The 116,530-nt window shown below is 39.8% G+C and overlaps 6 protein-coding genes and 1 long non-coding RNA gene across 22 annotated transcripts; 2 read left to right on the forward strand and 5 right to left on the reverse strand.

Annotated features, from left to right (window-relative positions):
• Positions 1–17,281: 17,281 nt before the first annotated feature.
• On the reverse strand, positions 17,282–19,169 carry LOC103714748 (cyclin-D6-1-like). The gene is made up of 6 exons (XM_008802126.6): positions 18,767–19,169; positions 18,559–18,645; positions 18,377–18,472; positions 18,070–18,271; positions 17,845–17,975; positions 17,282–17,733 (listed from the first exon to the last, which is right to left on the reverse strand). Exons 1-6 carry the CDS (start codon positions 18,932–18,934, stop codon positions 17,509–17,511), a joined length of 909 nt encoding a protein of 302 aa, XP_008800348.3. The 5' UTR covers positions 18,935–19,169; the 3' UTR covers positions 17,282–17,508.
• A 15,291-nt stretch (positions 19,170–34,460) lies between these two features.
• On the reverse strand, positions 34,461–40,941 carry LOC103714749 (equilibrative nucleotide transporter 3-like). Of its 10 annotated transcripts, none has more exons than XM_088704451.1 (12): positions 40,732–40,894; positions 40,436–40,532; positions 40,230–40,347; positions 38,660–38,723; positions 38,410–38,514; positions 37,102–37,257; positions 36,844–36,987; positions 36,638–36,743; positions 35,912–36,087; positions 35,642–35,802; positions 34,966–35,224; positions 34,461–34,820 (listed from the first exon to the last, which is right to left on the reverse strand). In XM_088704451.1, exons 4-12 carry the CDS (start codon positions 38,699–38,701, stop codon positions 34,713–34,715), a joined length of 1,257 nt encoding a protein of 418 aa, XP_088560577.1. In that variant the 5' UTR covers positions 38,702–38,723; positions 40,230–40,347; positions 40,436–40,532; positions 40,732–40,894; the 3' UTR covers positions 34,461–34,712. The 10 variants fall into 10 exon arrangements, with proteins under 10 accessions (XP_088560577.1, XP_088560574.1, XP_088560578.1 ...); XM_088704448.1 differs by having other exon boundaries at positions 40,006–40,347; XM_088704452.1 differs by lacking the exon at positions 40,436–40,532 and having other exon boundaries at positions 40,006–40,251.
• Positions 40,942–51,488: 10,547 nt separating this feature from the next.
• On the forward strand, positions 51,489–67,205 carry LOC103714750 (lysine-specific demethylase JMJ26-like). Of its 7 annotated transcripts, XM_088704456.2 has the most exons (9): positions 51,523–52,176; positions 52,271–52,404; positions 62,906–63,101; positions 63,201–63,270; positions 63,342–63,405; positions 63,806–64,203; positions 64,284–64,509; positions 66,519–66,590; positions 66,711–67,205. In XM_088704456.2, the coding sequence occupies exons 1-7, from the start codon at positions 51,637–51,639 to the stop codon at positions 64,334–64,336; spliced, it is 1,455 nt and encodes a 484-aa protein (XP_088560582.2). In that variant the 5' UTR covers positions 51,523–51,636; the 3' UTR covers positions 64,337–64,509; positions 66,519–66,590; positions 66,711–67,205. The 7 variants fall into 7 exon arrangements, with proteins under 7 accessions (XP_088560585.2, XP_088560584.2, XP_088560586.2 ...); XM_088704459.2 differs by lacking the exon at positions 66,519–66,590 and having other exon boundaries at positions 51,489–52,176; positions 62,906–63,014; positions 63,138–63,270; XM_088704458.2 differs by lacking the exon at positions 66,519–66,590 and having other exon boundaries at positions 51,497–52,176.
• Positions 52,415–57,393, forward strand: LOC149752893 (uncharacterized). Its single transcript, XR_016396474.1, has 2 exons — positions 52,415–55,298; positions 56,029–57,393. It is a non-coding gene; the product is annotated as an uncharacterized LOC149752893 (long non-coding RNA).
• Positions 67,206–68,647: 1,442 nt separating the features above from the next.
• On the reverse strand, positions 68,648–71,959 carry LOC103714776 (putative GPI-anchored protein At4g28100). Its single transcript, XM_008802182.5, has 2 exons — positions 70,816–71,959; positions 68,648–69,259 (listed from the first exon to the last, which is right to left on the reverse strand). The coding sequence occupies exons 1-2, from the start codon at positions 71,461–71,463 to the stop codon at positions 68,894–68,896; spliced, it is 1,014 nt and encodes a 337-aa protein (XP_008800404.4). The 5' UTR covers positions 71,464–71,959; the 3' UTR covers positions 68,648–68,893.
• Positions 71,960–82,035: 10,076 nt separating this feature from the next.
• LOC148702525 (uncharacterized) lies at positions 82,036–83,622 on the reverse strand. Its single transcript, XM_088703810.2, has 4 exons — positions 83,485–83,622; positions 83,294–83,395; positions 82,805–83,197; positions 82,036–82,698 (listed from the first exon to the last, which is right to left on the reverse strand). Exons 2-4 carry the CDS (start codon positions 83,348–83,350, stop codon positions 82,648–82,650), a joined length of 501 nt encoding a protein of 166 aa, XP_088559936.1. The 5' UTR covers positions 83,351–83,395; positions 83,485–83,622; the 3' UTR covers positions 82,036–82,647.
• Positions 83,623–106,398: 22,776 nt separating this feature from the next.
• Positions 106,399–108,250, reverse strand: LOC103714777 (transcription factor MYB41-like). The gene is made up of 3 exons (XM_008802183.6): positions 107,831–108,250; positions 107,572–107,701; positions 106,399–107,411 (listed from the first exon to the last, which is right to left on the reverse strand). Exons 1-3 carry the CDS (start codon positions 107,961–107,963, stop codon positions 106,676–106,678), a joined length of 999 nt encoding a protein of 332 aa, XP_008800405.3. The 5' UTR covers positions 107,964–108,250; the 3' UTR covers positions 106,399–106,675.
• Positions 108,251–116,530: the final 8,280 nt, after the last annotated feature.

Below are 116,530 nucleotides of genomic sequence, written 5' to 3' on the forward strand. Positions count from 1 at the left end.
CAAGTTCAATTTGAAGCTTTTGGGGTTCGATTTAAAACCAGATTGGGTCCACATGGGTTGATTGGGTTTTTAATTAAAGGATGGGGCCTCGTTTATAATTGGGTCCAACCTTTTCTAGCCAATTGGATCCTCTGATTTGGTCAATGTGGCTCATTTGGGCCTGAGTCAGGGTTAGCCCAAGATCAATTCGATCTTCTGTCAGTTGAATTGGGCTTGAATTGGGCCTGATTCACAATCAATTAGGTCTGCTGAGACCAACTCAGCTTAATTGGGTTCGGACCCATTTCTATTGAACTTAAATTAGCTCGGATTTTACCCAATTTATAGTTTGGGCTCGTCCAGACTTAGCCCAATCTGATTGAGCTCAAATTTAGACTTAGCCCAGTTTAATTGGGCTTGGGTTAGTCAAATTTGGCTAAACCCATTTCATTCATTTTTTTTTTCTTTTTCTTTTTTTCTTCTCTTTTCCTTCTTTTTCTTTTTCTTTTCTTCTCCTTCCCGAAGCTTCCTCTCCTCCTCTCTTTCATCCCGATCTCCCATTCCTCATCTCCTCTCCTCTTCTTCTTCTTCAATCTCCCTTCTCAACCTCCCATATCCTCTCTCACTCCCAAGCCCTCTCTCTTCTCTCCTTCATCTCTATTGTAACCCTCGCCTCCGGCCGGGACCCTCGGCTTCCTCCTCCTCCGGTCCTTCTTCCCCTTTTCCCTCTCTTTCTCCCTCTATCTTTCTTTCTTCTTTGTTTCCGCCGAAAACCCTAGTCTCCGACCCCTTTGTCCCCCTCCGAAACCCACTGTTTCCTCCCCTTCTTCTCCCGCAGGCAACCGGAGAGACGAGGCTCCCCCCGATCCTCCAACCGAGGCGGGGTTTCCCCCTCCCCCCCCGGTGCACCAGCGGAAGGGAAGGCCAGCCCTTCCTCCCTCCGAAGTGATGCCGGAGAGGGGAAGGGCTCGGAGATGGGTCGGGATCCGGCTATACCCGAGAGCCTCCACCCGCTCCGTCCACGGCAAGGCATGGCCGGAGGGGATGAAGCCTCAAGGTCCGGTGAGTTCATTTTTCTTTTTTTTTTTTCTTTCTTCTTCCCTTCTTTCTTTTCTTTTCTTTGGTCCTTCCCTCCGGCACCACCGCCTCTTGCCGGAGAGGAGGCAGTGGTCCGGCCGGGGCTGGCGGCCTTGTGGCCACGCCGGTTGCCGGCTCGACCTGACCGGCGGCTCGGGGCTGCCGCCCGAGCCCTAGAGTAGCCGCAGCCGAGGCTGCGATGCCCTGCAGGCGGCTCGGCCCGAGTGGTCATCGGGCCTGGCCTTGGGCCGCGGCCGTTCTCAGGCCGGTCCGGGGTCTATGGGTCCGGCCCGTGACCCTTCTCCCTTCTGCCGGTCTCCTCCTCTGTGTCCCATAGTTGAAACAGAGGGGAGAATACCCCACAGAGGGTTTCTCCACTCCCTAAAATTTTATTAAAAGGGGCCACTTACCTGAATTTTTGCCGGTTACCGTTGGGCAGTTCTTCCCCCTGGTAGTCCCTCCTTCCTCTTGGAGCTTCAGGGCTCCTTCGCCTTCGGCTCCAGGGCTTCGGCTCTCTGTGTTCTAGGGGGTCTGTGATTTTAGGTTACCGACAGAGGCTTATATAATTTGTTTAAGGGATGAGGCTTCCTCCCATCCTCTCCTTTCTTCCTTGCTCTGGGACTGACAGCTGCCCCCCCCCCGGTCTCAGGTGCGCCGGAATCGGCTGCCAGTAGGGGGGTTGAGGTGGCGGCTCCAGGTTCTGCATGGCTAGGGGTCCCTCAGTGAGGTCCCATCCCCCCTGCCCTCTTAGCTTCGGGAGCTTCCAGCTGCCCCCCCTTGCTCTGCCGTTGTGTCTGGCCTTGCCACGTGGGGCGTGAGGTGGCCCTCCCCTGTCGGCCAGTTGTGCCCTTATCCTTTCTCTTCTCAGCATGAGGTGGCAACCTCTTCCCGATTGCCACTCTGGTAGCATTGCCCACAGTAAAAATTTGGGTCCAAACCCCTTATTGGGCCTATTTCTTATTGGGCCTAGTAGGTTGTGGGCCCGGACATTACAACCCAAGTGTCACCTTCTCGGGAAATATGAGATTAAAATAGATATATATTTCAGCCTAGTAAACATAGACATTAGTGTTATGTTTTCCCAAATTAGCATTGGATTGTGCAATGCCCTGAGGGTGGAGAAGCATCCAAAGAGAAGCTACAAACATTAGGTAAATAACTGGACTTTGTTATGCATATATGATTGGGTTATTAGCATGATATACACATAGCAAGCAGTGCAAACTTTTATGCGAGTCATGCACGCATGGACTGTGTATAAGAAGAAAATGATATTAATGGCATGACCTTACAATTAGAATATCTGCTTACCTTGAGATGTATGTCATTTGTTATGGTAAATTATGACCCCCCAACATACTTGTATTTGTAAAACTAAAATATTAGAGTTGATCACAAGCCGGGCGGGCATCAAACCAGATTTATTTAAAATTTGATATTTTCTTTGTTCAAGCTCTGCTTTTCGTATCCTCTGAACTTTCATTTTGTTGGATTGAATCATTGCAGTGTGCGAAGTTGCCCAAAAACCTTGTAGTCCTCAACAGGCCCACACGTCTTCAATTGAGTGTAAAAACAAGAGCTAATGCCAAGTGGCCCTGTCCTTTTCTCATCAAATTTCCCAACCACCCTCCCATATCTTGCTCAAGACCCACAAGCACTGTCACGGATCTAACAGTGTCCAAGCTGCCCCACCAACAATTTGTAGACAAGGAGGTAGGCCAATGGGAACGAAGAAATTGTATATGTTCATGAGACGCATGTTTCCCTAGTACGTGGGATTAAAGCAGGCACAATCCTGACTCCTTAATAGAAGCATAGTGTCGGTACGCTATTAGTCGTGCTTGTGAGCAGCGAGACCAATGCATCCCATCCACCACTCGCGATTAGACCCAAACCTCCAATGTGGATAAATAGCTCGACTTTGGTTCAATGAACTTAATGCTCATCGCGTACGTAGCCCAGATTTTGGTACACTGACAGAATTGACCTAACAAGTATCTCAGGCACGGATTGTTGCCCAATAGTTATGGATTGGCATATATTTTCTTGGTGATAAAAACCATAGAAAGGACAAGGTTAGTTGGTAACTAGAAAGTAATTAAGGTGGTAGGGTGGCCTTTCGGTCTCCATGAGGACACAGGCCTGCCAAGCTTTTCTCCACCCTTGTAAAACAAGGGGCTACAAAACCGAAGGGTTTGGTTGGGTTCGAATTCCCAAAGCGGATGGTGGCAGTTGCAAAGTACCCACTGGCTCCCTTCTAAAATAAATATAATCAAATTATTTTCTACCGTGGTCACTTATTCTTCTTTTTTTTTTTTTTTTTTTTTTTTTTTTTTTTTTTTTTTTTTTTTTTTTTTTTTTTGCTGAAAACGGGTATTCATACAGTACGTGTGTGAATACATCCAATAAAGTCAAAAAAGACTAACTCACGGAGAGCCAGTGGCAGCTCCCCCTCCCCCACCCAAAAAGTATACCCTGAGTGATGAGCCGCGAAGGCAGCCACCCAGTCGGCTGCCCCATTGGCTTCTCTGAATACATGCTTGGCCTGGATGGCCACCCCAACCCCACACATCATCCCTATATCCCGAACCAAGGGGTGGTCTGGGCCCTCACCCCTCAGCTCCTCCTGGATCCAGCTGATAACTGTGGCTGAGTCGCCCTCCAAGACAATCGCATCGGCCTGCAGTACCTGCCGCGCATAGCGAAGACCCGCCCAGGCAGCTCGTAGCTCTGCCCCGGGGACCGACGTGCCGAAAACCTGACAGCCTCCTGCTGCCACCACTCTGGAATGCGAATCTCGTATCACGAAACCCGCACCTCCTCGCGCACCTGCATCCATGACCGATCCGTCGAAGTTGACCTTGAGGAAACTCGGGGGTGGGGGTTCCCAGGTGAAAAACACCTGCTGAGGAGCTGCCGAAGCAGAGAGGGAACCCCAGGTGTCCCGAGCTATCAGAGGTCCATCTGAAGAAGGTCTGATCTCCAATGCCTGGGCTCGCGCGAACTCCGCAACAAACCTCGGTGACACCCTGCGCTCACCGAAGGTGCGGGCGTTCCTCGCCAGCCAGATCTGATGTGCTGTGCAGGTCGCTCGGATAGCCTCCTGACCTGTCCGAGGCCGGGCTAGCCACTGCTGCATCATCTGCACAAACTGAGGCCTCCCACACCAAACCTCCTGCGGGAATCCTGCCCACAGCCATGCCGACCTCGCCCACGTACACTGGAAAAGCACGTGGTCGATCGACTCCTCAACACCACATGTCCCGCACTCCGCAGGGATCCCCCAAGCTCGCCTGCTCAGCACTGCTCTCGTCGGGAGGCGGTCCCATGCCACCTTCCATAAGAAAAGTGCCGCCCTCGGGTGAAGCCCCGACCTCCAGATCCAAGTGTAGTCCAGTCCCGGCTCGTGCTCCTGCAGAATAACATCGGCGAGATCTCTCAGACTGACCCTGGATCGGCAAGAGGTGCCCCAAACCCTGACATCAGGCCCCCCCCAACCTGGCACCGGGAGGGACCGGATCCTCTCAGCTAGGTATCCTCCGAACAGCTGACATAGCCTAGCGTCATCCCATGCTGACTCCCCTGGGGAAAGAAGATCGAAGACCCGCAACCCCTCCGCTGCCTCGGCATCAAACATGGTCGGCCAGCACCTCAATGGAACAGTATCCACCCATGGGTCCGCAGTCACATCAATGCTCCGCCCATCACCAATCAGCCACCTGGTATTTGCTGACACAGTCGGCAAATACCTCCCAATCTCACGCCACATGAAGGAGACTCGTCGCGCCCTCCGGGCCACCTCTGAGCCCCCACGGCCATATCTGGCCGCCATCACCTGACTCCACAGCCCGTGTGGCTCTAACAAAAACCGAGCTGCATGCCGAGCAATGAAAAGCTCGCGCCGCTCCAGAAGGGACTGTATCCCGAGGCCGCCCTCACTGGTAGGTCGGCACACATGCTCCCAGGCCACCAAGTGCACCCCGTGGCCTCCGCCATATGACCCCCACAGGAAACATCGCATCAGTCGCTCGATCCTCAGCAGGGTCGTCTTCGGAACCACGGTGTTGGCCATGAGGTATACTGGCATGGACCCCAACACCGATCTGATCAAGGTCAGTCTCCCCATCATAGACAGGGAGGCCGCTCTCCAACCCTCCAACCTGCTCTCCACCCGCTACACCAGAAAGGAGCACTCTGCCATCCGCAGTCTGCGACCAGTGATAGGAACTCCCAGGTAGGTCAATGTCTCCTCCTGCTGAGGTATCTGTAGAATCTCACGGATCTCCTGTCTGACCCTGCTCTCTGTACTCGGGCTGAAGTGGACTGCTGACTTGTGAAAGTTAACTCTCTGACCTGACGCCGCACAATAATCCGCGACTACTCTCCGAAGGACCCGCGCATCAGAAACCCGCGCCCTGGCCAAAAGAAGGCAATCATCAGCGAAAAGTAAGTGGGAAAGAGGACTAGCCCCCGGGGCGGGAACATAGGCCTCGAGCTCTCTGCGGACACACACCCTCTGCAAATCACGAGACAAAATGTCAGCACAAAGAATAAACAAATAAGGTGATAGAGGACATCCCTGACGCAGCCCCATGGTGGACTCGAAGAAAGGGGAAGGCGTGCCGTTGACCAAGATAGAAAACCTTGGACCCCTGACACACCCCATGATCCAACTGATCCACTGTCTGTGGAAGCCGTACGCCTCGAGTACCTGCTGAAGAAATCTCCATCTGATCCTGTCGTAAGCTCTCTCCATATCCAGCTTAATGGCCATCAAGCTACTTAAATGGTCACTTATTCTTTATTATGGGTGCCACGCTCTCGCCTTCTCGAGGCACGTGAGGCATCCAGTGCCCACGTAGGGGCCACATAATGAGGGACTGCGAGGCTCCCCTGCCAGATATTGTCCGATTCCGGGGCTTCACGCAAGTGTCCTTCATCTCTTTCTGGTTTTATTTTCTACCCAAAACGCGTCTGCAGGATTAGGAAACACCCGCCTCATATGCCCAGGCTCTGGAACGAGTCTTTCCGATGTGGAACTATTGGGCCTCACATCCTTCCCACCATCGGACAAGAGCCGTCCTCGGCTCTGATACCAAATGTCACGCCCCCGCCTCCTCAGGGCACGTGAGGCACCCAGAATTATGAGACACCCGCCTCATATGCCCAGGCTCTGGAACGAGTCTTTTCGATGTGGGACTATTGAGCCTCACAATGGGTTTTAGGGATGGACCAGAACGGTGAAAGGGATATATATGCTCAGAACTCACGAACAGCACGCAGTAATTGCAACGTCCTCCGGTCAGTACACGTATACATGCAATGCTGATGGGCAAGTGCACTCACGACCATGTTCGTGTATGGTGTATGTTTGATTTTTGTTAATAAGTTAAGTTTAAACTCATGACCTTGGAGATCATTAGTCTTTTATTCCTGCGAATTATGATGAAAGTTTATATGCATGAATCTGAATTGCGTTTCCAATTCGAGTATATAAGCACGCATGCATATGTCTACATGCGATATTGATTAGCTATGTATCTACACCACATCGTACCAGATGATGGCACCTAGAGCACACGAGCACATGATGGCACATAGGGCTTCAACACTCTAATGATAATTGGGGGCGAAAGTGATAGCTGAAGACAAAGCATAGGACATTGCAGGGGAGCTGACTTGAAACTAGTTAGAAGATATGTGAGAGAGGGGCATCGTTCCATAGACTGAGTAAAATGACAGCTACGATAAACTATTATAAGTAGGCCGAATGAAGACTAATTGTAATGGGTTTAGGAACGATCGAGTATGGTTATTAGGTTGACAAACAATACAAATTTTAGCAATTATGACAATTTAAGTAGCCGAGGACAATTGATATCAGTTGCCAAAATCATTACAAATAGCAACTTGGAGATAAGTTGCCACACCGGGATAAGGTAGTTACAATATTATTTGTCTTCTAATATAAATGACTAAATATAATCTATTGGAAAAAGGGCCATTATCTCAATCAGCCAATCAACCAGTTTTTATTTTTATCTTTATCTTCAAGTCATCATTGCTTTTACTTTTTAAATTCAATGCTTTAGTTTAATTTCCAGTAGAATTTTAATTTACCAATAACAAAAAAGTAACTTGTAGTTCATGCTGCACTCCACTTTTTCATCCTTCTATTAGGCAATCCGACAGTAACGAAAGTTTTTGAAAGTCAAGATATAGACCCATGCTACTCTTACTATTTTTTTTCCTTTATCCTCTTTCTGGCTATCTGATGCCAGTGGAATACTCGCGCAATTGCTCAGCCAAGCCATCAGTCTTAGTACCACTCTCTTATCTCTCTAGAGACATCGACAATACGATAGCTTTTTTATGATAAGATTGTTATATGCATAGCATTCTTTTTTTTTTCTTTGCTACTGAAATTCTTTTCTTTTCTCGTTTGAAGATATCACAAATTTATTTCTTGACCATTGGCTCAGAGTACATGTATATTCCTTTGGCAGAGTCTATGAGTGTTTTTGTATAATAAGTTATAGTCATTAAATTGGAGATGCACATGAATATATTTTTCTTCTAAAGTAAACGTTAGAAATTTTTAAAACAGAAATATTCTGAAAATATCTAGCACCTTGGAAAATATTTATATTAAATATCCATAAAAGGAACAACAAGAAACCACCAAAGAACTAGTTTCCAATGGTTTTGCAAATCGGCGAGTATAGTGCTAAGCAGCAGAGGCTAATTTATGTTTAAGCCTATACGCCTAAAGTTTTTACTCTTTTAGAGTTATAATTTGCAGCTTGCCAACTAGCATAGTGTAAGAACTTACCATTATCTGCTTCAACGTATGTCTTTGTCGCATTGGCTTCTACACATGATTTAGGTCCCTTTCAAGTATAGTAATGTGCCACTAACTATGGAGCACCGTATAGCCACAAACATGCACTAGCCATCTTAAGAACCATGTGGCAAAATATTAGCCCAACAATATTTTGAAGATCGAACAGGATCAGTTGGTTGAACCATCAACAATCTAGCTTCCGGTTCGGATAGAAACTTAAACCTAAACTATCTCAAAACTAGCCATTTTTACAAAAGGATTGCCCTTAAACCGACAGCTTGTTCAAACCACTTTAATTTGAGCAAAGCAACTAGGTTTTAAAACCAATAAAAACTTTAAATCTTCTTTGGGTTAGCTTGAGATTTCCTCAATTCGAAGCCCTAAACCCCAACACCTTAGCCCCTCTCCCATCTCCGACAACTCAAACCTCTCTAACACTAACACAAGCAGAAGAAAGCCAGTGGCCAGCCACCAACAACAACCATCAATAAGTTGAAGTCCCTCTCTCTCTCTCTCTTCTCCCTCTCATTTTCTTTCCTCCCGACCCTGTTGTTAGGTAACGAGAATAAAAACATTAAATATATACATTAATATGTTTATATCCTTTTTCTTCTATATGTTCTTGTATTTTTATCCCAAGAAATTGATATATTGTTGAAACTTGAAAAATCAAAGTTTGTTTTTCAATTTATATTGTAGAATGATATATTTTTTCTTTCATGTTGTTCTATATGTGTCTTCACATGGTTATCATTCTTTGATGAATTTAAATGTAATAATCTGATAATGATGCTATTATGTCGTGCTTTATTTCTAGGGTTACCAAAACTTATTAGGAAAATACTAGTAATTTTTAAATTGTTATATTTTTTATATAAATATATTTACAATTTTAATCTATTTTTGATATAAATAAACAATAATTAATATATTTATTTTTTTATTGTGATGCCATAGTTCAACCTAGGTTGGCCACCTATTCCAGTTCAATGAATGTTCTGGGTTTTAACACATTGAATTCGAATGCACATGATTAGTGCTCGCATTCTAGATAACAATATATAATTTTACCATAAGGTGACCTGATCTGGATTTTAATATATTTATTATTTCATTGTAATCTCTCTCTCTCTCTCTTTCTCTTTGTGTGTGATATTCTAACAAGGTCCCTTGGTCCATTAATTCAGGATGCCGAATTTGTTATACCGACACCAGTATGTTTAACTCCACTGCAGAATACTCTATTATTTTTTGATAATAACATAATACAAGTCATTTGAAATTGTAAATAATACAACCAACTTTCTTGTTTTTTTTCAGCATCTCCAAGAATTAATAATCGTATATAACAGATAGCACTCGAGTAATGCTTACCCTCGACGAATCAGCATTAGTTTTCAGTAGTCATGATTGTCAGACAAATGGGCTATTAAAGATGTGCTGCTAAGGTGAATATTCTAATCTTCTAAATGGGTGCATGATGAAATTGTTCTTGTTTGTAGATTTTCCTGCTCATTTTTATCACCACCAAATCATGTTTGACAAATAATTTGTATTTAGTAGACCTGAAAATTTTTTACTCATGAGTAAGAAGAAAAGGTTATTAGGTTGTCAAATATTTCATTCAAACATCAAGCAACCACCAAATTTTGATTTCGAATGGTACGATCTCTTTCTTCTGATTTCGTATTTAACTATCTCTTTTTCTCTCATCCTTGTCTTTTCCTTCAGTCTCCTCATAAAGTCTCTTACATTCCCTATCTTTGTTAAAAAAAAAAATTTATATAAGGAACAACCTAGCTACTGTAATTGGCTGAGTACGGAAGTAGGCTAGAGATAGAGATCATCCATCTCTGTTCTAAAATATTTAGGCCCTATTTGGAGGAGTTGTTGGCAGTAGAGCTATTAGAAGTAGAGCTGTTGGAAGTAGAGCTTTCTGAAATAGAGCTTTTATAAAAAGCTGTTTGCTGTTTGGTAACTAAATTTCTAAAGTATTGTGGCACTTTAATATGTGTTTGGTAAACAACCTAAGAAAGTATTTTTATATGACAAAATGACCATAAAGAACATTATATAGTATTATATAATAAAGCATAATAAAATATAATATGTATTAATACATAAATATATAATATAGTATAATATTATTGTAATGTAATATAATATTATTATAATATAGTACTATAACATTGTATACTATAGGATAATAATTTAATATAATATTAAATTATTTAACATAACATATCAAAATATTATGATATAATGTAATATAATATTATATTTATAGTATAATACAATAATAAAGATATAAAATATTATAATTATTAGCATAAATTAATTTTTCATAATATAACATAATATTAAATTATTTAACATAATATATTAATATATTATGATATAATGTAATATAATATTATATTTATAGTATAATACAATAATAAAGGTATAAATATTATAATTATTAGTGTAAATTAATTTTTCAAATATAACATAAAAGGCAAAGCCATTTGGAGGGTGAATTTCACTGGTATTGAAAACTGCAGCTATTTTTTATGTGTTCAAATACTATCGATATTTGAAAACTATAGCCAGAAATTTTTAAATTTGGTTCCTCTGGTACAAGTTATGGCATACTGATGGAACATTCATCTTTGTTGAAAATAATATTTCTTGAAATGTAGAAACAATATGCTTTCAAATTTCTCGAATCATTTCTCAAATTATTTTTTTTCTTTTCTTTCCTTTTTATTTCTTTTCTTTTCTTTTCTTTTCTTTTCTTTTCTCTTCTTCCCGAACTTTTCTTTCCTTCTCCTCTTCTTCTCTTCTCCCAACTTCTTTTCCCTTTCCCCTCTTCTCTTGCGAGGCAAGGAGGCGATCGAAGCTCGAAAGGGGGCCGGCCCGAGGCCGGCAGTGCCTGCGATGGTCGGCCCTCTCCTTTCCGCGGAGGAGACACACGCCGGGAGAAGCCGGCCAAGGCCGATGGCGTCGCAGGATGCCCGTAGCCGAGCCTGCGCCCGCTCCCGTCCTCCCATCTCAACTCCTCTGCCCGCCTCCTCCTATCCCAGCCCCTCTGCCAGGCCACCGCTAGCAACGACCCCGAGTCCAACCACGATCCCCCTCGCCCCCTCCTCCTCCGTCTATTCATCTACCCAGGTGGCGTCTTCCGCCTACAGACCGACGAGGACCCCTGCGGCTTCGTGGCGGTTGTGCAGGATTCGGTCGTTTTCTCCCTTTCTTCCCCAGAGAGGGCTATGAAAACCCCTGATAGCTCACTCGTTCCGAGAACCCGCTCCTCCCTATTTCCTCCTTGCCCTTGGACCGGGATGTCGCCAGATCTGGGCACTCCAATGGCTTGATGTTCGCTGTCGTCCTTGCTCATGCTGGGTTCTACCTCTGGTATCCTCCATCGGCGCCTCTTCTCGCCGAACTTCGGCGTTGAGAAGAAGGAGATAGAAAGGGAGAGAGAGAGGAAATGGTGAGAGAGAGGAAGAGGTGGTGGGATGGAGGATTTTGGGAGGAAAAAGAAACTTTCAAATAGGGGTATTTTAGTCAAAAATACAGCTTTCCGACAAAACTGAAAACAACATTTTCGGAAAGTTCCAAAATGAAGCTTCTTCCAAAAAACTGTTTTTAGTTTTCGGAAAAAACTAAAATAGCTTTCCGAAATTTTTACCAAATACCCTTTTTCATCCAAAAGTACTTTCTGACCCTCCAAAAGCTCTCCCAAACGGGATCTTAGTAATATATAAAAAGTGTATATTCTTGCGAGCATCTTATATATATACCGTGATGCCAATGGAGTGATGAATTGAGTTGAAGTGGTGTGAACCCGTGTGAATATGCGCACTTTTATTTCACATATTTTTGTGTCTTATTTCACTGAATGTATTTATTTGATATCTATATGAATTATTTGTTTTATAAAAAATAGAAAAAACATCAACCTTGCATGGAACCGCAGGCAACGACGGTGGACATTAAGGCCGTGCTAATGACAAAAACTTTTTTTATCTTGATTGTTTACTTAGGCAGCGTTAAATGCCTAAAGTAGAGTACGAAGGCTGCAAGAATTAACAGCCCGGGACCGGAGCCCCACACCTAGGGAGAAACAAAAGTTAAACAGATCCAACGAAACCTAAACCGACGGTTTTGGTCTAATTTTTTTTTAAAGAAAAAAAAAAAGTCAACGAAAAAATAATTAGATGTCTCTTATTTGATTGAAATTTCTTTAAAAAAAATAAAAAAATTATATTCTCATGAAAATATAATTTTCATATTTTATGAGAAAATCTCTTCCATAAGAAATATGGAAAAGTTATTTTTATATGAGGTGGGAATCACTCCATCTTTATTTTTTTCAAAAAAACCCTTCAAATTAAAGAGGCAACCTAATTTTAATTAAGAGTATAATAGAAATTACACATAACTTTTTCAGAAAAGTGGATGGTCAACCAAACATAAGCATTCTGGAAATCTGTCACTTTTTCATGTTTAATCAAGCATGCCAAAAGTACATTTACAGGCATTCTCTTCCTCGGAATTTTCTTTTCAGAAATTATATTTTTAGAAGAAAAAATACTTCTCGCGAACCAAACGAGCCCTAAGACGTAGCATGAATCGTATTTTCTGGCCATCACTGTAAGTTAGAGGGTTTGGGATCCAAACGATCTGTGCCGTGTTAGGGTGATAAAATTTTTCAAATGGTTAGTGTTCTTTAGAAATGATCATTTAAACTATTTAAAAATTAATCAGCAAGTATTATAAAAATTGAATTTGATAGATTAGGCTAGGTTTTTAGGGATTAAGTCTTATAAAATTGATTAGATTAATGTTAAATGGATGTGCATAGGTAGAAGGGTTCCAACATATGTATAAGTCAAATATAAGTCAAAATTTTGTATGTTGTTACGTTTAAGTAAACCTACCCATCTCAATCCATTACCACTATAGCCTATAACATAACTAAATTACTTGTAAGCTAAGTGCTCATCTCACGACGCATAAATACTGAACTAAGTTAAACAACTTCATGCTTGGAGAGAGGAAATCTATAGAGCCAAATAAACAAAAATAAGCTCGTCTCACAAACCATATCAAATCATATCGTGTGATGCATGAAAAATAATAGATCTGAAAAATAAGATGTGAAATTTAATTATAATTGGTCTCACTTGGAGTCATGTTTTTCAGGTTCACCTGAAACTAATCTTTATTCCTGATTTTCAATTGAATAACATAATTAGGACGATCTAATGAATTCTACATGTAGGAGGAAGGATTTTTTTTTTTAGAGCAAAGATAGGAATAAGGTTTTTTTTTTGATAAATAATTGTATTTGATTTTTGAATTTTGTAATTTTTTTGTGTTGTTTGATGATGTTATATTAATTTTTGAATATGTATTAGCATTAGACGGTACAAGGAAATGATGCCATTTTTGTTCAAAACTCTTCCCAACGTATGTACTAGAGAGAGAGCTGCCAGCTTGCGGTATCTGATTATGTTACGCCCGCACCCGTGAGCTTTGGCTCCGTCTACCACGGATCTTGGGCTCTAGCCTGCCTGGGGTTGGGTGCGGTACATGGTAAAGGGTGGAAGGTAGCCCCTTCCAGCTATATATATATATATATATATATATATATATATATATATATATATATATATATATATATATATATATATATATATGACAAGCAAAATTTTAGTCCAGCTAGTTGGGTTTTAAAATATTGAAGAGGTTACTTTTGATTTGGCTAGATGTACTCACGCTTGAGATATATGATATGCTATTTTTAACCAAAAAAAATATTAAAGGAGGCAATCAAATCATTAGCACGAACTTTCACTATTGGCATGCCCCCTTCTTGAGAAAAATAACTAAAGATAAAAAGAAATAAGTAGAAGATAAAATAAAGAACTAATCATTTAATTGGTAAAGAACATGTTCTTGAAATTATAATTTATTATTTAGAAATCTTCTTGTAAATTGTCAAATAGTGTCCATATTTTGACACTTGTCAAATCTACTTATATCGTCTCTTCCATCTTCTATTTCTAGTTGTTGAAGTTAGATTTGATCATATATCTTACATTCTATGCGCTAGTCCTTGATATCCACCTTACGTTTTGTCTCTATATCTTCATCCTGTATCTGTTGTTGATTTAGCTGCACGGGCAACATAAAATATGATCGACCTTTGGATCAACACTTCATCTCTCGATTAGGCATACTCATAACCAGTCCATGGCGCTCCCATCCTTTTTAGGACTCGATCTATGCTTTAAGAAGTCATTCAACCTAGTTTGATTATGTGAGGATATATCTATATGGGTGCATGATTAGTCCCACATCAGTTATTCGCCGGATAGATCTTTAATACTTATACAAAATCAAGGAACCCTAAATAATATCTTTCGACTAGCCAATTTGGGCGAGATCCTGAGTTGTTATAAACAGTATCAGAGCAGACCTGACTCTTAACATATGCAGACTAGGAAACACTACAACACAGATCCATTAGGGCCAACCACGAGCCGATCGTAGTGCTTATGTTTAGATTTGAATGATTTGGGCATTTGGCCTGACGAGGATGTCAAGGCTTAAATGAAGAAAGTATGTGAGGATCTGTGCAGGTGTATGTTTAATCTTATATCAGTTATTCGCTGGGTAGATTTTTAGTACTTATATAAGATCAAGAAAATTAAATAATATATTCTGGCTAGCCATTTTAGATGCTGTCCTAATTTGTTACAAATCAGCTCCTCTAAAATGTCATTGGGTCTATATTAATTATATGATGCCCCATGATAGCTCAATCGGTCTGTACAGTCTACGTCTGGTCCGTTTCCTAACCACTTTAACCTTCCTCAAACTTGATTATGTGTGATCATCTAAGTTAATCTCTATCATAAGGTAAGCTATCTTAGTACTTGTCTTCAGTTACCTCCATACTCATCTTGTTTAATCAAACCTATACATCCGACCCATCTCTCATCGTATATAAAGACTAGAGATTATTATTATTACTTAAACTTTTGGCACTACTACGTACGTGGCCACGATCTAACCAGCTTTTGGACTGTTATTATATGTTTGGATATGATGTTAACAATGATGATAATGACTTTACAGGAAGTATCTAACACGAGAGTCTGCCATTATCAAAATTTTTCTTGTCTTCTTCAATCATTCCATTAAGTGGTTATCAAAAATTTTTTCTTTTCTTTATTTGAACAAATTATTTATCCCTCAATTAAGAAGGGAGAATAAGATTACATACCTTAAGCTCGCAAAATGAGAGGCATTTCTGGCCAGATAAACAGTAATCAGCATCTCTCGTGCCTTTGATGGAGATAAAATATTATCACGTAAGCTGGTCGCTGAGCCCGATCGTACAAGAAGATGCCGTATCTCAGCTAATCTCACTGCGCCCGGTCAAAGCATTCACTTTTTAATCCCCTGCTTAGAAAACTCGCGGCCCCGCATCAGGCATCACCGTGAGATATGGTACTACGGCTTCGGTTAAAAAACAAAAACTTCAGGGAGGGGTTTTGTGCAAAAAAAAATCCATAGATTTTAAGTGATGGAGACGGGTTTCTTGGCGGATATTAATTAATTGCGGGATTTGACAGCAAGTGTTTGTTTGTGTAATTATTTATGTATTACCGATGAATTTGATATCTCACTGACTGTCCTTGCGGGAAGGACATGTCAGTGAGACTGTACCTCACTGTTTAGATTCTTGTAGGCTTGTGCTTGGCACGTGACTTCACGTTGGGCTGAGTGGTGTGCTGTCCTTTCACCCTCTCGTGGTCCATATCAATGGACGCCGGATGGCCGGATTTAAATTTGAGCAGAAGTACGTCAGTCTATGAATTCAGCATGACTTGCTTGTAGGTGAGATCTTTATATGGTTTACGCCAGGGTTTTTTTTTTTTTTAAGAAAAAGATCAGCAGATCCCAAAAAAGGGAAAAAAAATAAAACGAAAAATGTTGCCTAGGGCTTATGAAAAAAAAAAACATGAGATGCATCAGCTGTAATATAGTGTCTGATTCGATGCGGCAAAGCAAGCATGGAGTCTAAATCCTCCAGATTTGCTATTACATTAGATCTTATCGAAGAAATTAAAGAAAACTAGGCTGAGATTCACATGATATCAGAAATGATCATTTTGCTTATCAAATTTCATTTGTAATTAAGTGACTATGCAAATGATAAAATGCATTTGAGCATGATTGCACTACTAGGGCAACATGAGGTATTCTAGTTATTCTATTTTGAAAACCTACAAGAGCCTCAATATATGAGATGAAGAATCTTATGGGATCTCCGTCCTTAAAATGTATATTGTATGTGCTTAAAACTTTTTTTGTTCTGAAAATATGACGAAATTAAATGCTACTACCAAAATTTACATCCTGAACCTCTTCTACAAATGCAACCAATTGATCCAAGATTGGTCAGTGTGTGTGTATATATATATATATATATATATGCTTGACAACAATACTCACCATGATTGGGAAAGCTAAATTCTGCGAACTCTTGTTCAGTCATCAATGATAGATGGCAACTTGCCATTCTACATATTGAAATTTTAAATCCACTTTTTATTAGCCATATTTTCTTTCTTAATATTTTGAATAAATTGAAAATTAAATTGAAAGAGCATAGCAAGAAAAAAAAAAAAAGATATACTATACATGCCGATTTGACATGATTTTAGCTACAATTTATCTTGTCATGCATGGTGCAAATGCTGCAAGCTGCTTCCAATAAACTCACAGGCTTGGAAGGAGCTAGTTTGAAACATCGGCCTAAGATCTCTCTCTTTTCATGGTGGTCCTTTTTTTGACAATACTCTTCTTCCGGTAGTCAAGCTTCTTGATTCATTTGGGGACAATACTGTGATAGAGCAGCTAGGTTATTCTATATAACTGACCGGATACCCATAGTAAGGCTAAAGTAAACATCAGTTTTTATGCAAGAAGAGACTACTGGAAATTGCATGATAGGGGTTTCTTTAACCCCTTGAAGAAGTATCATCAACACACGTACCAATTATCCTGGGAAGAGCCTCACGTGAAAATCATCAAATCATCTCGTTTCTAGCAGTCAAATTACGAATCTAGAGGACCACTAGGATATGATCAAAAACAGTACGTATACGATGCCAACCCCATGCATGAGTGGAATCCAAAAACCACGACCGTCTACGTCCCCCTGCCACGTTTCCTCGTCCGAACGACTAATCGTCCGACCAGCTCTGCACGTAATTTTTTTTTTTCGGGTGAAGTGCTGTAGATCACCGCCGTTGACCGGAACGTTTCAAAATCTTAAATAAAATAACTACCTCTAATAAATATTTAACATTTTCAAAATTATCCAAAATTATATATTTATATAATATTAAAGGTCAGAAAAGGAATTGTGAACCATTTCCTTTCCTCTTATCTCAAATACAAAGCCTTCTTTTCTCCTCTCCCCTGGTCTCCTTTGCAGCGGAAAATGAAAGAAAATTAATTAAAAAAACCAGCAAACCGTTCAAATCCTTTATTTTTTTTCATATCGTTTTTTTTTTCTTTATTTTCCTTCCCTCCCTCTGGGCTCAAGCCTGGGAGAGGCGGAGGGCGCCGCGGAGCTCGGAGATGCGACGCTTCTTGAGATCGCGTTCATTGGATGAGGATCCGACGGTCCTATCGCTCTCGGAGCTGGAGCAGTGGCGGCCGAGCACGGTCATCGGAGTGTTGGAGTTCGACACCATCTCAAACGTCGAATCGCAGCCGTCCATCGCCGCGTCTCCAATCGCGTCGCAGCAGTCCCACAACCTCTCCTTTAATTAAAGCCGAAGTCCAAAGCAAATTTAATCAATAAATATAGCCCAAAAAAGCGACAAGAAATAAGGTTTTTAGTTAAAAGTGAGATTTTTTTTTTCGAGGTTTACCTTATTTACAGATTCACATGAGGAAATGGCGGAGCGGAAGGAGGCGAATTGGATGGGGAGGAGCTCGTGGGCGGCGGAGAGGAGCGCCGCCGCGGCAATCACCGACGGCTTGAACTCTAGCATCTTGATCTCTAGATTTTGTATTCAAAAAATTCAAAAATTAGCCAAGGAAGAGCGGAAACAGAAATCGAATTTTTATGGCTTTTCTGATGGCTGGGAATGTACCAGTCTGGGCTTTGAAGAGGGTTTGGGAGGTGCGGGCCTTAAGGGCGTGGAGGAGAGGGGCCTGGGCGGGCGAGAAGAAGGAGAGGAAGAAGCGGAGGAATGCGAAGGGGGTGATGGATCGCATCCGCCAGTCCAACGCCCCAAGAATTATAAGCTCCATCCGCCGAATCGTCTGGGAGTCGAATATGAATCCTTCCTCTCTCTGCACACCGGCAAAGAAATCGAGAACAATCGATTCAAATCAAGACAAGATTTTCACATAGACGTAATAATGAGATCAAAGTCGAACGGATTCTTCGGTTAGTACCTGGAAATCTGTGACGTTGAAGTCGGTCTTCGTCATCTTGGAGGCGAGGGAGAGGCAGGAGATGGAGAGGAGCCGCACGATCCAGGGCTTTTCGCTCTGTAACCAAAGGTCGCAGCTTTACGTCAGATCGGGTCTCCAAGCATTCATTCTATCGTTTTTACCTATTTTTTAGGGAAATTTACCGGGATTTCTCGCTTAGAGAGGAAGCGATCGACGTAGTTGACGGCAAGGTAGGCCACAAATGGATCCAGATTGCAGCCAAACTGGGCCTGCCGACAGAAACATCGTCACTTCTCCAATGGAACAGAACAGAGTACGAAGAAAGATTGAATTGCTTTCCTTGCTTTCGTGAAAAGAGTGAGCTTTCTTTGATTGCCATTCATGGATTACCTGGAGGATTAGGGAGACAGCGTCACGGCGGGCGGAGAGATCGAGGTGGCCGCCGGCCAGGGGGCTCATGTGATCGGACTCCACGGCGAAGAGCGCCGCGATCGAGTCGGAGAAGCAGTCCTGTTCCTCGTCGGAGATCATGAGCGGGTTCTCAAGGTCGAACTCCATTACTTAATCTATTCTATCGACACCAAGAAAGAAAGAACAGGGGCAGAGCTCAAGAGGAGGAGGTGGTGGTGGAGAAGAGGAGAGGAGAAGCCATTAAACCCGAAGCCGTAAAAGAGAGAGGGAAGGCACAGGGGGAGAGACAACCAAAGGGAGGAGCTTGCTTTATAAAGAGACAAGCTGTTGGAAGAAGAGAGTCTTCAACTTCACTCCTCACAAGTGGAGCACTGCCTTCCTCTCTCCTCCTCTACTCTCTCTCTGTTTTTATCCTCTCTTTTTTTTGGTGGAGTAAATTCTGTGCCTGTTATCTTCATGCTCTTTCTTTGGTGAGAGAGAAATATAATGTTAATTAATACAACATAAAAATAGGGTGATTGGACGAAGCGTAGGCGTTCAGATGTTGTCGGGAAAGGGCAAAAGGTGACGCTGCATGGGGCGAGATTATGGGTTCCGAGTTATATAATAGAGGTACCCTGGAGGTTTTCCTCCTCCTCATCTCTCTTTCTCTTCTCAAGAGATTTCTTTCGCTGGTTTTGCTTCTCGCGGCGACTATAAATAGTTGGTTTAATTCTCGAATTATTCCGGGTTCTCCGTGTTGCTTCTTGGGAGTGTAGTTGACTGAGACTTATGAGTATAAATATACCAATTTATTCGACTTATTCATCTCTTATTTGAAAAATGTTTACAATTTATTAAATTATCCATAATTATTACAATTTTGCATGGAGATGAATAGATGATGTAACTGAACATTAGAAGGTTGGTCTGTATTCATTGATTACAAAAAGTACATAGCATGCATGATTAGTAGTTTTGTGGGTTGCCAACGTATTTGGTTGGTACAGTTATTGCGCTATAATATCCAATGACATGGGTTTGAATCTTCTGCCTCCACATTCGTGCCTGGTTGGGTAACTTCCTCTCTTTGCTTAGAAAAAAAGAAAAAGCATTACAAGCAATTTTCACATGTAAATAATCTAACTCATATACTAAGATAGAATATTGGGGGAAAGTTAATTTTCTTTCTTTTTCACTTTTGCTTTAGCTCGGGATAAGGGTGCACTGAGAATGTTGCCATGCACAACTAGTAATAGATTTAATGTACATTTATTATGAATATATATATATATATATATATATATATATATAATTTTAACAATAATGGTTGAGATCTTACCCTATCTCGCGACAATTGATATTTTAATAATTAGATTTATTTAGACTTGTACTTTAACTCTATCAACCTTTAGATTGAAAAAAATTGATACAATCGTTAGCATTCATAAAATAGATAGAAATATTGTAAAAAGTTTGGAAAGGAAGAAATGAGTTTTATTCTCTATCACATAAAACATTTTTTTTTCTTTATGCATCTCCATTTAAAATTACTTTTCATTTCAAACTATCATCATTTGTCCCTCATGATGGTTAAATAATATATGTGTACCATACATGAATGTTTATTCTGCACCATAATTAGAGAACTTTATTTTGATATGGCTATGAGGTGGATAAGTGAGAGAGGGCTGCTTATAAATTTACAAATATACAATCTGATTATTTTGAATTAAATGTATTTTTATTTTCTAAAACTTAATATCAGTTATAATAAATTCATCAAAATTTGTTTTATTGATTAGATAATTCATTTTTAGTAAGTTTGAGGCGAAGTGGCTTTTTTTTATTATTTGAGTCTTTTAATTTTGTATGTCATGTGCAATACATGTACCAGATGTTATTAACTAACAAAAAAAAAAAAGATGATCTCAACTTAGAGAAATATATATATATATATATATTGGTAAAGGGAGAGAAATATTTTTGGCAATATGAATTTGCCATGAAACCTAGGTAAGTGGATACATTGAATTAGATAATTGTGTATCCATCTCCGTTTTTGATATGGAAATGTGGGTTGTTGATCCATTAACCATCGGACCCTGTTGCGAGCATGGGAGTTAAAGTGCTCTTATAGTCACGGCGGTGACGCGATCCTAGCGACATAAACTTCGATGTGTGAAAATAACGACACAGGCGAGAAATCGGGGGCCGTTTAAAATGACTCCGATTTGACTTGCCTCGAGCTACTATTGACCGTTGCACGTCGAGCTTCTGTTCCGTTGCAACGGTCAACGGAAGCTTCTGCTTAAATTTACGGAAGAACCCCAAACATTTTCAAATTCGCCGTTTTAATCCTTTACTAATTACTCCCAGTATGCAGATCCATCAATCCAAACCACGAAACCGCAAGCCTGTCTCCATCCTAAATCGTCGAGAAATTATCATGGAGAAGATCTGCCACCATATAAATCGTGCCAAGAATATCCCATCATATAAGCTAAGATTTCCACCAAATACAATAATAATAATAATAATAAAGCTAAAAAACTCTAGATTTAACATGCTGCACGGTAATTTTTTCATTCAGTTCTTCTAATAACATAATAGAATCGATCCAACTAAGGTGGGAGCGGCAAGGATGTAGATAAAGAAAAATAATTAGGTTATTTTCATTATATCAGAAAGATAATATCTCTTGGACAGTGCAGTTTTAGAAGCAATAAAATTTGTTGTCCACAAGAAAGTGTGAAAATATATGTTTCTTCTAATTTTTCAGTGAGGAAATGAATGGGCTCAGGTATCAACATGCATAGAGATCCTTTCACATGGAGGCACCAGGTAATTATGTTAATTTGTATAGCTTAATTTAATTTTTTTGAGTGTTTTTTTTTGAATTTTGTAAACTATATGAACAAGTTTAGTATTGCATTTCCCTAAGTCCTACGGCCTAGATTACTTATCTATCAAACCAATGTACCCTAGTAGTTTATGTTTACCAAGGCTTACTATCTTAACACTAACCTAAGTTTTCATAAAATTATATATGTACGTAGCTACATGACTGCCGGAGTACGTGCTGTTTTTCTTAAGGCAATGTTCCCATGTCGCGCGTGCCGACTGCCATGCTTCTTGTTTGTGTACCAAACTCGAGGCATGGATTCATCGGCTACCAGAAAAACTTTAGTTCATGCTATTGCTATTCGGACAAGTTGATGTTTGTTAAATGTAGCTACACACCTAAGAACATTTTGAGATCTCGGATTCCCATTTACAATTTTGACTAAAGCACATAAACTAATTTTATAAATATAAGTGCAACTTCAAAAACAGCCCGAATGCAACTGTGAGACCGAAGTTAAAAAATAGTAGTAGGTTGAATTATGGTAGTTAACAAAAATTATAGGATAAAGTAGTTTGTTGATGTAAATCGATTACTGTGCAAGTTTGACTGATTAACCTCTCAAGTTAGTAACAACCAAAATTCTCCTAATGTATTCATCATGTCAGCTTATAATTAAGACAAACATTTGGAAGGTGATCATGGCCACTTTCTTAAATCTCCTTATTCAGGTAGGAAGGATAGATCAATTATTTCCTCAAAACTTCATATTTCTTCTCATTAACTTTAGATTCACTGATTAGCATAGCATGAAATTGGTTAACCTGAAACAGATGGAGTGAGGCAGCAAAAGTGGACTCTTCCAAAAACTCCACTTATTAATATTAATATTATTATTATTTAACTTCTTTTTCTTTGTCTCTTATTACGTTATCAAAGTGAACTCTAAGGGAAGTAAAGAACATGCTTTAATTTGCTGTTAACTTTAACTAAAGAACTACAAAACATTCCCTTGTTTTCACCATACGGATTTACATGGTAATGGAAACTTTGCGGTGAATAAAGTAGAAGCTCTTCATCCCGCGGGGAAATAGAACTTGCACAAGACCAGGGAGGCAGGAGCGTGGTGTGGTCATCTCAAGCTCTCTTCCCTCGTTTAAACCAGCTGTTCCCATTTCACTCATAAAGCTCTAATGCCCATGCCCCGCTCTCCCCCATGCGAGAGCAACTTATGAACGGAGATGGAAATGCATTGATATCATGTGCCAGGGCCGGCTATTTCGTCGTGTCCTTTGAGCATTTGGACACGGAAAAGGTGGGCTGGGTTCTTTAATATGACCTAGGCTTTTGGTGAGCATACGTCACTCTGTTTTAAGTTTTCGGAAGTTACCTATGTGGTTCTAAATAAACCCACCTACATTTGGACTTTTTACTACCAAAACTAAGAGAGAAGAGAAAGGGATATATGTTAGCTAAATGGCAGTATTTTATTTTATTTTATTTTATTTTATTTATTTATTTATTTATTTTTTTGCTAGGACAGGTGGATCATACCTGACAAGTACGGATGCACCCAATAAAGTCAAAAAATAGAATACCTTGGAGTGCCAGGGGCAACTTTCCATCTCCAGCCCATAGGATACTGCCGGAGTGACAGGCTACATAAGCAGCCGCCCAATCCGCAGCTCCATTGGCTTCGCGGTATACATGCTTAGCCTAAAAGGCCCCTCCATTCCTCACTATAGCCCAAATGTCCCGGAGCAATAGGTGGTCACAGCCGTTACCCCTTGGACCACCTCGGATTCAACTGATAACAGTGGCTGAGTCACCCTCCAGGATGATGGACCTGTCCTGTAACACGAACCAGGCATGGCGAAGGCCCGCCTAAGCAGCCCTCAGCTCTACACTAGGAAACGAAGCGTCAAATAGCTGACTGCCCCCAGCAGCTATAACCCTGGCAAACGAGTTCCAAATAACAAAACCCGCATCTCCCCTCGTGCCACCATCCAGGACTGATCCATCAAAATTGACCTTGAGGAAACTCGGAAGTGGAGACTTCTAGGTGATGAATATCGTACGGAATGCTGCCGAATCAGAGTGAGAACCCCATATGTCCCGAACTATCAAAGTCCCTCCAACAAGGATGTGTGACACAGCTCTACCGCCTGCACGCGGGCGACATACGTTGTCGTCAAAAGTTCGAGTATTTTTAGCCAACCAGATCTGGTAAGACGTACAAATCGCTCGAACTGCCTCCTAACGAAGCACCGGGGACTCCGAGCTCCGACGCATGGTCTATAAGAACTAGTCCCTATAGCTCCACCCCTCCTGCGAGACCTTTGCTAGACGCCAAGTCGCCCTAGCCCATATGCACTGAAACAAGGCATGGTCCACCATCTCATCCACACCACAAACCCCACACTCCAATGGGATCCTTAGTCCTCGTCCTCCAAGAACAGCTCTCGTGGGAAGACGGTCCCAGACCACCTTCCAGAAGAATAGCGCAACCTTTGGGTGGAGTCCCAATCACCAGATCCAGGCACAGTCCGGCCTAAGCTCATACTCCCGCCTAAGAATGCGGAAAAGATTGCCCAACCTGATGCTGGTTCTAGTAGAGGTACTCCACACCCGCACATCTAGTCTTCCACTTCCTGGTAAAGAGAGGGATCAGACCCGCTCCGCCAGATGCTCCGCGAAGAGCTGGGCTAATCGAGTCTCATCCCAACCTACCCCCCCGGGGGCCATAAGATCACAAACATGTAGGCACTCCCCAGCCTTGATACTAACAGTAGTCGGCCAATGCCGCAGAGGGAGGGCATCGACCCATGATTCCCCGGCCACATCGATGCTACGCCCATTGCCTATCAGCCATCGGGTGTGAACCAACACCGTAAGCAAGTACCTCGCTATCTTACGCCACAAAAAGAAATATCCCCGCCCTCCTCGAGCCCCGCCCTCCAGGCCCACCCCCCCATAACGGGCAACCATTCTGGCTTCAGAACTCTTGCGGCTCCAGAATAAAATAGATAGCATGCCGAGTGAGGAGCAGCTTCTATCTTTCCAGGAGAGACAGAACCCTTAGACCGCCCTCACTGAAAGGGAGGCAGATACTCTCCCATACCACCAAGTGCACCCCTCGATCCCCTCCATGCGAGCCCCATAAAAAGCTCCGAAGAAGTCGCTCGATCTTCAATAACACTGACCTCGGCACCACCGTGTTTGCCATGAGATAGATGGGCATGGAGCCTAGTATAGATCTGATCAATGTTACTCTACCCATCATAGATAGAGACGCCGCCTGCCAACCCTCTAGCCTGCTCTAGACCCGTCACACCAACCCAGTGCACTCGGATACCCGCAATCTCCTACTTGAGATTGGAACATCCAGATAGGTCCAAGTTCCATCCTGCTCAGGCATCTCCAGAATCCTTTGGATCCCCCGTCGAACCCTGGGCGACGTGCTAAGGTTGAAGGAGATGATGGACTTCTAGGCATCCACTCTCTGACCGGATGTAGTATAGTAGGCAGCCAAAACCCTCCTGATAGTCCGAGCGTTTGCTACCCGAGCCCTAGTCAGAAGGATACAGTCATCGGCAAAGAGTAAATGGGATATCGGTTGGGCCCCTAGAGCTGGGACGTAAGCCTCCAGCTCCCCGGTGATGCACGCAGCCCTTAGGGACCAAGACAAGATATCAGAATAAATGATGAACAAGTATGGGGATAACGGGCATCCCTGTCGAAGCCCCATGGTAGATTTGAAAAAGGGGCATGGAGAGCCGTTGACCAAGATAGAAAACCTCAGTCCCCGGACACACCCCAGAACCCAACCAATCCAAGTCTCATGGAAATCCAGACTCTCCAAAGCTAGCCTAAGAAAACTCCATCTGATTTTGTCATAAGCTCGTTCCATGTCCAGCTTGATAGCCATCAGGCTTCACCGCTTCGGGGCCCACCGGAGATCCCACATCATCTCTTGGGCCACCATGATATTGTCAGAGATACTCCTACCTCCTACAAAAGCACATGGCTCCTGATAGATAATGCCGGAAAGGAAGGGCTTCATACGATCCATCAGCATTCTTGCTACAAGTTTATATAAGGTTGTGTACAAACTGGTAGGCCTAAAGTGGCTCGGCTCCGCTGCATCCTGACGCTTCGGTATTAGCGTGACAAATGTGGCCTTCCAGTTGTCAGAAATCCCTGCCTAACTGAAAAGCACAAATCGCTTCCACCACTGCAGTCCGGACAATGCCCCAGTATCTCCGGAAGAAGAAAGGTGGGAAGCCATCTGGACCAGGAGCCCTATCCTCACCTAGTGCTCAGACCGCCTCCCGCACCTCTCCCTCCATCACCGGTCGAACCAATAGCGTTTTCTCAGCAGCCCTAATTTAAGAATTGGCCCTCAGAAGCTGGCCGGCGGCATCATACCTGTTAGAACCCACCCATGCCACTGATATTTCAAAACAAAATCAGATGGCAACGGAAGAGGCATGTGCGGGATCAACGTTCATCGCATGAACGTGTTTCAAAACCGTTCATAGATAGATAAGGATTAAAAATCTTTTAAACTAATTAGAAGATCAGATCTTCACCTTGTGCGGGTAGATGATCACCGCAAACTGAAGTTTGTGGTTTTAGGATGAAGGTTCGTATGAAGCCGTTCAAACGTCCGGCCTCTACGGGTATCCACACGAAGCAGAGGACCGATCAAAGCTTTCTTGTCTTCTTGGGGTGCTAGCTCCCTTGCAAAGACTTCTTTTGATGGCTGATGTACTCCCTTTTAAATCAACTCTTGATTATGCTTGGGAGGAGGAAGAAGAAGGATGAAGATCAGAGGAGGAACAAAGCTCCTGCAGCCTTCTTTCTTTTTCCTGCGTTGGAAGGAGGAAGGGAGGATGAAGAGGCCACCAACACCTTTTCTTTTTCTTCCCTTGCTTGCGGCTGAACCAAGAGGAGAGGAGAGGGAGGCGTACGGCACCAAGGGGAGAATAATACCAATGCCCTAGGTGTCGCCAAGTCCTCCCCTTTTAAAGCATCTAGGGCTCCTACAAGTTAGGAGCCCTTTGACACTTTTCCATAAGAGGGGCGCCGGCCCCTCTCTTCATGCCGCACCAAGGAGGAGAAAAGGGGAAGGGCGTGAGCCCCTCCTCTTGTGTTGCCCTAATCCTCATTAAGTAAGGTTTTGGATGCCCTAATGTGGTCAAGCCCTAATCCAATTAGGCTTAGCCCAAGGGTGAACCAATTTGGATCCAATCTAGGTAAGTCCTAATCCAATTAGAACTTAAAACAATTTTGACTCAATTGAACTCTTCAATCCTAATCCAATTAGGAGTCTTATTGATTCATTAGATTAATAATTAATTGTGACTTAAGAAACCCTAATCCAAATTAGGACATATTTAATTTTAGTCCTAATCCAATTAGGACTCTTATTTGAATTCGAAGTCCTAATCCAATTAGAACTTCTAGGAATCCTATTCCAAGTAGGAATCTAATTTTAATTCAAAACTCCTAATCTAATTAGGATTGTAGGAATCCTATTCCAAGTAGGAATCCCAGTCCTACTCCAATTAGGATTTCCAGTTCTAATCCAATTAGGACTCTAGGAATCCTATTCCAAGTAGGATTTGTGTTTTAAGTCCAATTAATCAATTCCCATTTCTTCTTCAACTTATTATCAATCGAATTGATTACTCGTGATTCCTAATCACTATTCAACCATCGGATCGGTCAATACTTCTAGTGTGTGTGACCCCATAGGTTCTATTCTGACTGGTAGTGAGATATACTGCGATCTCTATCACAATATCATTGAAAACTTCTTTTAATGGGTTGGAACGATTCCAACTCAACTCATTAGGGTTTATCGATCATCGAGACAATCCCTATGAGTCCCACCATCCACCAGTAACACCTAGCAGCATGTAGTGGCTACCCAGCAGAATAGAATGGTGAACCTCTAGGTGCAGTTATTATATGATACAGTCCTTCTATCGTGGATCCCTACAGGATGGAGGTCATGGACAACTCGTCAAACCCCATCGTCTGTCATATGTCAAGATTTATTCGACTTAAGTTCGAAAGCGGAGAACTCTTTCTCTACTGTGCAATCTGCCCCGGCCGAGGTCTTACGAACTCAGTCTTATAAATCACATAGGATCTCTTCTTATCTATCAAGGTCGATAGATTCCTTATAGGTGCATACCCTACTCCTACAGTGAACCTACTGTAGCCAATCTACACTGCATGGACCCATATGGCTAGAGACCATGTATGTGTGCAGTCAAACTACAATAACCTCACTGTGAGTGGCCGAAGCACCGTAGGTCAAAGGACCAGTCACACTACTGCAACATCAAGCAAGTCAATGACGAGTGGATAGACATCCAAGTGACTTCTTGTCTTGGTCACGCTCAGTACCCTTATTCTTAACAAGCACCTGCACTATTACTTCAGTGTCGCCACACTGTGGACTCGAGTCTCGTCCATCCATAAAAAAAGTAATGTATGCACTGATCTCATCGGATCGATCACCGCCCTCGAGATGATCCATCGATCAGGAGCATTCAGAAATTAATCACCAATGATGCATGGCTCAAATTCTTGACTCTTAAGAATATGCATCATCATCTTATTAATTCTTGGACGATTCATAGACACATAAACAATATGAATGAAAAAGATGCCTTTTATTTATTCAATAATAATAAAGTCAAATACAAATTATGTCCCAGAATTAATATTGTATCAGTCAAAAATTGGCTTCTAGGGCATACATCTAACAATACCCACTATCCTCCATGCATCGAGAACGGAAGAAATTGAGCAAGATCTAGCTGACCGCCGGATCACCCTCCACCCGGTGGCCCCGCTCATCCTGCAGGAATCAAATCATATTTATCTGCCTTCTGATGTCGTAGATCAATGAAAGAAACTAGTGTTCTGGTCATCCTCTCTGACCCATTGAATTCTAGATTTTTATCTCCAAAAGATCTCATGTTGATGTAGGATCGAGTAGTGAGTGGCGAGAAGCCCCGGAGCCCCAACATGTCGGCTTTAGGGAGCGCACCCACCTGATCTTTTTTTCTTTGGAGGTCAGCAATCGCGGCCTCCACATCCTCTTCTTTTCTTTGGTAGTGTTAGATGGAAAAGCTTGGGGAATGAAACATTCTCTTACCAACATGAAAAGGCTGGTGGAAGACCCTATTAAGATATCATGTTGGAAGTCAAATATGATTGGAGCACATTATGTCCTACTTACTATTTAACTGTCATGCAGCCCTAGAAAGGAAAGAAACTGCAGCATAGATCAGTCTCGCCTTTGATCTGTGCCTCAGCTGCAATCAGCCTCTTTAATGTTTGAGGGATTGCAAGCTTTATTTTCCTTAAGCTACAGCTCTTGTTCGTCCTCTTATGTCTTCCAGCAAATTATATTATGCTTCAGAGGAGGTACCAGACATGGTATGAAATTGGTTGTGGAAAATTGGCGGTTTTTCGTTTCAAAAACTCTCTCAAGTCAGACTCTTCTGTGAAATTTGGAGCTCACGGCTATTCTAAATTTTGGTGTTTTTTTCATTTTAAAGTCTCATTCGGATAGCAGGAAAGTGTTAGCCTGGAAATCTTTATGAAATTGCTTGGAACTTTTAGGCAATGAATGCTCTTGGTTGTTGGTCTAGATGAGGTTCTTTCCTCCACTGTTTCTTTTTACGAGCATCAATATTTCCTGTCCTGATTATCAGACATTTGGTTTGGAGCCATTTAGCTTCTTTTTCTCGCATTTGTTCCTATCTTTTTTTGACAATGTAACTCATCTCTGCCCCTCATCTCTATTGTAAATATGATTAATCTTCAAATAAAGTCGGGTAGCTCTTTTTGCCTCCTTTTACATCACAAAAGGAAGAAATCATATTCTACACCGTATGCACTACGTGGCGGTGCACTATGCCAATCACACATTCTGGTTCCTATGGGCCTTATGCATCATGTGCTCATTTCAGATTGTTGTCCCGTGCAGTACAATGTATAATTTTTTCGTAAAAGGAGAAGCCAAGGCGATCGTGGGGAATGAAGGGATGCCATATCTTTCGCTACATAGAAGTTGTTGGGTCCTTTTTAGCCACAAAAGAGCCTAGCAAGAAAAAACTTAGCCTCTCCTCCCATCTTAATCGAAAAACATCTATTCTACTATATAACACAAGCTCTCCTTGATGTATGGACACGAGGCATGTCTAACTGTCCACATCTCCCAACCCCTCGATTTCTATCCTATGCTATCCGTGCTTCTCAACATGTATTGGTTAGGGCTAACCATGGGATTCAAGGTTCAAATCCTTCCTCTAACATTTATTATTTATTTATTTATTTAAAATTTCTTTCTAAAGAATAAAATACTTGTGTATTGTATATATATGCCACACATTTCATATATGGCTCCATGTAAAAGAAAATTAGCATGAAAATATGGTAATCTTTGCTTGTGATCGTGGCAGCATTCCCTGGCATTTAGTTGTCCTGCATTTAGTTGTCCTAATTGTACAAATAAGGTTTTTCAAAGCAAGCAGATCATTCACTGAAAACTAGTATATCTTAGTTCATTAGTTCTTCCTACTAATTAGCTATATCCCTTCTTTCTTCTCTTTTAAAGTGGAAAAATGCCTCTCTGGTCTCTTTTTACAAATGCAAGACAAGAAGGAGTCCAAAGCATGGAGTATCGCGTAGTCCAGATACTGTAGTCACAACGCGTATCGGTTTGAGTATACCATGCAGTCTTCCTTCATCTCCAATATTTAGGATTTGATGAGCCTTGATAGAGACATCACTATGGAAGCCTGAATGCTTTAGTATAGCAATTCTTAATGGATGGCTACATTTTACAAGTTCAAGACTTTGTCTAATTAATTAAATACAACTAACACTACAAAAGAAGGAATAACTCCCGACGGTTTTTTTTGTCTCTACCGATGCTTATAAGCGTCGGCGAATTCCCAGCCCACGCTTCACAAAGCGTGGGTCAGACGTCGGGCAGGTGGGCGTGGGTCGAGTTTAACCCGACGCGTCAAAAAAGCGTCGTGGGTCTATGCCGACGCTTTTAAGCGTCGTTCCTTTTATAAGACTCCGACGCTTATAAGCGTCGGCAAGAAGGTTGGTTACTATGGTGTTAGGCCAATGCTTAAAAGCGTCGTTAAAGGCGTGCCAGTTTACGTTCCGGTTGCTTTTTCCGATGCTTATAAGCGTCGACATTAAATTTCTCATCATTTTAGGGCCATTAGCTCTTTGTTCATATTGATTGGTTAACTAGTGTCAATTTGGTCATGTGTTTCGTTTTCTTTCCTTTTCAAAGTTAAAAAGAAGACAAAATGAAAAATTCAACATCAACAATTTTTCCTAGAAAATAAAACATAAACTTTAGGAATTTCAAAGATTGAAGCACTTTGACAGTAGCTTGCTTGTTTTGTTTTTTACTATTTTGCCTTTTCTGATATAAACTTGGACCAAAACCACTGAGATTTATGAAATCGAAACTCATTAGGCTCAACCAAGACCAAACCAAATCCATATTAGGGATGTGAGTTGATCAAAGATAAATTGATGAATGTATATATCCTGACCATTATCAAGAGCACAATTCTCACACTTGATTAAATCACTGGCTCGTGAATCTGCCGAACCATTGCAACTCACAAATAATAGACCAATCCATAATGTTATCTGGATTTAGTAGGATTTAATGAATTCTATACATATTCATGCTGCTTTATTCAGCAAATACAAATCTTAATGAAAGCCTAAGATAGTTTGGTTCTCCAAGATAAGAGAGGACTGAGAGTAGAAATGGAGCAGCTTTGTTCAGCATAGTTTGGTTCTCCAATTACATCATCCATGATGGAATTGATTCTCCTCCTTCTGATCCCAAAGAGGCCCCATATTCTGTTCTTGAATAATCCGGTAATAATGGTGCACGAGATCATGAGGCATCATAATTATTATGAGGCTTTTTTTTTTGTTTTCAGGGATAAAACAGCAGATTAAAAAAAAAACCTAAAACAACATAATTATACACCCTCAACTGGTGAACAAATTTTCCTACAGGATTCTAAATGCATAATCTAGCAAAGTCATTAGATATGTTCACAGCAAGCAGTTATGAACGGAGAGTATGAGGATCACTTACCTCAGACGACGGCGATGTCGACGGCGGCGGAGTAGCTAGGGCTCGCGCGGGATGGAGGTGAGATGTCGGCGCGCAGCTAGGGCATCGGTCGACAGAGGATGAGGAGACGGGGCCGGGCGAGCGTTAAAGACAAGAAACAAAAAAAGAGTTGGAGGAGGAGGAGGAGGACGAGGAGAAGAAGGAGACTTACCTCAGACGAGGGCGAGTTCGACGGCAGCGGGGAAGTCGCCGATGGAGGTGAGAAGTCGGCCGGGCGATGGAGCTAGGGCAACGAGCGATAGAAAATGAGGAGAGGGGGGAGGAGGAGGAGGAGGAGGACGACGACGACGAGGAGAAGAAGGAGACTTACCTCAGACGAGGGCGAGTTCGACGGCAGCGAGGAAGTCGCCGATGGAGGTGAGAAGACGGCCAGGCGATGGAGCTAGGGCAACGAGCGATAGAAAATGAGGAGAGGGGGCCGGGTTGGGGGGTTTTATGTTTTCTAACGATGCTTTTTTTAGCGTCGTTGTTTTTGAACGTTTTAACGACGCGTTATAGCGTCGTTGTTTCTGGAGTTTAACCGACGCTATGAAAAAGCGTCGGCAAAGGTTGGCGCCGAGCCAAACTTTATCGACGCTTTCCCCTAGCGTCGGAAAAAGATAGTCGGCAAAACCCACATTTGTTGTAGTGTAAGTTCTTTACACTGAAAATATCTGGTGGAATTACCTGAAGATAAATCCTGTACGTTGAAAACATTGAAGCCAGTCTACTTATTGATGGCTTGAGATACATGTACGAACTAATTTATGTGCAGAAACTGCTAAATTATCATGATAACGGTTCAATGGTGACTCGCCGAGATGACCGATAAGGAATTCTCACAATTACTGTTGTGGCAAGGGCAGACACAGAAGACCCCAGGGAACCTTCTAAAAGCTCCTTCCTTTCCTTCGGTCCTTTAAATAGCCCCAAGTTGTCCTTGTCTTTTCGTCATCTCAAGCAAATGCAAAGCTAAATGTGAGGCAAACCCAAAAAAAGTTCATCACTTATTAGCTTCTTCATGACTGCCTCATTTCCACCCGTCCTAATTTTGCTTGTTAACTTGAAGGCATGTCTTCTGATTTTTGATTAACATCTTCCATCTATCTGACAACCATTAACTGGGCTGACCACCCGTCGTATACATATGGCTGCAGCAGACCCTACTTTTTTTTGGATGAATACGGCAAATTGTCTGCTGACTTTAATTTAAAATTTAAAATTAAAAAAAAAGTTAGAACACTTCAAAATGATATGATGCAGACTCCTACCATGCCAGACCAGTTACAAGGCAGTATACTCTCCAATATGAGTTCACTGAATCTTAATTCTATTTAACCACACGCTTACAAAGAGAACTGCTCGTGCAATCGTAGTAGTAGTTATGCACAAACATGCATAAGAATGCCTTGGTATTCTCCCTCAATAAAAGTGTACCATGATATAATCCCTGTTTTACTTGATTAATAAACAAAACCACATGTTCATGCTACCATAATGTCTTATATGCCATTAGCTTCTTTCCTCGATGGTGATCGCGCTGCAACGCATCACTTCGATGACTTCCTTCCTAACTGCTATCAAGGAAGAGCATTTGTTTTGGCATGAGGATGCAACACTACAGTTTCTTAGTGCTCCTTCAAGGAACACGTTTTGTGTTTCTTGAAGCAGAAGTGTGGTTATCGACAACACGGACATTTTCCTGATATGACATAGTTATACATGCCAAAAGTCCTATATATCTCTTCAAATGCTCTTCCCCCTCAACTCGTTCCTCCTATGGAACGTCTCCTTTGTCGATTCCCTGCTGCATAGAAGCAAGAGAAAGACTAAAGCTGATGTGCCTCGAAGGTAGAGGGCAAGGGAGGACTCTCCATCTCCACTCACTGGGAGAGGAAAGGAAGGAGCTTTTGCTTTTCCCTGCTATGTCCCCGAGTCCCTCTCCGTGGTTTTACGGGTGGTTGTTTAATTCCTCCTTGGGGGCTTTGCGTGGTGTTGGCAGGGCAAAATCTGGCTGTCCAAATGCATGTACGCACGCTGGAAATGATGGCTGTTGGGTTAGTCTCCTGTGTAGCCACATGAGTGCATGCTCTCATGCTTCTTCCCCATGCAGCGAGCATAATTATTATACTACACCTGTGCTGGGTTCTCGACCATTATATGGGTCCCACACAGAAAGAGATAGAGAGAGATGGGTGATGGAATGGGTTAACTCGGAGAGGTGGTTGCAAGGGAGGCCCAAGGGTTGTCATTTGATTTATGAGGTCATTTCTTTTGTAGTTGACACCTTACAGTACCTTGAGCACACAGGCTGGGCAGTTGTGACTGGCCTTTGTGATCATTCAGAAACAATGGTTTTGAGTGGGCAATTTTGGTGTCTTAAGTGACCCGAGCAATCAATCCATTTCTTTTCTAGATTCAAAGTTCTAGATTCAAGTATCCTCAAGTCCTTACTTTTCATAATTCACAAAAAGAGCAATTTGATGATTATATGCATCTACTTTTTATGTGGGGGAAGACTTGCAACTTCAATGAGACAAGATGCTAAATACTGGAATATATCTAACCTTAACATTAATACCTCATCCTTACGGTGCAAGACATTACTTCAGCTTTACCCCTAAGCATGACACATTCTGCATGATATCCAGCCATAAAACTACATGCAAGACATTTGTATCGATCTTTTATTTGATGAAACAATTTTGTTCCATATAAATTTCTGCTGAACTCAATGAAGCTCAGAAAACTTTCAATTCGTCCCATGTTTTGAGGCAGAAATAAAAATCATGCTCTTGTCACTAGCAAATAAAAGAAAAAAAAAGAAGAAAGAAACCGTGGGACAATTTTTTTATCTATACAAATAAATAAGCTACTCTTGGTAGACTTCATGTGCCCCTAGTTCTGCAACATCACCAGCGTTTGCCTATGAGCCACAACCAATCAAGTGTCACCCCTGAGAATATACCTGCTAGAAGAAATAGGACAAGCAAGTTCCCCAGTGCATTTTGCTCGGGTCCCTGCACAACCAAAATTATTCAGTCCTCGGTGCAAAATAAGTGCCTGCAATAATATTTAACTACTACTCTTAATGCACACGTTGTCAACATCTTTACTAACATTTCTCCCTTTTTTTAAAAGAAAAGAGGGAAAAAATTAACTAACCTTGTATCCTTTTGGTGCTGCAGTAAGCACACACACAGTAAGGTAACCATTGGTGAGTCCTAAAAATGATGTCAACATAATCATCCATCCTTGATCTCCATACTTTGCTGTGAAGTAGAATGCTGGAATCAGCAAGAAACGAGAAAGAATTGCAACCATGAGGCCCTTCCGTGATGTCAACTTGAGCCAATTCACAAGAGGTACATATCTCCCTATGAGGTCCCACACATTATACATCGCAATCAAGACAAGTGCATACCTAAATGACAAACAAGATAAAAGATGATCAACATCAGTTAGTAATATATTTCATAAACTATATAGAACATCCTAAGATCCTCATATTTTTCCTTTATTCTGACCTCCAAGTTTTGAAAAGATAGCAAAATGGAACAACATTAACTCTGCATAATATTTCACAGGTCAATTTCTTTGCAAAGAAAAAGGTATTTCACAGGCAAATGAATATCGATAATGTGTTGTAAGAAGCAAGATACTGAAATACATGAAAAAATTGGAAAATATTGAAATGCTTGCTATCTGCTCAGAGTTACCAGCATATATGTTTTGCATGTAAATTATAAGAAACTTTCCAGGCATGAATTCACTACATTTATAACCAAATCTAAAATTGAAACTATTGACAGAGAATGATAGCTCTGACATGAAAACTTACCATGAACCCAAGCTGTGGGACCCAGTATCCTCAGACAAGAATCCAGGGAAAATTGACAATGTCAAAACATATATCAGATATATGTCAATTGCATAATCTGAATTTTGCAGTAACAACTGTTTGTTCGTCAAACGCTCTAGAAGATTTGGGTCCTCTTCAGCCTGCAAGGAATGTTTACTTTAATGAGGAAACAAATCTTTTGTTTCCAAAACAAGCAGTTCATAAATTAAAGGTTTCTAATAGCTGCGAAACTTTCAACATGATACAGACCCCTTGATCACGTTGCTTTTGGATGCCAGCAGCAGCAAGGTCTGCAGCAACTGTCATCGATCCTTCTGAAGCTGCTTTTGAACGGTAGTACTTCACAATCGGCAGTTCGGGAAAGATGAATGCATACAAAAGCACACAGAGTAGCTCGAAAAATGCTGAGATCGCGAAGAACATCACTGCAAGGGGAAGTTAGAAATCACAATCATTTAGAAACTTACTGAAGATACATCTTAACATTTTACCATGAAAAATACGAGATGAGGACAAAAATTGATATGAGAATTAGCCGATATAATCAAAGGCCATTCATGATACAGGTATAGGATGTCTCATAGATTAATTGTAAATTGGAGGGTTTGGTACCTGAAGGATGTCATGAATCATTTGGTGTTCTACTTATGAAGCTTAAGAGACTAGTTTTGGTATTATGTGCATTGCAATTAATCTGCGGTATTTTTAAATGATTAAATAATTATACTAGAAGGTCAGAATTTAATTTAAAATAGTTTGCTAAGACATTATAATCCTGGAATTGATTGAGAAAAAAACTTGTGGGTCAGACACTACAGATTATTTTACTAGATGTATGTGCAGCAAAAATCACTTCTGGCAAAATACTAGTTTGAATATGCACAACAAATGGTATAAATATCAAAGTCTCAAATGAAATGGATGGTATATTCTCTACTTATCAGATTACATATTTGATAAACTAAAATTACGCACTAGCTCCCTTGCGAAGACCATCTTGGGTATTCTCGAAAGCTGCCTTTGTTATTAATCTCAAAGCAGAGGTTAAAGCCCCAGATGCAGCCAAGCCAGCCAAGAAGGACTGCAATTTCCCAAGAAAAAAAAAGGTCACGAATGTTATAATAATGTTCCCAATGAAAATTAAAATAAAAAAATATAGAAGTAATCCACCATCACCTGACCTGCATGAATTCTGGGCGCATCAAGAACAGATCACCAACCATCCCTCCCTGAGCATGAGCATCGGCAACTCCAAATGCTCCACTGATGGCACATATACCGATAAAGACTCCGATCCCGCCTCTTCCAGATGTTGCCACATCCAACTATGATGGAAACATGCAATGTCATGAAAATTTGAGAAAACCTTGGGAGTAACCACAGTTAAAATTCTAGGAAAGACCATATTTACATGATTTAAAAATAACGGAGATACTTGCCACAATTAGTAGCAGAGAACTTAAGAAGAACAGAGTATATCCAGTTAGGTTGCGGCTTCTGGTGTTGATCTTTGACTCATTGTATGCCAGTATTGCAAGCGTTCCAAGAGCAAAAGGTTGATAAACAAGTGTAAGAACTCTTGTGGGGTGGTACCTCTGCAATAGGAGAAATCCTCAGGCAATTCATTCAAAAATTCATCTAATATTCATTGATCAGGAACTTCACATCAGTATTTCTTACAATACATTCTCCTGCAGTGCTAAAAAAATATGTGTAATAACATAAAAATGAAATCTTAATAAGATATACAAAAAATTTTATTTCTGAATAAGTTAATTTCAGTCTCGTTACACAAATTAGTTGATGGCTTGAGTAACATTTTCACTTCGGGCAGCTTTCCTAGTCCCCAAGTTGGATAAAACCAGGTTTAATGGCACAATTTGTTGAAGGTCGAAATCACTTTAGCAACAAATTATATAACTAACATTTTCTATACTGATTCCCCAGAGCTGACTCATAGATGACTGCAAGAATGATACGATCAAGAAAGAATGGTGCCACATCAACTAACATCTTGCATCATCTCTTGAATAGAATAGATATGCTGGAACTTTGCATGCTAGAATAAATTCTCAAGACATATACGTCGGTTGTATTGCTAGCTATAAAAACAACAATATTTAATTTGCCATCAAGTAACACCTTTCCTGTCCCCAAACTATAAAGCTCATAGTTTATATGTCATCCCCAAAAATATACGTCAAAAACACCAAACTTTTGGTCTTTGAAATGCTAAATTGAAAGTAAAGCTAGAAAGTGTATATACATATTTCATAAAATTTGATTTTATTCAAATTTCATACCTTAAATCCTAAGACTTAGTTCTGAACAACGCCATGTTAGTTTCCTGACTTCTTATTATTTCTTTTGACAACTTGTCATGGAATCACCACATCTAATTTTTTATCACCATTACACATACATACATATGCATACATTAGACAAACATATATAGTATAATATAACATTATATTATATTATATCATAAATACAAGTTGACATTCTATGCAGACTGTGAGAGCAAGGATGCCTATCATAACTGATTCAGAGGAACATAAAAATCAAAATCTCATTAAATTGATCAAAACAACAAATATCAGCAGTACGGCAGTTTTCAAGAAATAGTATAGCAGAAAACAGAACATAGTTCATAAAAGTGAGATGCATTATAGAGCCAGAATGACACAAAATAATGCTAGTGATTGAACGCAATAGGACGATGGTGAATAAGGGAAAAAGGTGCATACTGGAAAAACGTAAACATAGTAATCTTCAATTGTTAGCATGCTATTCCATGAGAAAAGGCATCCATTTCCTAGAAGCCAGCAGATGAAAATTGCAAAGTACTTCCCCTGTTCATTTATGCAAGAGTAATTAGTGGTTTCCTCAGAACAATCACCGAATAGTGCATAGTTTCCAGTAACTTGCTTTTTTTGAGTAGAAGTTGCCAGAGTGCCAGTAACAATTTAGCAGAAACTGAAGGGTTAGGTAACGAACCTTATTTCTAATGACTTCACTGGTTTCAGTCTGGTAACTCATGATTGATCTCCTTCAACCACTCCTACAAATTCACCCAACAGAAAAAGAGAAGATGAATAACAACATGGTGAAAGTTTTCTGATAGCATAATGTAGCAGATTGAGAGGAAACAAGGGCTAGACAACTCTCTGGTTCAAGGAGCTTCCAGTAAACACTGATATCAAAGCCCACATGCTGCTGGTGACAAAATGATGCAAATTTCATCCACAGAGAACATGACTTTTATTAATAAGCATCCTAACAAATAAGGTACACCGTCTCGGTAGCAGCTCCCGTACTGGTGCCATCCTGTCACTGTGTCGATAAACCCAGTATGGGGCCGATTCAGTGAACCGAGTGTCAGTATGTCCCTTACCGTCCGGTTTAGTATGGTGCGGCATACCATGCCACAAATTTGAGAGTTTAAATTCTAAAAATAATTGAAAAAATTGTAACAACTACAAATACAAACAGCACTGTACTCTAGCAGCACTGAGCATATAGCAACAAAAAAGATCAGAAAGATGCCAAAATATCATAGATCTATAAGATCACAGATCCTTCTGCAGAGTTGAAAACTTCCAATTTTATGCTTTAAAAGTATATTTCACATAAACTTTGGCAGCAATGTACTTTCTTCTATCCATTTGTTCTCTCTCTTGGAAAGACAACACTATTAACCTGTCACTTGTACCAGTGATCGATAAATCAACAGGCAGATCAGCATCTGAAATTACACCATGCAGCCCATAGTATTATATTAAATAAATCAAAAGTACTGATTATGGTGACCTCACAAAAAAGATGCATTTAAGATCCACATCAAAGTAAAGGATTTGAAAGCAGATCATCATCAATGTCCAAAAGAAAAAATATCATCAGAAATCAAAATAAAAATATGAATAATTATATAATTATTCAACAAATAAGTCCAACCTCACTCAGAAAGCTTCTCCATATTTAAGCTCCTCATGCACTTGAATCATTATAATATCCACATACACAACAAAATGAATCAAATTTTCATTTGGACATTCAGAGATAAAAATCTATGTTGATTTTTCAATGAAAGGCTCCTCGTAGCAAAGAGATACTCACTGAGAAAACCTAAACAGAAGTCAAAAGCCTAAAATGCCACACTGATAAGAGAAATCATAAACTATACACAAGACAGATGTTTTACCAATTAAATAAGAGATCAGCTGGAAAGGGCCCCATTGCGTAAAGTAAGTTAAGAAAAATAATGGACAACGCTGCCAAAAGATAGTAATAATATATTTTCCTAACAACATTATGCATAATCATATGTGAAGGGTTGAACCCACTCAACAAGCCAGGTCACATCCGATTCCTTCTATCACCAAATCAGGAGATATTTGCAGAGAAAACCTAAATTTTAAAATCAAAGATATAAATTTAATACATTGATTTCTACACGAAAGAAAACCATGACATAAAAGAAATAAAGCACAAATTTCTTATATCAATCTCCTGATAGAAACAAATAAAGATCGAATCTTGATGTCCTGAGCTTGACTCCACTCCATACCCATATCACATTTAATCTCCTTCTGCACTTTGACCATTGAAACCAAAGGAGCATCAGTGCCAACTAAATAAGGAATCAATATCTTGTCATAGCAAAGGCTTCTTGAGAAAGAGAGAGTCTACACATACAACAGGAACTTTATCAACATCAAGATTCAAAACATCTAAATGGAGAGACGAGATGGAAGAACTATGGAGGGCAAAAACCTCATCAATTCTCCAACATCCAAGGAATAAAGACTGTATCCTTCTTCACAAGATTCAATATCACACACAAAGCACCACGAAACCCAAGAACAGACTCCTAAAACAAACAATAACACAATCTTCTGAAAAGAAACAGAGGTTTCTCAGGACAGAAAGATACTTACAGAGGAAACGCAAGGAGACCAGGAAAACAAAACCAAACCAAAGATGACAAAGGAAATACCAAAGAATCACGCAGTTTATACAAGACAGCAAACAGAGTCAAATGGGAAAAAGGATGGGATAAGGAAGCATACTTTGTTGGGGGGAGGGTAGAAGATTCCGTCGGGTATCTGAAACGCTGGGAGGGGAGAGACGCAGGAATCTCTCCAAGAAAAAGGAAGAGTCTTTGACCCAGCCAAAGGGAGAAGAACAGCTAGCTAGTCGGAGGGATGCAAGAAGTGAAGAAGATATCCTATTTGTTTTTTTGTTTTTGGTGAAAGATATCCTTCTTCTTCTCTCTCTTTTTTTTCTTTTTTTTTTTTGAGAAAGATATCCTTATTGCCACCAAGGTGGTAGCCCAGTTGGAACAGGACGTTTGCTTCCAACCAAGTGGTTCTAGATTTGAAACGTGCGGGCATCGATTAAATTCGGGGACCGGATGCCCCACGCCTGGATACGGGGTCTGGAAGCGCTACTGGCCGGCTGGTAGCCTGGGTGGTACCAGATGTGACGTACTCACACGGAGGATCGGGTTGGGTAACCGAGCCGGCCCACGGGTGGGGAGGGTATGAGTAAAATAGGTCGGGGTGCCCAACACACGACTCGGTTTACTCGCATCGAACATTCTTCTGGCGGGAGGGGGCCCAGTGGTCGGGGCTGCTACGCGGGGGTGGGCCTGTTTCTTCCTCCCCAAAAAAAAAATCCTTATTTGTTCGCGGCGGCCGATCTTGTTCCCATGGGCGCTTCCAAAGTCGCAGAAGTCAAAACACGATGGAACCTCACGTGGTTTTTTTTTTTTTGGTAGGTTGGTTCGGGGCGCAATCGATGGAACGCACTCGGCCATCCCAACCCCTAACCTCGCGGGTTTTTACTTCGGTAAGTAAGGCTGCAGTTAGTTTGGGTTGACCTGCCACCTAATCTGATTAATTTTGAAAAGTTTTCGGGGCTGGATCAGATTCTAAAATTATATGGTTTTATTTTTCAGATTAGATTTAAGTTTACTGAATTTAAATTCAACTTGATCTGATCCGACTCATTTAAAATTTATATAATTTTGAGTTTTCAATCCTACAATCCGACCCGACCCGTTCTAATCTGAATTTATAAAATTATTTGGGCATGTGGGGGTGCAAACAAGTTCTAAAACCATGGATGGGTTGATCCGAACTGAATTCTAATTTTTTGGGTTGAGTCCGGATTATACATGAATCTGATCCGATCCGAATGCTCTGTTGGGTTAGCGGTGGATCCGACTCAATCCGATCCGATCTTCTATTGAGTCGGGGTGCAATGGATGGGACGCACTCTGCCATCCCCACCCCTAACTTTGCGGCTTTTTGCTTCGGTAAGACTAACCTTGCGGCTTTGATCCAAAAAAAAAAGAATTTTTTTAAGAAAGTGTTTTTTTAATTTCAAGTCTCACAAAATTACGAATGTTGGTATGGTTTATGGTGCCGTGTAAAACCAGCTCATCTTTTTCTTTGATAGGTATATCTTAACTCTTTCCTTAAAAAGAAATTTTAAAAAAAGTATATATCCCCGTTATTAACGTGACACTACAATTACACTCTCCCGGTTGGTTGCTTCTTTCTTTATTTTTATTTAAAAAGACTGAGAATTAAAAAGAGAGAGGTGCATTTTGTTTTATGTGGGAGTATCCACAAATGATAGTCAAGCACCATATTTAAATGACTATTCGATGAGACATGCATGGAGAAATAGAAGTTCAGTAAAGCTTGTTTATTCCTGAGACAAATGCCGAGGGAGTAAACAGATTTATCTGACTGATTAAACAGGATTAGTAAGACCTCATGCATATTTTTCGGGAATAATAGAAGTGCAGAGCACTTGGCATGTTCTTCGTTGAATATCACTGCTAGTGTTTACTGTAGTGGATACAAAATTTGAGAGAATGAAGTGTAGAAACTTTGGGTGCGTTTGGTTTACGACCGGAATTGGAATTGGAATCAAAATGAATTGAAATGAAAATTAGAATTGTTATATTCTCCAATAAGATTCGTTCATGACTAGAATCGGAATCAAAATCAAAATTAAAATAAAATTTGAATACTAGATAAAAGTCTGGATTAGGGTTGTGGGATTGAGATATTCCTTCTTCTCCTGGAATCGGAGTAGAAATGGGATCCCCCTAACCAAACAATTGGAATGAGAGTTACACAATCTTATTTCTATTTCATAGGCCAACTCCCCCCAACTAAATATACCCTCTGTATCAAAGGAAATAGCTACACCTGGAGAGGTGGTGGGGGCCCAAGAAGAAAGTTTTTGATACTTATAAATATAATCCGCCTCTTGGAAAAAAAAAGGGAGAGCAAAATGAACATACAGAAAATCCATCTTTTCCATATTTTGATGTGGATTTTGCTATATGATCAGTTTGGACGAATTTTAATGTGACAAAATGCTAGATGTTACAAATACCTAACCTTAAAGCCAGCACTTAAGCTCAATTTGGAATGTAAAAACTGAACTCTCGTAACAAAGAGTACCAAGTACCCCATCCTTATAGGAGACACTACTTCATTTGCACTTCTATGCCTGACACCTGATCCATGAAATCAAGTCTGATGTGTCCATATGTAATCTTGCCATGAAGGTAGGCACAAGAAACTTTCATTGAACTTCTATCTCATGAACAAATTTTTCAGTGCTGAATAAATCTAAAGAAACAATCAAGTTTCTTTAGTGCATTTCAGCTAGTTGCTTGATTCTAGGAAAAAATAATGAAGTCAAAGACCAAGAACACTTTCAGTTCTATTCCAGGATCTAAAATAGATTATATAAAACATGCAGAATTAAACTGAAGGAAAATTTTTATCTGTACAAGTAAATAAGCTGTTTCACATAGACTCAAGTAGTCACTGCTGAAGCATCATCAGCCCTTCACTACAAGCCACAGCCATTCAAGAATAACTCCTAAGAATATACCTGCTAGGCGACAGCACAAGAACGTTCCCTGATGAATTTTGTTCAGGCCCCTACACAACCAAAATCACTCATATCTCAGTATAAATGGATTGCCTACAATAGTATTTGATTACTAATAATAGATATAACAACGAGGTCTAGTTCACTAAGCTTGTATCCTTCGGGCGCTGCAGTAAGAACACAGTAACTTAACCGGAACTCAGTCCTCAGAATGGTGTTAAGATGAATAGATGATCATCCATCCTTGGGCCCCATACCTCGATGTCAAGCAAAACGCTGGAATGAGTAAGAAACCTGAAAGCACTGCAATCATCGAAAGTCCTTTCCGTGTTGTCAACTTGATCCATGTCTAAAGGGGTACATATATATCTCCCTGCGAGGCCCTTTTGATCTACATTTTGAAAAGATAGGAGAGGAACATCATTAACTCAGGGTTCTACGTTTTGATAAAGCTGATACTAAATTACTACACAAGCATGGGTCACACAATAACTTATTGTTGGCATTTATGAACGAAAATAAAGAATCTGACCATGACCCCAACCTATGGATTCAGATATCTTCAGACAAGAATCCTATCTTTGCTTTTTCAAAGAAGCAGTACTCTACATGTTTAAGAATTTGGATAATTGTAAGACCATTGGCAAGATATGTAGTCCATGACGCTGCTTTGGAATGACGGCAGCAGCAACTGTCATATATCCTTGTGAACCTGCTTTTGAGCGATAATACTTCACAATCAGCAGTTTGGGGAAGATAAATGCGTATAAAGAACATGGTTGCTTGAAAAACACTGAAATCATAAAGAACATCACTGCAAGGAGATATTAGAAGCGACATCAAAGATTCATATTTACTGAGCAAAATACTGGAGAAAGATAAGAAATGATGAGAGAATTAGCAGCATCATAAATTCATGATGCAGGTTTACAAGGTCTTAAAAAATAGTAGAATCTAACAGGTCTCATTATCTGAATGACATCATGAGCAGTCATTTGATACTACTTGTGAAGCCTAGGTACGTAACAAGCATGGTATGATAGGTACGTAGCATGCATATTTTGAAATCAGAGGAATTTTACTTGTGTGCTTAAATACTAACGAAGTTTTACTTCAATATATAATGGGAAGCTGCGAGCTTCATCTATCAAAACTCGTAAAGGTAACTTCGAGCAAGTGCTGCTTTGGAATACATCAACAGGCCATCCCATCTTAACACACACACAGACATTCTATTCTGTTTGTTAATCTGTATACCAATTCTTGGACATGCTGGTTACAGGTGAGGTCAGGGTTAAAATGAAGGAGAATGGTACAATACAACCAGGTAGGTCAAAGCTCTCAGTTGGCCTATGTTTACAAATCATTTCCCTTGGAGGTGTCAAATGCAATCCAAAGTAAATATTCTACTTCCCTGCTAATGTGACCCCTCATGCAAGGTTAAGTGATATCTTTACTAACTAGCTCCCTTGTGAAGACCATCTTGGGTGTTCTCAAAAGCTGCCTCTGGAATTAACCTCAAAGCTGAGGTTAGTGCCCCTGCTGCAGGCAATCCAGATGAGAATGACTGCAATTACACATTAGAAAAGGAAAAGAGGGACAAAAAAAGAAAAAAAACTCATGAATGTCACTGTACTGAATTAAATAGGTAGGATGTACGTAGTTTGCCAACATCTAACCGGAATGAACCCCAGACACATCAAGGACAAAGCACCAATCAACCCCCCTTGAATGGAAGCATCCTAATGCTCTAAGGACAGTGCATATACCAAAAAAAACTCCAAACCCACCTTTTTCAGAAGTTGCCACATCCAACTATAAAGAGTGATCCAGCACACGAGACTCCTGCCACCGTAGATTTTAGAGAGGGTCATATATACACAAGTTTATCCCCATTTGCGTAGGGGCTATTTTTCTATTTCGAACCCATGAAACCTAAGCTTTAGTGGAACAACTTTACTGTTGCGCCAGGTTCTACCCTCATGTTGCCACATCCAACTATGATGGAAAAAATGCTAGGCCATGAACTGGGTTTGATTTAGGAAGTCAGTAACAATTACAACATTGAAAATTTTAGGAAAATCAAATACATAATTCAAATTATAAATGAGATAGTTTCCCCAATTACTAGTAGAGAAGTTAAAAAGAATAAGTTTGTCCAACTAGGTCGTGGTTTTGTTCACACCTCATTTCAACAATCTAATTGGTAGCTATGAGCAAGCTCCACGTGGACTAATATTAGATTAAGTCAAAATAGTTGAAAGTCATATGATCCTTACTGGACTTGGTAGAGTTCGATCGTGATCAATTTCACCAGGTGGATGCATAGATCAAAAAAAAAGAGAGTTCGGTGATTGATAAGCAAGCTGAAATCTCTGGACATGGCCATGATCAACCACAATACGTAAGAATAAACCAAAATGGCTGAAGTGGTCTCAGAAATACTTTCAAATACAGAAGTATTGTATTGTAGGCCAAGGTAAAAGAGATAGCCAATATAAGCTACAACCAATAACATATGATTATCGGTCTTACAGTTGATGCAAGGATGACTATCATATATATATTTACTATTTATGTCCTCTATAGTAGTTTATAGTGAATAAAATCTTTCAAAGATACTTTCTTTTTTTTTAATCCAAGAGCAATGGAGTTGCTAAAACTTTGTGGATCAATAAGAAAAATTATACAGTATCTTGTAAAAGTAAAATAAACAACAATGATTCATTTGCCAAAATAAAGTTCGTAACCAAACCACAAAGTACACCAAAGAAATAAAAGGAGTGGCCAGTATACCATGAACTACATTTATTTCTCAAGAAAAACTAAAGAGCTAGATTCATACTCTTATTGGCCATGTTTATACTCTTGTTACAATCACCGAAGGTGAGCATGCTCTATCACCGAAGGTGAGCATGCTCTATTCAGAGAATGACACTTCCATGAGTATTTATCTAATTGGTCTCATACAATTTCCTATGTAGCCACCAAAGGATGTTCGGTCCTTTTTGTCTTTGGTTGAATTTTTGCTGGATTGCATAAGTATTAGTTTTAAAAAACCCTCACATCTAATTTAACCTATTCATAATTGAGTCAAAACTGGTAGTACTGAAAGAAATTTATTTTGTATGGATCCAAAATGTATGCTTGACCTATTTATAATTAGCCTTTACAAGTTTTGAGACACATGAGACAGTTGATGGGGCATCATGTTGGCTGCCATGGAAACCTTAAAACAGTATTGTTTGGATAATTCAGCAATATTAGACTAGAATTTCAGTTATATTCGTGGCTTGGGAAACATTTCAGGATAGCCTATATTAGCAGCATAAACTGATGTTGCATTTAGGTGTTGTATGATTCTGAAATGCTCCTCAGAGTCTAGTTTCTAGCTTTTGTTAAACCAGTGAAGTGGTGTGTTAGTGGAGTGGACGCAAGTTCCGAAGTTCCACTTGCGTCACAACGACTCACTACTCAATGAAGTGGACATGTAGTTTTGAAGCGTAAACGGAGGGTCTCCTCTTTCTGCCTTCATAAATTCACTCGACCACTGTGCCTTCTTAAGATCGATCTATCTTGAAGTGGTCAAGGGAGTATATATTATATCAATCGCACTTGGAGTATAAATGAAAGGAGTGGAACGAAGTGTCACTTCAGGAAACATGGGTATTGAAAATCTTAAAAACCCGTGGGTTCCCAATTTTGAAGGAATTCCTGCCATAACCCAACACCCCCTAACCTCAATCCTACAAGAGAAAAAAAAAATCTTCAATGGCCTTTTTCTTCCTATCAGCGAGGGATGCAAGCTTGATAGCATTTGGCCGGGACTTCGATTTTTGTTGGGCTATAGACTGCAGGTTGGAACTTGGGCAGGCCAAGTCCAATTCCTGCAGGATTGTAGAATATCCAAACAAACTCTAAAAAATGGTCTAGGATAACCATCCAAGACAGTCTCTCTAATGTGAGAAATTGCCCAAGCTATAGCATTCGTTGCCCTACATCCTTTGGTCCTTCAAACAACTAGATGCTGTAGATAATCTAATTTTCCATTCTTTCTTCTCACAGCTTGACAACTAACTCGTGGTGTCCAAGCTTCTAACCTGCCAATTCTCCCAAGACTCATCAAATTTGAGAAGCAAATATGAAGGCCTTGCCAATGGAAACTCTCTTCTTAATTGTACCTAATTATTTCAAATAGGCTCAAGTAAGTTATCAAGCATGTACTAGAAGTTGCAAGTCTTACATCTTGCATTGATACTATTTAATTTGTTGGATTCCTGCCTACAAGATTCTAACCGAGAGTTAACCCCACGTCTCCCAACACCTCAATTTTTCATCTTAGAATATCTTTGCAGATGAACAGTGATCTTATATGATCATGTGGAAATTCAAGTCCATGTTATATTATTGATGTTAGAGTATATAGCATAATTGGTGATTGTTACAATTAGAGGTGGCAACTTTCGACAAGACCCATTTATCTGATCGAGATCCAACCCGCATATTGGGCTCGTGGATTGAGTTGGGTTCGGATGAAGGCCCTTCATGCTGTTGGCTCAAGAAAGTATATATTATATTATTTCAAAAATAAATTATCTATATATATCTATTTAAGCGGTGGTGTTATGAAATGCCTGTGAGTCATTGGATCAATTATTTATATTATTATTTTATTTACCTTGTCAATCATATTACTATAGGTGGTAAAGATTCTATTAATTTGTAGAGTTTTTGCTAGTATAATTTTTAATAAAAAGCTATTTACTATTTGGTAACCATATTTTTGAAGTGAACTTTAACATCTATTTGGTGACAAAACTAAGAAAATAGTTTTAGTATCAAGAAATGACAATAAAAGATATTGCCTAGTCCTTTCAATTGTTTAACCATTGCACTATCAAAAAAACTCCTATTTACAAATTATTTATTTTACTATTTTAATCTAAATAATATAATAAATAATATTTTTTTCATATTTATTAGATATAATAGTATTTTCATAATGTTATTGTATTATAATAATATTCTGATAGAATAATTTGATGTTATTATTCTAGTATAATGTTATAGTAGTATGATATTATACCATTTTTATAATATAATAATATTATATTATTATATTTGAATATTATAATTTTATAATATATCATTATATAAGCTACAACTAATAAGATATGATTATCGGTCTAACATTTAATTCAAGGACAATCGTGCTACCGATTGCAACTATCAATTTATCCTATCATATTAAATATCATATATATCTACCATTAATGTCTTCTATAATGGTTTCTAATGAATAAAATCTTTCAAATATACTTTCTTCTTTTTAATCCAAGAGCAACGGAGTTGCTAAAACTTTGTGAAGCAATAAGGAAAATTATACAGTGTCATGAAATAGTAAAATAAACAACAATGATTCATTTGGTAAAATAAAGTATGTAGCAAAACCACAAACTACACTAAAAAAAATAAAAGGAGTGGCCAGTAGACCATGAACTGCATTCATTTCTCAAGAAAAACTAAAGAGCTGGATTCATACTTTTATTAGTCGCATTCATACTCTTGTTATAATCATCAAGGGTGAGGACGCAGGTTCAGAGAATGACACTTTCGCAATTATTTATCTAATTGATCTCATACAATTTCTTATGCAGATACCGAAGGATGTTCAGTCCTTTTTGTCTTTGGTTGAATTTTTGCAAGGTGTATGAGTATTAGTTTTAGAAAACCCTCACATCCAATTAAACCTATTCATAATTAAGTCAAAACTGGTAGGACAGAAAGAAATTTATTTTATGTGGATCCAAAATGTATGCTTGACCTGTTTATAATCAGCCTTTACAAGCTTTGAGACACATGAGATAGTTGATGGGACATCATGTTGGTTGCCATGGGAGACCTTAAAACGACATTGTTTGGATAATTTTGCAGTATTATATCGAAATTCCAATTACATTCGTGCATTGGCAAAAAAAAAGATCTTCAAGGGTTTTTTTTCTTCTTATTAGCAAGACATGCAAACTTGAGGAGCAACAAAAGCAAAATCTCATATGGTGACCCTAGTATAATTAACAACATAAGTAGCTACCTAATTAGCTGCACTATTTGCTTTTCTATAGACAAGCGCCACCTTGAAAGAGTTTAGGGTAGCACCATCTGCCAATAATCCTGTATCAAGGGATGAGAATCACCATCACAAGATGCTATGTCTGACAACTACTTACTTAACCACAGCTCTAGAATCTCTCCTTTGATACAATATAGGATAGCTTGGAATTAGCATATGTCAGTCCTTCTCATGGTCCATATAGTTTAGCCATCAGAATAGTAGTATCAAAAACTCGAGCATCGCTTGTAGCAAGAAAAGAGCAACTATGACTTCTTCCTGATGATGAAACCTGCACCACCATAAGCTCTCTTGTCATGCATGCTACCATTAAGTTGATCTTAAGAAAGTAAGAGGATGATGAGTCCCAAAATGCAGAAGAGGAAGATCATATTGGGAAACATAGAACCTATAGAGAGGGAGCTACAAATTTCCCATTCTATCAAGGATCTCTTAGCTAAAGCGGTCTATATAAACCTAGAGACCCGAAGACAAGACTTTTCAACTAAATTAATATAGGCTTCAAAGGATACTTTGAAAAATAAGCTCATTCCTGTCCAACCAAATATGATAAGCAATGCAACAAATCAAGGTCCCTTTACTTGTTTTTAGAGATTTCTCTTTAAGCGACTGAAGAAAGGCATCAAGGGAGGGCAAAGGAATCACAGATGAGGTCAAGGGAGAAGAAGTTTACCTCCATGCCTATGCATCCAGCTTACACTACAGAATAATATATGAAATATATTCCTTAATACTAGGATCGAGATCACAATGAAGTGGTGTATGAGTCCATGTTAATGCAATACAGTACAATACAAGAGCCGATTCCAAGCAACTTTCCACATAAACAGGGAAATCCTTGGATGAAACGAAGCCTCCATATCTAGCCAGTACTCGGGTTGAAAGAGGCGTACATGAGAATAGTCTGAAGAAGTCTCTTGCCTTGATGGTCAAACTAGAGAACAGACCCACCCTCATCCGTCGGCACTGTCGAAGCCCTGGATCACCATGGACAAGATTCAATCAGTTAAATCTTCAGTAAAATGTTGATGATGAATCAGTTATAAGCCATGCATGGTACTCGCATCGACGGGTCATGAACAACATCACTAGAGGTACCGTCACCAATGCCCCATTTGAGATTGGAGTAACTGACATGGGCATAGGAACAAATTCTCTTTCAAATAAGGGAGATACTCTTGAGTCAATACTGGAGGGAGGAGATAGACCACGGGTCATACTTCACTCTCATGAGCAAGCACCAGAAGTTGTCCTAATCCAGCATGAATCTTGCCAGTTGCCACATATTTGGCCATCATCATCACATTTCTTGCAGCTAAAGCAGGGCTTCCCTGGTCTGTATTCAGGGTAGGATGACATACCCAATCCCACGAAAGCAAGTGCACTATCCTTGAATTGTTCAAACTTCAAAGAGACCATAGAGTTTCTCCACAACTTTTGGGTAAGATAGATTTAGGCTCTGTTTGGAGGAGCTATTGACAGTAGAGCTTTAAATAAAATTGTTAGCATTAGAATTTTTTTAAAGTAAAGCTTTTATAAAGCCTTGAGATGGAGGAATAAAGATAACACTATTTGATATGAACGATTTTACTTACCATGGATAAAGTTTTTATTTCCGACCTTCAGTCTAATCTAACAATAAATTTCTGCGCAAATTAGTTGCGCTAAGATGGTCTGCTCTGTCGCTCGTGTCGACTTCACGTTACTCCCGTGGGGCATATTTTCGGAAATGCCACTTGGATAAAATCTAAACCCTCCGAAACACCCAGGCCCGTATTTCTTTCTGTTTCGTATGTGTTCGGGGGAATCGCCGTTTCGTCTTTTCCGCTTCCAAGAACAGCTCTCTCTCTCCCTCTCCCCCCCCCCCCCCCCGCTACTCCTTCTTTAAAGCGGTTTTCCTAGGCGGTATTCCGGCGAGTCTATGGCCCGAGGCAACAAGGCCGCGCCCGTGCCCGTGGCCGACGAGCTCCGTTGCAGGCGGTCCGACGGCCGAGAATGGAGGTGCCCGAGGCGCGCCATGGCCGGGGTCAGCTTCTGCGAGTACCACTACCACCTGGCCCGCCGCAACCAGGCCAAGCACAAGGAGCTGCTTGAATCCGCCTCCAAGCCCCACCGGAAGCCCGGCCTTCCCCCTCGCCCCCGTCCGAAGCCGCCCGATCAGCCGCCGAGGAAGCGGCGGAGGAAAGGGGATCCTCCGACGAAGGAGCTGACCGCGGTGGCGCTGAGGCGGCGGATGGAGAGGAGGGAAGAGAGAGAGATGAAGAAGGGGGAGTCCGAGGGGCAGACGGAGCTGACGAGGGACCTCCCTAATGGGGTAATGACCATCTCCCTGACTCCTGCGAGGGATTCCGGCAATGCCGGCCCGCCCTTGGACCGGAAGCTAGGGTGTGATCAAGAACCGTTCTTGAGGAGGTACATCCGGTCCAAGAACGTGGAGCCGCTCCCCGTGGGACCCCTGAAGGTCGATTTCGTTGTCTATGCGTTCTTTTATGGTTTATTGAATCTCCTCTTTCCTTACATTTTTGTGTAAATTTTGTTCCTTTTCCTGTGTATAGAAATTTCCTTGTGGTAAGGGTCTGCGAAGGGGACGAAAGAGGATTTGTCATAGATGTGGGGAGAGTAAGGTGGTTCGTAAGGTCTGGTGTTCGAGTCGCCGGAAGGAGTCGTGCTCGAGCTGCATAAAGAAATGGTCTCGTTCTAACTCCCGCCTCTCCGTTTCAGATTCTTGAACTTCCTTGATCTAGGACTGTGGTTAATACTATCTATGACTCAAATAATTGTTGCTAACATCATGTGACAAAATGCTCGATTATTTGTTGCTAGTCTTTTCTTGACACTTATCTATCCCATCACTAATGTCTGCAACAATTACATTAAGTCTTTACTGAGGTATAACTGCAATACATAATGTACAGAAGCACCTGTATAATAAACAAGTGTGCATTGGTCATTGGCATTCACAATGCCATTCATCTGATTCAGTTGAAGTATTTGAGATTCTTAACCCAGCAAATTTAACCAACTCCTTCAAACAAAAGATCACCTTTCAATTTCTGATAAATGGAAGTGTCTGAGGAAAGAACAGATTTAAAGAAACCCTGTTAATCATTAGATGTTCATTTAATTGATGGTGGAATTATCTATGAAAGTCTATGGCCTCACCGAGGTAATGCAATGAGGTTTTCTAAGGGAACCTTAATTTGATTTATGTAGGCCCATGGGAACTTCTGATTCACTGTTGGTAAAGTTCATATTCACAGTGTGAACACTGGACAGCTTTGCAAATGCAGCTGACAAATTGTTCACCTTTCTGAATTATAAGGTTTTTTGCAACTGCAATCCATGTTTTTCTAAAATAACCCTCACAGGTCATGGAGTTAAAATATTAGACCATCTTTGTCGTTTCTCTCATAGGCCTGACCTAATCTTTTTGCTACCAGTCGATCATCTGTTATTCAAAAGGCTTAGCAGTTAGAGTGTATGCCTTTCTTTTCCTTAGGATGTGTTTCCTCTAATTGTGTTTTGCATAACGTAGCCATCTTCCTTCTAGTTGGACTAGCCCAGTGAACACTTTGCTCCAACCCCTCTACAGCACCAGATGGAGTTTATGGATTCATGCCTTTAAGGTTCAATTTATCTCTAACAAAATTGTTTCACTTCAAACTGGAACATGTGTGCCAACTTGCCTTAAAATTTCCAAATTAAAAAGCCGCGGCTACGCCCCTGAGGGTTTCCTCGCCCCCCTGCAGGCTCCGCCGCCCCTCCACGGGTCTCCGATGGCGGCCACAAGTCTCCTCCCTCCCTCTCTTTACCACGCTCTCTCGTTCTCTTCGTCTTCTTCGTCTCCGGTACAGAACCGACCCATACCGGTTTTCACTGCTTCAGTGTACCGGTTACAGGCCGGATCGGTCCGAACCAGCCAGTATAGGCCGGTTCATCCTATCTTGTTTTAATTCATGTAGACTGTAGAGGGTGGATATTGTGATCCTAGCTCAATGCCAATGCCAACTTTGGACCATTTTAGCATCCTTCAGCTCAATGCCAGATGAATTCCTTAAGAGGCTAACTATATGATTCTCACGTTGTAAACCACCAAATAGTAGCAGCGCCTTTAAAAGAAGAAACCACTGATGCAAAAAATAAACTGCGCTGTCAATTGCACCATGCTTTTATTGCTCCAGTGTGGTACTCCAAATGATAAAGTGTTGCCCTTCTAAGGGTCACCAATAAATTATATTTTTGTGATAATTCATGCTCTTTTTCTTCGAGCAAGATAGTAGGCATTATCCTACTTTGCATCTGAAAAATAAAAGCTTTGTTGTTGTCGATTTTTCGTTGATTCTATAGATGACTGCCCTAATGGTCTAACCTTTATGAGACTACAATGGTAAACAGTAAAAGAAGCAGGTTAATTACTCCTATCCCTACAAGTTGCAGTGGCTAAGGAAAGGCAACAAAGCATGTTTGGCCCAATTCTCCACTAGAAAATGATATCAAGATGGAGCGTGGTGCGATGTTATTCCGATAGACGTTTGTTATATATTGTTAGGACGTCCATGGAATTATGATCGCAGAGTTATTCATGATGGCTTTAAGAATACTTATACTTTTGGGATGGATGGTGTGAAGATCATCCTAATACCCTTGAAGATAGATCATTGCCCCAAGTCTCCATTAGAGACTAGCGTCTTCGCCTCCAAATTTGAACTCCTAAAGGCATGTAAGGAGTCTACTACTGCATGTGCCCTGATTGTGCTAGAAGAAGATGAGAAGTCCATGAAGCTTCCTAGGATGATCAAATCGCTTCTTGAAGGGTTTGTGCTTGGTGAGATCCCCGTCGGACTGCCTCCTATGTGCGACATCCGATACTGTATTGACTTTTTACTTGGTGCTGTCATCCCCAACAAGCTTGCTTACACTATGAGTCTCAAGGAGATGAAGAACTTCAGCGTCAAGTGAAAGAGCTCACGAAGAAAGAGCTAGTCTAGGAAAGCATAAGTCTGTATACCATGCCAACATTATTGGTACCTAAGAAGGATGGATTGTGGCACGTGCATCGATAGTTAAGCTGTTAACAAGATCACAATCAAGTGCCAATTTTTCATCCCTCGATTTGATGATTTGCTCGATCAACCACATGGCTCGGTTATTTTCTCCAAGATCAATCTCTGAAGCGGCTATCATCAAATTTGACTACACCTAGGTGATGAGTGGAAGACTGCCGTCAAGACCTGAGGCAGTCTATATGAGTGGACGGTCATGCCTTTTGGTCTCTCCAATACTTTAAGCACTTTCATGCATCTGATACATCAAATCTTGAGGTCATTCATTGGGAGATTTGTTATCATGTATTTTGATAATATCCTTGTCTATAGCAAGGGGAAGGAAGAGCACTTAATATATCTCTGACAAGCGTTCCAGGTCTTAAGAGATCAACAACTGTTAGCCAACTTGAAGAAGTGCCATTTCCTCACTGATAAGTTGGTATTCCTTGGATTTGTTATGTCAAGCCGAGGTATTGAAGTGGATCCTAGCAAAGTTAGCGCCATTACTAGTTGCGCCATGTCCAGGACGTTGTGTGAGGTGAGAAGTTTTTATGGTTTAGCTTTTTTTTTTATTGCGGATTTTTTAAAAATTTCAGATCTACTGTTGCGCTAATGACTGAATATAAGAAGGAAGACATTTTCGGTGACCGACAAAGAACAATAGAGCTTCAAAAATTTGAAAAAGAGGGTTATTGAAGCACTAGTATTAATGCTTTTCAACTGTGAATGAATTTTCGAAGTTGATTGCGATGCTTCCAGTGTCGATATTGGTGACATCCTTAGCCAAGAAAGCCGTCAGATTGCTTTCTTGTGTGAGGAGTTGCAGGATGCCAAGCTGAAGTACTAAACATATGATAAGGAATTCTATGCTATCATACATGCTTTGGATCATCGGAGTCATTATCTATTGCACATGAAGTTTTTTCTCTACTCTGACCATGATCTGCTCAAACACCTGAATTCCCAACATAAATTTAGCTGCCGGCATGTTGTTTGGAGTCAGTTCCTTCAGCTTTTTTCTCTCCTTAAGTATAAATTGGGTATCAAGTATCTAGTAGCGAATGGTTTGAGTCGATAACGTACACTTTTTTCCACCATGCAGCTGAAAGTTCTCAAAATTGAAATTATCAAGGAATTGTATAAGAAAGATCCAGATTATGGAGAGATTTGGAAGCTTATTGTTGAACGTTCATATCGGCAAAGTTATCGCCAAAAGAAATTTCAGTTCAAGGGTAACTAACTATGTACCTCAATGTTCGTTGTGGCAGGTTATTATCTTTGAAGTCCATGACGGTGGACTTGCTAGACACTTCCGACGAGATAAGATAGTGGTGCTTATCAAGAAAAATTTCTATTAGCCAAGGATGGAAAAGGATATAATGCGTCATATTGAATGATGTCGAGTTTGCTATATTGCCATGTTAGGAGGACAAAACATTGGACTCTAGTTGCCATTGCCGGTTCCAGAGGTGTCGTAGGAAGATGTGAGCATGGCTTTCATTGTGGGCTTAACACAACAAGGATTTTGTCATGGTGGTGGTTGATCGATTCTCCAAGATAGCTCATTTTGTGCCCTGCCAGAAGATGCATGATGCCTCTTTATTGCTGAACTCTACTTCCATAAGATCGTGCGTCTTGATGATATTCCTAAGACGATTACATCTGATAGGGATGTGAAGTTTATGGTGGAAGATGGATGCTCAACTCCAATTCAGCTCAGGTAGCCATCCCTAGAAAGATGGTCAGACTGAAGCTGTGAACCGAAGTTTAAGAAATCTGTGGACAAGTTTTGTTGTTAACCATACGTGATAGTGGGATCTGTTATTGGCTCAGGTTAAATTTGCCTACAACAATTCAGTAAGCCAAGCAACTAGGAAGTGTTCGTTTCAAGTTGTTTACGGTATACAATCTTTGAGTCCGTTAGACCTTGTGCCCTTATCAACGACTTGTCAATTCAGTGGAGATGCTAATGCACGAGCTAATGAGATCAAGAAGCTACATGAAGAGGTGTGAGAGGGTTCTTCGACACATAGTGAAATACTAGTGTCATGCCAACAGGCATAGGATACCTATCATCTTCAAAGAAGGTGACCTAGTTTGGGTGCGCTTGAGGAAAAACTGATTCCCTTCTAAGAATGCCAAGTTATTTCTTTGAGCAGATGGCTCTTTCAAAATTCTGAAATGCATCAATGATAATACCTACAAAGTTGAACTTTCTGGAGATGATGGAGGATTTGCAACGTTCAATATAGCTGATCTATTGTCTTACTATAATGGTCAGGGGACCAAGAAGATCGAACCTCGACGGTGAGTCTTCTCTAACTAGGGGAGTATGATGCTGGAGCGCATGGGGCGCATGTGCTGCCGTACAGGTCGCAGCTCCCTATTGCATGGGTCTCGAAGTCCAACTTGAGTTTAGTCTTGTTAGGAAAGTTTGATGTTAGTATTGATTTTTGTGAACTTTTTTTAAAGAAATTTTGATATTAAGAAAGTGAGTAGTTAGAATTCTTCGATCTTGAATGAGGCTTGGAATCCCACATTGGAAAGTTGAAGAAAAGAGTTTTTTTTACTATGTATAAATACCTCTATTGCGGCTCCTTTTGCAATAATATTTAAGATACTTGAATTATTGATTTGTGAGTATTCTCTTGCGGAAATTATTCTTGCCTTCTCTCTATTCTCTCTCTCCTCCCTTTTGGTGGATTCTTACAGTTTGTAAATGGGTGTGTGAGAGCTGTATCTTTGAAGTGGTTGGCCAAAGTGATGATTTCATCCTTGGAAGAGATTGATTCGCCCCTGCTCCTCTTCCAATTATCGTCTGCCCTCCTATCGTATGTGCTATAGTGGGGTTTCTAACTCGCCACAATCGGTTGTGTTCACTTTCTCTTCCTTCTTTGAATTTTCAGCACAAGTTCAACAGCTCTTGGCATCATAATCTCTTCATTTAGGTGCTTGAATCATCATGTTGATAAAGTTCTTGTTGTATGAGTAGACTCTCTTTCTCAAGAATCCTGTGTGAAAAGTTTTTGATGTCTTATTTAGTTGCCAGTGATTTTCTTCAGGTTTCAATGGTCAAAGTGCAGAAGGAGATTGCATGGGATGCGGGTAACAAATTTTGAGTTTTTTAAGGTTTTTGGAACCTACTTATGTATAAATTGGACTTAGGTGTCTCTCTTGTTTTTGACTTTACCTTGAACATAATTTTACTAGGGAAGTTTAAGTTGCTTAAAGATTTGGAACTTGTCTCGACACAAATAATGGATTATTGGGGGTTGTTTTCTTTCATCTCCACCATTTATGGCCCGTAAAAAATATTGGACTGCTAATTGTATTGCCAGTTTGCTTAGTCACTATTCATCCTTTTTTCTGCTATCTACTATTTGTTTCCTTCTCCTACGCCCATACTTTTTATTTACCCTCAACCTTCTCCACTTTAATTCTTGCCTTCTATATTACCTTTTCTTCTCTCTCTCTCTCTCTCTCTCTCTCTCTCTCTCTCTCTCTTCTCTCTTCACTAGCTATTTTCTTCCTTTCAAGCATTTTCTGAGTAATACGAAAGTTCCAATTGCTCCTTGTCTTCTCTAGTTTTCAATGCTTAATTGAACTCTTTCAATTAAACGTTCACTAATCTCATGGGTGATTAGCTACATACTTTTTGAATTTGTTAAAAGTTCTAAAAAAAAAGCCTTTCCATAGGATGAATCTGATAACTTCAACACTTCAATCAAATCATCCATTTTCAATCCCTTATCTCCCTTGGAGATGTTTTGTTTCATGTGAACTATAGAGGGTAGATATTATGATCCCGCGTCATTGTGTCTTCACCAAGACATTGGACCAAATTTAGTATCTTTCGGCCCAACTCCAGATGAATTCCTTAAGAGACTAACTATATGATTCTCACGCTGTCAACCACCAAATAGTAGCAGTGCATTTAAAAGAAGAAACCATTGATGCAAAAAATAAACTGCACTATCAATAGCACCATGTTTTTATTGCTCCAATATAGTATTCCAAATGATAAAGTGTTGCCCTTCTAAGAGTCACCAATAAATTATATTTCTGTATAATTCATGCTCCTTTCTTCCAGTAAGATGGTAGTCACGTAATGGTAGGATATTAGTTGGCCATTATCCTACTTCACATCTGAAAAATGAAGGCTTTGCTGTTGTCAATTTTTCTTTGATTTTCTAGATGACTGCCCCAATGGTCTAACCTTTATGAGACTGCGATGGTGAAAAGGAAAATAAGCAGGTTTTCGATTAAATTTCCATCTTTCTTTGTATCACGCAAACAGATCCTTAACTTTAATTTTGTTACGCTATCAAACTCTTTACCATTGCCAGGTTGGGCACTACTTTTCTGGCTTCAAATGGTAATAGCGTTGCTGGAAATTTGGGCAGGTGATCCAAACTTAAATATTAGACAGAATTGGTAGCTTATGCAGAGTTGGTAAATGTAAGCATGCATATCATGCCTTTAAGGTTTGAAAAATATCTCCAAACCTCAATGTGTCAATTTTGGTTGAAATCAGTCCAAGTTCATAGGTGGTTTCTAAGTTTCCAGTATTTATGCCTAAACTGTTTCATGGCCCAAATGTATCATATACATGGGTAACTTATGCTTATTTTTCCAACAATTTTTAATATTTCCAGATTATAAAATCACTTTGTCAATATTAAACTAAGATGTTGCAACTTTTGGGAGATTTGGAAGCATCACGATGTTGGCTCCCAGAGAAATAGATGTTTTTTCCTTTAAAAGAAAACATAGGTTTGGCTGTTGTAAAATCTGAATCTTGTCAACATGGAGATTCCATTGTGGTTGTTTATCATCACACAATAAAATGATATAAAGAACATTTGAGTGGACGAGGCTCCCACCATCGCAGGATCTAGAGAGGGTCAGATTTATGCATTCTTACCCTCACGTGCAGAGTGACTATTTCCGTGTTTCGTACCTATGACACATAGGTTATAATAGAGCAATGTTAGCATTGCAGGCCTACCCTTAAGCAATAAAATGATATATTATATCAAAACGATGTGAACATATTAATCTTTTCTATGCGAACCAAGCTGATGCATGCTATAGAATGATGCCTAATTTACTTTCTTTTGTTTTTATGGTGTGGGAGGGCAAAATTGTCAATGTGAGAGGTGAAAACAATGAAATTATGGAAATCAAAGCTTCTTTTTCTTGGCAAGAACCAAACTTGTAATCAAGTTTTTGAATCTTAGTTCTTCCATGAAAATCAAACTATGACAATGCAAACCGCTGTCTAATTATGATAATAGACCCTTGATGGATTTTGGAAAAATCATCTATAATAATTATTTCACCAAGGTTCGCCATCATGGTACCAGACCCGTCAAGTCTCCCGGTGGTATAACCTTTATGAGACTTGATACCCATGTCATGTGTCCAAGTTTTTCGCAAAATCTAAACCTTTCTATTCTATCATGCTCAATTGGAACTATATGATCAATCTCTAGTCCGAGTGTGTCATGACCATGAAAACTATGTTTGGAAACATGGACCGGTTGATTTGAAATATTTTGAACCTTTAGAATAAGATCACCTCATAAAACTTCTGGAATCAAGCTTTAGGAGACTGCCTCAAAGAATAAATTGATGTTTTAATATTTCTAGCCCTGATAAATAAAACTTGAACGAAATCTATCGATCGTGTCGTATCTTGAAACTTGCTCCCAGATCATTTTGCATGCAAGAAAGCTGTTTTGCCAGTTACTACATAATGCCAATTTTGAATGGTTAGTTCACTAGAAATCTGTTGGGTTTATGGAGCAATGATAGAGTTGTTTTTTGGCTGCATCATCTTATCTTGTAAGACTGCAGCATGAACAATGTTCCTTTCCATCTTGGACAATAGTGTCTTTGGTACTCATTGATTACCATAATAAAAACTCATTAGCTTTGCTAGTTGATATGCTCAAACTCATGTTCATAAAAGGAACCTGCGCATGCAAGTCATGTGGATGCTCTGAATTTATTAGCATATTGGATTATCATTATGATTATTTTAGAATGCACCTGTTCATGGCCTTTATAGTTTATACCAAAAATAGCAGTCTAATTAAGGAGATGGGCCTTGTCATAGGACCATTTTTGGCTTGGGATTATTTGTTCCACAAATACTTTTCCTTCCATGAACATGGGTTGCTTTGGGCTATAGTGGCAGGAATCTTCTTCCCTAGCTATCTTATCTGCAACAGAGACTTACTTTAAATCTAGCTCAACCATGATCCATAAAATCGGTCCTAGGAACTGTACAGGTATATTATTAGTTTAGTACAATATGGTCGGTATCGTGCAGTACGCTATGCATCCTGTACCAAGACAAAGTTCTAGTACCTTTTTCTCACTTTTGACCATGGTACTTGTTGAAATCACTTGTCCTAAAAGCTTAAGCTGATAGGATGAGGTAGATTTATTTATATATTTCATATTTTCTTATACTCCCCCTCACATGTGGGCCGAACTTTCTTTTAATGGGTGAGCCCAACATGTGAAATTTTTAATAATGGGGTTAAAGAGTGCGGAGACAGGGTTTGAACTCAAGATCTCTGCTCTGATACCATGTTGAAATCACCACTCGTCCTAAAAGCTTAAGCTGATAGGATGAGATAGATTTATTTATATATTTTTATATTTTCTTACAATACTGTCTCAAGCCCAGCGTATGGATTGATACAGGGCAGTTCCACTTCATTCTGATCCGTTTGACTCGTATATTGAATCAAATCTTGGTATCATACCCGTATCTTACCTGGACAGTATGGCATGGTCGGTACGGGGCGGTATGATAGGCCCTTGGGTTCGACCTATTAAATACTTTTGGGCATTCTATGGTACCACTAGCTATTGCTGCAATGAATTGTCCTTATGGTGTTATTCTATGGTGTTATTATACCCTAGCAACTTTTTTGTTTCTTCCTTCATAACCGTTACCCATCATGTAGCATTTTAACATGATTTAGAGTACATTTCATTCTTCTCCCTTTCCTTGTACCTCCAATTACCTCTGCACCTGAATGTGGTCTTAACCGATGGAGGCTACTCCTATGGATTAGGTCTGTTACTTTTTTAGACCTAGACATATCTGATTGAATGATTAAACAACTGCATTAAACATCAACTAAAAGCATAATAATCAGAGTGAAGGAAAAAAATATAGAGAAGGAGAGGAAAAGTTTTAGAGGAAAAAGGTTCCATTTTATTCAAGGTTTGAAGTCTCTTCTGTGCCACACTGTCTCAACCCTGTACCATGCACCATGTTTACCATACCAATATAGGGGTATCATCCGGTTTGGTGAACCATGAGTTGATAGGGGGCATACATACCTTGTATCATACCAATACATGAATGATATGGGAGCATGTTGCAATATTTAAAACCTATTTTGTTACACTTCGATGTCGGAAACAAATGCCAATATGCATTCCTTTGTCCATTATTATGGTTCTTTTGTAAGAGACTATGGCCGGTCACATATCTTTCCTTATTCGAGTCCTATTAGGGCTATTACATAATCAGAAACCAACTCAAAATGAAGTATTTAGGAAGGGGAAGAAAAAAGAAGGAAAATTACCATTACTGGCTTGCCAGATCTAAATATTCTCCTTGTCTAAAATAAATTTGAGACTTAAACTAAAACAATAGCTGAGTAATTTGCAATGATCTGATGATATCACCTAGAATTTCCTAGGTTCAGGGCTTCTTTTAAGCCCAGAGCAAGGCTCACTTCACCTCCTTTCTTTTCTGACAGTAATCTGCACCAAAAATGGTCTCTCCTTTTATTTCCCTTTTTGTGCTACTGCTTTGAAGGTGCAATTTGATGTTAATTTTGTTTGACATGAAGAGAATGGCACAAATAAGTGATATTGGAATGTAGAGTAGGTGCACTTGAAGCACATATTTGACATAGGTTGTGTATGTATTCTGGTTGTTATGATATATGCATCTCAATGGATGTATGTGATGCATCTCTAATTAAGACTTATGTGCTGTATTTGTAATTTTGAGTAAAGAAGTGGAATTTACTCTTGGTTCTGGTTTCTTGTGTACTGATATTTTAAACTATTTATTGTTAGTTGAAAAATTAGAATATTTAACATCATCAGGTACTCTGAGATGTCTGAGGTGGGAGTAAAGATATCTCGTCCCAACTGTTGTGGCTATTGTGATTGCAAAACATGCATGCATGCTGGAGCTAAAGCTGGTGGGTGTAAGGTCAGCTTCCTTGCTGGCTCTTTTACATTTAATCGCAGAATGCTCCATTTGCTGCATGGGAGCCTTTCTTTGCTCTATCAAGACTGGGTAATTTTTGTGAATCTTTACTTTTTTTATCTTCAGGAATTTTCAACTGGTCAAACAAACTTCATCCAAATTAAATATGCTTACAACTTGATTAATCAGCTGCTGCCAGTGCTGAAGCAGATAAGCCAAGAACAAATTACTGAGCTGGAAATAGAAGCAAACAACCAAGGTTTGTGTGGAGTTAGTAGCTTCTTGTTTCTATTGCTTAGTTTGATTTTTGACGTAATTCATTAAAACTAGGAAGAAGATTATCAGGCGTTCAGATTCAAGTGGCAGAACGTGGCCCCAATGAGATACTTTACTGGTAAATTTAACAACATGAGAAACATACACTTATTAAAATCTCGTTAAATTTTTACATGCTAATGTTCATTTCTAGTAACAGAATCTCTGAATTGTTCCTGAATTTTTTGACATTAGGTATTCTCCCTTGAAAGTGTTTAGATATTTATTATCTTGTTTTTCTTTACTATATGTGTATTCAAATATTTTTCCACGATCAAGTATAAATTTGAACCTTAGCTTGAGTTTGTTTTGATGTTCTTAATATATTTTTCATTCATTTGTCTTAATCTTCATTGATCTCTTGACTTATCGCCTAATTTGTCTAATTTTTTCTAGTTTGTGGGTTTTTTTTTGGCTCAGTCAGTCCTTAATACTGACTGTGTGACTATGGTCTAATGGAATATCGATTTTTGGAACAGCAATCACTGCAAGAACTCAATCATTGATTTTCTTAGAAGCTGCCCAAGATGCCCTTATAAACTTTGCTTAAGTTGTTGTCAAGAGATACGCGGGGCAAACATACTTAAAAAAGTTGCAGTTGCTACCTTAAAGTTTCGCAATGAGAGAAAAGCCAACAAACATGCTGGCAAGATACTTAATGGATTGAAGCAAAAACTCTCCGTTAGAATGCCTCCTGATATGTCATCTTTGTCAACTAAACTATTGTTGCCTGAATGGAAATCTGAAAATAGTGAGGGCCATATTGCTTGTCCATCCAAGGAACTTGGTGGCTGTGGCAATGGTCTTATGCATTTGGTCTTCATGTTGCCATTCAACTGGTCTGAGGAATCGGATATAAGTGCAGAACAAATTGCTGGTGAGTATAAGTATCCTGAAAAGTTAGATGTTTTCTCTCACTATTTGTCTTATGTTAAAATGAACAACAAACTTCTGCAGTTTCGTGTAAGCGTGCAAGAAGCCTTTGCTGCATAGGTTGCAGTGGTGATTAGGTGAAATGATTTGCATTAGTGAAGGTCTCGAACACCCTACACTGGAATAAAAGCTGTTCCTAGTGTTCTTCGAAGTACAGCATTAGCTGCCCAAGTTCCATGCTTTTCTTGGAAATCAGTGCCAATAATGCTAGTAAAGCTGCAAAAGCTGCTGATTGCTCAGATTTGTTGAGGTAATTGGTATCTACCTGAAGCATTCATAACAGATGACGTCATATGCTGTTTCAGTCAACTTATTCTATTATTTTTCTATATGAACTTTGGCTTATCTAATTTGGATTGCACAAATCTATAGTAGATGTCGTGCTAACCTTGGACTTGGTCTTTAATAGCTATTAATAAGTGCAACCTAATCGTTGATGGTTTCTTTGAGCTTTGACTCGATTTACCATACTGGAATTTTCTACTTGAAACTTACAATGTTAATAAACATGGTGAAATTCTGATTCATGAGATAAATATGCTTTATTTAATTGTCATATCTTTAAAGACCATATACATAAACTTCACTAGCAACATGTATATGCACGATTGTTGCTTACATGGGCTATGTTGGTCTTCTAATATATGCAACCATGTGTATCGTCTTGTGCAGAAAAGTCCGTCACTCATTCTGTTTATAACCTTCCATGCTTATGGAATGGGATTATAAGAACCTTTTTTGACACAATTAAAAATTCTTGCATGTTAAATGTAATGACTTCTATCTACTGCAAAACTTCCACGCTACAAGGAACTCTAGGTGCCTCCTCTCCTAGTCTTCAGTATTCAGCTAATTGTTCACCTTTGTTATGTATTCTATGGGTTAAAAATCTTCCCTGTATCTAGTTCAGGTACTGCAGAAAATTGCGTCACTATTTAACCAATCTATGGCAACACAATATTCATTGTTTGTGATTATTTTTCCCTTACTGCCTTTCTAAAGCAAGGTTGTCAATCAATTTTAAGAAGGATTTCATTTCCAATATTTGTGCTGGAGTTTCCCAAGCTCTTATGGTACTTGTTGAAACAGATGTGCTACCCCAATTTGATCAGTTGCATATCATAATAAAACAGCATGCTGCATCTTACTGATACGTGGCCTTTTCGAAAATTTCAGAAGGCATATCCAGTTGGTGCTTGTCTTAACCAACTAACAATCTGTTGCCAGCATATCCACCTGATTGGAGGAGATTCTTGCTTTAAATCAATATGAGAGTTGCTTGATTCGTTTCATCATATTTTACTTTTGATCTCTGATTTTCTGCTGATGTTGATTGAGCTAGTGACGCTAGTAATTATCCCTAGCTTATCCTTGACTAACAAGAATCAAGATGTGGCCTCTTACTTATCACATGAGTTGCTAGGATTCTCTAGTTTTATAGCCCTCCATTCTGATGGTTTGGTTGCTACTCTAATCACAAAAGCCTACACTTTTTTTTGAGCAGACAATGTTACTTCTGCTGATATGGCCTTTACTCCTTCAAGTATATTGTTTTTGTAGTTTTATTCATCAAGTGCCACACTAATGGAGTAATGCCTACTTGTATTAGGTCTAACTCCCCCTCTAGCATGTGTGGTTGTGTCTGTACGTGTACATTTCTGCATACGTCATATTTGCATTTATTACATGTGAGTCTCGTGTATACAAGCAATAAGGACATATTTTGGCTGTTGCCCTCATTTAGTTAATTATTGCAGTCATTGACCGTAAACAGGCAATCCATTTAGTTGCTCTTCAGGTTCATGTGCTGTTCATTCTTATCAAGCAACATCTTAGTGAATGCATACGTGGAGAAGATGTTACACTAATCAGCCTTTTACCATGGTTGTATTATTTTACGGGAAGGCTCTTGAGTCTCTTAGGGGGAAGTCTTATAAGCATCATTTATTCTTATCAATATTTTATGGGAAGCCTTTTACCATCCATCGTTTATTCTGTTTTTCCAACAGAACTTATATTATTTGTTCATTGCTACCTTACTTATAATTGAACATTGTCTTAGATGATTGTTTTCTCACTCACTTCTGACACGGTTATATGCAATGAATATGATTAATTAGCTCATATTCTTGTTTTTCTATAGATTGCTTTTCTTGAAGTTGCTGGTTTGTCCAGGAATCTAGTTTCCTGCAGAACTTAATCTAGTTAAACCATGTTAGGCGATCCCTCTCTCGCAGCATAAAATTTCTGTTGCTTCAGGGTTGGAGGTAAATCTGGGGGAAATGGCCGTGACAAAGAAGCTTTTCATTTTTGCTGCATTGCTTCATGGATGTATTGTCCCCTTTATTGCTCTTTAATTTTTCACTTTAACGTATACCCTTTCATCTATATAATCAAATTTCCTGCTACATATTTTCAAGCTTTTCCCTCATCTGTTTCTGAGAAATGCAGGAACCCATCTTATGCTAAGTTGGCGTCCATGAGTGAATCTCGGGCATTATTGTAGCTGCTTTTCTTAAAAATAGGATATGCATCAGTTTGTAGCTGGACAATTGAGAGTAGGCAACTTCTATCAGATGATTAGATGATCGTACAAGCAAAAAGAGGAGATAAAAGAAGTGCAGGAAACTACACACAGATGGGCATTTGCACTCCCTACTGCTATGCTGCATACAGGCATGAATGCTAACGTGGATCCCCAATAGCAGAATATTTGTTTGTCGAATATGATCCTTGATGGAAAGTTGGAAAGGTGCAAGTGGTTGTATCATTGGTAGAACCGCTATTTTCATTGTTGTGACGCAAGGTTCGCTTATGGGAACATCATTCTGGCTTTGACGTGCCTTGCATGCTGAATGTATTAGCGAGAGGTTGTGAACTTGGGTGAGCACAGAAGATGTACAATCATATTTCTATTTCAAGAAATGTTCAGGGCTTATGATAAAACTCCCAAGATCTCATTCTCGAAATAGTTAAAATAAAAAGCTGGGTGGCGTCCAATTTACTGGGTGAGGTTTCCTTTTAAACCGCCCACAAAACTGGATTTCATGCTGGATTTTCAACTATTTGGAAATATGACTTATCGAGTATACTATTTTCCAAAATTTGGGTGATTAATAAATGACATAACAGCATTTTGTATTAACAAAATTAGAATGCTGCGATGACAACATTTTACAAGAAGTCTCTGCAAGTATTGCTATTCATAATATCGTCCCCATTGATACTAATTACTACAGTTATGCTCATGCTGCTACGGTTATGGAGAAAACGTTGTGCTGCATTTGTATTCCGTCTGTGTAGTGTGTTCTGCTGACGATGCTAAATCAAATAAAATAATATATTATCTTAATAAAATAATATTTGTATGAAAATCAAATTTGTATGTATATTTTTACCTCAAATGAGTCCGAATGAGCTGCTAATGGTTGGCATATGTCAATCACTAATATATTTGTTTTTGGAAGTTTAGTCTCTTTGGAACCTTGTCCCGTAGCTTATCTTGGCTGTAGTCACTGAGCCTGTGAGAAAGCAAAAATTATAAATATTTTTACTAGAAATTTCTTAGAAGGGGTTCTCTATGAATGTATTTAAGGCTAGTTTCCATACTAGCATTTTAAAATGTGAATTTTTTCTGAGTTGTTAAACATCTGTATACAGCTTGTGAATTTCCTTCTTGAAAATTTGCCAAATTAGTTTTTGTTACAATTTATAATGATATATATATATATATATATATATATATATATATATACCTTCCGTCTAATAAAATCAACACTTTGATGTATAATAATTTCTATATGTCTACCATGGATTTGTACCCTTTAAGATCAATAATTCTTTTGGATCTTATTAACCAAAAGATACAACTTAGGGCTATAGTTAGCTCAGCTCCAATCAAGAATTCCTAAAAGATTTCAGAAATTTTTTGTATATGTTCGTTCCAACCTTCAACTCTTTTTTCTTGGTTTATCAATATTGAATCAATCCAACACACTTTTAAGATTTGTTCTTTTGGATGACCTTGCATTATGTCAGCATATCTCGATTTTTCATCTATAAATGTAACTAATGTATCTCCTTTGTAAAGGATTTCTCCATAATGGCTACGAGCAGCTGCTAGCTGCTAGCTGCTCCTAGAGTGGCTAAATAGCGTTTAGCTCCTAGCAACATGGTGGCATGGGAAGGAATGACCGTCACTATTAGCCATTTTCATGCTTCTAAAAGTCTGGCTTGATGAATATTCGCCCTTTGTTACAAAAGTTGTGGATACTGTTTACTGAACCTGAATGTTTCCAACCCATGCATGTTTACCACGACGCTGATTCTCTGCAGATTGGATCGCTGCTTTTGTTGCTCAACGCTCAATTAATTACTCCTGTTAGCCATTAGAGAGATATTATCCTCCCCCGTTTGCATTGAAGAAAGTAATCACAAATCATCGCCAAACCACGTATATAACCGAAAAAAGATCATCAAATCATGACCATCCAGAAATAAAGGACCACAACAAAGGTGGTATGAATCGGCAGCAATATACTGTAAGTATCATGTACCGTAGGCCCGGCCCTGGTAACTGGAAAATTTACAGCGGGCAAAAGGACGAAAAAGGACAGGCCTTTTGTCATTTTCTCTCAGGTGCCTCCGAGCACCACGTGGCCGCTCACGAGAGGGATCAAGACGAGAACAGGAAGGGAAAAAGGGGGGAAGCGTACGGGGGCGGAACAGGAGGAGGTGGAGGAGTCGTCGAGCTTCCGGAAGCGGAGGGAATCGACGGCAAGGGGCATGTTCTCCTGGTCGAGGCTGCACTTGTAGTTGGCGTCCCCGTCGTGGCTCGGGGGGTGGACGCTGTAGAGTACGGCGCGCAGAACAGCGGACACCGTTGGGATGTAGGCCGTCCTGTTCTTTGCTAGCAGCCACGTCAGCCCCATCAGCTGGCAGTCCCGCCCGAATATCCTCGTCGTCCGGTCGCCGCTGCCCCCCGATCCGTGGCCCTTCAGCTGTATCACCACCAACACCACACACAAACAATTCGATAAGATCGTCCGACCATCTTTTATTTCAATGTCAGCCGTCTGATCCCATTAACCGTTATCCAAAGGTTACTAAACAGAAATCATTGCCATGAGCCGAAATCATTTAGGTGGCATTTAGTAACAGGAAAAAAAAGATTTTAGAACACTGGTAATTCTTATATCGAAATAATTTAATCCTCGACAATCTAAGATTATCACATTTGGTATGCTAAGTTCCAATAATTAAAGAAATCTAAATTTTTTTTGGTACTTATGAAAATCTAAAACCTCCGTCTATATAATACCAAAACTATTTTTATATATATTCCAAGTAGTTTATAACTATCAAACACAATTCTTAAAAAAATGATATGAAACACATACTGACGTGTATCCAATTATCAAAGCATGTTATTCTAGACTAATTCAATAAGACGAAAAATTAATCAAAATCTATAAAAGTAACTTTGAAGAATTTTTTTTATGACATTATCAAATCCTTTCCAACTTGAAGAACTTTTCTTATAGAGATCAGTATTTTTTTGAAATAATTTCTTCCTGTGAAATGAAGGATATTTTTGTTTCCAAACTTGAGATTCACATCACTGTCCTAAAATAATCTTGAAAATCTATCCTAAAAGACAGGTTTAATATCACTAGACTGGATGGTGATTTTAAGAGCAAAGATGACGTAAGATCACTTTTATGTAAGATCCCCAAGGTGGCGATCTCATTATCTTCATCCACATTGCCGTTGATCTCGAGTCATCACCCTATTATTTTTAGCACGGGAGAACCCACGATTATTTTTTCTTGATCACAAAGCTGCCAGATCGTTGTCGCTTGCAAAGCAATACAGAATCTAGCAGTTCGTCCCTTTTCTCTCAGATATACACCGGGTGGTTACGGGGCAGTCCCTATACTTGTGAAAATTACAACCAATGCTTTAACCAACGGAAAATTTCTCTTTCTTTTTCAAGGATGAAAAATGAGATGGCCGAAAAGTAAGAGCCTAATCAATCAAGTTTTCCACGAATAAATATGTTCACGGAGAACTCATGTTTCCTGATGTCCATATTTTAGGAAAGCGAAATAACGGATATATGGATTTCTTTGATACTGAATGGAACATGGAACATGGAACGAGAGGGTGTTTTGGGTAAATATGGAGTTCGCCGGCCGGCGAACAGCGTTCACAGATTCGGCTGGGAGCCTGGAACTGGGAAGTGGGATTTATCTTCCTCCTCCTTGAAGTGTTAAAGAGTAGTATGTGGGGAATGTGTATTTATTGCCACGAGTTGCATCAAATTTTCCCCAAAACCGTTAATATTTATTTCCCACTAAATGAGAAAAATATCAAATCAAGAGTTATTGGCCTTTTCTTGAAAAAAAAATAAAGGAGACAATTGAATAATTTTTGTTTCTATCTTATGAAATGGCCAAGTCGATTAAATTTAACTTTTTTTTCAAAAAAAGAAAAAGAAAAAGAAAAAAAGGCCTAAACTCTAAAGTGACTGCAAGGCCCGGCCTAAAAGACTGACCTTCTCGAGGGACTGGAGACAGCGAGTGCATCCGGCGTAGGAGGCGTTGCGGCAGCTGCGCTCCAGCTCCCGCACCGCCGCCGTCGGCGTGGCGTTCCTGGCGGCGCCGCTCACGTTGAACGCCGCCGGGCAGCGGAGCGAACCGATCTGGTGGAGGCGGATGCCGCAGAAGCAGAGCACGGTGTCGCAGGTGGCGTTGGGCCGCGGCAGGTGGATGTCGCGCCGCGCCAGCGAGCTCTGCAGCGAGTCCACACACTTCTGGTTGTCGTCCGGCATCAGCGGCCCGTCCACCGTCGCCGCCGTCGCCGCCGGCGGTGGTCGGACGTCCAGCGCCGATCGCGCGTGGGCGGCGAAGAGCCAGGCGGCGAGCACGGGACAGCAGCGGCTGCGGTCGAGGGTGCGGCCGCAGGCCTCGCCGACGCCGCCGAAGAGCTCGTCGGAAAGGTCGAGGTGGCAGGTCTGCTTCGCGGTCTGGACAACGGGGAATGCCGGTACGGTGTTGGGGTGGGTGGAGGAGAGGTCCCCAGGGTCCGGGGGAAGCTTCTCGTCGGAGAGGACCTCCGGGGAGATTCCAGCGGAGGCCGGGAGGGCCAACAGGGCGGCCGAGAGAAGGAAGAGTGAGAGAGACAGGGACGAAGTTGTTGTCATCTTCTTGGTTTTCCTTACTCTGCTGATTCAGAGAAGATTCGGGAATTATTCAGATATTAAACCAATCCTCTTCAAAAAGGGGAAATGGTGTTGAAAAGGTGGAAGGAAAGCTGTGGTTCGTGGGAGGAGATGGGCGGTGTCCTTTTCTTGGTCATTCCCTGGCGAGCAGGCATGGGAGGGTGCTTTTGGACCGCGACCTTTCTCTTCTCTGTTAGACTACAGACAGAATACAGCTAAATTGGCTAATTGGAAACTGAAACGTATGCAAATGAGGCGTTTTTCAGGTTAGGGTCCATGCAGTAGACCGTCCTTGAGGCTCTGAAGAGTACGGCGAGAACCGCGAGACCATGAAGGGGATCGGGAGGAGGCCCAGGTTCTTGGGTCCAGGTCTTTCATCGTTCCCTCTAGTGAGGGGCGCATCAATGATGTAGCTCCTCTCAGGTTATGAATCAACTGTTAAAACAAAAGGAAATAATATACGGCTCTACACTTTCAAAATTAAGCGGAAAGAAAGGCATGAGAACCCATAGTTATCCGTCTAAAAAAATTTAGCCAAAAAATATTATTTAAATTTTTTTATTGTACACAAGCATATGCAATCTATCTATTGCATAATCACATGCTAAATTTTAAACTCTAACATTCTTATTTAGCTAAATATCTAAATTCATTCAAATACAATCACAGGCATCATGATCGGCCCATGATTAGTCTCGATGAATTCATGCTGCAGTATTTTCTAATCCATCATCGGCCAAATCTTCTATGATATCATTTATTGCAGTACAAAATTTCATTCTAAAAACCTACTGTGGAAGATATTATTTAAATTTATTAATTTTGTATAATATTCAAGATTTATCTAATGCATGAGCAATATAGAACTAGATATATTATATTATATTATATATATAATGTCTTTTGTTTAGTTATTGTTTTGCTGCAACAGCCATTATATTATTATCTAAAAGCTATAAAACAACCGATCTGAAACTAATTTTCTTGTGAGATGTAAATAGTGTGTTTTTAATGTAGAACTAATGCAAGCCGCGATGGAACCAAGATATTTCGAGATTGGTTGGATTTAGGGTAAAAGTTTGATCGTCCGGTATAAATAAGAATGTTAACGGGATGAATTTGTTGCAGTTAGTAAAAAAATTGAAAATTTACCATAGTCTCTAAAACTAAAATCAAAATAAAAGATTATTTATTCTTTTATTTATTTCAAAATTTTTATAATAAATAATCAAATATATCATCTATAATTTTTATAAAGTAATCCATAACCAAATTTATAATATAATATTTTGAATATATTAAAAAAATAAAAGTATTAAACCTTAGGTATGTTTGATTTTCGTTATGGTTTCGGATTGAGTGCCGGATTCGATGTCTGGTTCGATTTTGGGTTCAATTTTGGAATTAAACGATTGCTCTAGTTTTTAAATTCATCATCGGAACTATCACTATTTAATTTGTTTGGCTGAAACCGTGTCATTGCAGATGGAGCTGGGTAAAATATTCGGGGGCATTTGGTTAGATTATTGTGGTCGGACCCTGATTCCCGTGTCGGGAAGGCGAAATGTTCGGCAGGGGCATTAGGAGATGAGAAAAAACCCGACACTCGGGGAGCGTGGACGCTGCAGGGGACGCCACATGCGAGGCTCGCTGCGGGTTAGGTTGGTCACCGGCTATGGTTCACGTGAATGTGGCTGGGGATGGGTTTTAAAACGCTTTGTGAGCAAGGAGAGAGCTGCGATATTATCAGAGACCGTAACGTCAGATTGGTGGCAACATGAGGGTGATGGGTTTTCGATATATCTGTGGTGTATGCCGAGCTCCGCGCAATATAGAAGGACATCATCTATGCGCGACAGATGCTGGGTGCAACTTGCATCTTGCTAGAGGAAAACTTAACTATAGTCATTGAATGGGTCCGAGATCGAGGATGCGCGATTAAGGAGCGGCTGCTGCTTCATGACATCCGCCGCTTACTAGAAGAGTGTGACTCTTATCTGGCCACATATTTTTTTTGGAGACAAATGGTGCTGCTGACTGGGTTACCTCCTTCACCGCTTATCACTCGAAGATTTATTTAGGTGGATCACAAGTCTGCACCAGAGTTTTTGTATAGCTTTATGTTTTTTGATCTTGTTGATCGCATTCATACCCATCGGGTATGAGCCGTCGTTGCACAAAAAAAAACAAAAAAAAAACATGAAAACTATCCCGAGCAACGGCGGGCATTCCTCCTGTAACTCGCAAATAAACTCAAAATTCATCCCTTTATGTTAACTTTAACGCATACATATGCATGCAAGCATGCATGCATGCATATAGATAGATGGAAAGAAAGTTCATAACATCTTGGAAAGAAAGACGATAAAATTATAGGAATGACTTTCCTTTCTATCGTGTTAGTCAAAAAAATTACTACTTTCTAGTACAAAAAATTATTGGTTGATTTTTCTTTTTTTTGAAGGATGCTGATAGAAAGCTCTTTCATCTAATCAATTTTTTTGGTTATTGCATAAAATTCTTTTACACTGTACTATGAATTTTGTCAATGAATTTCCTCCTACATCTTCTAATTCACCCCCTCTACACACACATATAAGTATGTGTGTAAATATTATATACACCCCACTTTACCAACAAGGTTAAGTGGGACTGCACATCTCAAAGTATTAAAAGTAATTAAGGCTTAGCAGACTTTAGATTTCAAATTGGCTGGTTTTTAATGTTGAAACGTGAAAAAAATTAAACCAACCTCGTATATTCCCAATTAGCCATAAGGCAGCCCTGGCCGCTGCAAACACCCAAACTTGATTGTTTGGCGTCCCTTCTTTACGAATCCTCGTGTTTTCAACTTTACACCGCAGCCCGACGTCAGCCTTAATTATAGCAAAGAAAGAGAAACATAGCAAATGAAAGTGCTATGATGCTTGCGCCAAAAGAAAAAAAGTGCCATGAATCCAGAGGACGAAGAGAACAAGCCTATCAACCGGCTATCCAAGCAACCAGAGGAGATTGGTGACTGGAAAGAGAGTGGGCACGGTTTAAGCAAAAGCATCGCGCATTTGAAATGACCTTCTTAATTTAAGCAGTCGCCATGCCTTGAACCAAGAAAGTAGGATCCCACATGGAGACAGCAAGACACAAGTCTGCGTGGAGTTTGACAGCAAATGAAGATACTTTAGAAAAGAAGCAACTGGAATGGAGAAAGAGGGTAGGATCCGAAAAAGAAAGAGAAAAAGAAAAAAAAAAAAGGTCTACTTGATGTTCACCCCTCATGGAAGTTGTCTCTATATATCTTCTTACATTATCAAAGTATTTTTCAAAAAAAAAATCTACCCCCGAAGCCCCCACTAATAGTACGTATGATGTTATTATAGTCATTTCTTTTATCTTAGTATCAGTACTCTCCTCCCTCCCACCCGTATCAGCAACAAGAGATTGGAATCACCAGGTAGGGACCCATGGAGAAAACTACAAAACCAGAAGACAAACGAACGCATATACTTAAATATATTGACCCCATCAGAGCTTGGGACAGTGTGGACGCAGTGACAAGCCACCAGAATCTGCTCCTCTTGTGTATCAAACCCCAAAGCCCATTACAATCATACCCATTCAAAGATTCAATCAAAGTGCTAAAAGCCATCTCAAATCCCATGAGGATTTAGCTTTACAGGAGCTACTTTCATGGGATTCTCTCTTGGAAGATGGGCTCAAACCATATTTAAACGAGTAGTGCCTGTGGGATGTGGTGGCTCCCCATTTCAAATGCCAAGCTTTTGAGGAGGGACGCACATTTATACATTTATAAATCAGTTTAAAACAGAAGAGAGAGTGGCGATTATGGGATGGCAGGCCTAAGAAGGAGATCTCCGAATCACACATTTAGCTGGTTCAGGGTGGTCTCTCACACAGCTCAATTCTTGAAACCAATCAACTTCGTCTGTCATCCTCGGACGTTGCAGCCTTTTGTTTTTGTTTTATTTCGGCCCCCCCTTTTCCCTCTCAGTCGCTTCACGTGTCATGGCTGTCGGGCCACCGGGCGGGCAAAACTCGCACCAGATCGACTTGCCTCGGTAAAAACAGTTAAAATTTCTAACATGATAATAATATTATAAAAAAAATAAATATGAGAATAATATTTTTTTTAAAAACAAGGCAGCCAAGTGGTTCCAAGTCGGAGCTCTAATGCTGACTTCAGATTGCTGCTATGTGATATTCGTAGTTTTTTAGCTGCGTGTAGACTCTCTGGGGTTACACACATCTAAAGAGAGGTAAACAGTACGGCTGATACGTTGCCCACCATGCTGGAGGATTCATTTGGGCTGGCACCAACGAGGTGCTTCATGCTTTGTGTCATTTACATTTTTTCTCATTCTGTTGGCCGAGCCCATACACGGTATGCATGAGTAGCCGATGTATCGAAAAAAAGAGAGCCAAGTCTTGACTACATGAAAGATTAAAGATAATTAAGTACAAGTCAAGTATTCTCCAAGATGGAATATGTTAGAAGTATGCCCTAGAAGCCAATGTGGCTGGCGCATATTTGTAATCTGGGGCACAAAATTTGTATTTTGACTCTTATTAATAAATAAGATTGGGCAATTTGTTTTTCATTCATGTTTGCATGTGTCCATGAATTGTCCAAGAAATTAATAGATGATGATACATATTCTCAAGAAGTTGATAATTTGAGGCATGTGTCCTTAGAGATTAATTTCTAAATGCTCCTGATCAATGAATCCATCACGAGGGACGGTGATCGATCCGCTGAGATTAGTGCACAGATCACTTAGTCAGATGGACGAGTCTCGAGTCTACGGTGTAGAGACACTGGAGTGATTATGCAAGTACTTGTTAGAGAACAAGGTACTGAGCGTGACCAAAGATAGTAGTCACATGGATGCCTATCCACTCGTCAGTGACTACTTATGCTGCAGTTGTATGACTGTTCCTTTGACCTGCGATGCCTCGGCTATTCACTGTGAGGTTGCTGTAGTTTGACGAGCATGTGAACTTGGGCCCTAACCGCCATTCGGATCCTTGTAGTGCAGATTGGCTACAGTAGGTTCATTTTGGAATAGGGTTGCATCTAGATGGGATCTATCGACCTTGATAGATTAGGAGTGATCCTATGTGATTTATGAGACTGAGTTCGATAAATTCCTAGCCAGGTATTTTGGAAAAAGAGTTTTCCATATCTCGAACTAGAAGTCGTATAAATTTGATATATGACGGATGATGGGGTTTGACGAGATATCCATAACCTCCACCACGTCGGGATCCATGATAGAGGGACTGTATCATACGCTAACTGCACCTAAAGGTTCAGACATTCCATTATGCTAGGTTGCCACCACATACTGCTAGGTGTCACTAGTGGATTGTGAGACTCGAAGGCATTCACTTGATGATCAGTGAACCCTGAGAGTAGAACTGAAATCGTTTCAGTCTACTGAAAGAAGTTTCAGTGATATTGAGATGGAGATCTCAATATGTCTCACTACCAGTCAGAATAGAACCTACGGGGTCACACACATAGAGGATTTAATTAGTCAGACTATTATAATTGTGATTTGGAATCACAATAGAGATCAATCATCAATATGATTGGTGATTGAATTAACCCACTAAGTGTTAGTGAGTTAATGGAAGAAGAATTAAGTGGAATTGATTGCAATTGGGCTGATTTAATGAGCCAAATCAAATTGGGTTCGACCCAAGTTGATTTGGGTTCATGATTGGGTCAATTTGATTAAACCAAGAATTGTGCGGATTTTTTAAAGACCACATATCGTCGTAGGATGAATATGACTTAAGTCGTGTTCATACTATGCGGACTTTAAAGTCCACATGGTGTCATAGGATGCATGCTCCCAAATCAATTAATTCTCCTAATGAGATTAGGAATTCTAATGTGATTAGAAAATTAATCATTTGATTAAGTGGACACATGTCATGCATCTATGAGCACAAGGATTGGACACTTGGGATTAATCCAAGGGTGGGTTATAGTCCCATACTCCTAATAAGATTAGGAGAAGCCCTAAACCCAATCTATAAAAGGGTAGCAAGGGATCTATTATGAATCCATTCTCTCCTCTTCCTCTCCACGCCTCTCTTTCTCTTTTCTTCTCCCTTCCCACGGCAGCAAAAGGCTTCCCCTCTTCTTCCCACGGCAGTAAGGGAGATCAAGTTCATCTTCTTCCAAGTGTTGGAAAGAAAGAAAGAAGAAGAACCAAGGAAGAGATCAATTCGCCCAAGGAAAGAAGGAGTTCTTTCCTCTATGCCCAAGCCCATTCTTCCTCCTTCTCCACGGCAGCAAGGGGGTCCTCTGCATCCTCTTCTTCCATGACATCAAGGCAAGGAAGATCCATGCACAAAGGTTCCTCCTTCCTCTTCCTCCGTTGCGAGTAAGATCAAAGAAGAAAAGTTTCTTCTTCAAGGAGGTATGTTGCAGATTTCTTCCAATCTATTTGATAGTCATGAGAGATCTTTGCAAGGAGCTAGCACTCCGGTAAGACCCTATCTCGGATGATTAGATCCTCGTGTGGATACCTGTAGAGGCCGGACACATGTGCGGCTTAACCAGGAACCTAGAAAGATTATCGGGCTGCGGTGTTCTATACCTGCAGAATTTTTAAAGATGAGATCTTCAAATTTATAACTTCTGATTTTTGTTTCAGTTTTATAAATCTTAATCAACTCTCCTCAGATCCTAATCTTCCCTCCCTAATGAGTTCAAAGATCTTCTGGATTTAGATCTAGAAAATTTTTTGAATTCTATGATCCGAGGCACGTTCATACGATGAACGACGTTCCGTTCGAATTCTGCTGCGAACGTCGCATCGAACAGGGCGTAACTCATCAGTGATATTAGAGCCATGGTTCTAGGGGCATGATTAGGACTTAAGGATTGATTACCACGTTTTTAATCTAATTTTTAAACAAATTGTGCTTGCTAGATTTTCTACATGCTGAAATTTCAAGTTGCTGAAATTTCAAGTTGCTGAAATTTTCAGCATGCAGATTTTTATTTGCTATGATCTTGCAAATTATTTTAGAATTGCAATTAGATTACAATATTTTAAATTAAGTAATGCACGATCTGAAATCTAGAGAATAGCATAATAGGTTTAAAGTTTTAGATCTGAAAATATACATGAGATGCATGTGGTAATCACAATGTTTATACTTGTTTAAGGTTAAATGTTTAAAACAATGTATGCATGAGATGTATGTATTAGTTAAACAAAATTTATTTGCATGAGATGTAAATAAAACCCCTAAATAATAGTACATTTACATAAGATGTAAACTGAAACAATTATGTCATTTACATAAGATGTAATCACATAATATATAAAAGGGTTTCATAATTACATAGGATGTAAACCTAAACCAATATGACATTTACATAAGATGTAAATCGAATGACATTTGGTATGGGGTAGATGGTTACATTAGATGTAAATCCCAAGAGACCTAAAACCTTCCTAAATCAATCGAGAGTGAACGATACATTGAGCTAGCCATATTTGATTAATTGATCTAATTTGTGTCTAGGAAAGCTCAAAGGTGGTTACTTAATTAGGACCTTACTCTCTGAGTAAGGGGAGCCTTCCACCTGCTTACATGGCTAATTGATCGATTACCTCCTATGAAAAGCTCAAAGTTGGAATCACTAAGATCTGATTATCCAATATTAAGTCGATTGGTCTTCCACCATAGTAGAGTTGCTAAGATCTTTCCAGCGTTGATTAGTCTCGGCTGGATACAGTGGGCTAGTTGCATTAGAGGATTGGACCTCTCTATTAACATGAGATATTATGGGGTAAGGATGGGGTTGGGCTCCAACAACTGTTAGGTGAGGACCCAATCACAACTTTATTTTCGCGGGATATACGATGGGTCTGACTTAACTAAGGAATGGGTCCAATATCTGTTAGGTGAGGTCCTTATGACTTGGAGACCAGGTTAGCTCAATATGCTTACGAAGCATTGTACAAGAGTTGTACACTCATTGTTTATGTGTCTCCAATAACTGTTAGGTGAGGTGACATGTAGATTGGTGGGACCGCAGCATCCCACTCGAAACCCTAAATCGCAGGTTTCCGTATCTTTACCAGGAGAGTGTGAGAGATTCGAGAAATAGTGGGAGGATTTGATCCAATTTTATTTTTAGAGTCCCTAAAATAAATTAATATCAAATACAAATTTTTAATTAGAATCTTTACTCTCTGCAGATGTCAATGGCTTCCAACCTGATAGTTCGAATCCTAGATAACAATAGGTTGACTGGACCAAACTATAAAGATTGGCTCTGTAACTTGAAGATTGTCTTGAGTTGCGAAAAGATAGCTTATGTCCTTGACCATGAACTCCCGGTGTTACCAGCCCGTGCAACCAATGAGCAGCGTGACACGCATGCAAAATGGTTGGATGACGACAATAAGGTTAGGTGCTACATTTTGGTATTAATGTCCAATGAATTGCAATGCCAGCATGAGAGCATGAAAATTGCTGAGGGCATACTTGATCACCTACAAGAGTTATATGGTGAACAGAGTCGCGCAGCGAGGTTTGAAGTATCCAAGCGACTCTTCAAAGCCAAGATGCGCGATGGGCAGTCTATCCATGAATATGGTTTGACCATAATTAAGGATCTTGAGGAGCTTGAGAAGCTTGGCAGGACCATGCACAAGGATTTGCAAACGGATTTGATCCTACAATCGTTGCCATCTTCATATGGACAGTTTATTGTAAACTACCATATGAATAAAATTGAATGCACCAAGCTTGAATTGTTGAATATGTTGGTGACAACTGAGGGAGCCTTGAAAGGTTCAAGGGGCACAATTCTCGCTGCTGAGCTAGCTTCTACTTCCAAAAGAAAATCTACTGGGAAGAAGAAGAAGCCTGCGAAGCCTGCGAAGAACACTACAAAAGAAAGGATATCTCCCGGCGCTTTTTTTGGTCTCTCCCGACTCTTTTAAGCGTCGGCGAATTTCCAGCCCACGCACCGCAAAGCGTGGGTCAGACGTCGGGCAGGTGGGCGTGGGTCGGGTTTAACCCGACGCGTCAAAAAAGCGTCGTCGCTCTATGCCGACGCTTTTAAACGTCGTTCATTTTATACGAACCCGACGCTTAAAAGCGTCGGCGTACTTGAACCGACGCTTCCCAGCATAGTTTGTGTTGGACTATGCCGACGCTTAAAAGCGTCGGCTTATGCTACTTGACCGACGCAATAAAGCGTCGTTAAATATCAAACCTATGACCGCTCCCATTTTTTTTGGGTTGCGGTCATCGCTCAAAAGAATTATTTTTTAAAAAAAAATATGAAAGAATACCATCATCAGGGTTCACATGCCCCCACCAAGGTCCGAAGCCAGAAAACATTTCGAGTGGTGAAGAATGCGAATAAGCTGAGATTTTAATGCGATTCAGAGTCCAAACTGTTGGTGATGGACTTGGTAGAGCAACCTATTTTTATTTCTTGGATTTGGACAGTGCTTGCTTGTACCTTTTGGTGATCTGCCAAAAGACCAAACACTAGTCATCTACAGTATGAAGAAATACATACCTTTAGCCAACAATCTGGTGACCTGAAAGCACAACCTTTTGCAAACAAGTTTCTAATCATGATGACAAAGACAAGCATCAGGAAGAGGAGGGAGGAAACTCTAAAGAAAACACAAGACAAATGCACAATTCTTACAGCAAAAAAAGAAAAAGGGTATATGATGTTGTTGTTTTAGTTTATCATATATAAACTTTCAAAGCATTACTTAATTTTTTTACAAGCACCACCATCAAGCACTTGCTCATGAGTTCATCATGCCACTAAACTGAAATTCAATTTCCACAAGCTCTTATTATTATTGAAGATTTCACCTAAATCCTGCATATATCTATCAGCATTGAAGATCCCACTTGAAACCTCTTCATTTATCTTGGTTTCCTAAGAAGTAAGAACTGGTCAACATAATGTCAATGGGTTTCAATGGCTAGCAAGTTAACACAAACTCTTAGTAACCATTTTCTTGCTATGAATGCAATGCGAAGTTGTAAACTAAAATTAGATATCAAAAACTAATTCTAAGCCGAATAAGAACTCAGAAGCTAAAACTAGCACTTTCAAACGATGTCATATCAATCCCCACTTCCCAACATCAAAAGGAAACAAACTTGACCAGTTCCCACAAAATATACTGCAATACAGGAGTGGCCCAGGTAAAGTTTCTCCTTGCACGTAGGCCGAACTCAGTATCTTGATGGTACCAAAAGCAACAGCTCAACAGCTGAACAAATCTTCTCATACAACATGCTGCAATACAAGGTACAACAGCAGCAGCAGCACCAAAATTCAGAAACACTTGCTACACAAAGAAACTACCTGAAGTTTCAAAACTCTTGGAAGTTCAATAAGTGACGAGCAGCTGATCTTCTCAAACTTCTTCCATAGTTTGGGAAGGCTTTCGGTCTGGCTGCTCACAACTCCACCGCCACCGTCGTTAAATATCAAGCCAAAGGAGCCAAATTGAAATGCAATCCTTTAAATGAGTTTCATACTGTTTCAAAGACCTTTTGGTTTAACATAACTGAAAATATTTTCTCAATTTTCTCACAAATCCAAATATACAATTAATCCTGTGACCAGCAGCGCTGAAGAGGTTAAAAGAGTACCAGTCCAACCATTGCTTGTGTGTGGTTTGCACCAAAAGAACTCTCCCACACCCAGGAAGAAGACAGGTTTCTTGAGTTGATCTTGAATGTTTGAATGAACATAATGGGATAAATAGAATGAACAGTTTACTTTCATGAAGAAGATGTATTCCAGTTACCTCATCTAGTTCGTGGGAGTCAAGTCGTCCAGCCGGACTGCCTGTCCTGAAACCATGTTCCTGTCAAGTCAACATAGAACATACTAATTAAAGTCCTTTCCAAGATCTATACTTATCAAAGTTCTGGCATAATCATATTTTGGAAATTGAGGTAAGTATCAAAAAAAAAATTTTGTAAAAGCAATTTTTAATACTCTGTATACATTAATTCCTAACAAAACACATACACTAAATCACATAGATAACAAAATACACGTCACAAACAAGAACTTTTCATTCAAAACATCCATCTCAAATTCGTAAGTACACAATCTACGATGTATCAAGAGTCGACGGCATCATCATCTCTACGAGTAGATGAAGTATCAGCAACCTACAAGAAAAAAAATACTTTAGAAACTAAAAATACGAAAGTCATCACGCTCATACAAGAATACATTATAATTATATAAAATATTCAAATATATTTAGTTATGTACCGGAGGAGCAAATCTCTGCAAAAAAGATGAAATATGGTCAAGCTGATTCTGCAAAGATTGTATCTTCAACTCTTGGCTCTGCTTCAACTCCGCCATATCAGTCATATGACTCTGCCTCATCTCCTCTATCCTTGTCTCATATGACTGCTTTATCTGTGCCATCTCTGTCTTCAAACTACAAACCTCTGCAGTGCTAGTACCTTGTCTGGCATCTTGGGTATATCGGCTCACTGCAGACAGCTGAGTGGGGGTAACTCCGATACCGTAACCCCTCACGCGACCATAACGTTTTGGGCCCATCAATTCTGCATAGACCTGAGCCTCGACGCGACTGGCCACGTCGGATGATGATGACTCCCCGACGCGCTCTGAAATGAGATTTGTAGCTCTTTCCTATATCTCTCTCAAAAAAATAAACAGTCACATTAATAATTTAAAAGAAGTAAAATTAATAAAAAAATTATGATCAAATAAAAAATGAATACATACAACTATATCTCTCGACTCGTCCCGGACAAAGCTGCCATCTCGGTGAGTGTGGGTCATCTTATAAAACTCTACCTCACCAGGCTCTCTTCCATGCTCTACTATCTACACATACGGAAAGTATATTGCCAAACTATATATCATGATACGTGCTATATGTTAGTAGAGTTTCAAATAGTTTCAAAAAAACTTACGAATTCATTTCTACGTCTCGCATAACTCTTCGAGCCTGAAGTATGAGGAACTGCTTGAGATGCTCGTGCAGCTCTACCAATATTAGAATATGTCTGCCAAAATAAAAGCACACAGTATAATATTATTCAATGCATATATTTGCAATCTATATTAATAATAAAGATAATATAAGATATTGAAATAATATACGTGACCTGTCCTTTTTCAGAAAACCATTAGTGAACAAGCTTCCTCCACTGCTGAGGGTATACATCAGGAGGAGTCACACGAGCAACCTCCTCCTCTGTCATACCCTCACGCTTGAAGTCCGTCTTCAATTTTGCTTTATATTCTTTCCATTTGCGGTTGAGAGACTTTAGCACCCAATCATGGCTCTCTGGAGGGAGTACAAACTTACCCTACAACAAGATACAGAATGTTATAATAATATTAAACCTCAAAAGTAAAATCATGGTAGTAAGCAAATTAACATACAGAATGTGTCAAATTAAAAAGAACAAATTCAATTCATTACCTGTATGAGTCTAAGAAGCTCAACCTTATACGAAGGAAGCATGTCATTCCACTTCGTATAGTTGAGCGGACACAGCTGACCCTTGCGTGCAACCGATCCTAAAAAGCTTGATAGAAGACTTCCAGCTCTATTGATTGGCTGCTCCAATTCGTTGCATCGGATGATGATCTTCTACCCGGAGGAAGCTTCCACACATCCTTTGCTTGAGTGGGTCTCCGTCTCGTCCTCACTGTCCCTTGTCCATCTATTCAAATTAAATAAAATGTCTTAAAAAGTTGAAGACAAATATGAACATAAAATATGAACTTTAAATCGAATTATCCTGGATCCGGAGCTCATCCTCCGGAAAATTAGCAGGAGGCTCGCGCTGAGATCCTGACTCGTGCTGCTGGTGCTCATATGGCTGCTGGGACTGCAGAGACTGCTCAGAAGTAGATCCCACCTGAGAATGCTGGAACTCCACATCTCTAAATCGCCTCCCTCGGGGCATATTGTTACCTGGTATGTACAAAAAAGAATCAATATTTGGTTAAATGATAAATTTATACTAAATAAAGGGCTAATAAAAGATAATATAATAACTCATTCAACGTATGTTTCATAAATTTTACTTACCATTATGAAACTACATTCTCATTCAACATCCATCCTAATCAAACTCATTGGCGCATTTACTTCATCAGTTGGCACAACATTATAAGGCATACACTGAGTATAAGTATTATCGTCCTCCTCTTCCAACCTTTTTTCCATATCATACAAGTCCCTAGATTTCGTCTTAATAACGAGAGACCAATTTTTATCTTTTGAGTCTTGCACAAAAAATACTTGTCGAGCTTGAGATGAAAAAATAAATGGATCATCTTTCAATAACACACCAGTATGTATCAACCTTGAAAAATTTACAAGTGCGAATCCATTTATATCTTGCCTCAAACCTCTAGGTGAGTTTATATCCACCCAATCACATCGAAATAATACTACCTTAAACTTTCCATAATAATCCAGCTCATAAATATCTGTTAAAGCACCATAATAATTTTTTCCATCCGCCTCAACCATAACCCCACTATTTTGGATTTTTCTAAATTTCTCACGCTCTTTAGTATGAAATTTAAACCATTTTTAATGAACCCACCATATCTGTTGACAATATTATTCGGACCTCGAGCAATGACTATTAACTCCTCGGAACAATTCCTCTCCATCATCATTGGTACCTAAAAAGAATTATAGAAGTAATGATTAATTTCTCTCTATAAAAATTAAAAAAAAACTTAATATATTAGATATCTAACCTGTTTGAAAAGCCATTCTGGAAATAACTCAACCAACCATCGTTGCTCAATCCTTGGTGTAGGACGAATGTTATGGTTGAGACTTCGCTGAGCCATTAAAAATTCTCTGCACGATCAGAAAATCTTTAATTAAGTATCAATATTACATTCTCCTGACATGACAGTAAATTTAGATTTTCATTAACCGTACTAACCTGCGAGACGCGGATATTATATCACTATGAAGTAAGACATAGCGATGTGCCTGTGCCAACGATTTCTGGTCAAGAACAACACTTTTAACTTTTCCCAAAACTCTTCCACCAGATGAGAACTTGTAAACATCTGCATTCTCTATAAAATCACAATTCCTTTGAGGTCGATTGAAAACCGTTTCAATACCTTCAAGATATCTCGAACAAAATGTCAAACACTCCTCAGCAATATATCCTTCAGCAATCGATCCCTCGGGATAGGCTCGATTGCGTACATAATCTTTTAAGCGCATAAGAAACCTTCAACAATAAATTTATAAAATAAATATCAAAATCAAACTGATTATTAAATTTGGCTATTAGAGTTTAGAAAAATCACCTCTCAATAGGATACATCCATCGGTAGTGAACCGGTCCACCAAGTTTAGCCTCTGCCGCTAAGTGAATGAGTAGATGAACCATAATAGTAAAAAATCCAGGAGGAAAGATCTTTTCCATATGGCATAGTGTAAGTGTAACATTAGACTCCAATTGGTCAAGCTCCTTAGGATCAAGAACTTTAGAACATAATGCCTTAAAGAATGATGACAATTGAGAAACAATTGCGAAAATTTGTTTCGGTGTTGACGATCTTAAAGCCAATAGAAAGATATCTTGCATCAAAATGTGACAGTCGTGATTTTTAAGATTTGAAAGTTTACGCTCTTTGAGATTTACACATCGTGAAATATTCGATGAGTACCCATCAGGAACCTTCATATTTTTCAGAACTGTTAGAAAAAGATCTTTCTCTTGAGTAGACATTGTATAACATGCAGGAGGTGTATAAAATTTATCATTGGCAAGCTCTGTCGGATGAAGCTCTTGTCTTATGCCCATATCTTTCAAATCAAGACGCGCTTTCAAGTTATCTTTGGTCTTTCCATCAAGATTTAACAATATTCCAATCAGGTTATCACAAATGTTCTTCTCTATATGCATCACATCAAGGTTATGTCGAAGAAGATTATACTCCCAATAAGGTAAATCAAAGAAAATGCTCTTTTTTTTCCATAGTTGTTTCTGTGTAGATGCTGCCATTGTTTCCTGACCATATATGTTGTCTTCATTCTCAAAAAAGTTGTCAGCATCCTCTTCAACCTCTGCTATTAATCCCATACACATATGTAGTTTCATAGGAGCCTAAAGTTGATCTTATCATTTCTCATAAGGGTAAGTGCACCAATCCAAGATATTACGAATCAAGATCTAATATGCATAAGGGCAAGTAATGCATAATGCATCCACATTCCACAGTATACATGAAACAGATCCATAGTATATGCATGAAACAGAAAAAAACAAAAATCCATATTATATGCATGTGACAGTTGGGACGAATCAAAGCATCTATAATCCCACTAGGCTGTATTTCATCTTGTACATTTAAACCTATACAAAAAAGAAGAGAAGATTTCCAACTTATATTCTGCTTTTATTGAATGTGAATTGGATGCACCATTATCATATGAAGTATTCTGCTTCATATGAAGCATCCAATTTTATTCTGCTTTTATATGAAGATTTAGAACATTATCAATAGAAAGACACCTTCCGGCCGTCCATGAAGCAAAACAAGTAGAGAGTTAACTATAAAAGAGGCTACCACCCTCACAACAGAAGTATTCTTCTTCAAAAACATATAGCATTCCTTTCATTCCACACGCACACACACAAAACAAAAAAAAAAAGAGGCTCTTGACAATGACTTTATCATTGCCAGGCTAAAACCAAATCTAGAAGGTAGGTGCAGTTGAATTAGTTGGAGAAGTAAAGCTTATCTAGTTAAGATGTATGTCAAATATATTAATTAGTTTGAGCAGGACTTTGCAACTACTGCTAAATATATTAATGCAAGAGGTAGTAAAGCTTATCCGGTCAAGATGTATGTCAAAGTTCTCTGAGTAATTGGTTCAAAATGTGGAGCAACAATCAAGGACAACAAAAAAAACAACTGATATCCATGGAAACGCTCAACTCGAAGAAATGATCCCAGTGTTTTTACTGTATGATCTCCAAGGCTAAAATGGCAGACAAACTATAGCTCATACTAACTTTTCTGGCTATACCGTTTCGCATTAAAGCGATGATAGCATCGGATTTTTGACAAAGGCATTGATACTGCTTGGTGTTCTCAGCATACTGGGCAAATTGGCAATCAAATTCCTTTTGCATCAACATACAAAGAGACTTCAAGCTGCTGGCTTATGACCATTACACATTTACCAAATTTGGCTTCTCTTCTCTGAGTCTAAAAACTTTCCATAGTCTCTCATCCATTAATAGCTATTTGTTTGACATAGAGGATACTACATGAAACAAACAATAGGACTTCCTACAATCCCTCACCAAAACTTCTTTTGAATCCTTGAACAGGGGATCCCTTTCTCATCCTGAGAAGCTGACTGGGGAGGAGTGCTCAAGTAGGCATTCTATCAGTTTCCATAAATAAAACACCACAGATAAATCCTATACATCAATTTCAGAACAATGACCACTGCAGTACAAGTAAATGAGATGATGTTAATGGAGAGGGCACCTTCTTGGATCAGTCACACCATCCTGCTGGTTTAAGTGGAGTAGCTTCCTCTGTTGTTTAGATACCACATAATTAGAGGACTGATTGGTAGCAGGTACAAGTACATATCTGGTTTAAGTGAAAGAATGCTTCCTGTTTGAATGCCTGGGGATGCTCAACTTGCTATGTTTTTTAGGTCAGTAAATCAAGCGTTTTCGTGAGGTAAATTCTTGTATATAAACACCAGGGCAATCACCAGATTGGGGTTGAAGGCTGATGTGCCATGGAAAGAATAGCTAATCCACATGCTAATCAATTAATTTATCCCCTTAACATGCAAAAATCGTAGTGCAAACATTAATCAGTTAATCTATTCTATAAAAGATAGCTAGGAAGATGACTACACAGATGCATGGCACGCAACAGTTTCATCAGAACACAAATATGTGCTGTCAATTGATTTTTGTGCTGCAATGATGAGCTAGAAGGCTGCAGGTTATATAGATACCGCGACAAAAATTATTTGAACTACATGAATGAACAACAGGGAACCCGATACTTTCCCGATTAAAATCCTCAGAAAAACCGAGAAACATCATTTGCCCAAGAAAGAAGTGCATACCTGAGATCAGAGAAGACAACGGCTCGCGAGCTTCAAACTCGGATCTCAACGCCGTTAATCTGTTCCAAAATCTTAACCCTTGTTCCCCAACAGCTCCGATGTGGTAATTAGCTTCGGAATCCAGCCACTGGTGACGCCTCTGGATCGATCCACTGTAACCCTGCGAAGATTGAAAGAAGGGAGGAAGAAGGGGTGAAGAATAAGAGGTGAGATTGGGTATGGGAATGCGGGCAGCAGCGAAGTGAGAGCAAACGATACCCTTACCGTGGCCCAAAAACCCTAAAATTAAAGGCTGCTACCGTCCCAACTTGAAACCCTAGAGAGGAATCCCCTTTTCTTTTCTTTCTTTTCCATAATGGAATTTTTTTTCTGGATATGGTACGAAGAACCGAATCCAGGGGCGCTTCACCAGCTTCCCCTTTGTTTCCTCTCAAAGGCCCAAGGGGTGTTGGGGTCGGTCGTTCGGCAACACGGAAGCTTTGCAGAAGGAGGCGGAGAAGGAGGAGAACAAGCGAGAAGAAGGGAGCGGAGGGAGGAGGAGAAAAATACCTCGGTTGGGGTCAGTCGGTCGGCGCCGGAGAGGAGGGAGGAGGAGAAGGGGTTGGAGTCGGACGGCCGGCACCGGAGAGGAGCAAGACGGAAGTGATGATAGCGCCGGAGAGGAGCAAGATGGAACCTAGGGCAGCGCCGGAGAGGAGCAACACGGAAGCTGAAATAAGGGCTCGATCGGGGTCGGTCGCTGGGTTAGGGTGGTGTGCTTGCATTCGACGACGCTTATAAGCATCGTTGTAGGTCTGGAAGAACAATGACGCGTAATAGCGTCACCCTATAACCAATTCCCACGCTTACGAGCGTCAGTTGGAAATATGGACTATGACGACGCTTAAAAGCATCGTTTATTCCTTTAAATTGCCGACGCTTATCATAAGCGTCGGCAAAAGTATAAGAGGAGGCCAAATTTGCCGATGCTTTTCCATAGCGTCGGCATTGAAGAGTCGGCTTTGCTTCTTTCTTTTGTAGTGGAAGCAGAAGACCGAGAAAAAGCCGAAGAAGAAAGTTTCTAAGAAGAAGGCCGAACCCAAAGAAAAATGTTTCCATTGCAATGAAGATGGCCATTGAAAGAGGAACTGTCCTATCTACATGGAAAACATAAAGAGCAAGAAGGGTAACACACCTTCTGAAGGTATGTCTAGTATGCTCATTATTGAAACTAATCTAACGGTTTCTTCTATTTCCAGTTGGGTTATAGACTCTAGTTCTAGTGTTCACTTGTGCACTACCATGCAGGGTCTAAAGGAAAGTAGAAGGCTTATGGAAGGTGCGGTAACCCTACGGGTTGGCAATGGAGCAAGAGTTGCTGCTGTTGCTGCGGGCAATGAAGTCAGAAATAGACTCAATGCATTCCAACCAAGTATGGACCTTAGTAGATCCGCCTGAAAGTATAGTACCTATTGGGTGTAAATGTATCTACAAAAGAAAAATGGGTTCGGATGGCAAGGTAGAGACCTATAAGGCAAGGTTGGTGGCAAAAGGTTATAGTCAGCGCGAAGGCATTGACTATCAGGATACCTTTTCACTGGTAGCCATGCCGAAGTTCATTCGAACGTTGCTTGCCATTGCAGCTTATCATGATTATGAGATATGGCAGATGGATGTGAAAACTGCATTCCTTAATGGATATCTTGAGGAAGATATCTTTATGGAACAACCTCAGGGTTTCACTTCCAAAGATAGTGATCACAAGATCTGCAAGCTGCAAAGATCCATTTATGGACTAAAGCAAACATCTCGGAGTTGGAACACTCGTTTCGATGATGTGATCAAATCGTTTAATTTCATCAAGAACGAAGAGAAACCATGTGTGTACAAAAAGGTCAGTGGGAGAGCTATAGTATTCCTCGTATTGTATGTGGATGATATACTCCTGATTGGGAATGATATTCGTATGCTCACATCGGTCAAGTTATGGCTGTCTAAGAAGTTCTCGATGAAAGACCTAGGTGAAGCATCTTATATTTTGGGAATTAAGGTCTATAGAGATAGATTTAAGAGGATGCTTGGCATATCACAGAAAATATACATAGAGGAAGTGCTGAAGAGGTTCAGTATGGAAAACTCTAAGAAAGGATTGTTACCCCTAAGGCATGGGATAAATCTCTCCAAGAAGATGTGCCCCAAAACATCTAAAGAGATTCAGCGAATGAGTAGGATCCCTTATGCATCGGCAATAGAGAGCCTCATGTATACCATGCCATGTACTCGACCTGATATAGCATATGCTGTGAGTGTCACGAGCAGATATTAGTCAAATCCAGGTGAGGAGCACTAGATAGCTGTGAAAAATATCCTTAAGTACTTGAGAAGTACTAAGGATATGTTTTTGGTCTTTGGGGGAGGCACAGAGTTAAAGGTAGAAGGATATACTGATTCAGACTTTATGACTAATCCTGATGATAGAAAGTCTACATCAGGATATGTATTCTTATGCAATGGAGGATCGGTAAATTGGAAGAGTTCCAAGCAACCGATTATTGTAGATTCTACCATGGAAGCAGATAGTACATTGCTGCATCAGATGCTGCGAAGGAAACAGTGCATGGTCCACCGACTCATCGGCTCCGCATGCCGTGCATTCAAGAGGCATCCTCAATTCCCGTCCGCTAAGTACTACTTTCGTCGGAAGCCAATCCCATACGACATTTTATAAGAACAGTGCGGCCCTTGGATGGAGGCCTAGCGCCAGAGCCAGGCACACTCCGGACCTGGCTCATGCTCCGGCTGGAGCACACGGGAGAGCTCCCCCACCTTCACACTGGTCTTATACGACGTGCTCCACATCCAGATATCAGGATCCGCATATTCCGGAATTGGAAGGGACCGGACCCTTTCAGCTGGTTTTTAATGTTGAAACGTGAGAAAAATTAAAGCCAACCTTGTATATTCCCAATTAGCCGTAAGGCAGCCCTGGCCACTGCAAACACCCAAACTTGATTGTTTGGCGTCCCTTCTTTACGAATCCTCGTGTTGTACACCGCAGCCCGACGTCAGCCTTAATTATAGCAAAGAAAGAGAAACATAGCAAATCAAAGTGCTATGATGCTTGCACCAAAAGAAAAAAAGTGCCATGATGAATCCAGAGGACGAGGAGAACAAGCCTATCAACCGGCTATCCAAGCAACCAGAGGAGATTGGTGACTGGAAAGAGAGTGGGAACGGTTTAAGCAAAAGCATCGCGCATTTGGAATGGCCTTCTTAATTTAAGCAGTCTTCATGCCTTGAATCAAGAAAGTAGGATCCCACATGGAGACAGCAAGACACAAGTCTGCGTGGAGTTTGACAGCAAATGAAGATACTTTAGAAAAGAAGCAACTGGAATGGAGAAAGAGGGTAGGATCCGAAAAAGAAAGAGAAAAAGAAAAAACAAAAGGTCTACTTGATGTTCACCCCTCATGGAAGTTGTCTCTAAATATCTTCTTACATTATCAAAGTATTTTTCAAAAAAAAATTCTACCCTCGAAGCCCCCACTAATAGTACGTATGATGTTATTATTGTCATTTCTTTTATCTTAGTATCAGTACTCTCCTCTCTCCCACCCGTATCAGCAACAAGAGATTGGAATCACCAGGTAGGGACCCATGGAGAAAACTACAAAACCAGAAGACAAACAAACGCATATACTTAAATATATTGACCCCATCAGAGCTTGGGACAGTGTGGACGCAGTGACAAGCCACCAGAATCTGCTCCTCGTGTATCAAACCCCAAAGCCCATTACAATCATACCCATTCAAAGATTCAATCAAAGTGCTAAAAGCCATCTCAAATCCCATGAGGATTTAGCTTTACAGGAGCTACTTTCATGGGATTCTCTCTTGGAAGATGGGCTCAAACCATATTTAAACGAGTAGTGCCTGTGGGATGTGGTGGCTCCCCATTTCAAATGCCAAGCTTTTGAGGAGGGACGCACATTTATACATTTATAAATCAGTTTAAAACAGAAGAGAGAGTGGCGATTATGGGATGGCAGGCCTAAGAAGGAGATCTCCGAATCACACATTTAGCTGGTTCAGGGTGGTCTCTCACACAGCTCAATTCTTGAAACCAATCAACTTCGTCTGTCATCCTCGGACGTTGCAGCCTTTTGTTTTTGTTTTATTTCGCCCCCCGCCACCCCCCCCCCCCCCCCCCCCGCCCCCCCCCGCGCGCCTTTTCCCTCTCAGTCGTTTCACGTGTCATGGGTGTCGGGCCACCGGGCAAAACTCGCACCAGCTCGACTTGCCTCCGTAAAAACAGTTAAAATTTCTAACATGATAAAAATATTACAAAAAAAAATAAATATGAGAATAATAATTTTCTTAAAGACAAGGCAGCCAAGTGGACCCGGGTCGAGCACTGGTGCTGGCTTCAAACCGCTGCTACGTAATATTCGCAGTCTTTTAGCTGCATGTAGACTCTCCGGGATTATACATATCTACAGAGAGGCGAACAGTGTGGCTAACTGGGTAGCCTCATATGCTGCTCACCATACTAGAGGATTCATTTATGCTGGCATTGACGAGGTGTCTCACGCTTTGCATCATTTACTTTTCTTTTGATTCTGTTGGCCTAGCCCATACATGATATGTATAAGTGGCCGATGTACCAAAAAAGAAAAAGAAAGAAGCAAAATCCTGACTACATGAAAGATTAAAAATAATTAAGTACAAGTCAATTATTCTCCAAGATGGAATAGCCATGACCTGGATAATTAGACAAGCTGATTTAGGCTCAAGGATGCAAAATGCTCTGGATGCTCAATCAATTTCTTCCAATGTGGGATGAGACTTCATGTTGAAAAATTTAAGATTAAGTCAACAAATGTGGAATTAATCCTTTCAGCATCATTGTGATATATAGAAGACGTGTAAAAAGCCTTGTCCCTGTTGGGATAGTCAAACATTCACGTATATACAGTGTGAGAGAGAGATTGAATGAAGCCCCCGTCCTTTCCTTATGGTGCAGATTGTAGATCAAAGCATCTAAACTCATACTATTATAATTATCCCCTCCCTTTTTATCTCCTTTTCTATTTATCTGATGCCGGTCGAACGCTCTCCACGATCACAAGACTGGCTGCAGGGTTTGTTATCTCTTTACGGCATCCCTACGCGAAAGGAACCCAACACCATGATAATGAGCTTATATTCACGGTTCATTTATTATGCCTGTTGATTATGTTTGTCGATCATGGTATTACTCAATGAGAAGCTTTTTATTTTTAATCATCAAAAACATATAAAGATACTATTGATTTTTGAAAGATCGACTATTAAACACCTACTCTTTGTTTTTAGTGTGAGTAACCCTAATATCCAAAACATGCAAAAATAGCAGGATCATGATTTAATGTAAGTGGACGATTATGATCATTATCATCGATTGATATACATTTAAGCCTACTGAATTTCTATGATCAATTAACCTTTTTATCGATTAGTAATTTGATGACTTAATCTTTTTGACCAATTCAAGCCATACTTCTTATGCATCATTTTCTTCAGTTCGATTGACTTTTCTTAACCAATTTGATTGATGCCCTTAGTCGATCAGCTTTTTCATGCTGATTTGAATGATGCCCCTAGGTAATTTTGCCGTAGACTGGTCAACCTTTCCAAGCCACGTCGCATTTTCCCCCTGGGCAGCTTGCCATGATGAATAAATGACTTAATATTGTTTGATCTTTGTATGATGCCATTTGATAAATATGATGGCATGACATCCATGACTATCGAAAATGGCCTAGAAAGACTACATTGTAGAAACGACTATTTGACTGATTTCATGAAACTAAATCTTGCTACGTGATGTATTAGACATCCCATGGCCTCTATTGTCAAGATATGTGCTTTGGCCAATTTGTGCTTTGTTGAGAAGTTTCTCCCACTTTTTGGCTTCGAGAAATGGTTGAGGTTTCTTTATGAGTATCAAAAGTTTTCCCAATTTTCTTCAATAACAATTTATCTTCATTCCCAACTGGCTTACTACCTTAGTGCTTTTCTTTTGACACTTATCTTATTAGGCCCTATCGGGCATGCCAAAACTAGTGGCTGATTTGATTGTTGGCATGTTAGATCGATCACATCGATCCATAGAATTAGGTTAATAATGAGACAAGATTTGGCTTACTTTAGTAAAAAGACTTAAAATTTCTAATAAAATAAGAATATTACAGAGAAATAAAATAAGTGGGTAATATCTTATAAGAAACTAGCCAAATAGAGGCTTGATTACATGAAAGATTAAGAATAATTGAGAATAAGAAAAATATCCTTCATAGTGGAATAATTGTCATGATGAAGAACTAGATAAGCCAATAAGGGTCAAAGATGCAGAATCCTCTCCAGATCTAGGTCTAAATTAGGATTAGACTTCAAGTTGGAGAATTTTAGACCAAGATTAGGGATACAGGTTCCTCTTGATGCTCACCATGGTAAGAGATGCTTAAAAACTTTATCCATGTTAGGGTAGTAAAAAATTCATACATGTAAAGTGTGATAGAGATGTTGAATGAAACCGTCTTCTTCTTATGTTGTAGATTAGTAGTTATTTCCAGCAATAACTTTTATTTTTTAAGTGATTTCTTGTCTTAGTAACTCCCTCCTTGATACTTTCGCTTCTACTATCCTAACAACTCTTTCGTGATTAATATCGGTGATCAACTACTCAAATTTGGCTTCTTGTATGAGTGACAAGTTGTCAACTATGATCTCTCTAAATTTCTGGTTATCAGATATTAATCAAATCTTAATACTTTATTATAGTCGATCGAAGATTAATCGATTTTTGTAACAAAATATTACCTTGTTGTAAATGTTTGGAAGTCTGCTATTCTCTAATCTATCAAGATGTTGACAAAAATTCATAAATTTGTGGTGTGGTTAGTAGGAACCATTATATCTAATACTCTAGATGTAAGAATCATCTTTCTACTTGATATAACTTAACATCAAAGGCCACCTAAGCCCTTGGATTACATTGCTGGGTTCAATCGGAAGACCAGGACCATAGATTTTCTTTCCTTTGGATTACGTTGCAGCCTCCAAATTAAAACCTCAAGGTTTCACCAAGTTTCATTAGGTGGGTCCCAGCGCTCACTGGAGCATTATAGCAGAAGCTTGTGTCCCCCAAATGATCTCATAAAAGCCATGCATGAATAATCTCGGTCAAATTGCCAAAATGCACAAGGTCTAACCGCTGGACCTTGGCCCAGCTTTCAGCCCTCCTTGTTTTCTACCTCCTTTGCATGCAGCTTGCGTTTCATCCTTTAACAAACAAGCTGTTATGTCATGTATGGTAGCTTCTGACTGTATGGGCGTATATTTAGTTTCACATTAATTATTTTCTGAATAGATCTTAAATATTTATATAGAATCCAAAAATTTAAATAATAGCTTTTGCCTAGCCATTTCGACCCATGACCTATATAGTATCAGAGCAGATGTGGCCCATGACCTGTATGGAGTAGAAGATCTTATGCAAAATATGAATAATCGATACCGTCATTGTAATTTCTCGGATACATGGGCTCAAGCTAAGAACCTTAGCTTGTTGGATGGAGAGGTTTGACATGATGAGCCTCCGTAACGTAAAACTTTATGCAGGAATCTACATTTTTCTTTTTTTGGATAAGTATTACCCAAGCAATAATTAGTTAGAAAAATAATTTATCAATATTCGTTTATATATTGAAAAGTGGCTCCGAAACCTATTATCCATGCTTCTTTGTATTATGACTCTTTGGATAAGTTGTTAAGATTTATATCCGTTTTGTTTATAATACTCTTTATGCTTTCAAATCCAATTTGCATATGTATTGCCCCTTTATGATTGAAGCCCGGTTTTTTCTAACCAAACCAGGCTGCCCATATAAATCAGTGAAAATACGAAAGAAAGGGATATTTTAAGCGAAAAATATAAAAGGCTCACCAAAATCCATGATCTTTTGGCCTAAAATAGGCTGGGAATTGCAGCGATACTGCCTGGATTAGAATGGATTAGAATTCATTAGAGACGAAGAGAAGAAGTGAGCAGTTAGGATTTGTTAGCGTACCAACACAAGAGAGGTATTTTAGGGACAAAAAATACGATGAAGTTACTCGGCTGATGGGAAACTACTTTACTTATCTTCCAGATGGGTAAGTATTTCAATACTGACTATGGAAAACTTTCTTAGCAATCTCTTTTTTTTAGCGGAAGCACGGGAATGTGCATAAGTTGGTCAGCGAGAAAGTTGATAGATTTTTTTATAATATTTTACCCTAATAGAACCAACCCATAATGGTAACCTTATCCATTGCACGACGGATATGTTGGAGAATTTACATTGTACATCAGTACCTCACATGACATGCACGTGAGTACAACCAACAAAATTAGAAAAAAAAAAAAGTTGATGAAGAGAGTAAAAAACATCTGCTTGGTTCTTCCAGAAGAATCTACCAGAATGATACACGAAGCCACCCAATCAGTTGCACTGTTCGCTTTCTGGTAAACATAGGTGGCCTGAAAGGAGCCACATCCTCTTGAAACCTCCGGATATTATGGAGCAGTAACTGTCCGTCTGCCACAATATATATGCCGATCTTGAATTCACTCGATCACCGTAGCCGAGTCTCTCTCAAAAAGGATGCAAGCTGCACCCGATGAAGAAGAGAGCTTCCATTATAATAAAATGAAGCAACTCCAGCATGTTTTTGTGTGTTCTAAGAATGCTTTGGAAGCTACGATCGGCTAGCCGGCCAACCTAGCCCAAAGGTGGGCACATTTAACGGTCGCTACTCTTGAACAATATTAAACTGTCCACCCGTGAACCTGTTCTATTAAATAAAAATTAGGTACATATTGGGTTGCTTTGTCGGGGATCCAACCCATAGTTATTGAGAGATGACGTAGGGGTCTAGAAGTGGATACAACCCAACGCACTGCCGCGACTCCAATTGACAAATTTTAAGGAAAACAAGAAGCAAGGTCTGCGATTGGGCTACCCTGAAACAAACCTCTCCAAGACCGCAATGCTTCCAATTTCCATCTTGAATTCTAAGCTTATCATACCAAGACCCCGCTTCTATTAAAAATAATAATAAATAATAGTAATAACAGAAAAATAAGAAAGGCAATGAAAAGCAGGCCCCAAAGAATGAGCAACTGGGTAAGTTGCAAAGATGTATGATGAGTTCCTAAAACGGCTTAACCTAACTCTCCAAGAATGATCTAAAACTTGCGGCAACTTCAATCCCAAACAGCAAAGGCACAGTAGATAGACAGATTAAACCCTGCTGTCTCTTTGCGTAGCTCTGGTCCCAGCCAAGATGCCATTAGAGCGATAGTACTAACTATATATTCCTGCATGAGAGATGGATAGAGATGGATGACAAACAGTTTTCTTAGTGGGGCATCAAAGACAAACTTGGTCTCCCAACTACATGGCCGCAGGTCTGAAGGCGGGGCAGAGCACAGTTCGCCATTCTCTTTGGTCATTCATCAGCCAAAACAAGCCACAAGACTCCATGCTCACTGCACGGTTCTGACATCCCTTGCCAACTACAAAACCAAAACAGATCTCTGGTTACACAATCAACTAAAGTGATTTAAGGCCATAGGCAGCTAGGAAGGATTAAATAAATTCTTCCATGCATGTACTAAGCATTCCATTCCAGCTTATCTAAAAATGATACATCATTACCTGTGTACGTACGTCAAAGTCTTTGCAAGATGCTTTTGCCCTCTGCACAGACACTGGTCATCAGGGTGCAATAAAACGTTTACAAAGCTTTCTTCAATGCACGCAACCTATGTACACGAGCAACTAAAGTGAAAGGAAATCTTAATTGTTTGTCCGATGTTGAAGGTACCAACTCTTCGGTCTGTTAAAGCCTCCAAGGTTGGCTGCAAGTGGCCTGGGCTTAAGATGATCTCAATGAATTTTGATGGAACATAGCTAATTCTTTTTCTAAAAAGAATATATCCCGTATGGACGTACGTCTTTGTACAAATTATTAGACAACCTAAGAAACATGTTACAATTATCTAGTATGGGTTAATATGACTCAAATGATATGGCCTGAATCGAGCTTAAGAAACAAAGATGTTCTTTTTTTCACGTCATTTTGGTCTCCAGAATATTTCAACGAGAAAGGGCTTAATGATGGTGTTACGTCAATTATTACGAAGACATTTTCTTGAGTGGGCAAATTAGTTCAAACAACTTTACAGATTATCCAAAGATTTCTACCATGGGATTGTGTGCGTGCGCCTGATGGGTCTTTAATTTGATTGCCTATAAGTATAAACACCTTCACATATTCTAGCCAGACTTAACCAACTGGATCCCAAGCATGGAAACAACCACAAATTAGATGGAAAGGTGGCGATGACATGGATTATTTGGCGTGAAATAGATGCTCGGATCTTTACAAGGAGATTGAGCTATACCTTGGGCATGTTTCACTATATATTTTCCTTTGTAAACGTTTCGAACAACGCCAAAGAAGCAGTAATTGGTGCCTTTTTTTCTTATCTAGAACAAAAGGAGAGGACAAATGGAGCCACGGACTGGATGGCTTTGTATGTGGCCAATCACTCTGGAGGCATGCTATGAATTGAAGAAGAGAGTTGCTTAGAGCACTATGTGACTTGTTGTTTTCTCACTTTATTAGATATATCTATACTAAATTTGTATGAACCATCTGGGTCAAAACCTCGGCCGCTTTAAGCGCAACTTACTGGGTTCTCAAGATTGCATGAGCGTAGTGGGTTGCTTGGGTCCTAAGCCCATTGGGCTTTTTAATCTAGGGTAGTTTTCTGTTGGCAAGGTTCTCTTCCCTTGTTCTTTTCCCCTAAACTCTTCTATGGTTTGGATTTGTCGTTTCACTTAATGGAATCAGGGTCACTTAGGAGCTTTTTGGTATTGTTCTTGTTTTCTATTTTTCATTTTCAAAACTCAAGGAAAAAAGTCAACTAGACTGGACATATATGAAGAATCCTTTTTTTTTTCAAAATTATTTGTAAAATGTTTATAGCTTCCATAACAAAGATTCATTGTTTTCGAAAAATAGTAAAATAAAAGTAAGGGATATCAAAAGTTTCATGCAATTCATGAGATATTTTATTAATTTATCCAGAAACAAAAACAGGAATACAACAATGAATGCATCATCATCCACTTAGACTAACTTTAGTGTGACCGTAAGAAAACCCACTTGTTTCGTTTACACACTAAAGATGGAATTTTTCGGATGTTCTTCGAACTCTCACGTCTCTATGAAAGTAACTAGGCGTTGTTTGCAAGTTTGTCTTGTGTCGAAAACAAGATCTTGCTTGTAAAGCTGAGAATCGCAAATTCCAAAGACCATCATCGGTTTGAGAGTTGAGACTCCACCAAAACAACGGCAAGAGGATGCCATTGATGTTGGAGTCAAGCTTGACATGTCATTTTACCTGCCTTCCACTATATCAATGAGTACTCCCAACACATTCTCGCTCTCTCTCCGCGCGCGCAGCTTTGGCCTTTTGGCCTTCCACTTGTGCTGGAAGCGTCATATGGGACAAACGTCCCCTTTTGTTGGCGGTCTGGTGGAAACAAGGGAAAGCTTTTCGTTTTATTTGGGCGGCCGGAGAGGACCGGGTCAGTCGGAAAAAGAGTTGATCAAACGGAGCTTTTCAGCCTCTGAAAAACACACACTAAGCAAAGATTGTGGAGATTTTTGACACCTACGCATCGATATCCCCAGGTGGAGGGTTATCCCTCGGAGGTTACAAAAAAAAATTACACCTAGACTTCATCTACCAACTCAGCTGTGGATCGTATAGAAGTGGAAGAGATAATGCTTTATTGACCACACACGAGAAATATATACGTGAAAAGTAATCATAATCCTAGCTAACAGATTTGAACAAACACGCTAAACAAGGATAGAGTTAGAGTTGTTACAACCAAACAAGAACTCTACGGATAGGTCTTATATGTTGTAACACGCTAAACAAGAATAGAGTTCAGAGTTGTTACAACCAAACAACAACTCTACAGAGATTTTATCTGTTATAGATCGAGCCTATAGCAGCCCGCCATATGGTGCTACGATACTTAAAAGTAAAAAAAAAGCTTTTTTGTTTTTTTTGCTAAGCCAGAAGAATCATACTACACGGGTACGAATACAGTCAAGAAAATTAAAAAGCAGTACATCTCGGAGAGCATTAGGCAACTCCACCTCACCCACCCATAGGTGTCCTTCAGAATGATTGGCAACAAACGAAGCCACCCAATCAACCGCCTCATTCGCCTCACGGAAAGTATACTTCGCCTGAATAGCCATCCCATCTCGGACCATGGCCCGGATATCTTTAACGGATATCTCTACGATCATCATCCTCGAGCGCTGCTCGGCCCGATCCCCAAGCTGTCTCTCTCTCTCCCCTCCTTTCCGACTCTCCTGTGCCACTTTCTCCTTTGCCATTCCTCCCCCGCTGTCCCCTCCCTCTGCTCCCCCTCCTCTACTCCTCTCACTCCCCACTCCCCACTCCCCTCTACTTCTCCAACTACAAACCATGGTATTGTAGCTCTGTGGTGTAGCCGGTCATTGGCTCGGTTTATAGCTGAGCTGGTAGGCCGAATCTAGGATATAATTTCTCGAGCAGCTATCATTTTTTTTAGACATCCATTCGATGCATTGCTGATGGCATGGATTCTCTAGTTTAGCGAGGAATCCTTACCCACTAGCTAAAGCAATTCAAGCTTTTGGTAGCTACAAATACCATATCATCATATAAACAGCCATTCAAGATGCATGTTACGTGGCCTGGCCATTTTTAGAACATGTACAACAAAGATTGTAGCCAAGCCTATGAGCTGATCCTCCCTACTATTGATCATTTTTTCTTGGATTGCTCTTTTGGGGTCAAATTTTAACCAAAAAAAATATATTTTATAAGGATATGTTTAACCCTAAAAATTTCAAACAATACCTTTCACTAAGAGTTTTTAGATGTGATAACAGTCCTACACTGTTACAAATGGCATTAAAACAAATTTGGCTCATAGCCCATTATAGATTAAAGAATACTGCAGCATGGATCTATTTTATATGAGATTTGAGTGTGGATTTAGTAGTTCAATAATGACCTGGATTTGGGAACACTAGAAATTGTACTTCAGATATGTATCTGACCTATTTAGCACGCACTTTACGTTTATAAACTTGATCTAGGCCGTAACAAATCTCCAGGTTCACTGGTTCTTCTGGCCTATGCTCTTTATGAGGACAAGGGACGTAGATCTGAAAACTGAACTGGAATTCCAACTGCATCCCTATGAGCTTATGCTAGACATAAAGTTATACCTTTACAAGAGTGGATATGAGTTTATCAAATATATATTAACCATATGTGTAACCCAAGTTAATCATTTGCAAACTCACTTTGGGAGATGAGACTTCAAATTTAACCCGCGCCTAGTCAATCCTGGGGTTCCATCACCCCTGCTGGATGTTATACATTGGTGGAAATAACGACTCGACGCTTTAGACGTTGCATCCTTTAAACAAAGGAGATAACTGACATGGAAAAGTTCTCCATTCAATCGGGGCATCAAGCCCAAGTATAAATGCATTCTAGAGCTGGATTATTAAGTTTCTTAGCAATCTCTGACTGCATGCAAAACAGCTATCCTTGCAATTTTCAAAGATTGCAGCCAGAATTACTTTCTAGCAATATAATATGCTCCCTGACTTGCATCTCAGCACACAAGATCACAAAGTCATGAGCTAAAACTTTCTCCACACTTAATGATGGCTACTTTGCAGTCCTAGAGGCCACCATGACTTTTCTAAAAGATACGATCCAGATGAAGGGAGGAGTGAGAGATCCAAGCTTAGTTGTCAACAATGGGATGAACACGATGAGTCACGAGCTGTCATTTGACCCACAGCGTTTCCTCTTAACTTCCTTCACATGTCAAGTACAATGACAACGCCGTTCCGTAGACTTACTTTAAGACATCCGACGGGTCTCCCTACACTGCAAGAGGAGAAGTTCTGAAACTCTAACGTCCACTGAAATTTTTTCACCTCTCATGACCTAGCTTCGGATTATAGTCAACTGGCCTACGTCAATAACTCTAAAAATTTTCTTTAATAAATAGCTTAAGTGTGTTTAAACTTTTTTTAATCTTTTTAAAATGATGTACTGCCACAATTTTTCGTGCTGCATGCATGGTACTACCACTCAAACATAACATCTCAATTCTCTAACTCTTATCTAGACTAGATGAATTCATCATGATTTATTTATAAGAGCCATCTAAGAGGCTAAGATCATGATGTGTCAACTTATCGATTTGTATAATTTCTATAAAAATTACTCTTTCGCAAGAAATTAGTACATGAAAACATGGTTGGAGATGTATAGAAACGTGGTATGTAAGCGAAAATAGTGAACCGCAGTCCCAGCAGTGGTTACACCACGCTTGCCACTGGAGGAGGTTCTAGGTTCTCCAATTGGTATGGATGTTCCCTCAAGTTTTGGGCCAACTTAATTGTACTATATAGTTAATTGTAAAATAGGCTTGTCCCTTGGTTTAAAGTTTGCAAAACTATCAGCATACTTTCAGAACATTTAACTAGACCCCAAAACTTTGGTACACATTATCCACATAACAAGTGCAAGAATATTGTACATCTAGACAACCATCCCCATAGAATGAAATTTAAACGTGATCAATCAGCATACAATCATTGCGAAAAGGTCATTTACCAACAATTCTTTGAACATTGGACACAATGAGGCATAAGCCTCCTCTACCAACCCACTACCCCTGCGTAAGCAAGAGCATCCATTGTTTGTCCTGGTCAAAAAATCATGTCCAAGCTCTAAAGTTTCGGTGTGATATTACTATCTGGTGTGATGTTATTTAGAAACAAAAACGTTGATTTTGGTTAAAAAAAAAAAAGCAATCCTAAAAATATTAAATTTTGTTTATTGCATTAATATCTGAATTTTATAGTATTATTTTGTTGATATAAATGGGTGGCTCTGGAGGCTCCTCTAATATAGAGCATGAAAAGATGAATATATGCAGCTTTATCTCCGCATGTGGAGAAATTAAGTAACAATGAAGCAATTTTATCATTGCACCAAGATACACTTCCTTACCGTAACAATTAAAATATAACTATTGTGAAAATAAAATCCTAACTAATGGATCGTCATAATGAAAAATGTAACTAATAGAAAGCTAGTGAAATGCTTGTACTAGCATAATAACAAGAGTACAATGAACTTCGACTTTATGCATATATGCACACAAGCCAAACTATAGGATGTTGATCGGCTTGCCTCCTTTGCTGTAAATAATTATCATGGCACTCGGTTTTGAGCAGTGCAGTACCTCCTGCCCTCATCCATGTTGTTAACCCGGATAAATCAACTTGTATCTTTTACGGATAATTTTAAATAATTTTTCCGTACACACACACAAAAAAATAGCAACATAACGACCGTTATTTTAGACCTTGCTCTCAACGATACCCAGGGAAGGTCGAGCGGGTGAGATGTTGGATCCACGTGGCACAGTACATTTTGTCTGCTCGTTTGCTCTAGCTTTGACCGGATCCAAGAGGCTGGACGAACGCGTGACGTACCGCGAATGGTCCAACGTCAGGAAAATGCACGGCCCACAAATAATAACTCGGCGAATGGTCCAACTTCAAGGACATATGGTCGGCCCACAAATAATTATTCCTCCGCGAGGTCTGGCCCACGTCGACGGAGATCGCAGTAATGGTAGACCACGTGTCCCTCTTGTCCTGCCTCGACATTGGACGGCTGAGATGAGACAAAGCTGTAGCTTTCCTGTGGACTTTATGCTGTGCAGGGAAATTACAGTGTACCCTAAAATCGCCTTTCTCTTTCTCTTATTCTTCTAGGTGGGCTCAGGAAAGGAGGATTAAACCGGGCGTACACGACTCTTAAAGGCAATTCACTGATTGAAACAGTGATGTTTAGCAAAGGACAGATTATTTGCAGGGTAATACAATGTGATAACACAGGGCTACTAAGGATCATGCCTCCTAATCTCCTATCCATTTTTTAGGAGCATCGGTTTGAGAATAACCAATTATAAAAATTACCTATGTCACACACTTGGAAAAGTATAGAAAGGAGAAAAGAAAAATCTTCCAAAATCCACATACGAAATTTTCACTTAGCCAAGGAAGGATGCAATGCTAGGCAACAATCTAATTTACAAGTTATTAACAATTATACTCTTGCGTAATGATGGATAAAAATCAACGGTTTTTTTTTATAAGAGATAAAAGTCAATGAATTTTATGTTATAGTGTTGAACCATCAAAATATCGTTATCGACTCATTTGGTTCGCGAGAACAGAAATGAGAAAAATGTGGTCAATGGAAAAACGAAGAAAAATCTCTTGTTTGGTTAGAATTTTTAAATGAGATGAGAAAGTAGCATTTCTATGGAAATAAAATTTTCATATTTCATGAGAAAGAAAAACCCACGAGGATCATAAAAAAGCTACTTTTTTCACATGTTGGGAATTGAGATTTTTTTTCCAAAGCTACTCTTAAGCCATCAAAATCCATTGATAATGTTTTTCTCTTTACTAAGGATCGATATAATATATATTTTATTCAACTTTTTTTAGAAAAGTAGTTACTTAACCAAATATAGGCTATTCTAGAAGGTACCATTTTTCTATAATCAATCAAACATGCCAAAATCATTTTTTCAAGCATCATATTATTAGAAATCAGCTTTCCAGAAAAAATATTTCGGTGAGAGAAAATTCTTCCTGCAAACCAAATGAGTCATATATGTATTTTCTCATAAGTTGGTAAAGATGAAGGATGATTTACTGGTCAGTTTAAAACTTGCATTTTTAATCAAAATTTTACAATGTGTTGTATCATTACAGATGTGATATAAGACTGTGACTTGGTCTTATTGCATGATCCAAAGAAGTATGGAGAGTGGTTAGGACCACATGAGGGTTAGATCACTTTGATTTTTGCTGCCAACCGTAATGCCTATGATAACTAGGACATGCAAGCCAAAGAATTAGTCATGTGCTACCATGACTCATGGTGCATACATAGCAAGTAGCCACCAATCTTCTCCATTCTAATGCAGGGCAGCCTAATATAATTTGTGGTCAGAATTGATTTGTAACTTAAGATATTGTGTTTCATACTTTTCCTTTGATACGAATGTCATCACTTTTTCGGGACAACACTACTCAAGAATAAGAGAGAAACCATATTATTTGTTGTGGAAATACCAAGAGAAAGAAGAGAAGTTATAAGATTCCACGTATATATGCTTGCATGGCATTTGTTAATTTATTGCAACTGTTTGCATGCGTATGTTTGAGTGTCGTTAGAGAGAGAGACCTAATTTGCTTCGTGTTTTTGTATGCGATACACCCAGAAAACTAGCTTCGCACAGCCTACAATATTTATCTTCTATTCTTCGATTTTCTCGAACAATAAAAAATCAGATCATTCAGGAAAACACGCTTGCATCTCACGTGAGCTTGACACTTACGTGTGTCCTTATTCTGATTTTCCCATTCTTTTTCTAATAATTAACATAATTTATCTCACTACTTCTGAAAAAAAAACATTTACGCCACCTCATCATTTAAGCTATTCTTATAACTTTTACATCAAGAAAGCTATTCTTATAACTTGAGAAACAAGTATCCATTATTAAGCAGCACAGAGCGCTGCATGATGTAGCTTCCATAATCGCATGATACACAAGCCGTGGAGATCGAGAACAAAAAAAAACATAGAAAACATATGGCAATTCAATTTCCAGGATGAACGCAAAGGAAAAAACTGTGGAAAGTATGTGTTTCATACATTCACGGAAGGGTAAAACTAATCTCTCTCTCTCTCTCTGTGCATATTTTCTCCTTCATCAGCACCTCTTTTTTTCTCTCTATTTTCTTTACATGTAGGCACTCACATCCAATAGATCAGGAATTTGGATTTTAAATAAGTTGCTGTAATAGCCATCCTTCTCATCCTGGGTGTTGCCATTCACGTACGTCGTTGAGGAGTTTAATTGGGTTGGGCTCGATGCTGGTGCTGATAGAACAGAAGTTTGCCTATAATTCAGGCTGTTGGTCGCTTGAAAGTTGGAGTTCCCAGAGATCAGCTGGGGAATGGATGGGTCCAAATTGTCAAAGCTAACACTTGCACCGGGCACAAAATTCTCAGAAAAGTTAGCCTGAGCGACAACGTCTTGCCATAGATGGCTTTGAGCCTGTGGTTGGAATTGCCCCTCGTTGGCTTGCATAAGCTGGGCTTTATCAAGGAATCTAGCGTTAGAAGTGGTGCAAAGAGGAAACTCTTGAATTTGGTTTTGTAGCTGGTGGTCTTGGAAGGATGGGAATGGGTCTTGGACTTGGGGGTTGGGGAGCTGTGGCTCTTGGAGCTTTCGGCCAAGAAGGTTGAAGTTTTGGCTTTGAGATGATTGGAGATTGGTGGCTAATCTAAAGAAGTCGAGTTGGTAATTTGGGTTGTATGACGATCGATTTAGAAGCGAAGAGAGGTCGAGGAGAGGGCTGTGAGTTGCAGGATCAATTCCCATCCTTAGAAGCCTTTTTCTGATGCGGGTGTTCCAATAGTTCTTGATCTCGTTATCTGTTCTTCCTGGCAAGCGAGCAGCAATCGCCGACCACCTAAAACTCAAAACAGTGAAGACCATGTTTAGACCATGCGAATTTGTAAAGATGAAGGAACAATCGGAGAATTAAGACCTCTCAATCAGTTTGGGAAGCCTTTCCTTTGGTCGCGGGTAGGAAAACAAAACTATTTAAAGGTTCAGGCGGACAAACTTACTTGTTCCCCAACATACTATGTAATTGAATAATTATTCCTTCCTCTTCAAATGAGAACTTTCCTCTTTTAATATCAGGCCTCAAATAGTTCGTCCACCGGAGCCGGCAACTCTTGCCGCACCTCGCGAGCCCTGTGCACAAAACACTTCATATGAATTCGACCTTGCAAGACCCCTAACTTGATCATTTATAATCCAAAAACGACACACAACTATGAGTGCAACCCACAACCACAAGGACACAAGAAAAGAGTCGCTCACCAGCATTCTTGGGGAGGGTCCGCCAGCTTCCGTGGCCATGCTTTTGGATGTGGTCGATAAGTTTTTCGTCCTCGTCCGGCGTCCACGGCCCCTTCTTCAATCCATGCTTGTCGCAACAAGGTGCTCGTCCCATGGAGCCAACGACTTAACTTCGTTGTGCTAGAATCCTTGGTGTTTGGAGGAGAGGAAGAGCTCAATGGAAAGCAAGGGGGGTTTGGATTGGAGATGGAAGCGTACGCATGGTTTATATAGAATAGAAGGAAGGAGTAATTGCAGCGAGAAAGTCAAAAGGATTCGGTGCCGACCTTTGCTTATCACAAAGAAGACCTGCCTCGCTCCCAGGGTCTTAATCTTTCTCGGGCGTTTAAAACGTTGAGGGCCTCCGAGGAAGGAGGGAGCCCAAAAAGTCTCAGGATCCCCGGCGGTGCAGTTCTGCGCTATGTGCTTTTATTTTAAACAGCATTTCATTTACATCCGGCCAAGTCAAAAAAAAAAAAAAAAAACAAAAAAGAGGTAAAACTGTCGATGACGGCTAAATGAAATTTTCAGAGTATCAGGCTACAAATGAGGCGACTCAGTCAACTGTTCTATTTGTCTCTCGGAACGCATGCGCTGCCTGGACAGAGATAAACTTCCAAACCAGTCTGAGAATCTCACAAATCAGTGGATGGTCTCCCCAAACTTATCCACTCTCCGAATACAGTTGTGAGGACCCGTATGGGCGTGTGTTTAGTTCCACATCGGTTATGCTCTGGGTAGATCTTGGGTACTTATACAGGATCAAGAAATCCAAATAATAATTTCCAGCTAGTCATTTTGGGTGAGGTCCTGGGTTGTTACAAATGGTATCAGAGCGGACCCAGCCCATAATCTATGTGGATTAGAAGACATTGCAGCACGGATCCGTTGGGGCTGACTACGGGCCAATCGTAGTGTTTGTGATTAGATTTGAATAGATTTGAACCCTTAGTCTGACGAGGATGTTAGGGCTTGAACGAGGGGAGTATGTGAGGACCCGTGTGGGCGTGTATTTAGTCCAACATCGGTTATGCGCTGGGTAGATCTTGAGTACTTATACAGGATCAAGGAACTCAAATAATAACTTCCAGCTAGCCATTTTGGGAGAGGTCCTGAGTTGTTACAATAGTAAATCATCCTGAAAAAGTCTCCCTCGAGGCATACTCTATCGACACCTAGCACGCGTTTTACATAAAAAATGCCTTCCCAAGTTGTCCGTAGCTCTACTCCAATAACAACCGGATCTATGGTACGCCAATAGTTCAAAAATTATCTTACTTGTTAGACAATAGCTATCAAGTACTGTACGGTATCCTGCGATGCAAGCCGCATATGCTCGTGTTTGAGAGGAAAGAAAAAAAAACGAAAATCTCCGCTTGAGCCTTTTTTCCATCAGCTGGCGTTGACCACGTGGTGCCATGGAGCTTCGTGGTGACGTTTGGACGTTGATGGATGGGGGCGTTTCACGTTCACGGCGTCCTTGCGTGGCTTATTGGCTGGTGTGAGTCTTCACATGGATGATGTTGTAGTGATACACACTTAATTGGTGACTAACGGGCTGCTGCAATGGATATTGGCTCATTGGCTGGTGTTTTTTACCATTTGATTCAGGGAAATTGGAAGATTGGATTCGGAAGTAGTTGATTTTTCCGCAACGTATATGTCAAGATTCCTTTTAGACTTGGTATGTGCTAAAGGTTGTCCTCGTAGCATTTGTGGGATCTATTATTTGCTGGCTCTCCGACAATAAATTTGATCATTGCAGGCAAATATGGTCCCAACATATCCCCCAAGTCTAGACCTATGGCATTCTTGCCGAATATAGGATCAATAGTACATTGGATCATATTGAACTTAGATAAAGTAGGAAAAAGAAAATTTGACTCTTCTACGAAGCCTCCGTCCGATCAATCGAAGCCCGCCATGTGGCCCGTCTAGAAGTACACGGAGAGCTCTTCAAATTCCAAAATCTTCTCTTAGCTGGCAACACCTCAACTATAATCACAAGCGATTTTCTAAGTTGCGCTCACGAGATGCGTGAGGCATGATACACATGCGAAACGACCGCACGTAATCTTTGGAGCATGTGGTAGCTTGCCAAAGATGGCCGATCTGCATACCCGAGTTCCTCGGTGATAGCCATTGGCCGTTGCTTATATAATCCAATTTTGGAGACCCTCCAGGTAAGTGCTCTTGAGCTCTCATACGCCTCGTCCTATTGCTCTGCCATTCTCACAATCTCTACTGCTCTCGGAGAGTCCTTCAAATTTAGGTATCGGAGGAGTCTCTGTCGGATACTCTCCTGTAAAATAACTTCTTCATCTTTGTTATTTCCGGCTCGATCTTGGAGCGAAGGCTCAAGCACGATCATAGCTTTCCAGCACTATCTCAGGCATATCTCCACTTTTTGCCAATTTTTACCGTCTAAAAGGGTTGATCGTTGAGCCCTTCATTGACTTTACCAGCTCGGCGCCTCGGTCATATCGATTCTTGACGGTAATAAAATATCTTAGGAGAAAATTTTCAGCAGCGTCAATATTTTTTTGGATAGGAAAAAGGATATGTATAACTTAAATATATATAAAGATAACTAGGAAGTATATTCTGTTAGATTTTTATTAAATAATAATTAAAAGTTTTCATACTTAAAACATATATATTATGTATATATGTTAAGAAGCGAGTGTGGTGTGGATGGTTGGTGTGCCCGCTTGAGGTGCTTGAGGTAGGTGGTTCGAATCTCTGTTCCCTCCTTTTTTAAATCTCTCATATGGAGGATTTATTTACGTGAAGGCTCGGTTCTGTGCCTGTGCTCGTCCGACCCGACGGTCTTTGCGCTCGAGCCTGTGCTCGCTCGGCCCTGCTCGTCCGAGGTTACTTGCGCCTCACAGGCCCTGCTCGTCCAAGGTTCCTTGTGCCTGTGCGACCAGAGGTTCTTTGCGCATGTGCCCTGCTCGTCCGAGTTTCCTTGCGCTCGTGCCTCTGCTCGTCGGCCCTGCTCGTCCGAGGTTTCTTGTGCCTGTGCTCGTCCGAGGTGCCGAGGTTGAGGTCGGACTACAGGTGCAATGAGCCCAGAGGAGCCGAGGTCGGACAACAGGTGCGATGAGCCAAGAGGCGCATGAGTCGTGCTTCGCACCCTTAGCACGAGGAGCCACGTCGCTTTCTCGATAGCACCTCTTCGCAACCGACCTCGCATCCGCTGGCCATACTCCCAGTGTTTTTTTTTCAAACTTTCTTACCGGTTTTGACCGTTGGATCGGTTTTGGGTCGCGTCTGTCCCGAAGAAGTCTATAAATAGACCTCTTCGGATTAGACAGGAGATATATATAAAATTTGAAAGCAGAAAACTACTATTCTCCCTGTTTGCTATTTTTCTTTCAATCAACGGGCTTGCTGCATACTGATTCTGGGTTCGAAAGCTTCTTTGATCCGTGCAAATCATTGAGGCAAAAAGAACAGTGCGAGAGGCTGTTGTATCTCAGGAGTAGAACGCCATCCAAGCCTAGTGCACTGTAAGGCGGCGAAATCTACTTCAAGGAAAGTGACCAACATACCACGCCTCAGCATCTCGGGTTCCATTTTTCCACTTTCTCTATTTATTTTCTATAAGCCTATTTCTGCCTATTATTTGTTGAAGTAGAGTATTATAGATTTAAAATTTTCTGGGACAGTATATTCCCAACATTCTTGAAGTAGATTTTTTCCTACATATAATAGGCTAGTACTTAGAGTTACCCCAATGGCCAATGCAAGTGACCCGGTTCCTCCTGAAAAATTTAATGGAAATAACTTTAAGCGTTGGAGACAGAAGATGGAAATCTTCTTAACCACACTTGGGTTATTTTCCATAATCTTTGACTCTCCTCCAAATGAGGAAGAGAATGAACCAGCTAGAACTTGTAACTTGGAGGAATTTAAGAAGAAAGACTACCTGTGTAGGGGAAGGATTCTGTCCTATCTTACTGATCCCCTTTTTGATGTCTACTGCACTTTTAAAACCTCCAAGGAGATTTGGGATGATCTTAATAAGAAATATGGTATCCAAGATGCCGGAATGGACAAGTATGCTGCTAGTCAATTCCTGTCTTATAAGATGGTTGACACCAAGCCCGTAGTTGACCAAGCCCATGAGTTAACAGTGATTTATCATGAGTTAGGCTTAAGGGGAATGGGAATAACTGAGAGCCTTCAAGTTGCTTGTACCATTGACAAGCTCCCACCTTCTTGGAAAGACATTGGGTTATCCCTGAAACATAAAACTGAGGATATGACAATGAAAACTCTATTGTCTGCCATTAGGATCCAAGAACAACACCTTGAGAAAGATAATGAGCAACTCATGAATCCTGAGCTTCTAACCAAGGTGAACTTTGTAGAAAGCCAAAATAAGACCCATAAGTTCAAGAACTCCAAATTTGAAAAGGGTGGACCTAGAAACAAAAGAAAACCTATGAAGCCAAAACACCATATCAATAAGAATGATCGGAAGCCGATTTGCTACAATTGTGGGAAACTCGGTCATATGGCTCGAGTATGCCGGATGAAGAAGAAGAAGTATCAGAACTATGAACATGCGCCTTCTCAACCTGCAAATCCACAAACCAACATGGTGCTATCCAGTACTGGTCCTACTAGTACTGATGATCGGTATGTAACTTTAAGTCCAGAATTAAATTTGGCAATTTGCTCTACCGATTGGTTAGTGGATACAGGTGCGAATGTTCATATGTGTACTGATCATACCCTTTTTACTACTTATCAGGTCCGGAGCGGCCTAACAGTAACTATGGGGAACTCCACCTCGGCACGAGTGCTTGGAACTGGAAAAGTACTTCTAAGGCTTACGTCTGGGAATGTGCTTACACTATTTAATGTGTACCATGTGCCCGATGGAAGGAGGAATCTGATCAGTGGATCTCTTCTAAATAGAAGTGGTTATTCTTTGTTATTTCAATCTAAGAAAGTGATTATAACAAAGAATGGGACATTTGTAGGCAAAGGTTATGAGTGTGATGGCTTGTATGTAATAAATAATATATCTTTGGATTTTTCTTCTAATAATAATAATAAAATTGTGCTTTCAATATGTTCTTCATCTCTTTGGCATGCTAGATTAGGACATGTGAATAATAATACTATTAAAAGAATGATTAGCTCTGGTTTATTATCTAATGTTTCATTAAATGAAAAGGAAAGGTGCCAAATTTGTGTTCAATCTAAACAACCTAGAAAACCATTTAAAATAGTAAATAGAAATTCAACTTTATTAGAATTAATACATTCAGATGTATGTGATCTAAATGGAACTTTGACTAAAGGGGGTAGAAGGTATTTCATTACCTTCATAGATGATTATTCTAAGTATTGTCAAGTTTATTTAATGAAATCTAAAGATGAAGCATTTGAGATGTTTAAGACTTATAAATCTTTAGTAGAAAATCAACTTGACAAGAGAATAAAGATTCTCAGGTCAGACAGAGGAGGAGAATACACCTCTAATGACTTGAATGAATTCTGTAGAGTTAATGGAATTCTACATGAAGTTACACCTCCCTATTCACCTCAGTCTAATGGAGTGGCTGAAAGGAAAAATAGGACTCTGCAAGATATGGTAAGATCTTTGCTTGCCAACTCAGGTTTACCTGAGGTTTGGTGGGGGGAAGCAATGCTTACTGCATGTTTTCTGCTTAATAGGGTTCTATTTAAAGGTTCTAATAAATCTCCTTATGAACTTTGGAAAGGAAGAAAACCTAACCTAAATTTTGTAAAAGTTTGGGGTTGTTTGGCTAAGGTTAATATTCCTTTAATCAAGAAAAGAAAATTAGGACCTAATACTTTTGATGCCGTGTTTCTTGGTTATTCTCTTAATAGTGTTACTTATAGGTTCTTAGTCATTAGTTCTGATATTAATGGCATAGAAAAGAATACTATAATTGAATCTAAAGATGCTTCTTTCTTTGAAGACATTTTTCCATTTAAGGATAAAATAGAAAAGCATGTAATAGATAGATCTAATGATGCATCTTGTAGTTCGCCATCTAATTCTCTAATTATTCCTAATAATGAAAATGAAAATGAACTTAATGATATTAATGAACTTGGTAAAGGGAAAAGAATTAGGAAAAAGAAAGATTTTGGATCTGATTTCTATACTTTTATGGTTGAAGATGATCCTAAAACTTATAAAGATGCTATGAACTCATTAGATTCTATGTTTTGGAAGGAAGCTATTAATAGTGAAATGAATTCACTTATGACTAATAAAACATGGTTTTTAACTGACTTACCACCTGGTAGTAAGGCTATAGGTTGTAAATGGATATTTAAGAAGAAATTAAGACCTGATGGTTCTATTGAAAAATATAAAGCAAGATTAGTTGCTAAGGGCTTTTCTCAGAAAGAGGGTATTGACTACTTTGATACATATTCTCCTGTGACTAGGATAACCACAATTCGTACTTTAATTGCACTGGCTTCAATCCATAATTTGATAATTCATCAAATGGATGTCAAGACTGCCTTCCTTCATGGTGATTTAGAGGAAGAGATCTATATGGATCAGCCAGAGGGATTTGTGGCTCAAGGACAGGAAAGAAAAGTTTGTAGGTTAGTCAAATCCCTCTATGGTTTAAAACAAGCTCCTAAGCAATGGTATAGGAAATTTGATAAAATAATTATTTCTTATGGCTTTAAAGCAAATGAATCAGATAAGTGCTTATATTCAAAGTTAGAAAATGATTCATGTATTATCTTGTGTTTATATGTTGATGATATTTTAATTTTTGGTACTGATATGAATATGGTGACTGATATCAAAACTTTCTTGTCTAATAATTTTGATATGAAAGATTTAGGTCAGGCAGAGGTAATTCTTGGTAACAGGATTACCAGAATACCTGATGGTATAATTTTTGATCAATCACAATATATTGAGAAAATATTGAAGAAATTTGATAAGTACAACTGTAAACCAGTGAGTACACCTTATGAGCATGGTTTGAACTTGAAGTGCAATAAAGGTGATCCAGTGGCCCAAGAGAAATATGCTCAAATTATTGGGACACTGATGTATGTTGCAAATACAAGTAGACCTGACATTTCTTATGCTATAGGAAAGCTCAGTAGGTTTAATAGTTGCCCTAGTCTTAGTCACTGGGAAGCACTGGATAGAGTACTTAGATACTTGAGAGGTACAATATATTATGGTTTACATTACTCAAGATTTCCCACTGTACTTGAAGGATACAGTGATGCTAGTTGGATCACTGATTCAGTGAATCGAAAAGGAACTAGTGGATACATATTCATGTTGGGTGGTGCAGCTGTTGCTTGGAGATCATCCAAACAAACTGTGATCACAAGATCCACTATGGAGGCTGAGATTGTAGCCTTAGATTCTGCAAGTCAAGAAGCAGAATGGTTTAAGAATCTTATGTCTGAAATACCTATTATGGAAAAGCCTATACCTGCTATCTCTTTGTTATGTGATAATGAAGTTGCAATTAATACTTGTAGAAATACTGAGTATAACAAGAGAAACAGAAGACACATTAGTGTGAGACATAAGACTATTAGATACCTAATTAAAAATGGTATCATAACTTTGGAATTTGTTGGATCTAAAGATAACCTAGCAGATCCTTTAACTAAAGGACTGGCTAGAAGCAAAGTCATAGAAACATCAAAGGGGATGGGATTGAAACCCATAAGGAATCATTGACAATGGTAACCCAACCTATTCTGACTGGAGATCCCAAGACGAAAGGTTCAACGGAAAAAACAAGTTGTTTAATGATTAGTTAGCACTATAATAAAATGACTTTATGTCATTTGGTCTCTCCCTGTGATGTGAGTGCTAAATACAGCAGAGGTATACGGAAGAGTTTAAAACTCTGAATGAGTCCGAGACTATGGCAAGGTGCTGTGCTGCGAGCACCTTTGGAGGACTCACCTATGTGAGTGTGACTGTGTGGCCGCAGTCTATGGGGATAAGGGTTTAACCCCTAGAGCACTCATGAAACTGAGATATTGGTGCATAAGGCTAGAAAAAGCACCACCTATAATGAACCCAGTATTTGCATTTGTCATGGGTGAAGTATATAGAAATCTGAACCAAAGGATTTGGTTCAAAGCTTTTTAGTTACCACTATACCTTTCAGATGAAAATATACTTTCACTAGGTAAAGGTTCAAAGCCGCAAGCTACCTTTATTGAAGTCGTGACATAAACAAGCCCAGTTTGACTATTTTTTATTTTATATAGTTTTTGAAAACATTTTAATCAGGTGGGGGAATGTTAGATTTTTATTAAATAATAATTAAAAGTTTTCATACTTAAAACATATATATTATGTATATATGTTAAGAAGGGAGTGTGGTGTGGATGGTTGGTGTGCCCGCTTGAGGTGCTTGAGGTAGGTGGTTCGAATCTCTGTTCCCTCCTTTTTTAAATCTCTCATATGGAGGATTTATTTACGTGAAGGCTCGGTTCTGTGCCTGTGCTCGTCCGACCCGACGGTCTTTGCGCTCGAGCCTGTGCTCGCTCGGCCCTGCTCGTCCGAGGTTACTTGCGCCTCACAGGCCCTGCTCGTCCAAGGTTCCTTGTGCCTGTGCGACCAGAGGTTCTTTGCGCATGTGCCCTGCTCGTCCGAGTTTCCTTGCGCTCGTGCCTCTGCTCGTCGGC

This window comes from Phoenix dactylifera, chromosome 9 (genome assembly GCF_051530095.1).
Source record: "Phoenix dactylifera cultivar Ajwa chromosome 9, Ajwa_hap1_PhDact_Kaust_v1.1, whole genome shotgun sequence".
Taxonomy (NCBI): Eukaryota; Viridiplantae; Streptophyta; class Magnoliopsida; order Arecales; family Arecaceae; genus Phoenix; species Phoenix dactylifera.

Excerpts from the sequence above, each read along its gene's own strand:
- LOC103714776 (XM_008802182.5), bottom strand. The coding sequence starts at position 71,463 with ATGACAACAACTTCGTCCCTGTCTCTCTCACTCTTCCTTCTCTCGGCC. Across the intron at positions 69,260-70,815 it reads GTCTCCAGTCCCTCGAGAAG|CTGAAGGGCCACGGATCGGG; the intron begins GTCAGTCTTTTA and ends GTGGTGATACAG.
- LOC103714777 (XM_008802183.6), bottom strand. The coding sequence starts at position 107,963 with ATGGGACGAGCACCTTGTTGCGACAAGCATGGATTGAAGAAGGGGCCG. Across the intron at positions 107,702-107,830 it reads GACCCTCCCCAAGAATGCTG|GGCTCGCGAGGTGCGGCAAG; the intron begins GTGAGCGACTCT and ends TTTTGTGCACAG. Across the intron at positions 107,412-107,571 it reads CATAGTATGTTGGGGAACAA|GTGGTCGGCGATTGCTGCTC; the intron begins GTAAGTTTGTCC and ends TTTGAGTTTTAG.
- LOC148702525 (XM_088703810.2), bottom strand. The coding sequence starts at position 83,350 with ATGACCCACACTCACCGAGATGGCAGCTTTGTCCGGGACGAGTCGAGA. Across the intron at positions 83,198-83,293 it reads ACGAGTCGAGAGATATAGTT|GAAAGAGCTACAAATCTCAT; the intron begins GTATGTATTCAT and ends AGAGAGATATAG. Across the intron at positions 82,699-82,804 it reads TGCAGAGATTTGCTCCTCCG|GTTGCTGATACTTCATCTAC; the intron begins GTACATAACTAA and ends TTTTTCTTGTAG.
- LOC103714748 (XM_008802126.6), bottom strand. The coding sequence starts at position 18,934 with ATGGAGTTCGACCTTGAGAACCCGCTCATGATCTCCGACGAGGAACAG. Across the intron at positions 18,646-18,766 it reads CTGTCTCCCTAATCCTCCAG|GCCCAGTTTGGCTGCAATCT; the intron begins GTAATCCATGAA and ends TTCTGTCGGCAG. Across the intron at positions 18,272-18,376 it reads TCAACGTCACAGATTTCCAG|AGAGAGGAAGGATTCATATT; the intron begins GTACTAACCGAA and ends GCCGGTGTGCAG.
- LOC103714749 (XM_008802129.5), bottom strand. The coding sequence starts at position 38,701 with ATGAGTTACCAGACTGAAACCAGTGAAGTCATTAGAAATAAG. Across the intron at positions 35,803-35,911 it reads AAAAGCAACGTGATCAAGGG|GCTGAAGAGGACCCAAATCT; the intron begins GTCTGTATCATG and ends CATTCCTTGCAG. Across the intron at positions 35,225-35,641 it reads TCCCACAGCTTGGGTTCATG|GTATGCACTTGTCTTGATTG; the intron begins GTAAGTTTTCAT and ends TTTGTCATTTAG.
- LOC103714750 (XM_088704458.2), top strand. The coding sequence starts at position 51,637 with ATGGCCCGAGGCAACAAGGCCGCGCCCGTGCCCGTGGCCGACGAGCTC. Across the intron at positions 52,177-52,270 it reads TCCCCGTGGGACCCCTGAAG|AAATTTCCTTGTGGTAAGGG; the intron begins GTCGATTTCGTT and ends TCCTGTGTATAG. Across the intron at positions 63,271-63,341 it reads AATAGAAGCAAACAACCAAG|GAAGAAGATTATCAGGCGTT; the intron begins GTTTGTGTGGAG and ends CATTAAAACTAG.